Source organism: the organism of the source record quoted next, unplaced genomic scaffold, assembly GCF_019419815.1.
Source record: "Pyrus x bretschneideri cultivar Hongxiangsu unplaced genomic scaffold, Pyrus_bretschneideri_v1 Contig7, whole genome shotgun sequence".
Lineage (NCBI taxonomy): Eukaryota > Viridiplantae > Streptophyta > Magnoliopsida > Rosales > Rosaceae > Pyrus > Pyrus x bretschneideri.
Window position 1 is genome coordinate 7,557,216 of NW_025999809.1, and position 112,105 is coordinate 7,669,320.

Sequence of the window (112,105 nt, forward strand, 5' to 3'; positions counted from 1 at the left end):
GTTAGGAAACTTACCATCATGTATTGGTGATGACTCAAGGGCAGCAACTACTTCAAGAAAATCCTCACTAGGATGCACGGCATAGGATAGTGTATTTGTGCCGTGGGGTTGCATGGATGTTGCTCCCTTGGTTTTGACTTCTACACCACTTGTAATGACTTTTTCAAGCATATCATCATTCAAATCTTCAAGGTATCCCTGCGCCAAAGAGTCAACAATATCAATAGAGAAACATGAATGATCTTCACTAGGATACTTAATAGAATCGGAAAGACTGAAATTAACAACTTCCCCATCAAATTCCATGGACAAAGTTCCATTAAACACGTCAATCTTAGTCCGGGCCGTTTTCATGAATGGCCTTCCAAGTAGAATGGGCAGCGAGGGTGCATGATCCGATTCATCCATCTCAAGGATATAGAAATCCGCCGGAAAGATCAAATGATTAACCTGCACCAAAACATCTTCCAAAACTCCCTTTGGATAGGCATTAGATCTATCGGCTAATTATATGATAACACCATCCTTTTTCAATGCTCCTAGGTTCATAGATGCATATATGGAATATGGCATAACATTTATAGAGGCACCTAAGTCAAGCATGGCAGATTCAAATCTAGTGTTACCTATGACACAAGGAATGGTGAAACTACCCGGATCTTTGCATTTGGGAGGTAGTTTGCGTTGTAAGATGGCGGACACATTCTCACCTACTTTTACCACTTCCTTGGTCGACATCCTCTTCCTAGTGGTGCACAACTCCTTCAAAAACTTGGCGTATCTAGGGACTTGCTTGATTGCATCCAACAAGGGTATGTTCACTTGAACTTTCCTAAATGTCTCAAGGATGTCCTTTTCAGCTTCTTCCTTCCTTGTTTGCATAAACCTACTAGGAAAAGGAGCATTCGAAGGAAAATCATTAGTAGAAACCGAATTTGACACATTCTTACCCTTTTTAGCCGAATTAGACAGTTTTGGGGCACTAGGAACTTGTGGCAAAGACTCTCCCACCTTTGTTGTGGGTTTGCTTGATTCTTCCTCTTCAATTTGCAAGTTTTCATCACCTTTGGGACCTGATTGTGATGGTGTAGGATCTGCCCCAATCTCTTTTCCAATTCTCAAGGTTATGGCCTTTGCACTTTCGAAACCTCCCTTTGGATTTGGAACGGTGGAACTAGGGAGCTTTCCTTGTTCACGAAACTGCCCTATAAACTCGGCAATTTGTCCCATTTGTTTCTCCAATTGATCCACCCTTTTGTCTTGGTTTTGCATAGCCTTAGCTTGATCGTCCTGCCCATTAGACAACTTAGTTAGTATCTTAAGGAGTGCATCATTGTCAAGAGACGTACCTGAGGCACTTGGGCCGGATTGGGCTTGATTTTGGGGTGGGCCGTAGGTTTTGGGAAAGAACCCAGGGGGTTGTTGCCTAAAGCCTCCTTGGTTTTGAGATTGTTGGGGCTCCCTCCATTTGAAATTTGGGTGGTCTCTCCAACCGGGATTATATGTATTGGAATAAGGATCGTTCCTTGGTTGGTTTTGGCCTTGAAACCCAATTGCATTGGCGCTTTCCCATCCACCATTTTCAATCAACTGTGGACATTTTTCAGAGGCATGTCCATGCATAGAACATACGCCACATACAATTGGTCCTTGCATCTTCATGCCCTCGGCCAACTGAGACACAATAGAAGTAAGATTAGCCAATTGTGAATTAATGTCGGAAGTAGAACTTACCTCATGAACATGTTGCCGTGGGGGTCCTCTTTGGCCTACTCCTTCGTATTGTTGAGCGTTCAACGCTCGATTAGAAATCAAGGTCTTGGCAGCCATAGGTGTTTTGTCCACTAATGCTCCACCTGCCGAGGCATCGAGCATTTGACGTTCTAATGGTAGGAGGCCCTCGTAGAAGTATTGCAAAAGTAGTTCCTCCTTCATCTGATGCTGTGGACAAGAAGCAACAAGTGATTTAAAACGTTCATAGTATGCAGGAAAATACTCACCTTCATCTTGTTGAATTCCACTTATTTTTTTACGAAGAAGAATGATGCGAGAAGTTGGGAAAAACTTCTCCAAAAACGCTCTTTTAATACTCTCCCATGAAGTGACAGTGCCAGGAGCCAACTCATATAACCAATCCTTAGCTTTATCCATTAAAGAGAACGGAAAAGCTTTCATCTTCAAAATACTTCCGTCAACATTGACGGGAGTCATGCTTGAACAAACTACTTCAAACTCTTTAAGATGCTTGTTTGATCTTCCATGGAAAGCCCATGGTATTTAGGAATGTGGTGCAACAAGCTTGACTTCAACTCGAATTCATCGGTCTTGCCTTGGGCAGCCGCGGGGTATTGAATGCATAATGGTGCGGCATTGGCCAACCCTGAGGCCGAAAGCTCTTTAATGGTCCGATTGTCCGCTGCCATAACTTCTTCTTCCACTTCTTCAAACTCAGATTCGGCCTCTGAACTTGAACTAGGTTCACTACGTTCGGGATGCCTCCTCTTTCTTCTCAAATCACGTTCAAAATCGTCGTTAAAGTCTAAGATATGTGCATGCACAGTTTGAGAACTCCGCGTCATGCACTAGTACCTAAAAAAAACAAGAAACAAAAATAGGTCAGAAACTAAAACAAAATCAGAAACAAAGTGAAATAAATGAAACAAAAACAATCCAAGGGATTAGCAAAGTTGCTAATCCCCGGCAACGGCGCCAAAAATTTGATGCGAAATATATTAAGCACACAAATTAAACCCTCTTCTGACAATTGTAGCAAAGTATGTAAGTAGGGATCGTTCAAAACCGGGGATTAGGAGGGATTGCTAAACTCTTGAAAACTGACCTAAGAACTCCAAAACAAAGTTAAAAACACTAATTTGGACTCAAAGAATGAAAAACCAAAGTTAAAACACTAAAACAAAACAAAAACTCAAAACAGCAACTAGAAGACTCAAAACTGCCTAAAAACCACTTTCTGGGCAGTTTTGAGCACCTACACTAATTTGGACGAAATTGGTTGAAAACTTGACTCAAAACACTTAAAAACATGAACCAAAACAATTTCTAACTAAATTGAGACTTCAAAGTAAAGGGGGATTTGATTTGGACGAAATTAAAGTTGAGAAAACAGATTGCAAAGTAAAACTGATTTTGAAACGTTTTTGGGGTTTTTAATGGATGATGGACTAGTTAGGGGTTCTTTCTCCACACATGACAAGTATGCAAATGACTCGATTTCCAGTTATTCCTTCATAGAATTATGAATGACAATGCCCCAAATTAACCGTGACATCACTAGTTAATTCTCAAGTTTTCCTTGTGTTATTGAATTGGATGACATCATACGACAACCCAAAGCATTCTTCAAAAGTTCCTTACATGACATCATAATAAAGATACAATCAAAGATCATTACGTTCAATGAAAACTATAAGCATTGACAAAGCACTTGTGACTATGACATCATGACACTTATGCTAGGAATTGAACTTAACGCGATTGTGACTAGCAACCTTCACTACTTGTGAATATAAGTGTGTGACAATTATGTGAAACAAACTTATATTCTAGCATCATATTCATGCAAGCCAATTAAGTGTCGACCCCTAATTAACAAACACAAATACGTTATTACTCGCACAGTTAAGCCAATTGCATTCACAATTCAAGAACTCATAACTGGAATTTATCAAATCAACTTGCACACATAGTTATGGCTTCGAAATCACCCCTAACCAATAGGGGTTTAGCCACTCATGTTCATAGCAAAATGAAAGGAAAATAAATTAAACATTGAAATCATAAAACGAATTACACCTAGAATGCACCAACGACGAAGCTTGAGCATCCAAGAGTCCTTCCTTCTTTCTCCTTGCTACGGCACAAAGGTGGATGGGATGGTTGGGATGTGTTTTAGGATCAGGGATTATGGAATTGGATGGAGGATAGGCACGGCAAGGTGTAGTGTTGGCTAGAATTGTGTTTCTAGGATTTTAGGATGTGTAGAATGGCGTGGCTAGATGAATGGACGAAAATTGGGTGAATGAGTCATCCCCTTTCAGGATTACAAGGATATATATACATGAAACACTTAAGGGATACAAGTGTGTAGCTTGGACAAGGTAGGAGACAAGGTAGGACGGCTAGTGACAAGCTAGGACGGCTAGTGACAAGCTAGGACGGCTAGGAGACAAGGTAGGACGGCTAGTGACAAGCTAGGACGGCTAGGAGACAAGCTAGGATGGCTAGTGACAAGTTAGGACGGCTAGGAGACAAGGTAGGACGGCTAGGAGACAAGCTAGGACGGCTAGTGACAAGCTTATTCCTTCCTCTTCTTATCACATTTCTAGCCTCTTGAAGTCAAAATTCGTCCATCCATGTTAGCCCAAATGTAAGCTATCCACATAGTGTCCAAAATTGCTCCAAAATGCACCAAAATGCCCTTCCTTGATACTTTACCCCATAGGTCCTACAAACACACGAAATTGAGTTGTAATGCGACATTAACTAAGAAATAATAGCATAAATGCACAAGAATAAGCTAGTTAAGTCGCCTAAATATGCTCCTATCAGCGACGGACACATGGGTTCGACCCACAAACTCTTGCACGACAGACATGCAAGTTCGACCCACAAACTCTTGCGCGACAGATATAGAGGCCATGCAGTAAGATTTTAAAATTAGTTTTTGAAATTATTTATTATTTATTTTTAAATTAGTTTTATAAATGATTTATTATTTAATTTTTTTTTCATTTATGTAAAAATGAATTTAATGAAATTAAAAATAGAAAATGTAAAAAAGAATATTGAATGGAAAAATTATTGTCAATGTACATACAATGGAAAAAATTATTTTTAAATTCAAAAACAATTTAAAACAAAACTAAAAAAAAGTAGTTCGCGACGTCACAATTGTCGACTGTGGTGTTGTTGCTGTGTCAAGGGGCTGAGAGGTCGTAACTGCTGCGGAGATCGTTTCTGGAGGTGGTTTAACATCGAGGAATTGAATGCCAGAGATTTGAAGGGTGCGCGACGTATTTGGTTCATCAAATTGTTTTGGGCCGCAATCTGCTCGTTTAAGCTCGTCTCTTCAGATGTCAGCGTTTGGACCTCTTTAGTTCTTTGCCTAGAGGATGAGGCAAACGGGTCTTGAAGATAGGCTTTCCCAAGCCCCTGATGAACATTCCCATGCCAACAACTGAGGGTTTGATCAAGTGTGTCAGTCATGATTTGAAACCCACCATCCTCAGGGGGAAACACCTCCTCAAGAATTAGGGTTAGGCACTAGAACCGAAAACCGAAATCGAAATACTAACCAAATCGAATTGCACTGGACGGTTTGGTGTTGCGGTTTTGAAACCAAATCGCAACATAGAAAACGGTTTGGTTTCGGTTTTGGCTTTTGAAAACCGTACCGAAACCAAACCGCACCCCCAATATTAATAAATATTTAATTAGATGTCCATATTATATTTCATGTTTTAATTAGTTGTTTGTTAGAATCTACACACTTAGTATGAACTCAACCACACTAGAATATAATCATTCATCACTTTCTTTCGTTCATTAACTTGAAGGATCTTTGTTATTTTATACCATCACACACACATATATATATAAGGGTGGACTAATCTTGTTATCAAGAGTCGAGCAATGATCTAATGAAGTCCACTCATTTGAAGCATGATATCACATATTCTAGTATGAAAGTTTCGCTCGCGTTTAATGAATTCAAATTTATTCAATTTGTTTTATGATAAACATTGCAAGGGACACCCTTTTGTTGCACAAACAAGTTTTAACATCACAACTGCATGCAACATGCTAATTGTTTACATAACAAATGTCTTTTTCCTATTGCTATTGGGAAATGTTATTAATATGTTTTACAAATTGTACATTTTTTCTTAAAAACCAAACTGAAACCGTTTGGAACCGCACCGCACCGAACCGAACCAAACCAAACGGTTTGGTTTCATTTCAGTTTTGGCTTCAAAACCGCACCAAACCGAACCTCAAAAAATTTTAGTTGCGGTTTCGGTTTCATTCAAAACTGCGCCAAACCAAACCGTGCCCACCCCTATGCAGAACGGTCTGGCCCTTCCCCACCATGGTGGACTAGAAAAATGAAAAAAAAATTATAAATTTGAAAAAACTTACATGAAGCTGTTCCGTCAGCTCATCCCCGGGCCAAACTTACACCTTCTTGAACATGTCAATTTCAGGAAACTTTGATGCCCTATGAAAAAATTTAAAAAGTGTTAACGTAGATTACCAATTATGTAATAAAGAGTAAAAAGATTGAAAACTTAAAATAAATATACGGTTACCTTACATCGCTCTTCCAACCTATAAGAGAAGCATCGTGACCCGGATCGGTGAAGAAGTTTCTTCTTCGACCGATTGATCAAGTTTGCCTTCACTTTTTTCTGTTGAATTAAAAAAACGTATTAGTTTAGATATTTATAACAAATGAATGAAAAAATGAATTTTTTTTTAAATTGTAAACTTTTTTATTAATATATTATTGAAATATAAATTATACGTACCAGGTATTTCTCGACCGCAGAGCCATTCCCCTTCATCCCGATGGTCCAGCAACTCTATAGGGCACCTAACTTTTAGAGCAACCTCTAGACCGTCATATAGCTCATAATGTTTGTGGAGGTCGCTCTTCCATTGAGTGAACCTTATGGAGCAAAGGCATTGATGTACTCCATTTGGTTGGAATTAAGGTTAAAGAGCTCATAGTGATGTTGCAAAACTCAACAAATAAATAGTAGTTAAACTTTATAATCTTTTTATACTCTAATAAACATTCAGTATTTGAGGTTGAAAATACTTACCGATAATTCATAAAACACAGCGTCCTTGACTTCTTATGGCACAGCTCTCCATGACTCCCACCTAAGGGGGCAATGGTTCTTGATAACGCAGCCAACGTCGGTGGCCAACGCATTGTGCTACTCCTTTGTTGCAGCCGCACGATGTCGAGGATCTCACGTAATGGTGATCGTATGGGTCGTGTTGTGAGTGGCATGTGCAGTCTTTTGTAGTCTGCAAGGGCCGCTGTTTTTTTTTCTTTTTTTTTTTACCTACCAAATAAACAAAGTAAACATTAGACGAATTATATTTTCTACCGAAAATTCGCCAGAACCTCCCCTAAAACTATAACATTTCCTAAAACCTACAGACAATATAACAACAAAAACAACACATCCACCTAACAATTCAAACAATTTATACCAATTGGGAATGTTAAAACAAAATTTACAACTTGTTGATATGACTTCAATTTACTTAGTGCTACTTAACAATAATTAGTGGACAGAGCAAGCTTACCTGTCTAGGACTCCTCACCATGGACAAATGAAGCCTCACCAGACAACTGAGCCTCCTCAAAACTCTGGGCCATCAATGAGTCCGTCAAGCGCTTAAGACAGGATGCGTCACTGAAGAGGTCGATGATGTAAAAGCCGTAGACACTATGGGCCCCAAAGGGACCAAAGGAACACCAATCGTGGCCATATCAAGTGTGGAGGTGATAGCAACATTACCTCTTAGATACTCTATCTGACTGCCCCTATTAGTTGCCCATCGGTTGGATATTAAGTTCGACATCTACAAAAACAATCAAGAATCTGTTTAGATATCATCTTATTATATGCATTTCATTTCACATATATAAGGTGAATGAAAACATGAGATAGGAATAAAATTGAGTATTGCAATGAACAAGTTTTTTATTTTTCATAAAAACAAACAAACAAATCGATCCATTTACAATAATCTTCAAATGCATGTGATTACTAAGTTAAAACCTACAGAGCTATGTAGACTGTGTTCCTTTTGATAGATTGGTAATATGATGGAGCACTAACTAATGAACTCACACCAACAAAAACATGTAGACAGTGTAACATTGGGAGCTAATATTGACTTATGTTGTTTATATGTTATGCTAACAAGAACTAAGACAGGTAAAATATGTATTGGAGCACTAAAAAATCAACTCACACCAACAAAAACATGATCCCAAGTTAGGTAAATATGTATTGGAGCACTAAATAGATTAATGGTTATCTACATGTACAAACTATGGAATTTGAAAGATAACTATGAAAATAAACTAACAAAAGGTCTATCTACATGCTTATATTCGACTACTAATGTTTGGACAGCTCGTTGGTAAATATGATTGGAAAAATGACAAGCAGGCAGTCACATTTTGACAAAGTGAGTGAGAGCTTCGTTCACCAAATCAAACAGGAACAAGGATGAAAACAAATAAGACTAAAATGAGAGATAGACACACTCATTCTCTGTTGAACTCCTGTTTTATTTCCCTCCCTCTCTGTTGTGTCTTACTCCATAACCTACATCCCTACCCGCAACCACCCCCTTATTCTCCTCCTCCTCCTCCTCCTTCTTCTCATCTCTCTCATTCTCCCTTGTCTGCTCTTTGACCACCCCCATGTCAAAGAACACAAAATACACATAAAACCAAACCAACAACTTGAAGAGAAGCTCATAAATTCAAACCCAAATGGCTAAATCATATCATTAATAAATCACCCAAATATGCACATAGAAATCTTGTCTCCCCCACATCACGACACCTACACCTGCAACGAACACGCAGCCATGCAATTTGTTCTTATGACAACAAACACTGAACCACAAACCCGTAACTTCGTTTTGACAGAACCCCACACCATCTGCATTCCCACCACTCAAAAAAATCCCAAACCACAATCAAATGAGCTCTACCAAACCAAAATTCAAAACCCACCTCAAAGATTTTATTGTTGAATGTGAAAATTTGCAACTTCTGGTTACAAACAGTGACATTGACATAAGCCATTGTAAATCGGCTCCCAAAATAAAATCAGATATTCATAAAAATAAAATCAGAAATTCATAACAGTTCAAATGTAAAGTGAGAGAGCGTTGAAATTACCTGAACAGCTAAACTCAAAAGCCCTAAATTGGGCAAGCCGAACTGAATTTGGGAATTGATGGATAGAAGAATCAGCTGAATTAGTGAAACAGAAAAGAAAAAAAAAACGATAATTAAAAGTAAAAATTCCCTAAGTTGTAAATCTGTAATTCAAACCCTAATTCAAAAACCCTACATCGTGAGCAACTACGATTCCCAATTTAAACCCAATTCCACCCCTAAATCCCTAACCCAGGATTCCCAATTCCAACCCTAAATCCCTAACCTAGGTTTCCCAATTCCAACCGTAAATCCCTAAATGTTGTAACTAAAACAATTGAAGATCAAAATTCATAAAATTGCACTTATAAACAATTCAATTAAGGGAGATGAATTAAGGGAGACTGGGTGCTTACCTAGTAAAGTTGCATGCGGTGGCAGGGAGATGATATGGCGTCGGAGTGCAGCGGAAGTAAGATAGAAAGTTGCAGAGAAACAGAGAAACTGAGGGAGTGCGGGAGGAGAGAGGGAGAGATAAAGTGAGGAGGTTGACAGAATCGAGAGAAAGGAGCTTGAGTCTGAGAGGAGTTCGAAATACAATCGATAAAGATCATCACTATCGTCAGATTCAGACTCCCATTCCTCCTCGTCTATATGCACATCAACATCATCATTCGCACCCTCCGGTGCATTGTATCGTTGTAAATCCTCGAGGTTAATCATAATGGAGTCAATCAATATTTCGATTTCAAGACCTCCAGCTACCTGATATAGTTCTTGTACAATAGTCATATCCCGTGATGTATTTGCACCAAGTTTCGTTGAAGTCTCCAATTATTGGTCAGCAATGTCACCATAATCGTCATCGACAACAGGATCTCGCTCCGGAATATCATACACCCCTTTGTGCTCAATCTTCTGAACTACTTTCCATCCTCTTCTACCCTTAGGGTCATCTATATAGAAAATTTGTTTAGCCAGCATTGCCAAAATGTAGGGTTGTCGTTATACCAACATCTGTTAATGTTGATCGATAGTAAAGCATCGTCTCGCTTAACACCGGTCTTTGTAAAGCAATTGCACAACACTTATTAGTTTTCTATAGAAATCAATGCCTGCAGTGTCGCCCACACCTGGGACATGTACCCCACTATTTTTCATACAAAGTTTGTCATCGCGATCAACTACCAAAAACTTGATACCATTTACATGACAACCGGAGTACAATTCTGCGCTTAGGGGCCTAATCACTAAGTTGTACAATTCTGCAATGTAAGTCGGTGAATTAATTTCCTTCAATTTCTTTACCTAAATAAATGAGAAAAAGTTGTCATGTTAGTTTAACATTTACAATTATGCAAAAAACCTAAAACACGAACAACTTACATTTTCACGAAACCATCGAGGAAACAGTTCACGATGCTTTTTGGCATATAAATGTGAAGGATGTTTTCGCTTCATCAGCTCTTCATGCTCATCTAGGTACGTAATTATCTCATCACAATTATTAAGTACAAACTCATGTGCTACCTCCATGTCCATTTTGTCAAATAGCTTATCTCTGATTGGTTTGCCAAATTGGTCGTGCAATTTGGGCAAAAACATAAATTTTTTTCACTTTTCACACCACCGTCATTATTGCGTTGCTATCGGTTGAACGTAATCTCAACATCTAGTAGGTACATTGCACAAAATGTAAGCGAATAAAATCTGATCCATGCCTCCACAATTGATCATTCGGGCTTTGCCCTATTCTGTACACTCTTTTTAATTCACCCAGTAATCTGCATCAATAAACAAATTATCGGATAAAATTAATTAAGTTGTACATACATCACGAACTAAAGTATTTGTGGCGATTATATACTTTTCTATTAGATACATCCATCGATAGTTGATAGGTCCAACTAGAAGTGCCTTATCCGGTAAGTGAATCATCACGTGGATCATGCTTATGAAGAAAGCTGGAGGAAATATTTGTTCAAACTTGCATAGCACTTCAATAATATCATTGCACAACTATTTAACATCAGACTTCCGCAAAGTTTTTGCAGTTAATTGAGAAAAATATCTCGCCAACAACATAATCAGCTTCACCATGTCTTCGCGTAAAAGGTGTCGAATTCCTACTGGGAGAAGGCGTTAAAGTATGACATGACAATCATCATTCTTAAGGCCGAAAAATTTTCCTCCATCCACGTTTGCACAACAGCCGATGTTTGAAGCATACCCATCTGGAAACTTTACAGAAGACAGAAACTGCAAAAACTTTCCTCTTTTTCGGTTTCATTGAAAATGATGCGAGCTTCTTTTTGGTTATATCTTCGTCCCTCGTCATCCATAAACCTGGCATAATGCCCATTTTTTCCGGATCAATACGAGCTTTTATTGTGTCCTTTATTTTTCCCTCAATGTCTAGTATAATTCTGACCAATGTATCAATCGCATTTTCTCAACATGAATTACATTGATGTTTTGTCTCAATTTTAATTTGGACCAATATGGGAGCTTGAACAACCTTATCTTATGTTTCCAGTTTAGATGTGTGTCTGGTCTTGTCCTATTTACGAATTTACCCAATGGAGCAAAAACCAACCGATTCACCTGAGCCAAAATTTCATCGCCAGACCATTCTCTAGGTCTTGGCCGAAGCTCTATGCCTTTGAAGAAAGTTGTCTCGTTTTGACACCACTTGTAGTCCCACGGCAACCACCTATGATGCCCTAGGTAACAAACTTTTCCCACATGCCAACTAGACGTCGTGTTCTCTTTGCAAACTGGGCATGCGTAATAGCCCTTAGTGCTCCATCCATACATCATAGTGTACGCAGGAAAATCTTTTATAGTCCACATCACGACTGCTCTCAAAGTGAACATCTTCCCAGTAGATTTATTGTACGTGGGAACATCGTTTTCCCATAATTATTTTAGTTCATTGACCAACGATTGTAAATACACATCAATACACGTGCCTGAATCTTTTATTATTAACAATGTTATAATCATAAATTCTTTTTTTATGCACTTCTAAGGTGGCAAATTAAACGAAATTGCGAAGATTAGCCAAATGCTGTGGTTTGGTTTAGAACCCCAAATAGATTAAACCTGTCCGTCGCAAGTCCCAATCTAACGTTCCAGGGCTCACGTGCAAATTAGGGGTACAACCGATCAAACTCCTTCCATGCCTCTCCATCTGCAAGATGTCTCATAACATCGTAATCCACTCGTCTGTCCTTATGCCACCTCATGTCGCTTGCAGTGTGCATCAACATATACAATCACTGCAACTTGGGCTTTAATGGGAGATAACGCATAACTTTTTATGGAATCTTCGTTCTTTTATTCTGAGATGTCATTTTAAACCGCGACTCATTACATACAGGGCATTTATCCAACGCTTTATTCTCTTTGTAGAACAAAATGCAATTATTTTGACGTGCGTGAATTTTTTTATATCTCAATCCAAGACCACTTAGCATTTTCTTTGCACTTTTATGATCTTTAGGAAGTCAATTGTTCTTTGGAAGCATCTTCTTGAAAACCCCAAAAAAGTAATCAAAACATTGGTTTGACAAACGAAACTTTGTTTTTCCATGCATCAACTCAACAATGGCAGTGAGCATAAAAAATCCTTCACAACCGGGGTATAATTCTTGCTTGGCACTTCTTAATAGTTTTTTTTTTATTTTTCAAATGTTTCATTGTCCATGGTGGGAGTGATGCCATCTTCTTCTTCCACATTCGTATTCGAACTAGCGATTGGAAAAACATCATTGATAATGTCCATAATTTGATCATTTGGCTCTATAACAGAGTTAACTGTATCCACTGCTCAGGTAATGTGGGAGGATGAAGCATATTGTATTTGTTTTCCATGATGATTCTACGTAGTATAGGTTTCCATCATCCCATTTCTCACTAAATGGTAGTGAACAATTTCAAAATATTCAATCATTAAGTTGTTACACTTTCTACAAGGACATCAAATTTGAGTTGAATCGCGGTTGTTTGCAATTGCAAAATTGATGAACTGATTTATTCCATCCAAATAATCATCAGCACATCTTTTAGGATTATGTATCCACTGTTTGTCTATTTCACCTGCAAACAAAAAAAAAATTACAAGGGTTACAACAACTTCAATTATGACATGCCACCTTATGCCTTTGGTATAGGTCCTATCTCATTCGAGAATGCACAATTACGTGCTGTAATTTACGATTCCAACACATTAGAGTTCGAGTGTGGGAAACATTCGGTAGCATCTACTTGCAGTTCTTCAAGTGCATGACGTAAATAGATGCTACCACATTTCCCACGTTCAAACTCTAATGCGTGAACCGCAAACTACAACATGTAAATATGCAATCTCAAACTGTCCAAAATTTTGGGACAATTCAAGAATTAATTGGTCCGCAATCATACTTTCGCATCCATTTGCGAAATCCAACTAATTCTTAAACGGGAAATTAAGCTCATATGAACATTGCAAACCATTTTTTGTACATCCATACAAAAATGATTGCATACTAATACATAAACTCACAATACCTATAAACTACATACAAACAATTTAAATGAATGGAAATTAAATAAGTTAGTTAAGAAAAATTATACCTCAAACTGTTGGAAATTGCACCAGGGGAAGGCAGCTGCTGCAATTGTTTTGCAGCTTCTGCCTTCCTACAATCTGGTTAAGTTTAGTAAAGTAAAGAACTTTGCACGACGAAGTCATCGTCGCGCAAAACCTTGGGCTTCAACTTTTTGGGCTTCATTCGACAACGCTTTCCCGAGTTTTTTTTTACCCCATTGCGCGACAAACTATAGTTTTTTTGGACATTGACTTGGCCTTCAACTTTTTGAGCGCATGGGTTTTTTAAACCCATTGCTCGACGAACTTTTTTTTTTGACATTGGCTTGGGCTTCAACTTTTTGGGTGCCATTTTAAACCCTAGTTTGTCGCGCATTTATTTATTTTTTTTGGACATTGACGACATTTTTCCATTCACTCTTCAAATTTTTTCAAACCATACATATTTAATAAATAATACCATTTGTGCATATTTAATTAACATACATACTTATTAAAATGCATTAATTTCATTCATAATAAACATTAAGTACATATTTTGTCACATCCCGGCTTGGGCGGGACCACTTCCCGGGCCCGATCCACCACCGTAGCACGATATTGTCCGCTTTAGGCCCTGACCACGCCCTCACAGTTTTGTTTTTTGGGAACTCACGAGCAACATCCTAGTGGGTCACCCATCATGGGATTGCTCTCACGCACTACTCGCTTAACTTCGGAGTTCCCATGGAACCCGAAGCCAGTGAGCTCCCAAAAGGCCTCGTGCTAGGTAGATATGAGAATATACATATAAGGATCACTCCCCTGGGCGATGTGGGATGTCACAATCCACCCCCTTTAGGAGCCCAACGTCCTCGTCGGCACACACGGGACCAGGGTTAGACTCTGATACCAAATGTCACATCCCGGCCCGGGGCAGACCACTTCCCGGGCCCGCTCCATCACCGTAGCACGATATTGTTTGCTTGGGCCCCGACCACACCCTCGCGGTTTTGTTTTTGGGAACTCACACGAGAACTTCCCGATAGGTTACCCATCCTGGGAATGCCCTCGTGCGCTACTCGCTTAACTTCGGAGTTTGCATGGAACCCGAAGCCAGTGAGCTCCCAAAAGGCCTCGTGCTAGGTAGATATGAGAATATACATATAAGGATCATTCCCCTAGGCGATGTGGGATGTCACATATTTAATAAAAAAAATTCATACTAAAAAAAATTAAAATTCATAACTGATTATTAAATAAGCAATAAAATTAAAATAAGAAACCTTATTCTACTCATCCGTCGGTAGTTCTGGTTCTTGCTGTAGTGCTGCAGCGGGTTCATTATCAAACTTTCACTCCTAGAATCTCAACTTGAACACATTGTTGATAGCCTTTGTCATATTTGAGTCACTTTTGTCAATGTCCCAATTGGGCTGTCATGCAAAATTAATAAATTAAAATCTCACTATTATATTATATTTAACAAACATAATTATTATTTAAATATTGAAACTAACACATACAACTAACTCATCAATCATGTGCATCTTCAGCTCCTCGGAGATGGCTCTCCAAGACTCCTAATCCGCAACACATTTGGTATGCACCATTGCTCTTACGTTGGACGAAAAGTTGGCACGCTTATCTGACTTCACAACCTTTATTATTTTGTCAACGGTGATTCGGTAACGGCTCCCATAAGTGTGTCGGACCCGTATCGTAGCTCTTTTCTTCTTGTCTATCAACAAAAAAATATTTTCATAATACTAAAGCTAAATAAAAAATTTATACAAAATGCAAAAATTTCAATGCAAACCTTTTCTAGAACCTTCTCCATCTGTTGTCTTTGATGAACGCGCACCATTGTCGACCATCGTACCAACACTCAAAGAATGAACTGATTATAATCATCAGAATTGCAAAGCATTTTCGAAATGAAGTGTGAAGAATAAGGAGAGCAGAAGCGCATATTTATAGGAAAGTTAGGGACTTTGCGCGACGAAGACTTTGTCGCGCAAACACCTGCAGTAAATACGGTATTTATTTCTCTGATTCAGATGCACCAAATACGTTGCCCTAAAACTGAACGACACTTGCTCAATGAAACCTTTGTCGCGCAAACGTTCTAGCGATAAAGTTTATCGATTGTAATTATGAAGTTTACGTAAACTTCATAATTACAAACAAATTTTCAGTTATAATATGTATTCTAAAAATAATTACTACCTTAAATAAATTCATGTTATATTCCATTCAATTAATACCTTAAATAATTAATACCTTAAATAAATTGATATTATATTCCATAATATAAACAAATTACAAACAGATTTTCAGTTATAATATGTATTCTAAAAATAATTACTACCTTAAATAAATTGATATTATATTCCATTCAATTAATACCTTAAATAAATTGATATTATATTCCATTCAATTATTTAAATAACCAAACATGAATTAAAACATAATTAAGTCCAAATACTATAAAAAAATACCTTAAATTTAAATATTATCATACAAAATATAAATTTAAAACTACTATTTCGATAGTCTTCCATTCCGCTGGACTTCATAACGCCACCTATTGTAACCTCCCTCCAATGTATCCTCCATCAACTTCATCAATTGTTCGTTCGTATCATCAATAAGAGTATACTTACACTATTACGTATATATGAAAATAATTAATTCTAACATATAACAAAAAATTTCACAAAATTAATTATTGATCCATCAACAGTATACTTACTAATAATTCATCCATCACCGCCTTCTTCGCATTCTAGGACACATCTTTCCAAGAAAGCCACTCAGCAGTGGGACAATTGTTCCCCATGGCTACAGCAATCGTATGTGCAAACTAAAAATGCTGCCTCAAATCATTCGGGTTGACGTCGATCACGCTCTGATCCTTGTTTTTATCCTCCATCTCAGCACGAACAGAAATGTGAAGAATAAGGAGAACATAACTGTGAAGAATAAGGAGAGCAGAAGCGCATATTTATAGGAAGGCTAGGGCCTTTGTGCCACAAAGGCTTTGTCGCGTAAATACCCACACTAAATACAGTGCAGATTTTTGTTGATTCACATTCACTGAATGCTCTGACTAAAAACCGATTGTAACTTGCGCGACGAAGTCTTTGTCGCATAAGTGTTCCTCGGTTTCCCGAGCGTTGAATGTTCTGGCTTAGAAACTGAACAAGCTTTGCGCGACGAAGACCATCGTGCAAAGATTCAGCGGGAAAATCTTCGTTGCACGTTAATTTTCCCGCTAAAAAAAACAACCCCACATTTTTCTTATTGGCTTTGCGCGACAGACATGTTTTTTTTGTCGTGCAAAAGTTTTTGAGCAACAAAGTTCTCCGTCGCACAATCTTCACCACCCTTGCATGACGAAGGTATGTTCATTGTTGCGCAAGGAGTCATTTTGCAACGGAATTTGCTTTGTCATGCAAAATTCTGTCGCGCAAGTAGTTTTTCCTACTAGTGATTTAAAAAAAAAATTAAAATGTTCATGTTCACTTTGTGTGTTGGCATATACTAGTTTTAATTATTTGTTTTTGTTTAATATTGGACACAAACCGAAGTTAGCACCAGCCCTTATAGTGTGCTGACTGTTCCTTGTATTAGTGAAGATATTGGATTTTATTTTTTAGAGGACCCCGATTTAAAGGTACATACGTGTGGTAATTATTAAATCTTTGCAAACTTTTTTATTATATAAAAATAAATGGCTCTGGTCATAAGTGTAGGGTTGACAAGGATCGAGCTTCAAGCAAGGATCAAGATGTTGCCATGCGTCAGTAGATTAGGTAATGTAGCAGTTAAGTTAGTTGTGCTTGTTGTGAAATGGATTGCTTAGGGAGTTAGCAATGTAACTAGTATAAAAGGAAAGGTTACTCTTGTATTCTTAATAGTGAAGAAATATATCAAAGAATTATTTCATTTCTTTCTCTCTTTAAACTTCTCTCTCTACTTCTTCGATCACATTGTCACCATTGATGACCTTGGAGCTGAGTTCACTGCATTTCTACAATAAGAATCTAGTCGCTTAATGTAGAAATGTACATGCATGCATGAGATGGTAGTTTTCAAATATTAATTTTCATTTTAGTATTAAAATTATTTTTACAAAGGTATTTTTAAATAATTAAGCAAATGCTTTATGCATCTGTCTACAATATATTGGAATTTAGTTGATGCTAACCTTCTGCTTTCAAGGATGCCAAACGCTTTATTCATAAAAGCACTACAAAATACAAACCGGAGAACTAATATTATAATTAGTTTTATGCCCTGCATACCAAACCCAACGTTGTTATAATAATTAGATTTGCAAATCTGTGTTAGCTTTTTTGTTCTTCTTTGGTTTACTATGCAAATTTGTGTAAGTTGTTTTACTCTTGATATATAGTACTTCGATCTTTTAAACAAAAACAAATAGATAGTACTCCAAATCTAATTAGAAGCGCTGATTAATTTTCAAAGTTGAACAATTAGAGAGTGTGTGTGTGTGTGTGTGTGTTTTTTTTTTTTTTTGTTAAAATAAGGAGGAAAGTCCCCTGACAACGTCCTAACTTAAACCATCAAAACAAATTTGTGTTAAATTGTTTAGCTTTTAGTTTATCATGCATATTTCTGCTATGAACTTTATACTTATGAAAATTACAGCGTAACTAGCTACCTAAAATTTAGTCATGTTGTAAATCAACTTGCGGCCATTAGTTTATCATTGTGAGCCAAGAGTCCATCTTATTGGTCATATTTTGACGAGTAGAGAGTTATGATCACCCATAATTTGATTTGATATCAAGAGTTGAGATTGAAAATATTCAAGGCACATCTATTTATATTCCACTCTTAATAACAAACCCAAAAATAAATAATTGTGCATTTTTTTAACAATAGCAACCAAGACAAACTTTATATGTGAGCCAAATACTCAGCTCAGCTTACAAGCATCTGTTTAAGGATAAAATTGGTCTTGGACAATAACAACAAACATGCATGCATAATATATATATATATATATATAAACAAATCAGTAATAGTCTTCCTCGCTAGGGTTTCTATATGTATCATTAACTGAGATCTAACCTTCCTTGCGAGCTGCCTTAAAGAATTTTTGTCAGCGAATCCTTGTGCTGAGCTCACAAGGATTTAGTTTGCTTCTCTCTCTCTTTCTCTCATTGTTTTTAATCCTCATTAGTTTTATAGAGGAAAGAGACAGTAATAAAATCTATAAATAAGACCGAATCCCTTGGTTGTTTTTTTTAAAGGGACTAGCTGGTGGGGAAGTGGCCAATTCATGGGAGTTTATTCTTTTGGGAGTCAGAAAGACTTATAAAGGCATTTCAAGCACCTTTTGACTACCAACGTGTGATTCATTAGCGTTATGAATTGAACACAGAACAAGCTATGTGGAATACATGTCTGAAATTCACCTCAACCACTGGACCACTCCATGGTTGTTCAAATCCTTTGGCTGTTAATTGTTATGTTTTGTTTGTCAACACACTTAGCTAAGCCAAACAGGCATTTCTTTCTTTAAAAAGATAACATAAATTCAAGAAGAAAAAACATTCAAAGGAAGATGAAAAATATTCCAAGTGTCACTTCATCGTATTAAAAGAAAAATTAGTTTAGGGAAATATATAAATATCTTAAGATATTGATGACTACTTTGTCGTAGAGTAGATGGAACCGGCAATTTACAATGACTAGGTACCATCACCACCAACTAATTAAGACAACCATGTCGATTAGAAAGCTTTAATATAAACATTGTGAATTTAATATGAACCACTCGAAAAAAAAAACATTGAACAAATGATGACCAACCAATTTCATATTAAAATCTAACCCTTTAAAAAAAAAGACAAATTCAAATTCCTAACTAGCTTCGAAAGCAAAGATGCATCTTTCGTCCCTGGTTTTCACACTTGAATTTGGATGGACAGTTACCAAATGTCATTGGTATGATCTCATGATGTTAGAATATATCATCTTATCTAACAAAAAAAAAAAAATATAGCCTCCAAGCAGCCTATGCATGGTTTTATGATCTAATTAACCTTTAAAAATTCCACAATGGAGGAAAGATTACTCGTGCAATGAAAATAATAAACTACAATTGGAACTCAAACAAGCAATATACTTTTTTTATAGCATAAACAAGCAATATACTTAACATGAAGGAAAATACAAGCATACATATATATCTACATAATTTTTAATTTTTTACAACAATCGCATATCGTTTTTTTATTTCTTTTCTTTCCGTTTGAATTCTAAATGAAATGATGACATCAGTAGTGGCTCCAAATATTGTTGGGCATGCCGACATCAGATAGGTAGTTTTCTGTACTTCCTTCCCCAAAGCTTGGTGATGAGCCATCCAAAGTAGGATAAGTGGTACTTTCCATCTTGGTAAGGTGACTCAAAACAGCTTTTAGCACCTTTTTGTCACATGAAAAAGGGTCAAGAAAATTGGTCACATTTGGCAACCCTCCAAATGTGGTTGTGTTGGTATTATTATTGTGCTTGGTGGGTATGTTTGGTTGAGAACTGGTGATGTCAGTGTGTGTGAAAATTGGGTTGGTTTGGTTCTGGGAGAACATGGAGAAGCAGGGCACTTGCTCATACTCTTGGGGTTGAGTCTCTGTGTGTGTCTGAGACTGAGTTTGGCCATCGAAACTGATGTAGGAGTCCATCAAGGCAGGCAGAGTTAAAGGGCTCGTGTCATCGTAACAGCTAATTCCCATGCTGGGCTTGGCAGCTATCTCTCGGTTTTTATAAAGCACTCTGCACAAAACCCAATCTTCCTGCATCGGAAACTATTTTTGTTAATATGTGAAGCATAAAAAATAAAAATAAACAAAAAGTTAAAAACCGAAGTAGATAAATTTTCGGTGTATCTCGAATATCTACTATACGACTTTTATTATTATTTCCAAGAATAAACCTGTGAATTGCGTTTTGATACATGTCAATTAACAATCAGCTCTAGCAGCCACTAGTTACAATACTTTAGGTGAAGGGACAAATTATTCCTTGAATTTAAATGGTAGGAAAGTTGAACATAGAAGAAATTAGAATGCATTACAGCCTAAGTGAATTAACAATATTAATACACTTTCCTAAGATGTTACAAACCTACATATAATAGATGAAGAAGGATCTGCTTGGGTCAGCTACCATCAAGATTAAATTTTGCATATAATTTACGGAGTGTTGACAAGTGGACAAAAATATAGGTTTTGGCTATGGAGAAATACAAATCTTTTAAAAAAGTCAAAGATCTTATTACAAATAATGAAAATTCTTTTGTAAGATCCCACTTGCTAATTGCCACACAATTACCCATTTAAAATTCTCAGCAGATTACTAGTTGGAAATATATATGTATATGTATACATAAGGTAATGTTAGGTAGACTAAATTTGTAAACTAAATAATGTGTCACCAATAAGAAGTAATCACGTTAATTAACACTTAAATAATAATTCAATCATCGACTTCCATGTAATTTAATTAAAAAATTAGTATTACCCATATATATATATATATATCCCGTATATAAGACTACATTTTCTGATTATACCGGCTGACCTACTTACTATCAGAGTTTATTTGCATTTAATTCTTGTAATAGGGCGTTTGTAATATGATCGAAAACAAAGCATGATGTATTACGAAAGTTGTTATTGGCACTAATTCCTTATAAAAAAAATACAAGGTAGAAATTCAAGAAGTGTAAGATAACTTCTGAAGTGACAATAAGATTTCCGAGTATTTTGATTATAATTGTTAAAATCTGACGAGGAAAAAGAACGGATCGATGTAGCATACCTTGAGAGGAGAGATTTTAGGAGGACTAAGAGGACCTTCAAGCCGAAACTCATGCATGACCCAATCGGATTTTCTGCCTTTGGGAGCTCGGCCCTGGTAGAAGACCAAGGTTTTTCTCATCCCAACAAGGCTTCCTTTGCGACGGATTGACCTATCTTTTCCTGTGGCCTTCCAATACCCTGTTGCAGTTGCACGGTTTGTTCGAAGCCCTGTTGCATATTTACGATCACGCTGACTGTAGAAGTACCATTCTTTCCTTCCCACACATGCACTTTCTGCAAAACATCATCGCTTAATGAGTCACCAATACTGTTATTTGGACCATATTAATTACCAATCACTTTACTAACCACCTTTCTAATAGGGACGTAAATTACATGGGTGAGTGAGAACTCTCTCTATTAAATAATTTATGACAGTAAATCTGATAGAATGCGTACAAGCGATAAAACTAACCCTAAATTCTAAACTCTGAGATAAACGACATCATGCAACAAAAAGACCGTAACCCTAAAACCTAAACGTTGAACTCTGAAACAAACAACAACATGCCACATATATTCTTTTCTTAATATGGGTTAAAACTTAATGATTATGAATAATAGTTTGTGGGAACAATTATAAAACATAGCTGGAGGGTTTTCAGAATATGGATATTTAGGACATGGAGGATGAGTTTGCTGAAGGCCTACCCCAGCTGGAGCCGAAGGGACGACCCCAATTCAAACAAGCACTAATTTTTTCCTTGCCATGCATCAATTAATTTTTAAATGATATATATGTCTGTATTTTTTTATGTATACATTCATACCATTGGTATATTTTTCAGATCGAATCTGGTTTGTTCCAGTTTCAATTAAATTAATATGTAGTGACGTCAACCGAAGACTTCTTGATAACCAGAACAGGGCGACAAAATAGAAAATGGTGGTGACTCATCATCATCCATGGCCAAAATAGCTGAACGATATCCAGCTATTATGCAGTTGATGAGGGGTCAGTATCCAAGTCTCAAAAGAAAATTATTGAACATAAAATGCCAATTGCATGCCCAAGTCACCTAAAGGTTTCTTCTTTTTTTCTTTTTTCTTTTGTGTAATTCACAAAAGGTTTCTTTGCTTTAAAGTGTGAGTTGATTATGAATCATGCATGGGAAAGAATTGTACCTTTTCACTTATAAAAAACCACTTTTACATATATGAGCGATTATCAATTATTTATGCATGTAAAGACATTTTTACATATATAAAAGTCAAATGTCGATGTATGTATAAAGTGGAACGACGACCAATAGTTATGCGTTGAAAACTGTTAGCAAGAGAACTTCTATCAGATAACTGTTTTGTTATAATTAAACCCAGAAGTTTAAAGAAGAATATGTTTGAAAAATCAAAGGAGATATGATTAGAGGATGATGGTGACAAGCCCTAAGCCTTCTAGTGGTTGGGGTGAGGATGAGAATACGAAAGTTTAATTCCTTCCAACCTGGTTGGATACACGCGTGTGGATGCAATGGGATGGAAACTAGACTTTGGGGTATATCACAAATTTTGGTTGGGAAAAATACCAAGAACTTCCATTTCTTCAAAAAGAAATGATTAAGAAATTTTTGTATTATATAATACAAGCTAAGTAAAGATAGGACCATGGGAAATGAATTTGGCAATAGATATTTGGGAGCTTCCGGACGATTCAAAGCAGCTTTATTCTGTAGCTTGCGTTTCCACTGTCTTCCTCAAAGATGGTGGTAGGGACCATGAGTTACAGAATACATAATCGCATATATTCTAGTTATATTATTAGTGAAAATTAATGTTGCACTTGTGAACGAAAGGGAAATGTACTATAGAAGATATATATATATATATATGCATATTTACCTATTTATTATATTTACAGATGGTTGCAAAATACTAAAAATGTTTATTGTATACATGCGCAGACGGTTAACAGGTATAAATAAGTATGGACTCTAAAAATGGAACATACATCCATCAAGCATGGTTCAAATTAAGTTGTTTACCTCCATTTATGAAATGACTAATATATTGGACCACATGAAATAATAATCTTTTTCTACAAGTGTAGAATTTTTTTGTGTAGTGGTACCAAAGAAGATCAAAATATTGTTAAACATGCTGCTGTTAACTCCCACAATGAGGATGGATATGGAAATGAGTTAGTTTTAGGCCATACCAAAATTTGATTCCCTCCCATGTAACAAAGCAGAAGAAAGTCAAATTGTTACCATAACTAAAGTATATAGTTTATAATTATTTACTAACATGTGATTCGCAACCTAACAAGAGGATCTTACAAAAAAAGGAGTGATACTTTATCACACATAAGGTTTATTATTATCATCTAAAATCCATTGTTCTATCAAGGATTAAAAGCAGCTTACAAAGCATGAACGAGGACTTAATTAGCTCTTTAATTATACCCAATCTAAAATGTTTGCTTAATCCAGCAAACCCTAAAAGAAAATGGAAAGCTAAAAGTCAATTTATAGAGGATTAAAAAAAGAAAGAATAAAATAACTGCCTAGAATTCGTTAAGCAACTTGGATATTATTTTACAATTATTATTAAAAGTTTATTCCACGTACTTTTGAATTTTGAACATTTATCGAAGTACTGCATCAACAAATTGTCTGTTGTAATTTCTGATGAAAATTTGAGCAACTCTAATCACAATAATTGCGAGAACATGCTAATATATCAGCATCACTTTTCAATCTGTCACATGATAATTGGTCCACTCGAGGCCATTTGATTTTATCAATTACACAATTGTGGCAGAGCAGCTGCAGGAACACACCACTTTGAAGGCCCTAATTGTATGAATTTCTAACCTGTCCAGTTGCTATCACTACCTCACCCCCACAAACTTGGGCACAAACACAGCCAAAGGAAAATAGTATTTATAGAGTTGCCAATAGCTATATGTATACATATTTTCAAGAAAAAACATTTTCAACAAAAAAAAGAGCTGAAAACAGCAATACATGTAATCCTTTTTCACCCTCTTATTCCTGGTTAATATTTATAAAATATGGGAGTTTATAATGAGGTTATTAATATATATATATATGCATATAAAGATTACTGACTTTTTGCATGATCGCCATACACACACACATATATGTGTTTGTGCGCGTGCGCGTGTGTGTATGTATGTATAACTTCCTGCAGAAGAAAGGAACATAATATGTGCGTGTGTGTGCGTGCTTGTATATATGTATATGTATGCATGCATGTATGTATATTTGTATATGTGAAACTCAAACTTACCAGGGATATCCCATGGCTCAGACTTGTTGAGGTCAACTTCAATCATAAGGGTTGAGTCAGATTGAGTCACCTTCTTCATCAAATAGTCACACACAAGCTCTTCGTCTCTTGGATGGAACCTGAACCCTGGTGGCAACTTTGCCTCCACCATGCTTATGTTGCTCATTTTCTTCAGAGAGAGAGAGAGAGAGAGAGAGAGAGAGAGAGCAGAGGAAATGTTTTGTCGCGAGAGATCTCAATTCTCAGAGAAAGAAAGGCAAGTGGGAGGTGTATAAATATGAAAAATAATGAGGGGAAAACAAAGAGGGGGTTAAGTCAACTAGTAATTCCGTGTAAAAGCTGTTAAAGTTTTGCAGGATTTGATTAGCACAATCCATCTTTTAATTTGCCTACGTGTCATGATGATGTGGACAAACCAAAATCAGTGCCAACCTGCAGACGTGTACATTAATAATTGGGGTGGGGTTGGGGGAAATTTAGTTGAGTTGTTTTTGTTCCCCTGCCCTTTCAATCTTCTTGGAATTACTTTATATTGTTATTAAGGTAAAGTACAAAAAACTATCTCAATTACTGGAGTCACGATAGTTTCATACCTTATTTTTTAAAATTGACAATGTCATACCGCATCTTACGAATTTGTGACAATGTCATACCTCCGTCAATTTTTCTGTTAGTTTTTCTGTTAAGTGCTGACGTGACAAGAGACGAGGACCACTCACTAATCCAGCTGGATTAAAAAAGAAATAAATATTTAAAAATTAAGAATAAAAAAACAAAAAAAAATTTCCTAGGGGCGCGGCATCCCCTTTCCTTCACCCGCACCAATTTCAATTTTTTTTGTTCTTCTCTCTCCTCCTTCTTTTTCTCCTGGGCTGAAATTGGATTTGTCACTTTTTTTTTTTCCTTCTTCTTCTTCTTGGCCGAAATTGGGTATGAATTTTTTTTCTTTTTGTTTTTTGTTTTTTTTGTTTTTTTTTTGTTTCTGGGTTGCAGGTAGAGGGAAAAGGGGACGAAGATGAAGATGGGGAGGAGACAGAGAGGGTTCTTCTTCTTCTTGGGCCGAAATTGGGTTCGAAATATTTTTTTTTTCTTTTTTGTTTCTGAGTTGCAGGTAGAGGGAAAAGGGGAAGAAGATGAAAATGGGGGAGGAGAGATGAGTGCGCGTTGGGTTGGGGTTTTTTTCTTTTCTTTTCTTTTCTCCTTCTTCTTCTTCTTCCGCAGGAGGGGGTGTTTTAATTTTTTTCTTCTTCTTCTTTCTTCTTCCTTCTTCTGGATTGCAGTTTGGGTTTTTTTTTTTTCTTTTTTCTCCTCCTCCTCTTCTTCCTCTTCGCCTCCTTCTTCTTCTTCTTTCGTGGGTGGGCCGGGAGGGGGGTTGAGTTGATGGGTTTTCTTCTTCCTCTTCCTCCTTCTCCTTCTTCTTTTCCTTCTTCTTCTTCTCCTTCTTCCTCCTTCTCCTTCTTGTTCTTCTTCTTCCTTCTTTTGGTTTTTTTTTTGTTTTTTTTTTTTTCTGGGTTGCAGTTTCCATTTTTTTTTTCCTCCTCTTCTTCTTCCTCCTCCTTCTTCTTCTTCGGTTCTTCCTCCTTCTCCTGTGTTGGGGGGGGGGGGGGTAGGGTTTTCAAATTTTTTTTCTTTTTTTCTTTTACTTTTATTTATTATTTTAATATTTAAAAAATATTAAATATTTTTTTAGTTTTTAATAATTTTTTAATAGAAAGTGGGCTCCGAATCAAGTCACGTCAGCACTTAACAGAAAAATTAACAGAAAAACTGATGGAGATCTGACATTGTCACAAATTTGTAAAATGAGGTATGATATTGTCAATTTTAAAAGATGAGGTATGAAAGTATCGTAACACTAATAGTTGAGGTAATTTTTTGTACTTTACCCTTGTTATTATTATTTTACCTTATTCTCTTTTTGTTGTAAAATCTACAGTATGTGTGTAGTGGAACATAAAATAAATAAGATACAATATTTACGAGGTTCAGCAAGTGCGCTTTCGTTCTTGGGGCGGCAATAGTACTTTATTTCATTATGTGAAATAATAAGTGTACAAAAATAACTCTCATTATTTTCTTTCTTCTCTCTAGCCCAACTCACTGGTATTTTATTCTGTATCTCTCTTCTTATTCTCCTCTCTCTTCTTTTCTTTCTCCTTTTCTTTCTTCCTCTGTATGTTCTCATTTTATAGGCAAAATATTACTATAGCAACACTATTTGTTTTACAAAGTTTCTTCATATGAATGATAACCCATCTGATTTTTCTTTGGATGAATAGTAACAAACTATTCATGTGGGCCATCCACATATTACATTACAACACTCCCCCTTGGATGGCCATATGTCAATTTCGGTTGCCTCGTTAAAACCTTGATATGTTTTAGATGCTTCTCCTGATGAGTATCTTCCCCTAATTTCAAATTCTTTAATCGGACTGACTACTATGTTGATGTAATCTAATATCATTCATGATAGTTGGAGTGTTTGCTTCTAAAAGTGGTTTACATGCGCTCCAAATTTTAATGACCATAGGTTTTAACCAAACTCATGTATTTCTGAGAGATATAAAGATGTGGCAATGAATCTTGCTTCCTTGATCGTTGTAGGATCAATTTATTTCCATATGTAAATATAAGTCCTTTCTGAGAGCAATTTTTATGCACGGTAAAGATATTCAGATTTTTGCTTACCCAATAAGACCATGGCTATTAGTGAGTTCTTTGGAATAGAATAAGCACATGTCTATGATTTCATGGAGTTATCAAAAGATAAACTTTACGTCATTCTAATACCATATGTTGGTATTATGTTTCACAAGAAATGTAACATATGACTCAATGTATTGTACTAAATATAGTAAGGCACATACCTCACTAAGATATGGTACTCCTAGACCAAATATCAATTCATCATTTCCCTCATGAGAATGAATGATCTTTCTTAGTGTCTAAATATTGGTTAATCATTTGAGTATTCAACTCATAATCTTCAATCCATATGGTTTTTTAATACCATAAACATTTTGGATAAGATTTGTGTTGGCATATTGTTTGATCTGCAACTCAAGACAATATTCCTTTCAACACTTTATAATCTTTCTAGACTCTTCAAGAGTCCAAATTTAATATCAACTCTTGCAAGATATTTAGTATGTTGTAACAATATCATAATGATAGTATTCGCTAAGGCAATTTATACCATCTATTGTTATTGAGTACCTAATTTATGTTTAACCCTTCGAGGGCTTTCTTCAAGCAATTTGAATCCTTCAGGGATTTTCTACGCTTCATGACACATTCTCCTTTGGAATTTATACAGAGCAACTTGCTTCCATGTATACTTGAGGGATTTACTTGTGGAGATATGCTTCGGGCATGTATAATTCTCTACTGAAATGAACAAGCTTCACAATGAGAAATCATGTTTCGAGGAGTGTACTACAATTTCAGGTTTCAATTGGAAACCTTGTGTCATATCATGTGAATGTATTTCACTGTATTACAAATGCCTATATGTAACCTTATGAGTTCAACATCATTTGGCGATTTGTACTATAGGTCCATTTTTCAACGTTGTTAATAAATTGTAATGGAATTGCCTTTCTCCATTGTTGGCCAATAATTTTTCTTTTTGTCGATGAACAAAAGAACGTGGCTCAATATCAGCACAGCTCATTGATGAATTTAGTAGCTATTGAAAACCAAAATTAACATTGGTAATTGTCAATTCGTGATCCCATAATTCTCATGTGCATGCACACGCATATTTATAAGTATTTTATTACTTTGGATATCCTTGCCTCTTTAAGGGCTTTACATTGTCTCTTATAGGACAATCATCTTTTATTAGATGAATTGTTTGAGAATTTGGATCATAACCTCCTCTAGAGCGTTATATAGCTTGGATTTTTAATCTCCACTTCTGGGAAGTTGAATCATTGGAACCTACACATCAATCATGCTTCAGGCATAAAATATATTAAAATTACCGTGTCCATGGATTATCATTTTTGGAACTTGAATCCATACGGCGACTGTCATGCCTCGAGCATGCAACAGTTCAGTAGTGCCAAGTATGTGGATAGTCTGACTGAGACTTTAATTCGTGCGGTATCTCTGTAACTGTCATGCTTTGAGAGGTTTGGTTGCATATGCATTCTTGGCAAGGAAGATAAGCTAGGCGTTTTGGAGGTGTGCCTTGCCACAAAGGTCAACATATATAAGGATTTCCTAATAGTAGGTAGTGGTGCGGATATGGCCTTGTCACCCACGTTTGTTGGCAACAGTGGTGTAGTTGGAGTAGTGAACTTTACGCATTTTAACTTTGGTAGAGATATTTTGACAAAGTTGTCCTTGATATCCAGAAAACTGAGATTACATTTGAGAAATGTTGACGAACTTTATTCAAAAATATCCGGCTTTAGAAATTGGAAGAGCAGTGTCTTGCTTTTTGAACAAATGGTTGTGTTGCCTCTCCTTTTATATAGGTATCAATTATATCCAAAATGCATGCTTTGAAGATTGCCCGCCCGTGAAAACTGTCTCTGTTGTATTTATGAGATTTCACTTTATCCAACCTTTTTCTTGCCCATTTAACATTTGTTTAGATTTAAGTCTCGAGGGAGATACACACGAGCTGCGTCAAGATAATATATGGTGCCCATCATTTTTATCTTAACGGCTACAATAGTAGTTAGGAACCTTCTCTCTCCCAAAGATAATAGAATACTTTCAAAGAGGTCTGATGAATTGGCTATTTAAGACTCTTTGGCTTTCAGTGTTCAATGTGTGGGTTATGTATCCAACATGGGCCAGTGTCTACTTGCTCGAACTCACCAAGTCGAAACATTAATGGCTGAGGTTGCAAGTCTTAGACAATAAATTAGAGGGCTCAAGCACGAGAATAAAAAGTTGCATAAACTTGCAAATATTTACTCGATGAGCATGAAAAGAAAGCTCGACCAGCTACTGGAATCTGAAAGTCGGATTCAAAGTAATCACCAGAGATTCGTGGCTAGATTCCGAAGGCAACTGGCGCCTTCCCCTTCTGGTGTTTTGCCAAGTGTTAGGGAGTCACATAATCAATCTTCAGTGCCTCCTCCTTTTGGGGTACTGCCAAGTACTGAGGCTTCACATGAGCAACCCTTATGAAGGCCCTCCCAATTTGTTTGTTTTTGTCGTAGTAACTTAAGTATATGTATAAAAAGAATTTCTCCCATTTGATTTTATACATGTCAGAATAGGTGACCAGTACTTCTACACACTTGCAGAGTCATGGAAATTTTGATCACAGTGTGATGCTAAGCCTCTCGAACAGCTTGAAATCGCTGTTTAAAATATGATTCTCCTTCCCACAACTACAACTTATCCTAAAGCCAATAGGTCATTCCTATTGCTACACAACGTAAAAGCCGAAAGCCCTTCCGACCCTACTACTTCAATATTAACAGCCTCTCTTGGAGCCTAGCCCTCCCTGTTTAATCAGAGGCCCCAGCAATATCTGCATCAGAGCTATCCTAATTTTACATCATCAGAAAAAATAAAGCTACATTAATCTTGCATCATCCATGTCAAATACAAAATAATTGCATCAGCATCTGTGTACCTTTGTCAATAGAAGTGATGTCAAATTGGTTCGGAAACGAAAATTCAAAAGCAAGTTGGAGTAAGCGGTATAGCCATATAGGTTATGTGTCATTTGGATGTGAATAAGCAAACAAAGTCTTAGTACGGCGTATTTCTTTTGATGTGAAATGGAAGTATCATAAAGTATCAGTGCATTTGTATTTTGTAGTAATATGGCATGAAAGCAACGTACAGCAAATGATTCAACTTCCTTCCATATTCCATGGACATCCATATCCTTCTGAGGCTCAAGACCTTTCCAACATAACCCCGATAAGCAGTATTTCTGAAAAAGTAAAAATTTGCTGATGAATTTGTTCCTCTCACGTTTGTTACCGCTTTCGTCAACTTCGGTTAGGAATCTCATCAAAACACGTTACGTGTTGAGCACATGACCCTTATCAAAGGCACTGTCATCATTTGTCCCTAAACGACTTGGGGATAAGAATTTTTATTATATTTTGAATAAACGATATTATCTACACTAAAGGGAAGGGGTGGGCGTGGGCTTAGCCTCACAATGGGCTAACAATAATGTGGTTCAAATTTGTCTTTGACAAGAATCGAACCTAAGACCTCTCACTTATAAAAGGAATACCACTAAACCATAATACTAAGTGGCTTGGGGATAAGAATTACGTTTACTAAAACTTGAGAGCATAATGAAATGCTAAACAATAAACAAATTAAACTAAATTTAATTGTGCCATCGAGCATTAGTTATAAAGTAGCAAAAACATTATCAGAAAGGCCTCACACGGAAAGCAATCAACTTCAAAGAGACGATAATATTGCCATGTCGCATTGATGAGCAAATTTAAAAATGGGCTTAAGTTCTTCCAAGCCCAAAAAGAGGTGCACTTAGTGGGCTTCAAGGTTTAAGTGTGTCAAGCCCAAAAACACCTATATTTTTCTCTTGTTGTGAGCTCTGCAATAGCGAATTAAAAGGTTACTTGAAAGTGGACGGGGCAATTACTACATGATGCGTAAGTTATATACATTCAATTGGTATAAGATACAAATACTCATGACGTTGCCCTCAAGCCAGACCCAGTTAGTGTTCTTTGTATGATTGTGTGTTGAACAATTTTATTATTGTTTGTCGGGTGCGTGATAGCAAATATCTCTAAATTTTACCCTCATATTTAGTTTTATCTCTAAATTTTTGTATTAGTTTCTCTCACCTTTCAACTTAATTTTGAGTTGCATGAGTGGTCATTTCATCAAATTTGTCTTCTTTTTCATCCAATTTAAGCATACAATGGTATTTTCATACCAAAAAAAATCTAATTTATTTTAAAATGAGAAGAACTTGGCTCTTTAAGCTAAGATTGTTTAGTTGATTTTAAGGAGTTCCGATTGTAATTGAAATTCTGTGAATAGATCATGAGATATTTTAAGAAGGAGTTCCTCTTCAATCTTATAGGAGCCAAATCTTTCTTTTTAAAAATTCAATTTTTTATTTTTTCGATGAAGCTCCTATTTTATCACTCAACTTAACGGAAAAGTTGACAGGGTTAACGAAAAAGACTACTAGTGCAACAAATGACACAATTCGAGGACAGGATAAACTATTAGAAGAGTTCAGAGACGAAAACTAAACTTGTGGTATAGATCAGGAACATTTGCTATAATTTAGCCTTGTTTATCCAATTTCAACTATAATACGTAAGATGTTAATATATTCCGACTATTTTCTTAGTTTTGATCAAATAGAGTAACCCAAATTAAATTCAAGCAGACTAAGTCACGATTATTTTGAACATCTATATAAATATCTTTTGAATATGAAATTTTAAAATCTTTAGAAAAAAACATGTTTTATGATATACACCAACTATTACATGACCTTTGTATCTTCAGTAACATGATCAATGAAGGGCAATTTGATTCAAAAAATGAGATTGCAAGATCAACACAATCAACCTAGCATTTATTTGGTAACTAACTGCAGGATGACTTAGTAGCTGGATACGAATTCTAAACCTATCTTTCATATGTCACATCCTAAATTCAAATTCTATTATTTATGACCGCACGAAAAACAAACTTATGACCAAATCTAACTTTTTAACTTCAATAATTAAGAACCGCAAAAAACGGAAGAAAGTAATTAACAAGATTTGACCAATTAATTAGATGAACGAAAAAAAAACCCAAAATACAAGACACGGAAAGCAGCAGCAGCACTAAAAACATGAAATGATAGGAGGCCGACGTGGCCACAAATAAAATGGAGCGTTTCCACTTGTGCTATATATATGCCCACATCTTTTTCATGTTCCGTATTCAAGTACAACAAGCAACTCACCCTTTCTCCCCGACTTATAACTCCCCAAAACCCTAAACCGCCAGCTCACGCCTCCCTAGATCTCTCCCTCCCACCATCGCTTTTCCGGCAATGTGATTCCGACCCCAAACGGACTACCACATTGTCGTTTAACAGATGGCCTCCGCTTGCGTCAACAACATCGGGATGTCGCCGGAGAAGTTCCCTCCGGGGCCGTTCCGGTCATACGGATGGCTGAGTCCTAGAATCTCCTTCAGCCGCGAGTCCCCCAGCGACGACAGCGCTTCGAAGCTAGGCGACGGGGCCAAAGCCTCGGCTCCGGTAAAGAATCCGCCGGAAGGTCCAGATCCGGAGATCTACTGCGGCGAGTTCGAGTTCCGGTTGGAAGATCCGGTGGCTATGCTTCCCGCCGACGAGCTCTTTTCAGGCGGGAAGCTCATGCCGCTTCAGTTCTCCTCAGTCAAAGCTGCGGTCAACGATCCGACTTCGACGGAGGATATCAGATCGCCAGACACGGCCAAGTACCTCCGGGGACCCGAATTAATCGGTGCGGACCCTTACCTATTTTCTCCCAAGGCCCCGAGGTGTTCGAGTCGGTGGAGGGAGCTCTTAGGCCTAAAGAAGCACCAGAACAGCACCGCCACCACCAACGGTAACGCGAAGAGCGAGAGCCACAAAACGCCGGCGTTTGTGAGCTCAAACGCGCCTAAATCTCTAAAGCATTTCCTTCACAGGAGCTCGAAGTCTCTGTCCTCCTCCCCCTCTGCCTCAGACGCCACCCTGAGCTTGCCGTTGCTTAGAGACTTGGACTGCGAATCGGTCTCGATTTCGTCGCGCCTCTCGCTCTCCTCCTCGTCTTCTGGCCACGAGCACGAGGACCTGCCACGGCTCTCGCTCGATTCGGACAAACCGAACCCAATCATTTCTATCCACCGGACTAACCCGGGGCAGGCGCGGGTGCGGACGGTCAAGACTCGGGAGGCGACGAAGCAGAGATCGGCGGCTGATCAGTCGAGGGTGGGACGGAGTCCGATGAGGAGGGCGGCGGGGGAATCGGGTACGGTGACGAGCAGGGGAGTATCGGTGGACTCGCCGAGAATGAACTCGTCGGGGAAAGTAGTCTTCCAGAGCTTGGAGCGTAGCTCGAGTAGTCCAAGTAGCTTCAACGGTGGGCCCAGGTTGAAGCACAGAGGAATGGAGCGGTCCTACTCGGCCAACGTCAGAGTGACTCCGGTTCTCAACGTTCCGGTTTGCTCCCTCCGCGGTTCGTCCAAGTCGGGGTCGGTTTTCGGGTTCGGACAGCTATTTTCGGGTCCGGCCCTGCAGAAGAAAGAAGGAAACGGCAGCGTTTCCGGCCACAACCGCGGCCAGCACATCCATTATAGTCATCATCATAGTCAAAGTAAGAACCGGACAGACCGAACCGCCTGAATCCAGAATTCGGGGAACTCCGATTTGACGGCGTCGTTTCGTTCATATTTTCCGCCGTGTTTTGTATGTAAATATGAGGCAGATTCTGACGGTCTGATCTGATCCTGATGTAGCTATGTCGTTGTTGTGTTCATTATGTTTAGACTTTAACGGTGTCGTTTAACCAGTCCAACCATCCACCTTCTTCCATTATCATTAGTGTAAGACTATTCTCTGACCTTGGCGGGTGGTTGCACGCGCGATGGATGCTCGTAGGACTTGCAAACTAGGCTGTGCGACTGCTACAATCAACATGTTGAACTTATCCATGTACTGTTTTTCTTTTTCTTTTTGGAATTTTTATTGGAGGCACTTTGATTTAAGTGCTTTGTTGAACTGTTTCTTTGATTAAACATCTATTACTTTTTAAATTTTGTTTAATCTTTTTCTTACTATTTAGGGGCCAAGCATATTATAATTAGTCAATTTTAATGCAAAATTACATAATTATCTATCATATTTAATGGACCAATTAATTCTTAAATTATTATCCAAAGTTTCTATAATTTAGTAGATATATATTCCATACTCAATTTCAGCAAAAAATCTTTAATTGGTATGTTATATAACTTAGGTGTGCTATAGAATGCTAATTTTGGTACGTAACAAATTATTATGACAAACCACTGGTATATTATATAATTCAAGGTACGCTATAGAACGCTAATTTGGTACGTTATATAATTCCAGAGTTACGTTATAGAATGCTAATTTTGGTGTGTAATAAACTATTGGTATATTATATACTTTCAATTTGGATACGCTATAGAACATTAATTTTGATGCATTACAAACTACTCATATGTTATACATTTCCAACTTGAGTACAATATAAACTGCTTATTTTGGGACTTGCTAGTATGTTAGTAAGCTATAATATATGTTGGTATGTTATGAAATGTTTATTTTGATACGTACCAATATGATGGTACGTTATGAATTCCCCAAAGTGATTGTTACCAACTTGACAAACTTGTACACGCCTTTGTGTGTAAAATAAATAAAATAAAAAATAAAAAAAATCGGCAAAAGCAAATGTTTCTCTCCAATGGTATGTACCAATAGTTTGTATATAAGGTATCATACATCATTGGAATCAAATTCAGTTTGGGACTGTTTACATTCATTTTAAACATAGCAATTATGTACGAACAAACGTACCAGCTATATACAGATAAACTTATCCATGCAATGTTTACGTACCAATAATTTGTAATACCACAATTTTAAGTTTGTGTAGTTTCATATTAAGCGTACCAACTATATACCAACAAACATACCTAAATAGCAAAAAGAAAACTGAACAAATCAACTATAATATCTACATAATTAATTGTACCAATTAATACTGTGTTCACTAGTCAAATGTACCGAACATTAGTAAACTTTCAGCAGTTCCCCAAACAAATATAGCCATGAACGTACCCACACTACACAATAGAAAAACTAGGAAGTGTAAACATAAATAAAAAATTGAAAAAAAAAACATATTTTGAAATCCAGAACCACATCAAAAGTTAAACATATTAGTAAAGATATAAAAAAGTGTAAAGGCTGTTTTGATAGTTCCTAAAATAAAGGCAACTGGGTTTTGATAATAAGCTAATCTCGATAATGCCTAAATAAATGCTCCATGAGAGCAAATTGAGAAACCAATATATAGGCATCATGAGTTTAAATATATAAAAATGACATGTAAATAGCTTAAATTCAATTATACTGAATTAAAGCACCTTAATCAAAAGTTCAAAAACTTTAATAAAAATTAAAATACCCTAGATGTTTAGTCAAAACATTGTAAAAATAAAGTATTGGATTCTAATTTTTCCTTTTTATTACAGTGGTGCTGTCCTTTTTCATTTGAGCCATTAGATTAATTTAAGGGTAAATTAACTTATAAGCTTAATTATCTTTGTTATATCATAATAATATATCAAACAGATCAAATAAAGAACAAAAAAAAAAAAAAAAAAAAAGAGGTTCACAGGTGAAAATTCCTTCCAATTGGCAGAGAGGTCTTTCCTCAGATTTCGAACCACCATTGCCAACGGGTCCAAACGAGCAGCCTTGCAGACATTATCAAAAGCCCTAAGTTCATTGGAGACAATCCCGTATTTTGGCATCCATTTTGCGGTGAATTCACATCAAACAGTGGCCACCACCACGCTTGTTGTGTGCCTCTTTGATCTAATTCAAATAGCCAAAAGGATGATTGTGTGGAGTTGATGTGCAGCGCCCTCTCCTTCTTATGATTACAAAGCCATTAGGGCACAATTTGATTACAAATCTTGAACGAGAATTCAAATTTTAGGAGGATTGCAAAGGGGAGAGAGGGCATGGGAAGACGACGAGACAAATTGCAATCCTGGTGGAAGAGATTATTTTTTTAAGTTTTTGTTAATTTAATTCATTTGCTGTATATATTTTGTTAAGATAAAACAAGGATAGGATAAATTAAGCTTATAGGTTTATCTACTCTTACTCTTAGATCAATCTAACAGCTCAGAAGACAAGTTTTCAAAATAAGAGCCTTAGGAGAGCACTCTTATTTTTGTTAATATCTAGTTGTTACTAAAAATGCTACGAAAAATACTAGGAAGACTTTTTTAAAAATAAAACTCGAACTGTCACCTTATAAACTAGAACTGTCACAGTATATTTTGTTCTAATCTCTACTAATTAATAAAACACTTATTGTTAGTCAAAACCCTATGAAATTACCAGTTTAACCCTCTAATTAAAACAAAACATGAATAAGAAATATGAGGCAGAAATGTAATTTCTCACAACCAAATTATATTTTTTTTTAAAGCCTCACTTATATGTAATCATAACATATCTTCAATTTAAAAAAAAAGAAAAAAAAAACTTCCCATTCCCACCCACATTCTTTATTGGTCTCTTTCTCTCTCCTTCTATTTAAAAAACAAAAATAAAATTTTCTCATACACTTTTTTTGTGTTTATATGTTAGTATTAATATAAAAATGAACGTCAAATTACGAAGATTTTCTGGAGAGCGTGTTTGGGGACTTTCCAAAAGGAGTGTCCATTTCTCAAAGTGTTATTATTTGCCGAATTTGGGAAATGATGCCAAGATTCAGAACAGGCCCCAGCTCTAAATCTGAATTGACGAATCAAAATTTTATTTATTTTTTGCTTGTCAGAGTCTCATTTTTGTGTGTGTTGTTTTAGGCGTTATAATCTGAATACATTAGTATTGGAATTAATTAGTTTTATGGTTCACATGATATCTAAAGATTTTCCTATAATTATTTATTATAGGGTTAAACAATTGAAGATTAGGGTAGAGGAGGTTAGGCAAGTTTCAAATGGGCAGCTTATGCTTTATTAGAAACTAAACTGAAATGTAAAATCATATTATTTATTTGGGAGTTTTAAAGAAACAGTCTCTGTATTATTCATTTTTAACGAATATGACATTTTTACTCTAAAAAATCACTTCTGATACTATTCCTTTACAACATCTTTCTACACTTTTGATTAAAATTCAAAATTTCAAATCATTTTAATTAGTTTCCTTTATTTATTTAGACTCGTTTACATGGACCCCAATGGACCTATGAATTACCTGGACAAATTGTCTTTTAATTTTGTGGGAGGCTTCCTACGTTAAGTCATGGACTTATGGGATATGCATTTGCTTAATTTACCTGGGAAAATTAACCTATTAAGTAATTGTTTCTAATTATTTTCAGCTTCGTGAAGGGTTTTTCTTTTAAATGTGAGGCAATCAAAGGTTTACATATGAAGAGCCTGAACACCAGTTTTGTTGAACAAGTTGTGACACTTAAGGAGACTGTTAACTTGGGTAATCCGATTAAAGTTTAGTCAAAGTTGTTACTCAAGGATAATGGTAGGTCGACACGGGTTGACTCAAAGATTACAGTCCTCATCCCAGTAAATATCCTTCAAGCTAGGGGGTTTTTGGCCCACGAATAGAATCAGACTGACCGAGTTCTCGTGGAAGTAAGACTGTCAAAAGATTTAAGTATAAGGGTGACCCGGTCAAGTCCCACACAAATTCAAATTTCTAGGATTAGGATAAGCCCGAGATAAACATGGATTATCCAAAGAATCAGAATGCCTACGTGATCAGATAAAGAGGGATGAATCTCATAATGCGACTAGGTTCAAAGTCCTTGGTGAGAACCAAAGAGGCCGATACTAGATGGAGATGAAGTTTCGGCTGAGAGGGGATAAAAGATATCAAAGCAGATGTCAAGCAAATATAGTCCCGTTAGGACTCTACTCTACCTCGGCAAACTTGTTTATCGTGGAAGCATTGCCTATAAATAGCAACATTGAAGGCCATTTCAACTCAACAAATAACTCAAATCGCTCTATGTAAAAACCCTCGTTCTGCAAGAAACCCTTCTCCCTTTTTTGAAAGAACACTAATTATCATAAGCCTCCTGTAACACATCTTCAACTTGGGCTAACAGCACTGGAGCCGTAAAATCAAACGATCAAGGAGCATATTTAGTTTGGACTAACATCACTGTTTTTAATTGGATGATTATCTATCCAATGGAGCATATTCAGTTTGGACTACTATCATTATTTTTAGTTGGATGATTATCTATCCAAGTCTTGGCTAGTAAAGAGTTTTTAACTTATTCACCAAAAGAGGTCACTTCATTAACTTTGCAGGTGCATAAAAGACGGTGAAATTTTGCGTCGACAATAATGATACCATATAATATGTTCCAACAATAACCAATCACAGTAAATTTTCCGCGACACTAGTTATGTGAAGGTTTGTAAATGTCGTTTTGTTGTAAATAAAAGTTTTAAGGACTAGGGTTGGTCACACTTTGGTACAAGAACAAAAGCCTAAGAAATTAGGTGGTTTAAGAGCAGTTCCACCGTGGGAAAGCTCCCCCCAGGCAATACACTATGCTATCCACCCAGTGAACAGTAACTGCCCTTAATGAACAGTAACCGCCTTTTACATCTCCACCATTGCACTTCAATAGCCCTGACAATAGGCAATAAAATAATACAAAATATTTTACTTTCTTCATTTTCCCGGAAAATATTTTACTTTCTTTCAATCCTTCCATCCCCACAAAAATCCCACTTCTGGGTTTTCTTTCCCATTCACTTAATTCCCCCACCGAGCTCTCAGAACTTTCAGTCATCTGTTTCCTGTAAAAAAAAACCCATATCTTTTAACCCGAGCTTCATCTCCAGTCAAACCCTCTCATTCTCGCTGTCAAGATCCCTCTCCAAGCTCTATTCCCCCACCTCCTCACCCTCTCAGCCCCTCTCCTCCCCTCCTTATCCCCAACTACCGCTGCCGTAACTTGACGAGAGCTTCAAGATCAGTCTCTAACTTGACTGACCCAGTCTCAAACCCTCTATGAGATGATGTCCGACAACCAGAACCGAGACTCCAGGCTCACTCCCTCTCTTTCCACTCATCTTTCTCACTTCTCTCATTTTTCTAAAGTTCCTCTCTCTCTCTACACTCTCACTCTCTCTAGAGCTCCGAGAGCTCTCACCCACTTTCCTCTTCGAAAATTAAACAAATCAAACTCCAAAACCATGAAACCTTAATCTCTAGGACTAAAGGATCCTAGCTACACCGTTGCATGCGTCATCGGGCCATCACGGTGTAAACCACAATTGAAGTTGAGAGCTTCAAGATTTGAAACTCGAACCTAGGTGAGGTTCTCTATGCAAATCTTGGTTCATTATGTCTTAATGTTGCTTGGGACAAGATTTGTGGTGTTTTTTCAGTTCGAAACCAGAGGTTTAACCCCCTGCAATTTCTCTGAAACCTTGCCCAGTTTTTGGTCACCTCCTCAGAGCAAACTCTGGCAAGTTTGTGGGTTGAGATCCAACGAACGCCAAGGAAAAACAAAAGAAAAAATGTGGTTGACATCAGCCTTGCATCAAACCCACTCCGGGCTCTCGGGTTGGCAACTCTCCACGGGCCTCTCGCTCGGGCCTGCTCGGGCTCGCTTGCCAGCACACGCTAGGCTTGATTGCTCGGGCTCTCTGGCCCTGTTCACTCGCCTGTGCCTCGGGCTCCAGCACACGCTGGATTTGCTCTAAAGTGTAATTCTAGTCCAGAGATAGTGGTAGAGGGTGGAAGAAACAAAAGGAGAGGAATGACGATCCTCTTATTTTTTAATTGTGTTCGTTCATTGTATATTGTGCAGTTAGAAATCATTTTAAATATTTTTATTTAAAATTTAATACAAATAGTAGCTGACAAAAATTGATAACATGATATACGATAAACGAACATGATAAAAAAAATTTTAAAAATCTTACGAAGAGTATCCGAGAGTATTCTCGTCCAAAGGGGCGGGGTAGAGTGGAGGAGGGGAGAGGTTTTATGTGGTTTTGGTTTTCACATCTCTTTTCGGCTAGGCAGTCACATCTCATAAAAACTCATCAATCATCATAGCTTGCTTCCCACAGCAGGCCGGCACGTTGAGGGTGGAGCCGCCTCGGAATCTTTTTCGACTTCACATCAGAGGGTGGTTCTTGTCTCGGCACTTTGGATCTCCACCCACCGACCCATCCACCCACCAAACGCCAACACCCCTACGGCCTAAACCCTAATAAATAAAAAAACCTAGCTAGCACTAATAGTCCAGCTTTTATTTTGTTTTATATTATTTCTTATTATATTTTATTAGGTGTTGTTTCTCGGAATTTAAGATTTCGAATGATGTGGGTATTTGACGAAGATTAGCCGGCCCATCTTTTCTGTCCCGTCGGGATCGGACTCTTCCTTCATACTACCGTCCTTTGCTCTTCCTCCTGTGAAACAACCGTCTTGCATTTTATTATTCAACATCTCCCTCGGAATTCAAATTGTCAATTTTATGCATGACTCGTTAATTTACTTAAAAGTTTAAAACATCATAAAAATAACAAATTTTAAATAAAGAATCACATATTAGGTGAGTCATCAGGGTCAACCTGTTAAACACTCGTTATTAAAGAGTTGGTTCAAGTTTACCGAGTAACTCATTTTAACGTGTTAAACTTAAAGCCACTAAATCTAAAAATCTCTTAGAATCTTCGTTTTAATTTCAAACGCTATTCTTCTTATGCTCATATGTATGTATCGACCGTCAATAAAAGATGAGAAATTATATTTATACACTTCAAATTACTTCTTTCACATCCTTTTAATTTTTTAATATTTTTCTTTCAAGTGTTAGTAGTGTGTAAAAAATATTAAAAAAGTAAAAAGGTGTGGGAGAAGTAATTTGGAATGTGTGAATATAACCTCTCTAAAAGATATGTTAAAAAGTAATTAATATGTGTCACAAATATGATGGTCAACAAAAAAAATTAACATTTACCCTTTTAATGATATTTTGTTCATTTCACCTTTATAAGGACAAAATTACAGGAAAAATTATGAACAAGTTGTATCATTAAACATTTGATATTTGTAGGAATATGACATGTTTTGAAAATAATGTTTATGTGGCATGCAAATGTAAACTTGTAGTGCTTAATGAAATTGTTGTAAACCTATTGTTGAATCAAAACGAACTTACGAATTTTAATGTTAATATTTGGTAATTTCGCATGAAATGTTTTTATTTAATTATTTGTTAAAGTATGTATTGTTCATTAATATTTAGTAATTTCGTATGAAATATTTTATTTGATTATTTGTTAAAGTATATATTGTTCATAATGGGTGTAACCCGTTAATTTTAACGGGTTGGGTTGGGGTTTGAATTCTTAAATCCATTAAGATAATTTAGGTGTCACGACATGACCTATTAAAATAATGAATTTGACACGAAAACTACATAAACACGACCCTTTGCCAAGTAAAGTCGAGAAATGGTATCAACTTTGTATTGGACCTTTTAATTCAATTTTTTTTCTTAAATTTCTCTTCTCATTTTGTAACGTTGCAAAACAATTTGAATCGTTTATTGTTTAGGTTAGGTCAAGTTTAAGAGATCCTCAGTACCAACAATTAATTAAATCTAAAATTGTTTGGTCACCTAATAGTCACCTGATAAATAGACGAATCATATATTTCTAGTTAAACGCTAAAATGATGACAATGCTAATCGAACAAGTCAAGCAAAGTCTCATTTGGTTGATTTTTTAATTTTTAATTTTTAAAGTTTGTTTTTAAAGGATGACTTAGAAAACAAAGGTTCCGTTTATTAAGCAATATTGCAAGGCAGTAAAAGGAAATGAGATAGTAGAAGAAAAAGGTTCAAAAGAGAAGATTTTTAGCATTTTTTTTTACTTGTAAGTAGAAAATTTTAGATTTAACTATTATTGATGCTGTGTTCGATGCTTAATTATTATGGTTTGTTGGTTAGCTGGTTGACGAACCCACCTTAGAGCAAAATATCATTATATATAGAGAAAATAAGGTTACGAAATTTAAGTTTGTAGTTAACTTATATTCAATAAATAATTAGAAAGATGTTAAGAATGCACATTTTAAGCATATACAAGATTAACATAGAAAGCGATGATTTTTTGCATCCTCAAATCTTAACTAACCAAATAAGATCGTAGCAGTAACTTTTTCAAAGTACTTAAAGCGTTTTTTTTTTTTTTTTTTTTTTTTTTGTTTTGTTTTTGGCAAGAAATACTTTTTAAAGCACTTGAAGTGTTTTTTGCAAGAAGTACATAATTGATGTTTCTTCCAAAATGCACTTCAATTGCTTTTGAAACTCAAAAGCACATTCATTAAAAGCGTTTTTAATTATTTTACAAGAACTTCCAAACACACTCATATTTTTTTCTCAATGCTGAGAAAATGTACTTTCAAATCTTTCATTTCCATTGATAAAAAGACAAGAGAATGGGAGATTGTGTTTCATTTTAATGATTTAATAACCAGGTGCCACTTAGTACTACAGTTTGATGATATTCCTCTTCACTTTAAAGTGAGAGGTTTTAAGTTCGAAACTCATGAATGGCGAATTCGATACCAAATTAGATTTCCCATCGTGTGGTTTAGCCAAACTCTCTCTCATCTTAATGTAAAAATATCGATGTATTAAAAAAAAAAAACCAAGTTAACGATATATATCCATAACTTTCTAGGGTTTGAACCGATGGCCCATCCATATGTAGGAAAATTTGAATTGAGCAACAAGTCTTTCACTCATGCCCATTTAATTCGGACAGGATAGAATAGGTTAACGTTTTGGTGATTTAATTTTATGAACAACTTGAAAGTGCATGTTTACCAAATAAATTAACTTTCTGGCTACAACCCGACAGACTAATCATTCACCCTTTCAGTGAAATATTAAAATATATCCAAAATTTTATTTAAATTCTTAAAATTGACAAATACCCGAAAGTTAAAAGTTGGGTGGGATAAGAAAATGAATAATAAGGCTGCAGTGGCAGATGAAGGAAAAAAGGCTGGAACTGGAGAATCAAGGAAAGAACGTGCTAATGGATAGTCATACCTCTGAATAGATTCCCCATCTCCCAATCCAATACATCCTCTTCTGTTTCATATGCAGCTGAGCTGAATACTGATACTCTTTTAGAATTGACAGCAATTTATATGCAACGGCTTTATTGTTACTATAATGTTTTCATCGACTAATGTATTGTCATGTATAGAAAAATTTACACAAAGTATACAATATTGTACAAATAACACTAAACTTGTTTCATACAAGTTATGTTGATTAGAAAGAGAGGACGAGAGAAGGGAAGTTTGTGTACAAATGTGTAGGGTAAGGTGGGGAAAGTGTAGGGTAGGGTTTGGGGATGATGTGACCCAGACGGGAGGGAGGGCCAAAATTTGGTGGTGGCTGACTTGGAAATATTCCTGTCCTTAGCGTTGGTCTTAACACGACATTAAGATTGACAACCATATATTTTCTGTTCATCACTCAGTTTGGTTTGGTACACTGTGGGGGCATGTGAACTACTTGAGGTCACATCATCGTATCTAGTTATCTCCTCCACTGCACACTTGAAATGGATGGATGGTTGGTTTGTTATCATATGATTAGTTGCGTCTATTGTATGATTTGTTTTCATATGATTAGTTGCGTCCATTGTATGATTTCTTGAGTTTTTCTACTATGACATACACCAAAGTATAAATAGAAAAACTCTGAGATGTATATTATTGTCATTTCACATGTAGGTCATTTCTTTTTCAACGACGATATCACTTTCTCACTAGTAATTAAACCGTAAAAATGCGTAACAAAAAATGGTTCAACTTTTTATCTAAGAAACCGCTTAACAATTGTTATATCATGTAACATAGTCCTAATAAAAAGCCAATTTGTTTGATTCAAAGTTGTTATCTTGTTCCATAGCTACCAACCAGTTTGCTTCACGAGGTTTTGACTTCTTGAAACTCTCGATTGAAATAGGTCGGCTATTGGCTAATTGGTTTGAGAGACAAACCAAAGAAGAAAAAAGAAAGAAAGAATCTATTCCAACTGCCATTCATATATTTTATTTACAAACAAGTCCTTTGGTTTATGATCTTTGTTTTTTATGCTCGATATCCAGCCAACTTATCAATATTATCATTCTAGTTATGTAATTTGTTAACGAAAGTAAACATTATCATTCTGTCATGCTTGTCTGATAGAAAAAAATGTCACATGCACTCTAACTACATAAAGATGGCGGCATTCAAAAGAACAAAAGAAATATATAAAAATATTGTTTGTATTATAATTATGCATTAAACTTTTTTTGTGTTCTAATTCTTGAAACAGGATTTGTAGTAATGATTTGTAATTGTGAGTCTGATCACACTCCGAAGGGGGCAGGAACCTTACACATGTCCAACAAAAGGTGTGCCTCAAAGAGTTAGTTTATATTTTATTTTCTCCAAAACAAAAAGCACCCCTACTAACTTTTATTGTTGCTTTTTTTTTTCTTTCTCTAGTATAAAAAATAAAAAATTGGGTTCAATAAGGAGCCTTTGATGAAGTCAGAGAGTTGTACTAATAAAGTGAATAGGGGAGAGAGGGGAGGAGGGTGGAACTCCGGGGAGATTTTTTGTTATGCTTAAAATATAGGGTGGTGTACTATGTTTTACTATATAAATAGGGAGATATTTATGTTAAAATATAAAACTTTCTATTATTTATATAAAAATACATGATGTATCACCAAGCACAATAAAAAATTTCTAGAAACTCAGAGATCACCCTTGTTGTCAAGTAAGTTGGGTCATTGCAACTTTGAGATGGTGAGTGCAGATGTTGCCCTAAAAGGAACAAAAGGGAAGAGAAGCTTACATGTATTTGTAAAGTTCAAAACTGCGATATATCAAACCATCTGTTGAATCTAGAGTGGAAATTTTCTTCCATCTCATTTGTCACACGTTTGTCAAGTTGGAAAGTTTCACATACCTTATAACATCACATCCACCTTAAAAGTGATTGAAAGATGGACCATGGAAAGCAAAATTGGGCTGAACCTTGGGTTTAGGCTTTGGAGTCTAAGTAAATGATGAAGCCACACACCCTTTACATTGAACAGTTGCCTTCCAAAATCATATTTGTTGCGAGTATGTATATGATTACTATATATACATGCATCTGCATATCAATTAAACACATAGAAATCATTCTTCCTACAAATTTTACCAAATCCTTTTATTTGAGAGAACCACAAAGACATTTAACAAAACTCAAGTTTTCCGGTGTTGGGATCCTTGTCTTTAGATCAGTTGAATCGTAGTGAAGTAGAAGTCCACCAAACTGCAAGCATAGACTAGGAAAGAAAATTTGATTCAAGAATATTACGCTAAGCAAGCATCGATCATTATTTAATTAATGATCCGTTTGATATTTGTTTTGTTTTTTCATACTCTGTCAATATACTTATTTGCAATTTATGTTTATTAATTAGCTTATTTGAATTTACTTATATGTATATATTTGTTATTGATTGTTGATAATAAATATCCAATACTATCATTAAAGATCAAGTATTTTAACTTGTTCAGGTGTCATGATGTGAATCGTTGAAGATAACGGATATCTTGACGGCATAAGTTTTCTTCAAAACTAAGAGCTATCAGCTATGTGTTCCTTTCCTGGCACGATGCCTGAAGGCAGTAGTTTCAGCGTTTCCAGATTTCCTGATCAAAGTTAATCATTGATTACCGCAAACTTTTTAATATCTTATATATCATATCTTGGAAGAAGCCCTGAATTGCAGAAGTCCCATTAATTTTTCAGAAAGAAAGAAAATAATAATGAGCTCCATTTTTGATCATGATGCCCTCCACCCCTATGAATGTGCTACACTGCAATATTTTGGGGGAAGAGGGATCAAAACTTTAGGGTTTTAGGCACAGTCCTCAATTATTTTCAGACCAAAAAAAGGTCCCCATTATATTATATGTAGGGAAAATTCATTTACTCATGCCCTAAATGTTTTTTTAGCAACTCCAAAGCCTAAAAGGCTAAACTCCATTAAAATATGTTTGACCAAAGTCTTCAGGGACTACATCCAAGGCTAGGGTACCCACAAATCAGGGGGTGCACTGTTTAGTACTTGAAGCTCACCTCACTGACCTCTCTACCCAATTAGAAATTAGGTTTAAATTGTGGAGAACGTAAACACCCTAAGGTACCCACAAATCAGAGGTGCACTGTTTTGTACTTGAAGCTCGCCTCATTGACCTCACTACCCAGCTAGAAATTAGGTTTAAATTGGGGAGAACGAGAGCATAGATAGATATCGCTTTGTATCTACATGTCTTGTACGTGTTGCATCTACCTTTCGGCGCTCTCATCATGCAATGAATGCACGTGATGATGACGATAACTGTAGAGGGTTACATCAATAGCAACTCTCCAAATTGTGAAGAAATACTAGCTATTTTTCTCTTTGTACGTTTCGTTTTCATCATGCAATGCGATTTAATTATTGAAACTGTCTATATTTTCTGTTACTCATCCGTCTTTGTAAACAACCAAATCAGGAATCATTTAACCATTGAATTGATACGAAATAATATAAATGAAGAAATTAATATTTTAATACAAGCGACATTGAAAAAGCATGAATCAAATGTAGTCATCCATTGATTGAACCCTAATATCCCAGTGGGCATTCCCCCGAACTGTGTATTGTGTATAATTGGTTGCATGATGGGGGAGACTGGAGAGTGATCGGTGATGAGTTGATGCCTTGATGGTGTTGATGCATTGCATTTAGTTATCTGTGTTGGATTTTTCTGTTTCTGTAATCTGGACAACAGAGTAAGGAAAGCTGCAGTAGCTGCTTTGACTGTATTGGGGGGAAGAGTAAGAGCAGTAACTCAGAGAGAGAGAGAGAGAGAGAGTGGGCGGGGCTTAAAGCTCAGGTGTCTCAGGCCTCACAGATGCCTCCAGATAAAGGTAGGTCCCCCTTGTGGCTTGAGAGAAGATTGATTTGAAACCCTTTTGTTTTCCAGTCTGGTTGTGGTGAGACTGTACCTGTTGAGAGAGAGAGAGAGAGAGAGAGAGAGAGAGAGAGAGAGCGCACTGTAAATCATCAGCTGCTCAGCCCACTGTAATTTCACTGTTTGTTGTCATTTTCCTCTGATTTATCACGTGAGTTTTTTTACCACTGCATGATTGTGTGTATATCTCTCTCTCTCTCTCTCTCTCTAAACAGTTACAGTATTACAAGAACCAGACTGGAAAAGAATGAGGGCCTACCGTCTTTGCCATATAAGGCAAGCTCCTGTCCTCTTCTCCCCCTTCCGTATTCTGCTTTTACTTTTTTCACCCAGTTATTATTCTTCTTTGCAAAAATAATCTGGAAAGAGTTGGAACTTTGAAGGGTAAAAGAGATTTTGAATGGTGAAAAAAATACGACGTTTGTTTTTACTACTATATAATGTCAGACAGACGCGTATGAAGGCCTGCTGTCTTTGGAATATATGGTAAGACATGCAAATGCAATGGTATTTGAACATATGTTTTTGGCCCCTTCTTGTTCCTATAAAGACAAATTTGTGTCTGATATTTCTGTTTAGAATTTACATTACATTTTTTTCCTTCTTGTTCCCATAAGGCCAGGTTACGGTGCTCAATTGCGCGTTAACTTAGAACCACAAAGGGTGTTGATCGATTAAAACAGCAGGACGGTGGTTATGGAAGTCAAAATCCACATGTTTTTGGTCTGATATGTTATTAAAATCTGGACTTGATGACATACTATTCTCTTTATCCATGTAGTCTTGGAACTACATGAAGCAGTATCGGAATTTTAGTCCTTGAATCAAATTGTATACTAAAATAGAGTCGTTGGCCTTCAAAAATGCATATGTAGGAGTTGAAACTCGAATTGGAAGTTCCAAACTTTTGCTCGCTTTTCACTAGACCAAAATGAAGATTACAGAATTTTAATTAGATAGGCTTGGGCCTACCAATTTTGGGCTCCTGCTATCGTTTTTGGCCCAATAGAATTTTAACTCGAGTTTAGCATGTGTAGGGCTGACCCTTAATTGGCACACGACTAGAATTATTTTTCTATGTCATGTACTAGTTCCATTATCCCGAGTTAATAGGAAACACAAGGATGCTTGCGCTTTCTGAACGGTAAATTACAGGAAATGGAGGAGACCTGAGATTGGAAATTAGATGTGAAGTCCATAGCAATGGCAGGTGCGACTATAGCTTTGGAGAAATTTTTAAATACGATCGTCATAGCAACACATACGTCGAAATATTACATTACAAAAAAGATTATCACAAAACTTGCAAGTACAATGCTGATCTGATACTGGCTCACTTTGGCATGCTCTTTTCTTGCAGAAACGGTTGTACTTGTTTCCAGCATCTTTGGTTGTCTAACAATAGTTGTTAATTACCCTGGTATCACCTTGTATACTTGAACCCTTTTTGGAGGATTATAATTGTTCTGAAAGCGCAACCAAATCTTGAGACGTTTAGAAGGACCGTGAATAGTTTGAAACAGCTGGTGAGTGCAGGTAGAAGGGGACTGCAAGGTGGTCAAAATTCCGGGTTGGTTGCAAAGGGCGACCCAAGTTATAGAGGATGATACTGGTCACAGTATAAAACTTTGAGAGAAATCGAAGAGAGAATCGCAAAGTTGAACGGACTGCATGCGGAGCGGAGGGTAGAGTGTTCACTAGCGCAGTGGGGAATCCGATGTGGTGGTATACGTCAAAGACACCACAAGACTGCACGGCAGGACAGCGAGTATCGTTGAAGAGGTTAACAAGCATGTGATGGCAAAGGAGGTAGGGACGACACATGTTTATGGAATGGCTGGTTCCGGCAAGACAGCGGTTGTGTCGAGACTCGAAAGCCAATAACTTTACAGTGAGTGAGTACTGCAAAGTATTACTGCGTCCTGAGATGGCAGTACTAATAACAACGACGGAAATGGCGAAGAACGTATTGCGTTAACCCGAGATTGTGTCATACATTCTGCTAGGTGATACATTTACAGAAGAACATTAACTTCTGAATAAAAATATTTGAGGCTTTTCATTCACGCACATATTTTTTAAACCACATGATGTGATATGACGTGACATGCTATTTATTTTGATTCTAGACCTCCGAACTAATAATCACCAAATAATCACCTTCATACCGCGATACCGAATTCAATTTTTTCTCTCAGGTATGAGTATGTTCGGAAGGATAGAGCATCCATGTGGCTTGGCTACTAAAACACCTCATCCAGTTTCTGCCCAAGATGGCCAAATTCTTAGTCAAGTATTCGACGCAGGCAAAACGCGAAGGTTGTCCCGTGCAGTACCATTACTATGCTTTATATTTCTGCAGATAACTATGAAATCCATAAAACACTTCATATACCAAGATACAGGTTAACATGTGTGTACAAAACAACAGCAAACTAATCTTTGACTAAAATTACAAAAACGCTTTGTTCCTTTTCCATCTTGCAACTGCCTTGTGTGTTCTCGTTTTCAAGCCAGTAAACGATTAAGATTTACTGTTGCTGAATTATCATCTATTACTTTGAAGTTCAAGTATGAGAACTACATCAAGGCATCTAAGATGTTTTACGAAAACAGCAATACAATCAGAATAACTAAAAAGGTTAACTGTATGTGCTTGCATCCATGTATAACTAAAATATTGAGGATTCTTGGTATGTTCTACAAATTTATGTGCAAGATTCGAAGTTATATTTCTGTTTTCTTTCCATAAAAAGTAAAGAAACGTGTAGTACCTTTCGAGAAACAACTATACTACTGCAGGTCCTGAATGTTCTGCGGCCGTTTTATCTGCACATTAAATTCAAAAACAAACTAATATTTTGTAATCCGAAGGTATTTCTTCACTCATGTTTCAAAAGTTATGCAAATGCTCGTCCAAACGCGTAAGACTTCAAAGTGAGAAAACGAGAAATCAACTTTTTTCTTCTAACATGACATGCTCCCATGTCTTGTAAATAGCTAACGGAAAATAGCACATTAATCTAATCACCATTAGTCGACGAACAATAAATTGAAAGAAGCACAGATCGGACAACCTATGACTCATTTCTTCTTCTTGACAAGCACCTTCCATGACATATGTCAACATTAATTTGCTTCGAAATGTTTCGAAATTGGAGGTCTGCATGAAATCCTCATACTTTCGAAGGTGTACTAATCATAATGTGAACGCAAAACCAATGAATCAGCATCTCTAATCCATTGATTTATACTTAGGAATTACGATTACCTCGATCACACAAGTAACTCCTCCTACTCCCATTACCACTCAATCGTCTCAGCATGCTCATTTCAGAGAAACCAAAATGTCTCGGAAGGGCGTAAAATTTTGGTACCACAGATAACAACATTAACCAAAACGTTACTTTTTTGTAAATACCATGTTGCTGTTGCTGCTGATGCTGATTTGGAACACCGACAAACAGCATTCTGTCGATGTTATCAAGCCGGCGCTGTACGGACTTGAGAACCGAATTCAACGACGAAACTCTCTTCCTAACGGCGGAAATCTTGGCGGCCTGTTGCATGATGAACGAAACAGCGCAGCGTCCAACAACTTATCCAGCTCTGCCCACAAGACCAAAACAAAGAGTAAATATCAAAATTACCAACAAAATTCAATATTTCAGAAGAAAAAGGAGGGATTTTTTCAACTTTTTTTTTATTTTTATTTTTTATTTACCGCGGGTGAGGCGATGGAGCGACTGAGAGTGGTGATCCTGGCTGGCGAAGGTCTGCTGAGCTTTGTAATCGAAGTCTTTGATGACGGTGGTGAGCATCGACGAAAGCGCCTTTGCCTCCGTCGACTGTAATCTGTTCTTCGCGTTCTCGTTCTGGTTCACAGTCACACTCGTCTCCTCTGATGACTCCAGCTCGGTTTTCTGGCTTTCCATTTTCTCAGCTTCACCAATGAGTTGATTGATAGATTTTCTCACTTATTTTCCTATTAGTTTTCTCAGCAGCCAAACAGAAAATTAAATTTAAAAGTTGGGTTATTGGTTACCCGGCTTTTTCCATTTTGGGCCTAAGTTAAACAGTATTTCCCCATTCTGGGCTTCCTGGCCCATGACCACATCTACAAGAAGCAGCACAGAGATTAGGGTTCATAGAGTCTTCAGACTCATCAGAAACCCTGTAGTTTTCATCTGCAGACGTCGCGGCCATCGTTCTGGTATCACAGTAGCAGCATTTCCCATCGATCATGAGGGCCAAGGTAAATCATCAACACCCTCTTCTTAAATCTTTCTATTTTCAACCTTGAATTCTATGGGTTCTCTTTGTTTCCGTGTTCGAATCGAAAAATCTATCAAATCTGCCGGTGATGGTTGAATGAATTGCGTGCGGTGGTTGTGATTAAACTGTATTGTTTTATTGCCATCAGTTGTTTCAGTGGAAGAAGAAGCGCATGAGGAGACTGAAGAGGAAGCGCCGAAAGATGAGGCAGAGATCCAAGTAGCCGCCTTTTGCTCCGTCGTCCGCATCGCCGCCTTCTCATGCGGTGAGCTAACCCGTGTGAGGTTGTTTTGTAGACTGGAGGTTGCTCGTGAGGGTTTATTACTCTGAATTTCGGTTTTAGTAGTTTCGGGATTATAACTATGTGGATGTTAATGTTCTTATGACTGGTTGAACTCTGCTTCTAATTACATAATTAAGTATCGATTTCGTTAAATTGCAATGGCTTCTACTTGCTTTGATGTTTTTCGACCTTGATTTCCTCTGTTATTTTTTGTTCTAAGTTGAATGATTGTGTTGTTATGATGCAATGTGGATCCTGGGTCGTATTAGTTGTCAAAGTTTAGAGCTTTTGTATCCTCTGCTCGACCTGGGATCGTATATGATGCATTGTTTTGTGCCCATTAGATTTAGTTATTTAGATTTTAGAACACATAAACAAGGTCTCTATGATTCATTGGCCACCCTGCAAAACCAGGACTTGTCCCCGGACACCATCAGCAGGTTCCTTGGTCCTGGTTTCTTCTCTCTATCAGTTGTTTATGTTTTCCGGTGTCAAGCTGAAAAAAAAAAAAATCCTAGGCGTTTAGTATTTTAGTCTCGCAACTGCTTTCCTCTGTCACCATTCCCGGCCATCACCATTTGGCTATCTGCTCGGTAACTTATCCAATCATACCTTCACAGCAGCAAATGGATTTTTTCTTTCACCATTCATGCATAATCGTCTCAAGCCTCCGAGAGTTTTTCAAAATTTTAGATTTGCAAAAACCCAGTTTGGTTGCTAACAAGTCGTAGGTATCAGGTAAGTGGGGATGTTTGGGTTATGTCATGTATCTGATTTATCCGAGTTGATCTTGAACTATGGTCCAACTTATATTGGTTCCGTTGTGCATGGATTCGCATTTCTTCACCCCGGTGAAAGAGGTCCTCAGTTTGAATGCCAGTCTCTCGTACTAGGCCTTTGAAGTTCACAACTGCGTAAACATTCATGATATCAGAGTTTCTGCCAAACAATTACTTCTTTGCATGAAATAACTATATGCATTACAGCTCTTTGACGATAAATATATTTGCCTCTGCGCTGAGTTTCAACACGAGAAAACCCGATACACAATCTTCAGAGCAATGCTCTTTCAGAAAAAAAAACAGAATCATGCATGTGGTTTGAAACAGATCTCAGAGGAACAGTTAGACTCAATTTACAAAAGGAAACCGGAGTTACAGCCCTTCATAAAATAATTAGCTTCTAGCAAATGAGGATACAGAGTGTAGGGCGTAGGGCAAAAACTTCTTGTCTGAACTCGTTCTACGCCCATTTCCAAATCCTGTATCGATGGATATTCACAACAAAAGATTCAAACCGCCCTCTGAGTTTCCCAAACTTCTTGCTCCTCTCCTTTAACAGTGTTTCCTTTTCGTTTTCCTTCGAGTTTCTAACTCGGTAAATCCTCAAAATCATACTGCATGATCAATCTTTCCACTGTATTCGAACTCATAACATGTCGCAGGTGCAACTCTTTTAAGACTCTGGCTGCCAGTTCTAGTTCTCCTTCGTGCGCAATTCCTTCCACCAGAATAGTGTAGGTCATCTCATTAGGCATACGCCCCTTCTCGATCATCATCTCAAAAACCTGGAAGGACAAGTCTGTTCTTCGCGATTTGCAAAAACCGAGTATAAGAGCATTGAAATTGTCAGTATCAGGCCTAACGTTGTTTTCTTCCATTACCTTGAAAATCTCCATCGCCTCATCAAGCATACCCTCCAAACACAACCCTCTGATCAGAGATGAATACGTATAAGAATCCGGCAGTGAAACCATGCTTGGTCATTTCGTACAATATCTGAAACGCTGGAAACGTGTTTCCTTTGCGACACAAACTGGAGATTACGTTGTTGTAGAACTCGAAACTGGAGAACTTTTGTTTATTACAGAGGCTTTGAATGATAGAGAATGCCTCTGGCACCAAACCTCTCTCACAGAGCACAGCAATGGCATTGAATGTTCCCTCATTAGGATTGCACCGCCGATGAATCATTTGGTCTAGACACTTCACCGCACCATCTACATTCCCCTCTTTGCAGAGACGAGCAATGATCGGATTGTAGCTGGCAGCGGTAGGTTTGAAACGACCTCTCAGCATTTCGTCCAAAACTCCAACAGCATGCTCAGTTCTACCATGAAGTGCAAGTGAACCGATTAAGATGTTATACGTAACTATGGAAGGAGCCCGGTCCTCGCCTTCCATCTCAGACAGAAGCACATTCGCCTCTTCCCACCTTCCCTCGTAACACAAGCTCCTCAACACGATGTTATAGCTCACAACATTTGGATCGAACCCCATTGAAGGCAAACTCCTAAAGAACCGCAACGCCTCATCAGTCCTACCTTCCTTACACAAGCCAGTTAACAAGACATTGTAACTTACCAAATTAGGCTTTCCACCTTTAGCAATTATCTCCTGCAGGAGCTTCATGGCTTCATTGACACCTCTTTCCTTATAAGCAGCTTCCAGCAAGAAAGAGTACGTATAAACATTCGGAACCAACCCCTTCTGTATCAGTCTATCCAAAAGCTGCAAGCTCTGATTCAAGTTTCCGCGCACGCAAAGCCCTCTAACGAGCGAATTGTAGGTCACAGTATTCGTCGGATATCCATACTCCTCCATCTTCTCTACCAGCTGCATTGCATACCCAATGTTCCCTCTTTTACACAAGTAATTCACCAAGAAAGTATAAGAAGCTGCATCAGGTATAATGCCGGAAACAACCATCATTTCGATGACTCTGACCGCCTTTCGCATCTTATTCGCCTTGCAGAGGTCATACAAGAGCTGAGTTGCCTGAGCCACATCAGGCTTCTGGCCCTTCCCCACCATAGACTCCAAGTGCAGAAAGGCATCAATGAGTCTGAGCTCCCTACTTCTTCTGTCATTCTTGGCATGCCTCCAGTTGGGCAAGGTGAAAACCGTCTCTTTCGGAGAAATCGTGATCTGGGTAGTCGCCTAAAACTCTGGAAAAGCCCTTGCTAAGTGAAAGGGGTTGGAGATTCCTGATGTGGGAGAAGAATCCACAAGTCTTTCTGGTGGCTTCTGGCGATGGGTGTCCAATTGGAGACACTGAATTTACAAGAACCGCCATTGACAGAGCTAAATATGCTACAAAGATTGAAACTTTTGCAACAGATAACAAAAATTAAAATTCTGGGTTGGTTAAATTCTCATCAGATGAACATAAACAAATGGATTACCGAATGTTTTTTCAGGATGAGCACGGATAGCTTTAACACGAATTAATCAAAAAACCGAGAGATGAATAAGAAATGGAGAAAGGGGAAGAATCAACCAGCTGCTGGCTTTTTTCAGGAGTGATTGGTTGGTCCATTTACTATCTCACTGCTAAAAGTTTGAGCCTTTTCCATTTGTAATCTGGTAACTGGTAATATATGTAGAGTTAGAACTTACAATTGCTTATGTTTCACATTGCTCCGTTTCTTCCGCTGTCCATTCCCGTCCCGTCACTTTGTTATCCAAATAAGTTAAGGGGGTGACTTCACATCCACACGCTTTTTGACCAGCTTGTCAGGCACGCTCTCTCTTGTTCGTTATCAGTGATTCAGGATTTTAAAATTAAGTAGATCTAATTAAGGTTTGCTAGGTGTTAGTCGAGTGGCGGATTAGGACCTAGCGTCTACTGCTTCTCGACGGAGCTTAGACAGAGGTCTAAACAAACTAAACGAATTTAAGTAAATTTATTGTATATCAAATATATACGTACCTAATTGGACAACAATTAAAGAACAAAAAAAGAAAATGAAAAATGGGGAGTACTTTCTTCTTCATTGGAACCAAGCTCCAAGATCAGCAGAGCTTTGGTGGTCTGCTCTGTGTTTCTCTTCGTCTGAAATTAGATATTTCTTCTTGGTTCAAAACTTCTGTTGCACATCATCTGCACAACCATAGTGGTTTTCTCTTTCCCACCACCTGCCCAAACCATTGGGTGGTCCTCGCAGGTCCTCACAGGTGCTTCTTCGGACTTCTGGGTGGTCTCGTGATCACTCGGATTCATGAATGGATCCGTCCCTGTTCTTGACTCCCAAGTTTGTTGATTTTTATTAAAAAATTGAGTGCCTTTATTTGATACCAATTTCCTTGCATGAGTAGGAACTCAAGAATCAAAACGATTTTAATTTTTATTCCTTGTAAGTAAGCATATCCTTAGTGGAAGTGATGAAGGTAAATTTATCTCCTATTTTCTAAGTAAAGGTGATACGGTGAAAAGACCGATTAATGCGACCTTATTAAAGGGAATATTTAGGACATAAAAGCCTACGATAACTCGTCCTTGGTTGCCAGATCTACGAGGATTTCAATTTGACGAATCAACCTGTAATTTGAAGATAAAATGAGGAAGAAGATTGATGGGAACTCCTACTCTTGACTATTTTTGTGATCCCTAAGTGGGATTTCCAATCATCCATCCCTTTTGTTTTCTAAAGGAGTGGATGTTTTGTACGAGTGTTTAACAAGTGAACTGTAAAAGAGTGAACTAATTATCAGATCGACAAAATTGTACAAATGATATGTCAAGACCATATTGTTCATTGGTAATGAATTTATGCTTCCAGTTTATCTTTGAATAAATTGATCATAAACGACATTACCGAGCTTGTTCGGTCGCTACCCACCGAAAATCTTATTCACCGAAAATATCGACAAATTTCATCTACGAATTTGCTACAAGATCTTGTTAGAACCGAGCTATTTGTGTTCGACACCAATCCAGCTCGTTTATTTTTCATTCGTCCTATCAACATATTCTCAGAGCATCCGTATGCACCCTTAGGATGACATTGCCCATAGATTTACGACATTTAATATTCCAATATTTGTCTTTGGGGAAACAAAGTGATATTGGTTGGATAGAATCAAACACATAACCTCGAGGGTATGAGTAAATACTCTTAACAGCATCAGTTACAAGCTCGACATTCAATAACCTGGATACTGAAAATCACCAGAAATCTCTACAAGAACAATCTCCATTTTTGAAATGGTGAAACCTCAAGGAATCTCTAACAATAATCTGCACACCAACAATCTTGGCCATGAACTTGATGGCATTATGGCAGTCCCCACATATCCTCAAATTCTTAAATACCCGAATCGTCGATTCGCCGTTCATATTGAGTATCCCAAAAGCTACAGCAAGTTTCTCACTGTGGTTGCAAAGGATCCCCACTTTCTCCTCTTGATCCACATCTTGCAGAACAAAATCAGTGTTGGGGACATACCCTGCCAATCTCATCTTCTCACCCATGTCAACCATAAACTTGTATATCTCCTCACTACGCTCGTTACTCCTATCACCGGAAACAAAAGAGTAGACTCTATTTCTAACCTGAACCCAAGAACAACCCGGTGTTTTTGTGATTCCTCTGTCTCTCATCAACTTCCTGGTTTCCGAAGCTTCTTCCCATCGATTGGCAGTGACTAAAATGTTGGACAACAGTACATAGTTGCCGGGGTTATCTGGTTCAATTTCGAACAGCTTGTTTGCTGCAATTTTTGCTAAGTCCACATTTTTGTGCACTCTACATGCACCAAGCAATGCTCCCCAAGCACCGGGAGTAGGTTCCATTGGCATTCTTTGTATGAACTGATATGCCTCAACTAGACGGCCAGCACGGCTAAGCACATCAACCATGCATGAGTAATGATCTGCATCAGGTTCTATTGAGTGATCCGTCCTCATTGAATCAAAAACCACGATACCTTCATCAACCAGCCGAGAATGGCTACAACCGCACAAAACACCAGTGAAAGTAACAGAATTGGGCTTCACCTTGGAGTCCTAACATTTTTCTGAACAGCAACAAGGCTTCTTCTCCATCTCCATGCATTGAGTTTGCAATGATCATTGTATTCCAAGCAACTGTATCCCTTCTTGGCATCATATCAAAGACCCTCCGAGAAAGTTCCAACTCACCACATTTTGCATACATGAAAACCAAAGCTGTTGTGGTAGCCAAGTCCTCCATTAAAGAAGTCCTAAAGATGTAACTATGTACCTCTTTGCCTGCCCTTAAGCTTTCCAAATCTTTGCAAGCTGGTAACAAACTAGTAATTGTTATCTGATTGGGCTTAATTCCTGATTCTTGCATCTGTCCGAGCATTTTCAGAGCCTGTATTGTCTGCCCATTATTCAAGCACCCACCAATAACAGCATTCCATGAAGCACCATCCAATTTAACACCTTCCCTTCTCATTCTACAAAATAAAGCTACGCCCTTTTCGCAATCTCTGTTTGAGAAATATGCAGTTAGAAGTACATTCCAGGATACGACATCTCGTTTAGACATCATATCAAATACCAACTGAGCTTGTTTAATGCTCAGACAACTAGCATAGATATTTACAAGGGCGCTGCTAACGAAAACATTCTCTTCCATTCCATGTTTGAGAACAAACCCATGAATCTCTCTTCCCAATTTCAAATCTTTCAGTTCTGAGCAAGCAGGTAGGATTGAAGACACTGTCACAGCATTGGGTCTCACTCCATTCAACCCCATCTCTCGAAATGCCGCCAAACCTTGTCCAGGCAGCCCGCAGTTAACATAACAAGAACACAAAGAGGTCCAAGACACCACATCTTTCACCGCCATGCCGTTGAAAACCCGTCTCGCCCCATCAACATATCTACATTTTCCAAACATATCGACCATTGCATTACCCAAAGCGACATCCGAATGAAACCCAAATCGAATTGTTTCATCGTGAAGCTCTTTCGCATTTCTAACATCACCAAGAGCAGCACATGCCTTAGCAACTGATAAAAGCAGAAGGCTATCGGGTGCTATTCGCCGAGCTCTGAGTGAAGCGTAAAGACTTACAGATTCCTTGAGGAGCCCATGTCTCGTGTAACCTGATATGAGCACGGTCCACGCCCGCAGGTCTGGTTCGGGAATTTGGTCGAACAGGTGGCGTGCACGTTGTAGATCGCCGGAATTACAATAGATTTTCAAGAACCTAAGGCTCAGGTGAGGCGGGACGTTGGTGGGTAGTTTTGAAAGCATGTGATATTATTGTTTTAATGAATTTTGCATCTTGTAATCTCTACGGAGAATCTTCAAGTTTGCAAGTGCTTTTGAAAAGCAGTTGAGAAGTTCAGTTTCTTCGCGCCAGGACAGGTAATAAGCGGACGATGACCGTGTCTAGGCATGAAACGACATCCCCCTTGTGCTTATTACCTTTATTTTAGGCATGCAACGACATTCCGTCCGATTGCATTATATTTCTGTTTTTTTATTTTTTTTATTTTTTTTGATCAACTTTGTAAATTAATCCAATAGAAAAATAGTTTAACTGTTTAATTAATGTTGATAAAATTTCAGTGTTTATTTAAATAAGACGATTCGTCTATTTATTAGGTAACTATTAAATGATTAAACGATTTCACATTTTGTTGATGTCTAGCTGAATTGATTTTTAAATAGTGCTCTACAATTCGATGAACTAACATTTTCTTCCTAGCTTATGCACAGGAAGGTGCGTAGGACCTCGGTTCAGATTTTTATAAATAGGACCTTTTAGGTCATTTGCTAAAGGTCCTGCACCAACCACACCTTTGCATTCTATTGCCCGAGCTTTCCATTCTACGCAAGGCAGGATTTATCTTTCTAAAACAAGGGGAGGGCACTTCGTAAATCACCGGAATGAACATGTCTCCAGCATGATACCTTTTTCTACTACCCTGATATAAAACCTAGAGATTTGAGGTGTATGTGCAAGTGTAAATTAATCAAGCCCAATTCGATGTTCATTTGATTTCTTGTTCTTTGAGACAAAGAATGGAAGGAGGAGAGGGGTAGAGAGAGAGGAGTGAGAAGTTCTGCCGGCGACTCAACAACGCTTAGAAAGAAGGGGATTAAGCTACTGTCGAATAATGTGATAGAATTTTTATTTTTTGATCTTGGTAACGGCGCTAAAATTTTGTTGTGTTCTTTCTAAGAGCGAATATATTCTTAGTATAATATCACAAGTAAGGATGTCGAACCATATAGACTTATTAGACCTCTTCAAATTAATAACTCTATATAAACTAGGGTTTACATAGAGTTAGTACAAATTAAATTTGGTTTTTGAGATGAAAACTAAAGTTACTTAAAAATGTAGGAAAATGTAAAGATGAATTATAGCGAGATTCAGAGATGATGTGAATAGGACTAGGGATTTCTACTTCACCATTACAAGTTAATTAAAATGATACAACGAATACAAACAGAGCACAAACATAACAAAAAGGAGATGATCCCACACCACCAGGATCATGAAGAGGATGGGAGCTGCAGCAGATCGTTGTTGTCAAACACGATACGGCTGGTGCATGTGTAAATGTTATATTGAATACTTGAGCTACAAGCCTCTATAACTTATGATTGCAAAGCCTTTTATTTTTTCATAAGGTTTCGAAGTAAACCGAATACAACCGAACCTGACCTGAATTTCATTGGTTTAGTTGGGAATGGTTTCTCAATAACACTTGGAAGGTTCGGGTTTTAAAGTTTTCAGCTTGATAAGAGTGTGGCCGGCAGGACGGGCGGCCTGTTTCGTTTGATCCTGCAGAACCAACCCGATTCATGCCCATCGATCTTTGGATGAAGGCATCACTTTCGAATTTAGTCATGGCATCATCATATGCCTCTATTCCGCCAGCCTCTTTGGTGTCAGCTAAAACTGTTAGGTTCTTCAATCTTCATGGGCGGAGGCGGTACGACAACCCATGTAGGTCTCCCCCAACCGAAATCAATATCATAGAGAGGAAATCTGCAGCATGCTACTGTAGGTAGACATAACCATCCTTCCTGGTCTGGCAAGCCTTTGAACAAATCGGTTGAGGTAACTCCTGTGCTCCCCTGTTGTAGCCTTTTCACACTGGTCCTTCTCAATCTTTCTTAGTTCTTCTCGTACCTGCTTTACAATGTCATGACAAGATTCTTGATCATAGACTCCACTGCTGCTGCTGCTGCTGCTACTACTGATCAAGGGAGTTGTAAGGAAAATTTGATAAATATTTCTAAATGAACAGCGTGGCAATGGTGGATCAGTCCTGGGACGTAGGTTCACAGTATAGAATGCCCCATGAAACATATTCTCATCAATAGGATGATCATCCTTGGTAGCTTCTGTGAATCGCCTCCATATGTAAGCGGAAAAAGTTTCAACACGCGATGGACGTTTTTCACGATCATCTTCCGCTAAACCGGTATATTTTTCTCTGAGATCCTCTATAGTAGGGGTATTGAACACAAAGCTCTTTTTTACTGTATTTGTTGTGATACTGCCGAGCGTATCATAGCCAGTAACATCATTGGCAGGTGGGAAGACTGCGGCGGAAACAAACTCTGGACGCTCGATTTTTGCTTCATCTTTTTCTCCCCGGCCAATGGCAGCCCAGGTTTTTGTGAACATGAGCATGGATAACCCACCTTCCAACTTGCCGGAAGTGCATAGACCAATGGCAAAGCCGCCTCCACATTCAAAGATATTGAGCTGGACGCCTAGGGCAAATTCACTATTGTTATGATCATGTAGCTTAAATGGGACGAGTTTATAGAGTTCACCGGGCATTGGATTTTTGACAAAATCACAAAGTCGGCAGTTGGTTACTTGAGCTTCAAGGTAGGGTATACCACTATACCGTCGTCGTTGCATTCTACAGATGGTTGTCGATTTTGACTCGCCCGACTAGTGGGTAGAAAAGGGCCAACACCTCAGATAAGGATTTTTGACACGTCCCGATCCGATATTCCCTGAATACCAGGATAGTCACGTTCTGGCTGACACCCGAGGGTGACGAAAGCCATTTACTGCATGCAAATGCTGAAAACAAGGGGTAGATAAGGCTTATAAATATAAAAGAATAATGAATATGCATTTAAGGAACGTGTTTAGAGCATACAACTAACTTAGAACCCAGTGTTTGCCAACACATAACCCATTTGAAAACTGTACCTTGGGATTTAAGAGAAGTGGCTACCATGTTAATAGCGAACTTAAGTAAAAGAACTGAGAAGTCATCTTCCTTAAGAAACAGTATCTCTTGGGAGCTGTTGTAGTGCTCAATTCACCTCTCCACTTTTGTTTAGTAACAGATTTCTAGTCAAACAAGGTCAAAGTTGATGGAAAGAATGACTTTCAAGTGATCAACCTAAAAACAAAAGAGAGTACACACCTTTCGAGAGAAGTGTAAACGTTATCCAATTCTCGCCTTAACCGCGTTGTGGTGCCATCCCAGAGTGCACCAAACAGATCTGCTGGAAGTGTTTCGACAACCACGTACTCACAAACAAAAGAGTTCTCGAGTGAAGCAGTGAAAAGATGCATTGAGATGGCACATAACGTTGGAAAAGGATCGATATGATGCTTATGAATTATAGTAAGATAGTGATACAATCCGCTGACCTTATGTACTAAAACCTTCAACCAACTCTTACTAAAAGACCACACAAACCTCACACCCACGTGCTCGCGAATCGAAGGATCCTGGTATGAGGTAGTGGAAAGCTGCGTTGAGGCGAACACATCACATCGTCGAAAAGGTCTACCAGAGTACTATATGATGGTTATGAATTGTAGCAAGATAATGAGTGGTGACCATTCAATTCAGTGATGCAATATACTGCTCAACTGCACCACAATCTTCACTAGTCTCTTACCAAAATACAGCTTAAACCTTACACCCATGTGGAACTCTTTCTGGTAAGTCTAGGTAAGCTTGTGAAAAGATTATACTCCCAACATTTCTGTCTAAAATGATAAGAATTAGGCGCATACTTCCGCCGAATTGATTGATCGTGAATTCTTCACCGATTGAGTGAGAAACCATGTCGAGAAGGCTAAAATAACACTTAAGAATTTGAGGATCAAAACATTCCATTAAATCTAAAGTACAAGACATCTGAATGAGTGAGAAATCATGCCGAGAACAAATGTTTTTTTTTCTTTTTATTTTTATTTTTTTTTATTTTTTATTTTTTTTTACCCTTAGTAAAATGTTCTGGCATGATCCAGTTCATATTAAGAAACAAACCAGCGAAGGAAGGTGAAGATGCAGAAATAGTAGTCACTGTTTATGATTATTTGGTCAATCATCACAGTAAGATTGACTGGCTTCTTAGCCAAAAAAGAAATAGATCTAAGCTCAAGAGTAGTTAAGAACTGCATAAGATTGACGAGGCCAAAGGCATTTCGAAATTCACAATACTTTGTGAGAGTTAAATCAAAGTTCAAAAATTAAACATAGAACCTCTGAATCAACATAATGACAAGGAAGAAAGATACGAAGCAGTCTACATATGCATGCAGTGACACGATTGGCTACCTTAAAGTGATGCCTTGAGCAAACCAAAGCTTAATGAGTCCAGAAAAGTTCAGAGTAAAGCTCAATCTTCGTACAATGATGAATATGGTGGAATCTCAAGTCATTACACTGAAAATTACAAGGCTGAACAGTTAATGGACAAGAGCATTGGTCAGTTGGGCTACATGCAAGAGGCTAAGTTCACCTCCACCGAAAAGTACGTGGACAAGGTGCTAGGGTTTATCGCCGAGTACCAGACCCAAGTGAAGTTCAAGGAGTCTAGTTTATCTAAACAAGATTGGATCTTCATCATCCAAATCCAACTATAACAACAACAAGAATCGCAACTCATTTTGGAAATTAGTGAGAATAGCGTCTGCTACTAAGGAGTTTCCCAAGAAAAGCAATTAATGTAAATGAAGTCAACACTCGAAGAATTTCGTGTGAAGCTTACGATCAAAGGTTAGGGGGACTTGACTTCACCTGTTGAGGTAAGCAAGGAGGTAATCAATAGAACAATCGCTGAGAACTTATTCTAAATATCCACACAAATTTCCTTAGCGGGAACAAGTCTAAGAACATTGATTCGATCCCACCAAATCACCACTCACTAAGCTTTGTAACAACTATCGCTTACTAGCTTTCTCCAACACACACTTTGAATGTTTCGAGCAATTTCCAAATAGATATAACTCTGCTCACCATTCCTAGGAAACTGCATGCTACAGAGTGATATCACCGTTTCAGAACTCCAGTTGGTCTTAGCCAATTCATATAGTCAAGATTTTTCCGTTTCCCAAGATTTCGATGTAGAGCTGACTCCGCCCACAATTCCCAGGGAACGCATATTGCAGAGTGGCATTGCCATTTTGGATCTACAGCTGGTCTTGACCAGACTTCCTCAAACTGAGATTTCTAACACACGTCGCTTCCAAGTAACACCGACTCTGCTCGCCATTCCTAGGGAATGCATGTTGCAAAGTATCGATCCGATGTTGAAAGTCATCCAACAATCCACTTCATCACTACTAAGGCACAATCCAAACATGAATTCTTGTATTTCAACCAGAAGGTGACAATTCAAACAGAGAAAGGTTTGCACAACTGCGCCGAATGACACCAAATTCAGAAGTTGTGACATCCAAATGACGTTATGACAGACACACTACTACAGTAACAGAAGGTCCTAAGTATGCTCTGAACAAAACCACGCTGTGATACCAATCTGACATGCCTCGATCCCAATATTCCTCGAATACCAGGATAGACACTTCTTGGTCGACACCCGAAGGTGACGAAAGCTATTTATTAAGTGCAAATGCTAAAAACAAGGGGTAGATAAGACTTATAAATATAAAAGAATAATGAATATGCATTTAAGGAATGTGTTCAAAGCATACAACTAACTAGAACACTAAAAGAAATAATATAAAATTGACTGAAACAAAGGATGAATCCTACACCAAGAGGACTCGAAGATACCAATGCGGAAGTGCCTTGACGCTAGGATTGTATACCTCGATTCTAAGTCCTGAAGGGGGCGCAAAACAAACATGAGTGGACCAAGTTGATACATACATATATATATATATATATATATATATTAAAACAGTTATCAACGTACTAAAACCCAGATTTTATGAAAACACGTATATATCATGATAAACATAGGTTTTCCGAAACCTAGCATGCCATGCAATGTCTCAAATCATAACTTGTATATATAATAATCATTAGTGAATATTCGATAACCCCTAGGCCCCATGCCGGCTCCTCGTCCCTATGCTAATAGCCAGAGGAAACATACTCCAGGCCCTATGCTAACACCAAATCGTCGCCCAGGATGGAACGAAATCTATCCCTACGTCCCATAGCGGAATAAAGACCACTAGGTAAGTACAAAACCATTGAACTTACATATATTGAAAAACAACTTCATAGTATAAAGTCATCCATCATCTATACTATAAAGAGGTGTTCTAAACATGTTCTAAATATATATCATCATCCATCATATATTCTATAAGAACACGAGTTGTAGAAAAAATAATAATAATTCAATCTAGCCTCAGTAAGCATGTTATCTCATAAAACTTAGTCATCAAATCATGCTTTTCATGTACGTATTTCTATTATCAAAACATGCATTTTTAGAAGGGGGTCCACTCACAGTACTTAGTTACCAAAGAGCTACGCAACTAGCGAAGACGGAAACGCCACAATTAATTGCCCCTAAGCGCATAAAGGGTACATTTAGTCAAACTCTACTCAAATGATTGAATTTGAGAAAACGGACTTCAAAAATAGGTTCAGGACGTCGAAATTAGCGTAGGAGGGGTCCCGGACGAAAACCCGAAAAGTCAACAATCAAAGTCAACGTTGATCGGTCAAAGTCAAAGTTAACGCTGACCGTTGAACGAGTCAACAGTCAGACCGGTCAAAGTCAACGGATCCAGGTCAAGGGTTTTGGGTTGGACCGGGTTGGGCCAAAAGGGTTAGGACTTAGGTTAGGTTTAGGTTTATGTAGGTTGGGCTTAGGATAATGGGTTAATGGGTTAAGGGTTTAGCTATTTTGGTGGGTTGGGATTTAATGGGTTTAGGATTAGGTTTTGGGTTACTCGGGCCTAGGTGGGAGGCCCAAAGGCTGAGGCTTAGGTTTTAAAAGAAAAGGGCTGAGGGAAAATTGGGTTTAGGGCTTGGGCTCAGGGCCCCTAATAGCTCACGGCCCAAAGGCCTTTAACAAATAATTTAAAATAAAACAAAATAATAAAAAGGGGTTTGGGCTTGGGTCTGAAATAGGCCTAAGGCCCGATGGTCCTTTGAGATGGCCTGAAGGCCTAAGTTCCTTGGGTTTCTGGGCTTGGTAGGAACGGCCCGAAGGGCTTGGGTTTGGTGGGTCTCCAGACCTTAAGAAAAAGAAGGCCGGATTTCGGCTGGAAAATTGAACAAACTTTAAACGTTAATAATTTTGTCAATACTCAACCAAATCGAGTGATTCAAAAAACGAGAATCATAGCTCTCGATGAGACGAAGAGAATGGTACCTCACATGACGTCTAACTCGCTGTGGTTTGGCCGAAAACTGGGTAAGATTCAAATGGATATAACTTCTTCAATACTTAATGAAATTGGGTGATTCAAAAAGGAAAGTTGTAGTACTTAGCGAGATGAAGAGATTGATACCTCGTGCGCTGGCCAACTAGTCATGATTTGGCCAAAAATTTCCTCGAAAGGGGCGGTGCTCATTGGAAAACTGGGGAAGTTTTCCCCTGTGAGGTTCCTACGTCGAAACATCGATAACACTTCTTAAAACCACTTCCCAACATACATTAAGACATGATATACAACTTTTGGATGAGGTTCAAGGCTTACCTTCGCTGGAAGAGAAGGAAACTCGCGGGAGAACTTTTGTGAATAGTGTAGGCCGAGAGAAAGGGAGGGGTTCCGGGTGTTCTCTTTCGATTCTAAGTTGACTAGGGTGTTAATGAAGATATTGATGTTGTTGTGGTATTGTTTGTTGGTGAGAAAAACCCTCGGAGGGGGCTAAGATAGAGAGAGCCGAGAGGGAGTGATAAGGGAAAGTGAGGGAGAAGAGAGAACTGAGAGAAAAGGGAGAGAGAGATCGGGGACACAAATCAGGGGTGGGCCCTCTTGGGCACACCATTTAAGACCCAAAAACCATTTTTAAAAGGAAAATATTGCCAAACTTAGTGAAAATACAAAAATACCCTTTTTGTTCCATAAATCCTGGGACGGGTTGTTATAATTTCTTTAGGTGTTTGGATATTTTAGCCATTGCGTGGGGTCTGGTCTCACCATTGAATTCATAGATAAAATAAGCAAAATAAGGTATATAGATAGAAGTTCTGTTTATATACCTTATTTTGCTTATTCAGATGGACTAACTAAACTAGTTACGGCATCGCATTGATAGCCTCTACTCGTGTCCTAGCTCGTTTGAGAGCTAAATTTGCCTCAATTGTTTGTCTCTTGCCTTCATCTTTCCTCAAATTAGCTTATGCTATTTCAAGAGTTTGTTGAGCTTCTTGATCATGATATTACTAAGGAATGTCTTTATCAAAATATTTTTGCTTCTCATTTCGGGCAATTGGCAATAATTTTTCTGTGGACTTCTGAAAATCTATTTCATGTAGCTTGGCAAGGAAATTTTGAGGCATAGGTACATGATCCTTTACATGTAAGAGCTATGCTCATGCAATTTGGGATTCTCATTTTGGTCAACCGGTTGTAGAAGCCTTTACTCATTGAGGTGCTCATAGCCCAGTGAATATCGCTTATTCTGGTGTTTATCAGTGGTGTTATACAATCGATTTACGTACAAATGAGGATCTAAGAGGATCAAAGAGGTATAAATTGGGGGACTTATTTGATCAAAAAGGAAAACTGGTAATGGCGAAGATGGTTTGGGTTGGAGAAGATGGTTTGATAATCTCCTTGGAGGAGATTACTTCAATGTTCATTATCTTTAGCTAATTGGTCGTTTGCTTCTCACTTCGCTGTGTCATCGAATATGTACACACAACACAATACACTCAAAGATAATATATACACATTTTCTTCCTGATTTCTGAATCAATTGAATTGGTAAATTATAACAGCTGAACAAAGTACCTACTCAGTTGACCAATATTGCTAACCATTAAAATATTGGGTAATGATTTCTATAATACGGGCAAAATGATAAAAGTATGGAGATTTATAATATTTGTTTGCTCTTCTTCAAGGCTCATGTCTAATATGTGACGTTAACCAAACCGATTCCACTCCTATCATTTTTCATATTACTTAAATAAATCATAAATCAACTTAAATGTTAAAATGGTCACTGGTATTTTAGTTATTGGGTTAATTTAGTCCCTATATTTTCAATTTAGCCAATTTAATCATTGTGTTTATCTTCGTTAGCTAATTAAGGAATTTCCATCTAATTTTTGTAAAAAAACTTATAAATTATTATAAACTTATTTATTTGATTTAAAATATTTAAATATATGAAATAAAATTAAAAATTAAAGAAAATTATTCTCCTCCCAACTCTCCTACCTCCTCCTTAACATTACCCTCTCTTTTCTATGTCACAACCCTAATCATTTTTCAGATTGGAAGCTTTATCTCTTATATGTGTTATTTCTCATTGATTTGCATTTTTCTTTAAAGAGAAAGGGTAATTATATCTCATATAATTTTTCTTATGAACTTTTAAAAGAGAATGAATGAAATGTCCTTAATTGGCTAACAGAGACAAACACGAAGACTAAATTAGCCAAATCGAAAACATGAAGACTAAATTGGTCATATGGCTATAACACATGGACCATTTTGACATTTAAGCCTTAAAAATAATAAAGTTATGAAAAGCATAAACATACAATCATAATAGGTTTTGGGTTTGTCTCGAATAATAGGTTCATCACATTGGGTAAATTGCGGTTTGATCTCCTAAACTATTACCCCGTTGAAATTGACCCCACGAACTATTTTTTTGGTAAATTAACCCAATGAACTATTTAAAATCAACCAATTAACCCATTGTTGTTAGATTTCGTTCACTATTCCGTCAAATTCGAGGGCAAATTAGTCTTTTCATAATCAAATCTTACTTGTCTGTTATAACCACCAATAAAATATTGACACATGGACATGAAATAATTCAAAAACTTATAGCATACTAAGAAACATAAAGAAACCACACGTTTACATAACTGACCATTTCACATTGTCATACGCATTATTATGTGTCCACATGTCATAATTTTATTGGTGGTTATAATTGACATGTAAGAAGTGATAATAAAAAGACTAATTTGCCCTTGAATTTGACAGAATAGTGGACAAAACTTATTGACAAAAGGTTAATTGGCTTATTTCAAATAGTTCAGGGGATCAAATGGCAATATACCCAATCACATATGGGAAAGTCAAACCAACAATAGTTTAATACGAAAAACTTGCGATTCATGGGATACCACTAGATCATACATAATGCTAATGGTAATTTATTTATTTATTTTAAGATGAAGTGCCGATTCAGTCCGCGAACTATCACCTCAGTGAAATTAGGTCCCTAAATTCATTAAAATTTGCTAATTTCATTCCTACTATTACATTCAAAGTTATTTTATCCAATTTTTCGTCAACTTAAGTCACTTGACACACTTTAGAGTGTAATACCGTTCTTTTCTTGCCTATAAGCCCTTAACATTTTATATAGGTTGCGAATCTAACGTCTAATTTATCCTCAAAAGTTAACTTCGTACAATATTTCTTTATGAAAAATTTTCAATCTACCCTCCAATGTGTATCACATGCAAGTAACGTGACTTAAATTGACGGAAAATTGAATATAATAGCTTCGAATATAATATTAGGGATGTAATTGGAAATTTTTTATAATTCAGGTCCGTAAATTCATTAAAATTTGCTAATTTCATCCCTACTATTACATTCAAAGTTATTTTATCCAATTTTTCGTCAACTTAAGTCACTTGACACACTTTAGAGTGTAATACCGTTTTTTTCTTGCCTATAAGCCCTTAACATTTTATATAGGTTGCGAATCTAACGTCTAATTTACCCTCAAAAGTTAACTTCATACAATATTTCTTTATGAAAAATTTTCAATCTATCCTCCAATGTGTATCACATGCAAGTAACGTGACTTAAATTGACGGAAAATTGAATATAGTAGCTTCGAATATAATATTAGGGATGTAATTGGCAAATTTTTATAATTCACGTCCGTAAATTCATTAAAATTTGCTAATTTCATCCCTACTATTACATTCAAAGTTATTTTATCCAATTTTTCGTCAACTTAAATCACTTGACACACTTTAGAGTGTAATACCGTTCTTTTATTGCCTATAAGCCCTTAACATTTTATATAGGTTGTGAATCTAACATCTAATTTACCCTCAAAAGTTAACTTCATACAATATTTCTTTATGAAAAATTTTCAATCTATCCTCCAATGTGTATCACATGCAAGTAATGTGACTTGAATTGACGGAAAATTGAATATAGTAGCTTAGAATATAATATTAGGGATGTAATTGGCAAATTTTTATAATGATTTTTCTGAAAAAAAATAGTTTAGAGACCTAATTCTCACTCAGGTAACAATTCAAGAACTAAATTCACTGTTCATCCTTTATTTTAATAAAAGGGATATCACGAGGGGGAGGAGATTCGAATTTCAGACCTCAGTAGAATGATCTTAATCAGTTGAGTTACAAACCGTTGCAACAGTTTGTGGTTTAGCACAAACCTTGTAACACAATATCCCTCTACTCCTTTTGAATCACAACGTGCTGCGCATGACTTACACATTTTAAATGTATTTATGTACGTAAATTGACAAAAGGAAAGTCAAATATTTGAAGTAAATGAATAATCTTAGATCATGCTAGAAGAAACCTCTTATAAACCAATTAAAGTAGCTGAATCCACATAATAAAATCGGTCTTTGTTGAATATATATTAAGAATAAAGAAGATAATATTTAATAAATAACTTATTGAATCACATTATTGCTATGCTAGCCCATTGTGAGGCTAAACCCACCCCCCTCCCCCTTAGGGTAGGTAATATTGTTTGTTAAAAAAAAAAAAAAACAATCATTTGACAATTAATTTAATCACATTATTACCTGAGTGCGAAATACCATTTTTTATAACAGGCATTACACGCATCTTAAGATGTTTTGAATGTGTTTAAAAATAGAGAAACTAATATTCAATCAACAACTGATTGAATCATATTATTGCTTGCCTATTGTGAGGTACTAATTATTAAAAAAAAAAAATTAATTATTAAAAAACACTATTAAAATGACGAAAATACCTTTGCTACATTTGATGTATTATTTTAAGTTGCTTTTAAAGTTTTTTGTTTGAGGGGGTATTTTTGTTCAATTATTTTTGGTGCAGCTTATGACACTAAAAAAAACACTGTTCATTGAGCCCTTGGTTTTATATATAAAGATGTTGTAATGCAATTTCACCCATCTTAACTGTTTCTATAAGTTTTAATCTAATGGATGGGCCATAATTGATGGAGAATATATATGACTTTATGAAATTGTCATTACAATTATATTAGTAAATTAAAGAATAATTTCATAGAGTAACATATTGATTTTACATGACAGAGTCATGTTAACTGTCCAGTTGACTTGTATGATTCCAAGATAGGGGTCCTGGCTGTTAAACTAATAAAATGAGGTTTATAGGAGTAGCATTCTCTTTTTTTTTTTTTTTTTTTTTTTATTCCCTTCATTTCTCTCTCCTCATATTTGAACTTTTACGATTAAATCATGTTAACATCTTATATTATAAAGAAAGAAAGACAAACTAGAAAGTGTGAGGATAAGGAAAGGAAGAGCAGGGGAATATGACGGGAGAGAATTTTACTCCATTACGTAGTGTGTTGCTATGGCTGGCAGCTTGGAGCCCTGACGTAGGTTTCTAACAATTGTTAGAGCATCTTCAACAACCTAGCCAAATGAAACCTTTTATATTAGTTTTAAAAAAATATAGAAAAATCAAACTTCAAAGTGCTAGCTAAATGGCTAACTATATAAGGTAATACTAGGGAGATCAAATTTTTAAACCAAATTGGTAAACCAAATGACGTGGCGATTGATAATTGGATTATTACTTAAATATTGATTAACGTGCTTATTTCATATTGGTGACACATTGTTTGGTTTGCAAATTTGATTAAAAAATTTGGTTTCCAACAATTCCTTTATTATAAGGCTGGTTTGGAATTATGGGGCTTTTAAAAAAAGCAACTTATTAAAAAATCTAAAACATCAAGTATGTTTGGCAAAACAAAAAATAGTTCTTTTTTTTTTTAAAAGATGTTGTCAATGATAGTAAAAAAATGTATAAAAAAGCAAAAACAAGATCTACCGTACTTCTAAAAAAAATGTCTTTTGTTTCAAAGCATAGTAATCAGCGCTAGTTAATGAAATTTTCAATGACAAGTATACCCTTACATATTTTACAAAATTACAATTATTGTCCCTACATAACTTTTACCATTTTCTTTCCAGTTGCGTGTAATTCCATTTCATTCAAATGTTTGATAAATGTTTGCTACAATGCAATCAAAGAAAAAAATTCAGGGTAATTGTCTAATAAGAACCAATGTCCGAAGAACTAATGTGACTTTATTTATTTATTTTGTTTGTCAAAGGTAAAATTTATTACAAACGCAACAAATTTATACAAAAAGAAGTCCAAATACAAGTAAAGCACGGAAATAGGTGGTTGCAAATTGGGACAGTTGTGGAATGGAGGGATAAGAAATGGGGCTTTCCGATCTGGGGCTAGGGGCGGTTAAATCAAAGGCAAGGAGGTTTGGGGAACAATGAAAATTGGGTTGAAAAATATGGGGAAGAGCAGGCGGTCAAAAGACAGAAGGAAAGGAAAATGAGAAAGAAAAGGGACTGTCATCTACCCTTGTCAAAGTGAGGGTCGACGGCTAAACTACTTGACGGAATTTGAAAGTTCACACAAGTAGTGAGAAAGATTCTCACGAAACGAAGAGAAAGACTCTCACGAGGAGAGAAAAGTTTACTAAGGTTTTTTATGCGACTTTTTAATGCAACCAAATATGTCATTCTCTCAAATGCAAAACTCAATTTGAGTCTTACTTAACTCTTTGGAACTTAAATTTTATCACTTAGCATTGGGAATCTCTAACTTATGTCTCATTTTAAAGTTCTTTAACAGTGATTACGTCTCCCAAATAGGATTATTGTTGATAAAAGCATCTCTCATGAGGAGATGCAATTTGAAATGCAAAAATCATAAATTTAAATTATTCCGTATCTCTAACTTCTCTCTTTCATATTTTTCAACGCATCCTATTCCTATGCGTGTACATTTTGAATTGCAATTTTCAATAAAATTATGAGAAAAAAATTATTTGAATTCATTATCACCTTTCTACACCAAATACCAATTTTGTATCACACAAGCTTCCTGCTTTGCCCCCTCAAATATATAGAATTACAGTTTTGTATATGTAACCTAAAATAAAGGCTAAATCGGATTAATGATCTTCGTAATGATAGGGTATTCGAAAGATTGTTCATGTGTTAAAAAATTAAAAGTTAAACCCTCGTGGTAAAAATTGTTAGCAAATTTAATCCAAAATAAAACTTCCGTCAAACCATTGTTTGATGCAAGGATAAAAATGTCCAGTCATACTTTTTATCTGTTTACCTTCTTCTACTGCTTCTCGTCTCTCTCATAAATTGAACGACTTTGTCTTCGTCTTTCTGTCTTCGTGTTCGTGATCCGATTTCCTGAGATTGAATCCTTCTCTTCTTTTTTTCTCCATCCTTCATCTTCATCGTCCCCCAGTTTCACAACGACACAAACCATTCATCTTTTTCCAGAAGTTCAAATTCACTATTCAAATTTATCACGGATTGACAATTCAAAATCCAAAAATTTCAAATTCCATTCTTTCAAATGTGCTCGCACCTTCTCCTGCTCCATCTGATTGATTTCAGTACCCAAGTCAATCCAATTTATTAAATTCAATCTGCATTCGTAAAATTAATCACACTTGCGAGTATGAGATCTGCACATAGGTACTGGGTGACGTTTGACTAGAAATGGATAGTATATGGGCGGCGTCTGGTGGTATGGAGGCTTAGGGGTTGTTCATGGAACTGGTGGTGGAGGGTACAAGGGTTTGTGGTTTTACGGAGAGAAACCATGGCTAAAGAGCTTGACAAGTATAGTTCAAATTATCAGAATCAGATGGATGTTTGTGTTTCTAGATTTCACCATCGGTCGATGGATGGGGTGTGGAGTGTGTGCTGTATAGCGCGCACAAATATTTACATGGCCCTCGAGAGAGAGATCGATGAAAAGGGAGTGTGAAGTGAACAGCAGAAAGTTTGGGTTGGACAAAAATCCATATTTATCCTTGTAGTTAACGGTGATTAAACGGAAATACCATTTTAGGGTTAAATTCGTTAGCGGTTTTCACCATAAGGGTTTAAATTCTAATTTTTTTATCACAATAAAAATTATCTTTCGAACATCTTATCACCACAAGAACTATTAATCCGGTTTAGCCTAAAATAAAATTACAGATAAACCCGTCTGTCTAACAAAACTCACCAGATCAACGACCACCCACCATGGCCAGCTAATGGCAAGGACGAAACATAGAAGAGGGCTACATGGTCTGTAAAATTCACTCGTACTGTTAAAAATATTTCGTAAGGTTAATTTAGCCCATCTAACAATGAATTCTTGAATTTGTTCCTGACTAATGGTGCTGATTAAACCTCTACAAATTACTAACCTTATGTAAACCCTACCTAAACAATAAAAATAACAAATTAAATTTGGTTTTTGAGATGAAAACTAAAGTTACTTAAAAATGCAAGAGAACGTAAAGACGAATTATAGCTAGATTCAACTGCTAATTTGTTTCCAAAGTTGGTTTTGCATTTATATGATCAGTCATGTGATGTGTGGTTTTGATCAAGTACCCAATTTTCAACCCAGTTGATATGATGTTCAGCTTAATTAGATTACCGATGAAGAATCCAAGACACGCAAGAAAACTTCAATAACTAAAGAGAATAAATGGCAGGATGTATAATCGGTTAGCAATCCTAATGGTGATCACACATTAATTAAGATAAAAAAAAAAAAAAAAAAAGAACTAATGAATGAAACAAGAAACATACAGTTCATATAAACCTTTCCTAAAGCTGAAGGCAAGCGGTACAGAAACAAATACAAAATTAATTAAACTTAACTTTCCTGCACAAGAAGTGTCAATATACACGAGAAAACAAATATAACCGGAAAACTAATTAATTAAAGGAAATTGTAAATTTGTAATACAACAAATACAAACTGAACGTACATAACAAAAAGGAGAATTGGACCCAAAAAAAACAAACAAAAAACAAACAAAAAAGGAAAAGAATCCCACAACCACGAGGATCATGAAGCAGAAGGGAGCTGCGACAGATTATTGTTGTCGAACACGACACGCTGATGCATGTGTAAGTGTTCCATTGACGACTTGAGCTACAATCCTCTACAACTTATGATTACAAAGGCTTTTATTTTTTCAAAAGCTTTCGGTGTATACCGAATAAAACCGAACCTGACCTGAGTTTCATGTTTAGCTGCAACAGATCGTAGTAGTTGTACTAGTGATAACGAGCCCCTGAAATCAAACACCTTCCAATTCCGGTGTTAAAATCTTCAGCTTCATTAGAGTTTGGATCGGAGGCCTGTTACGTTTGATCCTACAGAACCATCCTGATTCATGCCCACCCGTCTTTGGATGAAGGCATGACTTTCGAATTTAGTCATGGCATCATCATCTGCCAGGCTAACGTATGCCTCTATTCCGCCAGCCTCTTCGGTGTCAACTAAAACTATTAGGTTCTTAAAGGGAAGCGGCGGTACTGCCACCCATGTAGGTCTCCCCCAACCGAAATCAATATCATAGAGAGGAAAACTGCACAGACTACTGAATGACAATGTAACCAGCTTTCCTGGTTTGGCAAGCCTTTGAACAAATCGGTTGATGTAACTCCCGTGGCCACCCTTTTGTAGCCTTTTCACATGGTCCTTGTCAATCTTGCTTAGTTCTTCTCGTACCTGCTTTACCATGTCATGACAAGATTCTTGATCATCGATTCCGCTGCTGCTGCTGCTACTACTGACGAAGGGAGTTGTAAGGAAAATTTGATAAAAATTTCCAAATGAACAGCGTGGAATTGGTGGATCAGTTCTGGGACGCAGGTTCACAGTATGGACTGCCGCATGAAATATATTCTCATCAATAGAATGATCATCCTTGCTAGCTTCCACGAATCGCCTCCATAGGAAAGCTGATAAGCTTCAACACGCGATGGACGTTTTTCACGATCATCTTCAGCTAAGCCTGTATATTTTTCTCTGAGATGCTCTATAGTAGGGGCATTGAATACAAACCTCTTTGTTACTTTATTCTTTGGGATAACACCGAACATACGATAGCCACTGACATCATCGGCAGGTGGGAAGACTGCGGCGGAAACAAACTCTGGACGCTCTATTTTGGTTTCATTTTCTCCACGGTTTATTGCAGCCCAAGTTTTGGCGAACATGATCATAGATAACCCATCTGCCAACTTGTGGGAAATGCATAGGCCAATGGCATATCCTCCACATTCAAAGATATTGAGCTGGACGCCTAGGGCAAATTCACTATTGTCATGGTCGCGTAGTTCAAACGGGATGAGTTTACAGAGTTCACCATGCATTGAATTTTGTTGAAAATCACGAAGTCGGCAGTTGGTTACTTGAGCTTCAATGTAGGGTATACCCTCGTCGTTGCACTGTACTAAATGGTTGTCGATTTTTACTCGCCCGGCTAGTGGGTAGAAAAGTGTTAACACCTCAGATAAGGACTTCTTTAGGTGTTTGGATATTATGGATATTACAGCGGCCGCAGGTTCGGGTTGGATGTTGTCATTGACTTCATAGAAAAGGACCAAAGAGGTATAAATCGGAGGAGTTATTTGATCGAGAAAGGAGAACTGGTAATGGTAAAGATGGTTTGGGGTTGGAGAAGATGGTTTGACAATCTCCTTGGAGATTACTTCGACGCTCACCATCTTTAGCTAATTGCTTGTGTGATTCTCAATTCGCTTTGGCATCGAATATATATAACCCACAACACAACAGATCTAGAGAGAATGCTATTGAGACTAAATTTGCAAACAAAATTTTGTAAATTAAATATGAAAGTTGATTGAATTATTATTTAAGCATTGATAATGTGAAAATGTGAAGGTAAAAGAGTTTCACATTGGTGAAAAGAGAAACCTAAAGGGCTTATAAGAGGTCGGGCTGCTTCTTATATTGCCAATTGATTTTACTGGTGGAAACTCAAAATTTTCATGATATCAAAGCAAGTTGGCCTATATGTGAAGCCCAACGACGTACTACACGTGTTCCACGTCATCCAATTCTTATCTTCCTGATTTCGGAATCAATTGAATTGGTTTATTATAACAGCTGGACAAAGCGCATAATACTAGTAATGATTAGTAATACTATCAAAAGGGAAGAGATTCCCTATGGATCTCTCCCACCAAAGCCCACCAATCAATTAATCTAGACTATTGAAATTTGATCAAACAGTTAAAATTATTATAACTTTAAAGAAGCCCTCTATTTGTAGCCGTTGGATTAAATTTCAAGGACCCGGATTAATTTATTGGTGGGCTTTGGTGGGAGAGATGATCTCTTCCCCTATCAAAATGCTAAAAAGTACGGAAATTTATAAACAACCTGAAATAAATAAGGTAGTAATACTATAAAAATGCTAAAAAGTATGGAAATTTATAAACCACCTGAAAGAAATAAGATAAATGTTAGGGGTGGTAATCTGTCAGAGCATATTTTGTAAATTATGTGATCTGATGGTTAATGATTAAATTTTATTTTTAATAATTTAAATAAGGAATTTAATCATCAACCACCAGATCACGTGGTCTACAAATTATAGTCTAAAAAGATGGTCATCTCATTTTACCTCCGAGTAATGCTACGTAGATCAATTTTTTAGACTATATTTGCAAACTATGTGATGTATCACCAATATGAAATACACACGTTAATCAATACTAATACTACTAATCAGATCGTCAACAACAATGTCATATAACTACAAAAAATAATTTAAATTGATGATTTTCGTAACATTACCCTTCTACCTCCCACTCTTTTTAATTTGTTAAATAGTTGTTTGCTCTTAGGGATGGCAACGGATCAGTTTGGGGACGGAAATGCTATATCCATCTCCATAACCACGAAAATTAACGATATCCATAGTCGCAAATTAACCATCGGGTATTATCCATAACTATACCCACTGGATAACGGATTCCTCATTGGTTAACGGTTATATCCATCTTCAGTTAGTACAAAAAATATATTCGCCCAATTGACGCATGATAATTTAGTAAATATTAATTTCGTTATTAAATATTTAATGTATAAAATGATTTAATTAATGGATCTTGTGGACCATGAAAATTAAAGCTAAACATTAATAATATTGGTTGATCTTTGATATCGCTCATATATACCATTAAATTCTCATAGATTTTGATTCATATCAAAACTATTGAACTTGGCCATAAAATGCAACTCACACAATGCAATTTTTGTATTCTCAAGGTAATAGATTCGGTGAATAATGAATATATATACACACACACATACATATATTATATAATACTTTAATATTATATATAATTATATTATATATTATTTGGTTCGGATTCGAGTACGGATATGGATTGGAGACCCCTTATAACCATATCCAAAATCATAAACGAATAATATTCATAGTTTTTTTCCATACCCAAAATATACCTGAATTTTCATACCCAAATCCAATCCATTCGGATGGTTATCTACAGTTATCGAGTTTAACGGTTATAATTGTCATCCCTATTTGCTCTTAGTCAAGACGTATTTTATATTTGTCGTTGACCGAACCTATTTCACCCCTATTATATATCATTTATCACATTACTTATGAATAATAATAATTCAGAAGTTCAAAAGAATCACAAGCATATATAATCATAATAGGCTTTGGGGATGTCTCGACTAAGAGCTGATCAAACATGAGAGAGTTGAAACAACAATATTTGATATTAAATTTCTATTCATAGGTGCATTTGATGTTAAACTTGCTATAAATTCAATGTATTCATAGGAGTAGTTGAACCTCCGACAAGAGACCACTAGATTGTACGGAGTTTTTTTGTTGTTGTTTATTTTAAGAAAAGGGATATTAAGGGAGATATAATTCAATTTCAAACCTCAGTATAGTAAATGAAATTTTTTAACCAATTGATCTACAAACCTTTACATTCGTTTATGCTTTTTATTTTTTATTTTTGTACAGCAACGTCATCGATTCTTATAGTAGAAAAGTAACACAATACAAAGAACGAGCTGGGGATGGCACCAGCGTTTCTAATGAGTTTTAATATAATGGATGGGCGATGGAGAATATATATCATTTTATAGAGAAAAACTTGTGTGTGGCTCAACGTGCCACTAGACAATGCCTAGTGACACTACGATTCAATCAAAATTTAACATATGGTTAAATTTAACTACAATTTCCTATTTACATAAAAACTAAAAAATATTATTTCCAACATTAAAACAAATAAAACAAAAACACCCACCCAGACTTCATCCACCGGAAAAGCATGGGAGATAAACTTTAATATGGTTGATGTTGATCAGTTTCCTAAGTAAGGGATGCTTGTTGCATTCACCATGTTGGCTAGTTTATGTGTTAAATCTCCCTTGTCTTTAAAGAATTGAAATCCACCTCCTCATATTTTCTCTCCAATGGATTAATTGGAATATATTGTATAGACTTTGGTCATGAAAAGCGATTACGTATAATTGAATCCAGATTCGTTTTATTTTGTTTTTGTTTTGTTTTATTTTTTTTTTTTCTCAATGATGAACCATTTTCTGCAAACACAAAATATTTATCCTTTATTGTTCAAAGAATTAGGCTAACCATGACAGGAAAATCTATGAGAATGGAAAATATAAAGCTTATTCCCTCGAAGTTTAGTCAAACGATACCGACATCCGCGCTGGAGGCGTGAATTCTCAGATGATGGAGGAGAACTCCGGTTGGGTGATTGGAGTTTACTTTTAATTTTACTAATCTTTATAATATATTTTCAATTTTCATGTAATTATGAAATCTTTAAAAGGTAACATAACTTTGAAATCACAATTAAAAATCTTACCACTTGTTAAATGTTGATTGAATTGTAGTGCCATTAAACATTGTCTAGTGGCACGTTGAACCCCGCATAATTTTTTCTTCATTTAATGAAATCGTCATTACAATTATAAATTAAAGAATACTTTCCTACAGTAACATACTAACGGACATTCATTTAGATGATAGAGTCATGATGTTAACGGACCAGCTGACTTAAGATTCTAACTTCCAAGAAATTCGTTTTGTTATAAAATGAGGTCCATTAGGTATATTGTTGCATGCTTATCGTATTATTTTCTTCATGCTAATTGTCTGAATCTTATAAGCTACGTCATTCTCTTTGGTTTAATTGGAGGACAAGTTAACCCTCATTTCTATAGGATAATGTTAGGGAGATAAAAAAAAATTTAACCAAATTTGCAAACCAAATGACATGTCACTAATAAAAAATAATCATGTTAATTAATGTTTAACTAATAATCCATTTATCAACAAACACATCATTAGATTTGCAAATTTGGTTTAAAAAATTTGGTCTCCCTAACTTTCTCCCTCATATAAAATAGACCGCAACACATTATTAGCCCTCTCCATAGTTCGGAACACAAATTATCTTGGGATTCAATCTTGTTATTATTACATCATATCAGAGCAACTAGAAGTGTCACATATTTGTTTTATTTGTTTTATTAGAAGGAATATTGAGGAAGAGAAAAATTGAATTTCAAACCTCTGTATAGAACACTCTTAGGCCTAGTTTGGTATTGAGGTGATTCTGAAAAAAGTTGGTATCAAAAAAAGCTGGGAGCTGTTTTTGTGTTTGGTAAACATTCAGCTTCAGCTTTTTTTCACAGTTTTGGGTGAAAAAAACCAAAAATAAGAAGCTGCAAAACCTAGCTTTGAAAAACTGGCTTTTTTTCACGTCTGTTTTACATAAAAGTTTACCAAATACTATAATACTGTTTTTTTTTTTAAAGGTACTTTATTTCACAGTTGCAACCATTTACGGCTTTCTACCCCCGATATCACCTTTTTCCCGTATTATAACATGTTGTGATGCATTTTCAGCCATCTTAACCGTAGCTATAAGTTTTAATCTAATGGACGGGCCATATTTGATGGAGAACATGATTTTATGAAGTCGTCATTACAATTATAAGTTACTAAACTAAATAATAATTTCATAGAGTAACATATTATTTTGGGATGACAGAGTCATCTTAACAGTCCAGTTGACTCGTATGATCCTGGCTGTTAAAGGAAACAAAAACCCACGATCTGTTTGTCAGCAATTCCAATATTTGGGGATTCCTCAACTCTTGGGCTAGAGTAAATTAGCTTGATTATAGCTTCTGTTTACTTGAAATAGCTTATAACTTTGTGTACAAATCAATCCCTTCTACATCGATATTTAAATTAATAAAACACATAATTCTACAAATTTTGATAAAACGAGGTCCATTCTGTAGTTTGTTAACATGGTAGCAGCTCGGAGCCATGACGTTTCCAACAAAAGTTAAAAAGCATATCCAATAGCCTAGCTAAATAAGACTTTTTTTACTACTTTCACATAAAATATAGAAAAATTAAAATTCAACATGCTACCTAACGGACTATCTATATAAACTTTGTACGAACAATAGCTATCTAACTTTAGCTAGAAGGAGAGAAAAATTCAATTTTTGTTGAACGTTGAAAACTATAAAATTATATTGTTTATGGGCTTCAAGAGACGAGAAAGGGTTTGGGTTTTAAATTCAGAAAAAAAAAATTAAAATATTTTAACTTAAGCTAAAATAACTAATATTTCTCGGTGACTAATCAAATTGAGTCATTTGATTAGCTACAATAATAAAAATTTAGCTAGTATTATTAGAGATGCTCTTATATATTTATTGTATAATTTTCTCTACTAATTGTCTAACGTATCTTTCTTTTTCTTTTTTTTTTTTTTTTGTTTGTCAAAGTCTAACGAATCTTTTAAGGTCCACCATTCTCTTTAGTTTCTAATTATTCGTGGTAATAGTATAATTGCTATTTTTCTCTATTTTTAATTAGCATATTGTAATTCAATTAATCTTATGAATAACAACTTCAATATAAATTTATAATGACTAACTAATTTCTGAAGTCAAGCACCCGTGTTGCGAATTCTAGACAAAGAAAGAAAAAAAAAAAAAATCCCAACCTACCTGATGTAGACCATCTCCAAAGGTGATAATGAATAATTTGAATTATGTATTTGTTAATTCTTGTAACGTATCACTAATATTTTTTTGGACTGTGCTTATCGTTTTAGAAAGTCAAATAATAATCAATGCCAAAAAATATGAAGCAAATTAAAATCAAATATTTAATAAGGGCATTATAGGAACAAAAAAACGCATTAAATATTTAAAAACAAGAAAATATGAATCTTAATATTTTCAATCATTATCAAGGATTAAAATAGAGAAACCCCACTACATATTAATCCTTGAAAAAGATTTAGTTTAGACAAATACCGTATGCTAGATTAACAATTGAATTAAGTCCCTGGCCGACGTCATTCAACATTAGTTGTCATTTATTTCTTTGTTATTGTTTCAATTATACCTTTTCGTCAATGTTTGTAATGAAGACCTTTTTTTTATTTTTTTATTTTTTTGATTAACAATCATATAGGACGTCATTTATTATATCTTATTTTTAGGATGAATATGATATTTTGTAGTAATTTTTTTTATTCTTATTCAAATTTCAAACTGATTTTAGTTCATATTCGAGAAATTAGTAATTCATTTTCTAAAATTAAGAGGGCTATGTACGTAGTATCTTGTAATAGCATCAACTTTTTTTTTTTTTTTAATCATGGGACCTAAGGTACCAATATTTAGGCGCATTTGACTAGATACTATAACTTAGGTGCATTTGTATAGGTACTATGATTTAGATGCATTTAGGTACTATGATTTAGGTGCATGCAAATAGATACTATGATTACATACTTAGGTGCATTTGACTAGATATTGTGATTTAGGTGCATTGTGGTAGGTACCATGGTTTCGGTGCATTTGACTTGGTACTATGATTTATGTGCATTTGACTAGGTACTATGATTTAAGCACATTAGGACATGTTTAAGTGCATTCGATTATGTATAATATATGATTTGGCTATTTTCATTTCCTCTATGCTTTGGATGGTGATAATGAATAATTTGAATTAGGTATTTTTTAATTCTTGTAACGTATCACTAATATTTTTTTGGACTGTGCTTATCGTTTTAGAAAGTCAAACAATAATCAATGCCAAAAAATATGGAGCAAATTAAAATCATATATTTAATAGGGGCATTATAGGAACCAAAAAACGCATTAAATATTTAAAAACAAAAAAAATATGAGTTTTAATATTTATGATGACGTGGAAATTTAGTCAAAGGACTATAATGAATATATAATCTAACATAAGGTTTTAATTGAATTTCAATCTTTATCAAGAATTAAAATGAAGAAAGCCTAACTTGCCAGAACACATGTGATGCACACTATGGATCCCACCAAATTGGCATACATAGTATGTGATTCGTCGAAACTGGATGAATTATCAAGAGAGGCACATCAACATATGAAACTAGGTTTGGGTAGTTTAGTGGGTCTACCGACCAACCCACCCGATAAAGTTGGGTTGGGTTGGGTTCTAAATATTAACAATCTATCAATGGATAAAACCCTACCACTTGTTCAATAAGTAGGTTAGGTTGGGTTGAATTATTATTAACCCGATTGAAACCGACCCACCCGAAAACATTAATTCTTAAGCATACATATATATTAGATAAATATACACAAAGGATTTAGTAACTTTTAAACGTGCTTGTTTATTAATTATTTCTTGATTTGAATAGTCAAATTTATGTGTTAGTAATATGTAGTGATCACTTGTAAGTGAGAGTTGGACTTTAATCCATTGAGAATCCAACACTGCTCGGGTTGAAGTCCAACTCAACCAACCCGATGCCTACTCCTATATGAAACCTCTGTCAAACAAAACAAATCAAATATAAAATGGGACAAATTAACTCAAATTTGATCAAATTATACCAATTGGGGTTTAATTTCCTAGCTTAAAGATTCTAATTTAACTAATAGCTAAATTAAATCAAATCAGAAAATCAATCCCGCAATTATGAGATTCAGATTGGAAATTCAAAACTAAGACTCAATCCCTTGCCTAGAAATACTAGTCTCATTTTTAAGAGAAATACTTCAAGAAAGAAAATGAAGCAAGCTCAAGCCTCAGAGAAATTCAAAAGTTCTCTGACCAAGGCTAACACCAAAATACTCAAACACTTGTGTTCTTCCCGAAGCTCGTGGTGAATCAATAAGCACAACAAACACACATGCCGACACGTGCCGATTCATCCACCACCACATAACACTACCCGTTGTCCCAATTTGTTCAAGATCAAGCCTCGACAACCCTTGACCAAAGCATATCTTGGTTCAAGATCAAGTGATTGTTACCCTTGGATCAAACTCATCAAACTCAAGATTGGAGATCAAATCAAAGGAAGATTCTTGTAAAAGAATTGCTACACATATATTAACCCTAAACATTCATCAATACAAATTTATTTTGTACACGTGTTTTTTGTTTCATTCGTTGCAGGAAAATTCATGTTTACAGTAACACCAGTTAGAGAAGAATCCAAAACCACCAGGATCACGAAGAAGGGAGTTGCGATAGAGTTTATATGTGTATGTACACATAGGAGAATATAGATCACACAACTTAGTCAAGTTAACTTATTATAGAACTTTAGGCGATTATCAAGCCATCTTTTCCAACCCCAACTCTTTGCCATTACCAGTTCTCATTTCTTGATCCATATGGAGGACATCAAGGTGGAAGTAATCTCCAAGGAGATTATCAAGCCATCTTCTCCAACCCCAAACCACATTTCCCATTACCAGTTCTCCTTTCTTGATCAAATAAATCCCCTAGTGTATACTTCTTTGGTCCTCTTCTTTGAATTCAATGGCGAGAGACAACCCATAATTAATGAAATATCCAAACACCTTAAGAAGTCCTTAGCATATGTCTTAACCCTTTATTATCCAGTTGGACTAGCCAGACTCAAAAACCATTTTGTAGACTACAATGACGAAGGTGTTCCCTACCTTGAAGCCCAAGTCAATAACTGTCAACTTTCTGAGGTTCACAACATTCCAATCCCTAATGAACTCAACAAACTTGCCCGTTTGAACTGGATGATGTCGCTGGTGAATTTCTACTGGGTGTCTAGCTCAATATGTTTGAATGTGGAGGCTTCGCCATTGGTCTATGCATTTCTCATAAGATTGTAGATGGACTATCCATGCTTATGTTTGTAAAGATAGCAGAACCGAAGAACTAAAAGAAAGAAGAATAATGCGAAATATTGAGAGAGATTTTCAGATGTAAATGTTTTCCTTCACTGTTCATATTGATTTACAATCCTTACTTATATAGGTGTTTTCAATCCCAATCTTACAGAGTAAGTAATCCTCCTTTTAACTAACTCCTTATGTCAACCAACTATCTCCTTATCCCAACTAACTATATCTCTAGCAACTAAGATTCCAACTAATATACCAGCCTTTGTAATCTCTTGACAAGTGGCATTGTTTTAACCATTGATATCTTTCTCACTTAGACCACTATTTTCAACTTCATTCTTCTTACATCCCTCCTCAATCTGATGTTTGAAGGAACTGAGCATTAGATTGGCACAATGCTATTGAAACAAAGGTGCAGATAAGCCCTTGGTAAGTATGTTTGCGGACTGATCTGCTAGGGACACATGTTGAACTTGAAGATATCCGCGAGTGACTTTCTCCTGTACAAAATGATAGTCTATTTCAATACGTTTGGACTTAGCATGGAACACATGATTTGTAGATAGTGCAATAGCTGATATATTATCACAATGTATCATGGGAGATGAATGTAAAGGTATGTGCATATCACAGAATAATTGTTGAATCCAGGCAAGTTCAGCAACAGTAATTGCTAGTGCGCGATACTCAGCTTTTGTGGAAGATCGAGACATAATGTGTTGTTTCTTAGATGCCCACGAAATAGGGTTTGAACCAAGAAACACAACAAAACCTGAAGTTGATCTTCTATCATTTAGATCACCTGCCCAATCTGCATTACTATAAGAGTGCAGATGTAGTGGTCCTAGTTTGAAATGAATACCATAGGTAGATGTTCCTTTGAGATATCGAATGATTTTCTTGACAGCAATGACATGAGAGAACATAGGATTATGCATAAACTAGCAAGCTTGATTAATTGCAAAAGCTATGTCAGGTCTCGTAAAAGTGAGATATTGAAGTGCACCAACAACATTCCTATATTGTGCAGGACTGTGATAAGGTTGTCCATCATCCTTGAGTACCTTGTGATAGGGTAGACATGGTATGTTACATGGTTTAGAGTCTTGTAAATCCACCTTATCAACCAACTCAGTGATATACTTTATCTGTGATACAAACAAGCCTTATGATGTATAATTAATCTGCAATCCCAGAAAGAATTCAACTGTCCCAAGTCTTTTATTTCAAATTCTTAAGTAAGAACTTGTATAACTTGACAGATTAATTGTGAACTACTTCCGATGAGAATAACATCATAAACATACAAGAGCAATAACACAGTCCTTTTTGAAGACTGTTGCACAAACAAGGAAGGATCTGTTGGAGAAACTTGAAAACCGAGACTTGGTAAAAAACTGGTAAATCTCTCGTTCCAAGCTCTGGGAGCCTGTTGTAACCTATATAATGACTTTTGAAGCTTGCACACATGGTTTGAAGGATGTGTTGCACTCTCAAATCCTGGAGGTTGTACCATATAGACTTCTTCTTGAAGTGCCATGTAAAAAGGCATTTTTTACATCTAGCTGCCTAAGAGACCACTGGAATTGAGCAGCCAAGGCAAAAATAAGTGTTATAGTTGTAGGTTTGACAACAGGACTGAATGTCTCTAGATAATTAACACCCTCATCTTGGCTATACCCTTGTGCCACAAGTTTTGCCTTATACCTTGCCATATACCCATCTGCATTTTTCTTTATTTTGTAAATCCATTTGCATCCAACTAAGTTCTTATCAGGTGGTAAGGGAACTAAAGACCAAGTCTTTTGAGAGTGAAGAACAACTATTTCCTCTTGCATTGCAACCTGCCATTCTGAAACTTGAGATGCAGCTTTGAATGGTTTGGGTTCTGAAACAACAGTAGCAATAAAAGCTCTATTTTTGAACACCCCATTCTTAGATCGGGTTTGCAAAGGATGTATATTCATTGGTATTGGTAGAACAACAATTAGCTGCTCCTGTTGAAAATCATGATCCATAGGGATAGGGTGTTCTGTTGTGAAGCTGGTTGGAGGTAACTGATGTATTGCAGGATCACAAGATATATGTGATGTATTGATATTATTAGTGGGGAAAGAAACAAGCTCTGGAGCACTAGATGCAGCTGTTTCCAAAGAATTTGAGGCTCTGGATGCAGACAATGAATCTGAGGCACTAGACGAATGCATAGTCAATGAGTCTGTAGTTCGAGATGACAATGAATGAGATGAAGGTATAGATGCTTGATTGGTTAATGTAATGACTGGAGTGAAAGATGAGGAATGGATTGGAGTATGTGATACATTCAATGGAGATGATGCAGAAACCAATTTTGACTGTTGAAACATACTTGAAGTGGAATATGGAAAGCTAGTTTCATCAAATAATACATGCCTAGACACATGAATTTTACCAGTTGCAATGTTGAGACAGATAAACCCCTTATATTTACCTGCATACCCCAGAAACACACAAGTTGCAATTTTAAGCTGAAGTTTAGAAGTGTTATAAGGTTTTAAAAGTGGAAAACATGCACATCCAAGGACTCTGAGATGTATAATTTCAGGAACTGTGTTGTATAGTATTTAAAAGGGTGACTGCATATATAAAGAAGCATAGGGCATCCTATTAATCAAATAAGAAGCAGTAGCACATGCATGAAACCATAATTGATTTGACAATTTTGCAGTTTGAAGAAGTGTAATTGCTGTTTCTACAAGATGTCTATGTTTTCTTTCTGCGAAGCCATTCTGTTCAGGTGTGTAGGGGCATGATTTTTGATGTAAAATACCATGATGTGATAGAAATTGTTGAAACTTAGTGCTCGTAAATTCACCACCCCCATCAGATTTGAAGACTTTAACTATAGCAGAAAACTGTGTACACAAATAGGCATGAAAATGAACAAAAGTTGCCAACACTTCTGATTTATTTCTTAATGGAAAAATCCATGTGTATTGAGTACAATCATCTATGAAGGTTACATAATACCTAAATCCTTCATATGAAAGTAAGGGGGCAGGTCCCCTCTAATGGTATTACAGATTTGTTTACAGGAAAAACAAATGGTAACTTGGTAAATTTTCCCTCTAAACATGGTGTACAGATTGATGAACATGGATCTATTGATGCAGAAACTTGGGCTACAATTGCCGTGGTCGTCATGACCATGATGATAATCAAGCGAAAATAGAGCGACGGAAATTGTTTCAGCCTCACTCTTCCCACGTATGGAGATCACTGGGTATGACGCACACGTTGGTATCACAAGAAATAAGGTAACAAAAAGGTTTGTGTTCGATGCCTCAACGATAGAGGAGCTCAGGAAAAAATATGCAGGCTTAGAAAGCAACAAAATACTGCCATCACGTATTGAGACCTTATCGGCCTTCATATGGAGGCGAATTGTGGAAGCTGCCAACGATGGTGATCATATTGATGTTGAGAATAAGTTGCATGCTGATCTGCTGTGAACTTGAGCCCGGGAATGGATCCCCCTTGCCGCGGTCTTCTTTGGAAATATTTATCGTATTTCCATGACTGGTCCCTTAACAATTAGTAATACTAGTTTGGATAATGATCCTTGTTATGGCATGGTTAGGCATATACGAGAAGCAATGAGCAAGATTGACAATGAGTACGTGAAGCGACTGCAAGAGGGAGATGAGCACTTGAGTTCCATTAAGAAAAATGCTGACAGTTTTACCAGAGAACACTTGGTTACATATAACTTCACTAGTTTGTGCAGATATCCTCTCTATGACAATGATTTTGGTTGGGGGAGACCTACATGGGTGGGCTTACCGGCACTCACCTTCAAGAACCTAATAGTTTTCCTCGACACCAAAGAGGCTGGTGGTGGTGGTGGTAGTGGAATAGAGGCATACGTTAGCCTGGAAAAGCAAGTTATGGCTAAATTTGAAACTGACGTCTTCCTCCGACCAAGGCTGGGCACGAGTCGAGTTAGTTCGCCAACTTCAACCTTAACCCGCCAACAAGCCCGATTTAGTCAGGTCACAAAGTAGTCACACCCAAAGCCGACCAAGTTTAGGCTGCGAGAGACCAATCCAAACCAAACCGATGAAAATCCTCTGGTCGGGTTCGGTTTCATTACGATTGCTTCTCAAGGTTTTGAAAAAGTAAATGGCCATACACTTAGGGTTCACATCAAAGTTATTTCCTTTTTATTATTCTCATTCTATTAACTCCGCTATATGTTGTTGTTAGTCCAGGTGTATAATAAGGGCGGACGACTGTATACTAAATTTATGTACTACTTACTGTGTTTTACTGTTTTACTTTGAATAAACAAGTTTTATTTTATTTTATTTTATTTTTATACAAATGATAACATTAATAGGTTAAATTGTTAATTATTAGAAGGAGGGGATCAGTGAAGATCAAACTCACACCTGAGTGCATACACATAATTACTTTTCCACCACTACTGCAAAACGTCATCTGCATAGAAAACTAATTAATTAGGTTAATATTTTTTTTTCCTTTCAAACTTAAAGCGCCATTTAGCTCAGATTTTACAAGGATGTGTAATAAACCTGATATGGTAAATGCAGCCTGATCACATTTCACTTAAACAATTTAATGACTTAGCCGAGAAGAGAATGCTCGATTAGAATGGTATTGTGCTAATTCTATTCACCTCTCAAGAATGAATTTATAAGATGTTACAATCATATTGATAAGGAAAGAACTAATTTACATAAAATCATACTATGGTAAGAATCTCGAGATTACAGGAATGTACACAAAAGTCAACAATCTCTCTCATGAAATTCAACATTCATAGTGACAAACTACTTTTTCGTTAGAGGATGATAACATCAATATCCTTTGCAGCTTATGAAGATGAACGAATGCCACATAGCCAAACACTTGAGGTAGAATATGGGGATTACAAGAGCATCAACATGTCCAAGAGAGAACTTGAAGTGGTGACTGAAAATCAACTGATCAAGATAGAAGACGATTAATATATAAGATAGCTGAGGTGAGAGCTCTCTCCAATAGGATAACGGAAGACGCCGCTCAAGCAAGGAAGCACAAATAACTTGTAGAAGCTGACAATTCTTGTGCTCCGCACCCCATTTTGTTGTCGAAAATATGGACATGTAGTTTGAAGATGAACACAAGTTATATATTATTCGGGATCCCACTTCCAAAATTAACTACAACACAAGATATAAATTAAAATATGAAACCATAAAGCATAGTGTTTATTTGTTGAATCTTAACCTAGGCATAACATGGAGTCTAGTTGCATTGCTCGAACAAAATTTTGATATGTTTCTGTTTGCAGCCCTTTTCTTTAAGTGGCCACGCCCCTTTTCCTTCTAATCTGGAATTTGCACTTTAATACAATCTGCAACCATAAAGAAGCTAAGCTTTTGCTATTTTATTTATGTTGCAGGCTGCTTATATATATATATATAATATTTGTTTTTGGTTCAGTATGGGATTACCAAAAAATTGAGTAGACAATACCAAATCTCATACCAAAATTTTGGGATCGGTTCGGTATTTCATCCCGAAAATTTCGAGAATTTTAGTTTGGGACTTTTTTGATTTGGGATCGAAATTTTTTTGGTTTGGTTCGGGATTTTTGGAAATTTTTTCCAACCCTACCTGTAGGGCAAACACTACTTGATGATATGTTTAAAATCTACCTTAACTTCGAACCGATGCCTGCGACTGCGACTTGCTAGAGCAGGGATCAAGTGGGTCGGATTGGTGCGGTTCGTTGACTGAGGTGATTATAAGACTCGAATGCATTTAGAATTTTCGTTCTAAAAAATGCATTTAAACTTTTTGTTTCAGAAAAATGCATATAAAGTTTTTGAACATGTATATACAACACACATACATAAGGTTCAGAAACAAAGTTCATTTCTTTAAAACTTCTATATAAAAGGGAGGCCTTTAAAAGAAGAGATTAGTTGAGGAAGAGACGCATCTTAGTTGAGGATCCTTGTCTCCTTCCTAGTTTTACTTGCATAACTATGGATATGGATGAAAACATGCGCCAATTTATAAAAGAAAATTGATAATAAGAGGAATGCTAGGTAAACTAGATTTTTAGATTAAATTTATAAATTATGGATGTGTTACTAATTAAAAATATAAGTACATTAATCAATATTTAAATAATAATCCAATCGTCTACCACCATGTTAGATAATTTATTGACTACAAACAGTTAATAACTCGGCGGCATATAACACATTGGGTTTGAAGCATTGTATGAATCTTTCCTCATACAACTGACTATGTCAAGTTCAGACGACGTCGTGCTTCTAGATAATGATAAATCAAACCAAAATTCTATAATTGTCATTGGCTTTCTGAATAGATAAGATTATCGTTTAAGCATTGTATCCGCCAGCTACGTACCTAGCTAGCTTGACTTTTTATATGTATTACATTATTACTTTTTTGTAATAAGAAATATGTAGAAATTAGAAACATTAGTTTACATATAAGAGTTGCAATGAGCTTGTAATTGTGACAGCCCGTCCCAGAAATATCAAAAACGTACGCGTAAAAAGACTATTTTGCCCCTAGTTCGATTTCGTTACGTTTATTGGTTGTTTTTGTGTTGTGTTGGCATGTTTTGGGCCACACACTCGCACTCCCACACTGAGCACCCTTCTGTCCCTTTCCCTGTGATTGTCCCGAGCCCCATTTCCCTTCCCATTCACCATATACGTACGGACACACCCACAAACCTATCAAACATCCACAGATCGAGGAAACCAAGCACGTATTCGAGCTCGTGAGGCTTGTAGGAGTCCAACTATACCATTTTCAGGTGAGAACTCCATCGTTTTCACATCAATTCAACGATGTCCGATTTGGGTACTATTCATGCACACGTGATTTCTCACGTTTTAGGAAATTTCAAGCTTGTAGAAAGCTTGGTGAGGTCCCAAGGAGGCTCGGAGTAGTTCGTTTGAAGGAATTGGACGTCGGGATCACTAGTTTCGAAGTTGGCCGGAGTTAGGTTGAATTTTCAGGTGAGATTTCGTGGTTTTTAACCCTTGAAAGTGGTATGATTGTGTTCCTCTAGTTCTAAGCTTCATTTTGGTACCAAAATCATGGAATTTGGTTGAAAAACGAAGAAGATATCGAAGTTTGAAAATTTTCCAATTTTCCGGCGCCGGCGACAGCGCCGGAGGCTCGCCGGGGAAGAAGACGGAATATTCCGTCAAATCTGACGGAATATTCCCTACGGCGTCAGTTGACGCCGTCAGCGTGCCAGGCACGTGCCTGCGCGTGGCCGTGCCTTGGCCGGCATGTGGGGGCGCGTGCGGCGGTGAAAAATTATTTTAAAAATTTGGGGATGTTCGTGAAGTTGAGTAGATCACGTTGGTGTATTCATACACCCCATTTGAGCATTGTATGAGAAGTTATTTCTAAAGTTTGGTTATGTGCTTTAAAATTAACGTTTTTATAGTTATTTTGCTTATAGGTGAGACGTATCCCGAGGACGAGCGTGGTCACTCGAGGCAGGGGGGTTACGACCCTTCCACTTACAAGTGAGTGGGCTTTTGATTTTCCGTATATACCTATATACTTACATTTTCCCAGAAATTGATTTGAATTGTCATTTGCCTCATGCCATGCATTATATTATCGTTGTTTGTGCATCATTAGTCGCATTATTAGTTGCATATTTGTATACCTATACATATTGGGTGCTGCGGACGCACAGGTAAGTGCCAGGTAAGTGTTATTTATGTTTACATTTAGTAGTGATTCGAGATGCTTAGAGAGCTCATAACTTGCACCCCTGGTGTTAGTGCTCCCGCCCAGAGTAGGGCACAGTCCTTCACGTGTTGTTCACCTCCCGCACCACACGCTCAGCTTGGATCCAAGTTAGGTGCACAGTCCTGTCGTACAAACCACTTTAGGTGGTTCCGACTCGTAGGTGACCCGCGATTATTCGCACAGCCTTCACGTGATCGTAGCACTAGAGCGTTTATATGTATTACACCCAGGCCTGTTGTACAGACCACTTTAGGTGGTTCCGACTCGTGGGCAGGTTTAGTTATTGAGATTGAGATTTGAGCTCTAGATGCAGCCGTACAAGTCACGTTAGGTGACTCCGGCTGCTAGATTATATGTTATTGATGTGATTTATACCTGAGCACTTGCATTTCATTGTGAGATTTGGCTTTCTGCTCTGAACTTGTGTCTCACTTACGCTAGCACTTATTACTATTACCTTGTATGCTAGTTTTTATTTATTCGTACTTTTACGTTACTATTTTATTAGCTTCCGCACTGTACACATGGTTACGTCACTTCCACGTGACGGCCAGCATGCCCTGATCTCGATCGGAGTGTGTCAGTAATACAGTTGGTTTATATTCCCCTCTTTTATTATATTCTATTTTTCTTGCTTTATGAGAAATAAGGTTTACATCCCATCGGACTAATGACTCGTTTACTGATTCGTAATCTGATTGAGGGAAATTGAATTGAGGAGGAATTGGATTAAAGAGGAATTAGATTGAGGATGAAAGAGAATTAGATTCCTATTAAAGTTGTTTATTATACTGGCTGGAATCGGAGTAAAAATAATATTAATTTCATATAACTTGTTTACTAGTTCACCTGAATTGGAATTAAAACTAGCTTGATTACTAAACAACCCTTGTATAACATAATTTTTTTTTCATGCTAGTTAATGAAATTTAATTTTAGGGAAGCGTTATTGACATTCCAAAAATTTCATTCTACACTCTTCATAAGTGTATTTTTCTTTCCTAATATAAAAAGTTTTGGAGTGTAGAATGAGATTTTTGGAGTGCTAATAACCATTCCCTAATTTTATATCATATTAATAAGGCTTAATTGTTAAAATGGTCCATGTGTTTTAGTCATTGGGTCAATTTAGTCCCTACGTTTTCAATTTGGCCAATTTGGTCCTTGTGTTTAATTATCTTCGTTTGCCAATTAAGGACATTTTCATCTAATTTCTGTAGAAGCATTTATAAATTATTATAAAATTATTTATTTGATTTAAAATATTTAAATATGAAATAAAATTAAAAATTAAAGGAAAATTGTGCTTCTCCCAATTGATCCCCGACCTCCTCCCTAACATTACCCCCTCTCTTTTCTATGTCACAACTTCAATCATTTTTCAGATTGGAAGTTTTATCTCTTATATGTATTATTTCTTATCGATTTTCATTTTTATGTAAAGAGAAAGGGTAATTATATCTCATGTAATTTTTCTTATGAATTATTTTTAAAAGAGATTGAATGAAATATCCTTAATTGGCTAAAAGAGACAAACACGAGGACTAAATTAGCCAAATCGAAAACACGAGGGCTAAATTGGCCATATGACTATAACATAGGGATCATTTTGACATTTAAGCCAAATGAAAATCAATGAAAAATAACACATATAAGAGATAAAACTTCCAATCTGAAAAATGATTAAGGTTGCGACATAGAAAAGAGAGGGGGTAATGTTAGGGAGGAGGTTGGGCAATTAATGTTTCAAGCATTAAATGATGATGTAGACAAATACTAAAGTGGGTTATGGAGCTCTAATTCTCCAAGTTGACTTCCTTTAGCCAAACAGTAAATTTGCTTAGTGAAACTATGTCGATTGAAAATTTAAAGCTTTGTAGATGATATGAGAGCAAAAACTTGCTGTAATAAATGTCCATCATCACTTAAGACTAGTGAACCTACCAAATGTCCACTTTTCAAAATATTAGGTAGTTATTTGGAAAGTTTGAAATGTTGTGATCAATTTAGAATCACCCTTAAAAGTTAGATAGTTATCATGCCTTAAATTTTTTTTCCCTCTATTTCTATATGAAAGAGATGAGATTCGAAATAGATATCTGTTTCAAAATTGAGAAGAAAGTTCTAGTGTTAATCTAAGTATAGTGTGTTTTGAACTAATTAAATACAATCATACAATGTCATATATTCTTCAAAGGCCTACATACAATTAATCATTTGCAATAAAAGTATTTCTTATATTTATTCCAACAGTTTCCTCGTATGGTTTTTGGACTAAAATCTTTTCAATGGATTCAAGTTTATTCATTTAAGCAAAATAAGAGCCCCTTTTTTTACTATCCCGATAAGTGCATATGTGAGCTATGCCAGTTTATATTGGTTTAAGGCATTGCACTCTTTCTTGCACTCTTTTGCATTTTGTTTCTTACATAACATTATATGAGTAGAGGAAATAAATTGGTATTGAACTCGACATTTAAGAGATTCGAACGTAACACTTCTCACTTACAATTAAAAAGGAATATTATTAAACCGTAATACTGAGTGACCTCTCTCGTCATACATTAGCATACTGTAAAAATATATGAGTTTTTCTCTGTTATGACAAAAAACAGGGTTGTGGATTAAAATTTCCATGCCAAGACAAAAATAAAAAACTTTAATATTCTCTCATTAGTTACATTGTAATTAATTTGTCTAATTTTTTGTATGGCTTAAAGGCCCTTCTAGTCTGATTTTCTGCTACTGATTATATCCGATTTGAACAAAAAAAAAAAAAAAAAGGTTATATGTGGGGCTTTGGACTTCATTAGCCAGACATCATAGGAATGGTAGGTATCACCAATCCAAGGCCCAATTTCTTGGAGCCCAACCTCGGTTAAAGGGGGTAGACAAGAAAAAAAAAAAAAAATTAACATGTAGCTGGCCTTGTCTTTTTGTTCGTAATCTACAGCCTGTTGGATCTTGAAGATAGACAATACGGGGAATTGGGAAATCTTTGAAATGACTTTATTTCGTAAAATAGTTTGCTTTTATATATTTTTTCACCCACCTTATGTTATCTTTTATTTATATATTAGTTATAAAGCGATGAAAAATATGATAAGGATAAGCATGACAACACTCATAAAAAATGGTTGCGTTCTTAAATAAGTAATAAAAAATTAATAAAAATAAATAAAAAAAAAAAAAGGAGGAAAGAAAAATGGTCGAATAAAGAATCAAACTTATTTATTTATAGGGTTGAAAAAATGGTCGAATAAAGAATCGAACTTATTTATTTATAGGGTTGAATAGATTGTGGAAAATAGGGATATTTTAGTCCAACCAAACCGGCCAATTTGAATTTTAATTGTTGGTTTAGTTTGGTTTCGAGCAAAGAGAATGTTAAATGATTTAAGCACCAAACTGAACTATAATAAATTTTTTATTTTTTTGTCAAAGAATGATAATGAATTTGTCTGGTTAAGATTTTGAGCCTCTGTGAACTGACTGATATTGAATCTGATTGGCCATTACATATTGATAAGGCTTAAATGTTAAAATGGTCCATGTGTTTTATTCATTGGGTCAATTTAGTTCATGTGTTTTAAATTTGGCCAATTTGGTCTTTGTGTTTATCTTCGTTTGCCAGTTAATGACATTTTCATCTAATTTCTGTAGAAAAATTTATAAATTATTTATTTGATTTAAAATATTTAAAAATTAAAAGAAAAATTGTTCTCCTCCAAACTCCCGACCTCCTCCCAAACATTATCCCCTCTCTTTTCTATGTCGCAACCTCAATCATTTTTCAGATTGGAAGTTTTATCTTTTATATGTGTTATTTCTCATTGATTTTCATTTTTATGTAAAGAGAAAGGGTAATTATATCTCATGTAATTTTTCTTATAATTTTTTTTTTAAAAGAGATTGAATGAAATATCCTTAGTTGGCTAAAAGAGACAAACACAAGGACTAAATTAGCCACATCAAGAACACGAGGGCTAAATTGGTAATAAGACTATAACATAGGGACCATTTTGACATTTAAGCTTATTAATAAATTTTATCACATAAGGTTTTGTGTTAATGAAAAGTATAGTTATTTAATAAAAAATAAAAATATTATACCATCCTTATCCCACCCTTTTGCCCAGATGCAATCCTCAGCCATTCCCACCCATTTGTTATTTGATAAAAACTCTTTCTTCTTCCTGATCTTCATCAGCCTCATTCCACCCTTTTGTCCAGATGCATCCTTAACCTTTTCTTTTCCAACTACCCTCTCACTTGTTCAGATGCATAGACCCCATGCCTTCCTTTTTCACTCTGATCACTTCTCTTTCTCGTCTTTTCTTTTCCAACAACCCTTCCATTTGCCCAAATGCATAAACCTTCACAACGCCTCCTATCATCCTCAATCAATTATCGTTTTCATCAATAGCTTCTGCAAGCAATCAGGGAGAACAAGGTCTAGTGGCTTGAGCCCTGAGCCTGAATCCTTCAATGGAAATTGGTGGGATTAGAGAAGACAGATATAGGGCATGCCTGCTGGTGGTTAAGCTGTAGATTATTTTGTAATAAGCAAAATTATAGGGGGCAATCTCAGAAAAAAAGTTGTATTCCGGATGGCCTCCAGTATGTGGAACTCAAATACTATCTTAATCTAGCGAATCTCACTCCGTCAATTTCAGGAGTTCAATTCCAGAATTGGGTACGGGACCCACACGTAGGCTGATTCCTAGACAACTAGTAAACACATGAATCCATCGAAGAGCGTGCAATTCCATTAGGTCCCCTCCATTCCTCTTTAGTAAACAATTTACGCCATAAGTGTAAGTTCTTATTTTCTTATTAATAAAATTCCGTCATACCACGAGGTTCTTCCAAAATTAAAATAAAATAGAAATATCAGTTTACATATAAGAGTTGCAACAAGCTTGGGGGTGTTTGTTTCCCCTCACTAAAGTTCACTGGACTGGACTAGACTAAAGATTAGTTCAGTCCTATGTTTGTTTCCTAGCTGGACTAGCTTTAATGGGATTAGCCAGGACTCGCTTTCACTAACAACCTCACTAGACGTTCTTAGCGTGTCCCCTCGAAAACCATTGGACTAGCTAAGAACTTCTTCGTCCTGCTCGAATCACCTCCCGGACGTCGATTTCGACGGCACAAGCTTCGGGCATGGCTTCATCTCTGATGCCGAACTCGTCAACTTCTTCATCTCCGACGATGACCTCGTCGACTGGGTCATCTCCACCATCTTCTCCTTTGCTGCTTCGTTATTGCCATGGTTGTGGCTTTGAAGTTACTGATTTTGGCTTTGCCTTCGGCTTGCCTCCTCTTCGACTGGGTCATCTCTACCATGACTGCTTCGCCCATGACTGCTTAGCAATCTCAGTAAATTAATTTTTGTTTTGGTTTTTTTTTCTTCTGGTTTCTAGGTTTTTTTTTTTTAGGGATTTGCAGGTTTAATTGGTTACTAGAAGGCTTGGCGAATGGTTAAACAACAAATTGTCTTAATTAAACAAGAAAATTAAGAGATTGATGCATAATTTGATAGAGAGAAAATGATGGAGTAGAGAAACGAGGAAGGGTAAAGGAAGGAAGGGGAAAGAAAATTTGCTTGGGTCCATTCATTTCCCAACTTCACTGCCCTTTAATTATTAATTATTGTTTAATTTTTAAGCCAAAAGTGAATTAAAAATGGCAAAAAAAATATAGTCTGTGACTTAGTCCAACACTGCACCAAACACTTCACAAAGCTAGTCCAGCTTAGTCTAGTCTAAGCCAGTCCAGCTTAGTCCCTGAAGCTAGTCCAGTTCGAGACAGTCTGATGTAACAAACGCACCCTTGTAGTTCAGTTGGTGTTCCATTTAAAGTGATTATGACAGGTGATTTCTTCAAGAATTGATTCTGAATCTTAGAATTGTTTTCTAATCAGGTCTTAATGTTTCATTCACCTTTGCACCTGAAATTAAGAGTTGACGGCTACAAGCATGTGTAGTGACCAATAGAATCTGGCAAAGGATACACTTCCAAACAGTGGACATTCAATTAGTATTCGGTCCCTAGTTTCTAATGTTCATTGATTAAGACCTTATTAGTTTTAAATTTTTTATCACAGTCCCTAGCATTATAATATTAATGAATTACATGTAAGTTACATAATTTTTATATAAAAAAAAATTAGTAATTGATTTAGAGTTTTAATACTCACACCCTTATTAAACTCCTAATTAATTTTCAATTCAAACATTTTCCAAATATAAAAAATAAAATTAGAATAAGTTTGTACCCATAAAATTTTTATAAAATGTTTTCAAGTTTTTAATCTTATATATATCCATTCTTAAACATACCAATTGTTAAAATGTACCCCTTTTTAATATAAAATGTATCCATTTTTTTATATAAAATTTCATTCAATCTTTTCACTAATCCATTTTTTAAACTTATACGGTTACATTCTATTTCGTTGATTCGAGAATGTATCTATGTCAAGTTTATTAGAAGAAACTTAATAATGTTATCAAGCCTAATATCTACTTTTTTGCTTTTGAAAAATGTACCCATGTTTTGGTACAATAATTTTTGGTTAGTTTTGATGAACGTACCCATGTGTGTGTGTGTGTGTATTGTGACAACCTGCCCCTACTTTTACAATTTTATTAATTTTAAAAGAGTGAATTGACAAAAATGCCCTAGAGACAAGATTGTTGACTTTCGTTGACCGTCATTTTGTGACATGTACGAGCTATTATTTTACCGTAGTCTCGAAGTACTTGACATTATGAATGCGTAGTTGCAAGCGAAATCGAAATCAAAGTTACGATGAAGATTTTACAGAACTACGAATTTGAAAATACTTTTGTAAAAATTACTATTTTATATTTTATATATTTATTTCAAATTTTTATATTTTATCTCTTTATTTTAATATTTTTAAAAGGATATTTTAATATTTAATAATTTATTTTGTGGCCCGTTGGGCCCACACTCACCTCTCAATCTTTCCTGCATGTCCCTTCCCTCAATCTCGGGCACTCTCTTTCTTTCCCTCTTTTCTCTCTCCCTTCTCCCTCACTCTTCTCTCACCTCTCCCGAGCAGTGGACAGATCCAGGATTTTAAATTTGGGAGGTCCCATTAATAAAGGTAAAAAAATTTATAGACAAAACTAACATTGAAAAGTTAAATATAATACATTTCATTAAAAAATCATACGCAAAACAACATTACAAGCTATAAAATCCTAACTTGAGCGTCCACTACAGGGTTTCATAGTCTGAAAATGTTCTATGATAGCTTCATTACCAATACATAAAAAAACATATTTCTCAATATAAATAACTACACATTTAACAAAAAAAACACAAAACATATACCAATTGTTAAAAGGGTCCTATTTTCTTTCTTCTCCATGTGCGATCTAGGCGGATTAGGTGGATTTAAGTAAATTTATTATATACCTTTAGTATTTTGGTGCATTTAAGGTATACGATAAAAGTTCAAATAATTACAAGTTCATAGTAATTTACATAATATTTTTAGAGATCATATTGATTTATATTGAATTTTAAGACAAATAAGTGTGTTAAATATGTGGGTGTAGAAAGTAAAATGAGGCACTGAACGCATAAAGAGGCAGCCACACGAATTAGTAAAAATACACATAGGGACTGACAAGTGACAACCCATTTTCTTTTTTGGAAAGATCAACTTGATGTTAGCTGTCCAAACGTGATTGGACCAATTAAAAAATACATTAAATGGGAAACTTTGAGGGTGGTCACGTGGGGAATGAAAGGATGAGAAAGACTCATTTAATCATCTTCTTCCTCTTTACGTCTTCGCAAGAACAAGACCACCAAACCCAGAAATTACATAACACACTGAATAGACCTCGTGTTCGAATAAAAGAGGTCCCTAAAAAATTTCTAGCAATGATTTAAGGTTGTTGAGGGGTCCTGGGACCTCCAAGTCCCTCTGTAGATTTGCCACTACTCTCGAGTCTCTCATCTACCATAACATTGACGGCAACACGGCCACCGCACACCATCTTTGCTGGTGTACACATCCTTCACGAACTCTCCACTGATGAACGATGACGGAGTCACGCATTTGGCCACTCTCTCCCCATTTTTCCTCTCTGCACAGTGGCACCGCCACTATTTAAGAATCTCTCTGGTGATTTCTCGCCATTTTCAGCGAGGGTAAGTTTCGAAAACTCTTTGGATCACGTTTTAGAATACGATTAAGGTAACTTTGAGATGTTTTGGTGACGTTTTGCTACAAAAATGGTGTGGGGGGAAATTTCCCAGTTTTTGGGCGAATATTTGGCCATTTTAAGCCATTTTCTGGCCACAGTCGAGGAAACCAAACATATATTTCGATTCCTTATTATCTGAGCTTCAATTTGATATAGTGGAAGACTATGCTTAGTTAAGTTTTTGATGTGGTCGAAACTGGGTGGAATCCGACGATTGTAGTGGCAACCGGCTGGAGAAGAAGAAAAGGAAAAAAAAAAAAAAAAAGGGCCGATGTCCAAACTTGGCCCAAACCTTTGGGCCACTGCTCTAGCCCAGCCTAATTTCCAAAATGGGTTAAGAATATTCTAGGAATATTCCTTATGTTGATTTTTTGAAATTTTCTCGGGAACCTTCTTAGGCTAATTTCGATGCCCTGAGTTCGTTTTTGACATCCATTTAGTGAAATTCTAAAGTTTTAACATAGTTGATATCTGGGGCACCTTGGTTGACTTTTTAAGGTTGACCGTTGACCTTTCCGTTGACTTTTTACAAAATTGGCCGAGGTCCCTCCTTAGGTTTGACATGCCCTAATCCTAATGTCTGGGGAACATCGGGATGGCCACGTGTTGGCCGACACCCGAAGGTGACGTAAGCCATTGAAGAATGCAAATGCTGATAACATACATCTAAATTGTAGCAAGGTAAGATAATGTGACTATTCATGCAGTAGTACAGTATTATCACAATACTAATATACCAACAATGAATTGTTTTGATAATGTATGACATGTTCAGAGCATATTATAAAACAGATTACAATGGAAGGTGTTATTACAAGAGTGGTCAAAGCAGAGGAGATAACACGATGTCATCGGTATGGGAATGCCTCGTAGCTCAGGTTGTATTCCTCGTACCTAGGTCTTGAGGGGACGCAAAATAAACATGAGTAGACCAATTGATATATATATATATATATATGTATGTACGTATAATATTAAAACAATTATCAACATACTAACCCCCAAAGTTTTCCGAAAATATCAATGGCATAATATGTAATTGGTTTCCGAAACCCTAGCATGCCATAAAATCTTTCATAAAGCATAGGTCGTATATAGTGCTAAATAGTGGTATCAAATAATAATATCTCTTGGCCCATTACCAACTCCATGCCTCTCGACCCGAAGCCAGAGATTATTTCTCCAGGCCCCTTGCCAACTTCATGTCCCTTGACCCAAAGCTAGGGATTATTTCTCCCGGCCTACATGCCAGCACCATCCTCGCCCCTAGCGGAATAGTGACCACTATATACGCACAAAAACATTGAACATAATCTTTCCAAACATAGGTACATATATCTGAAAAGCATCTTCATAGTATAAAGTCATCCATCATCTATACTATAAAAAAGTGTGGAAAACATGTTCTAAATAGTATATCGTCATCCATCAGATACCCTACAAGAACATGAGTTCAATAGAAAATATGGTATTCCAAAATATTCTAAGTAAGCGTAATATCTCATAAAACATTTCATAAAATGTAATCATTATATCATGCTTTTCATGTATGCATTTCTAATATTAAACCATCATTTTAGAAGGGGTCCACTCACATATACTTTGTCGTCGTAGAGCCGTACGAAATAAGAATGAAGGAATTACCGATATTAATTTCACCTAGACACATAAAGAGTACAATTAGCAAAACTATACTTAAATGATTGAATTTGGGAAAATAGAAGTCATAAACGGGTCTAGGACATTGAAATTAGCCTAGGAGGGGTCCCAGATGAAAACCCAAAAAACGGTTAGAAAGTCAATAGTCAACGTTGATCGGGTCAAAGTCAATCGGATCAGCGAGTCGAGTCGGTTAAAGTCAACCGGGTTAGACCTGGTTTAAGGTTAAACCAGGTCAAAGGTTTGGGCTTGGGTCTAGAACCGGGTTGGGCCTTTACGCTTTTGGGCTTTGAGGCTTAACGGGTTGGGCTTAAGGGTTACTGGGTTTAGGGTTTAGGGTTAACACACCTAAGGTTTGGGATTAAGGGTATTTCCTGAGGGCCTTAGTTAAGTGGGTTTTAGGTTTTAAAAGATTGGGTTGGGTTCTAAGGTTTAGGGCTTGAGGCTTGACCTAAGAATTGGGCCAATAGCCTATGCTACACATTCGGCCTGAAGGCTTATGATGTGTTGGGCTTGGGTTTCTCGCCGAGGAAGAAGGCCTAAGCTTTCTAGCTTTGGTCGTCATTAAGCTAGCAACCTAGGGTATAAATTAGGTACCAAATTGAAGCTGAAGTCGAGAGGGGGAGGTTTGTTACTTTGTTTCACTGAGAAGTGATCGAATGTGGCCGAATCTTGCTCGAAACCCACATGGGTTCACTGAACCTAGTTTTGGGTGCCTTCTGGGTGTCTTGAAGCTCCACGAAAGCAGTGGAGAGAGTGAGAAGGTTCCCATGAGGTTGATGGTCGTGGTGGTGAGGTCATTGGGGTGGTGTTGTCTCGACATGTGTGTGTGGTTAGCTCGGGGTGGGTGAGAGCGAGAGAGATGAGTGAGATCTGAGAGAGGGAAGAGAGTAAGGGCTGAGAGAGAGAGAACGAGGAAAGAGAGAGAGCAAGTGGACTAGTGGCGTGCCACTGTCGCAGCATGGAGGAGAAAGACAATCTAGATGGAGGGTCCAGATTAGATTAGGATAAGGACCTAATTACACATTTTTATAAAGTTTCAGGGACAAAATGAAAATACAATTTAATTTGGGGGTGGGGTTTCACAAGGTTTCTCGACATGCTGGACCCGAATCCACCCTCCGTTTTTTTCGAAATTCAACCGTTTTAAAATAGTTTCCTTATTAGCCATACTTTGTACAAAAACACGTTTATACGTTAGTACGTTACGTATTTATATTAATGGTTTTGTTTCTAGGTGAAATGCATCGCAAAGACTCTCAATGCTATGAGGCGGGTCAACTCGACAACATGAAATGTGAGTGGGTTTTTCTTTGTATATATATATATATGGGTTAGTTTCCATATATACATTTCTTAATGAATTTCCTACATGATTGCCATAGTTAAATTAAGGTTTGTAAGAAATGCCTTATTGTTGGGAAATGATGAAATAATCCTACGGGATGCATAGGTAAGCTTACTATAAAGGGGATGCCTTAATTATATCTTTGGTCATGAATAGAATTATATTGACTAGAATTGTTGAATTATTGTGGCATGATTATATTTAAGTTATTTGCTCATCATTGCTGCACCTGTGTTAGTACTAGCCCGGGCCAGGGCCAGGCTTTCACGTGTATGTGCACATCGCACCGTGCACTCACTTTGGATCCATTGTAGGTACCAGTCCTGTTGTACAGGTTGCAATAGGCAACTCTGACTCGTATGTGCTGCGCATAGCGCCAATCTTCACGTGATTGTAGTACTAGAGTGTATATCATTATTACACCCAGCCTTATTCATGTTAGAATACCTCTGCATGAACTCGTGTGTCAGCATTTGTCGATGAGCATTCAATGTGATATGTTTGTTTAGGCGAAAATATGTGATTACGAACGTCATGTACTTATTTACGAAAGTTGTAACGTATGGCATCCTTGAAATATTGCTAGGTTATGGTAAGCATTTTTATACTATATGTAGTATGTATATTTTTGAAACTATACTTGTTTTACGGTGAGGGGTTATAACGTTTTCAAAAGGTTTTTATTAAAACTTTATTTTCAGGCCCACTTACTCTTGTTTTGCGTTCGTCCAGATTTTAGTAGCTCAACTTTCGTATCGACGAGGATTTTTGGCAAACCTTGGTGTAGATGATTACCCCCGATGGTATAATTCTCACCTTATCTTGCTGTACTGTACTTATGCTCTGACATCACGTGTGAAATGGGTTCATTCCTGCTCACAAGCGCACTCTTATACTTAGGCACTTTTAGGTTTAAATTTACTCACAATTTCCACATCACTACACTTCATGGCTTCGTCACCTCCCGGTGTCTACCAGTACAGCTCGATTCGAAGTCCAGGTGGACATTCCGGGTTGGGGTGTGTCATATACACACAATATATTGGAGAGTATAATTCATCTTTAATATTTTTAATCCCATAATTATGGGTTTTATTTAAAATCTCATTAATATAAATAACTACAAATTTCATTTTTAATTTAAAAATATAATAACCTACATAGAAATACATTATTACATTAATGTCAGAGACTTCAATAAAAAACTAAAAATCACAAAGATTTCAGTCAAAGAACATTGGTAGTTAGGGAGCATCCAAAATGTCCCATATTAACTACAATATAAGCTGAATCACATTTATTACCCTTTAAAAAAACTTATTTGAGGTCGAGCGAAGAAATAGAGTTTAATTGAGGTATACCTCAAGGAAAGCCACCATGCACAAAGGTATCCTTTATCCAATGTAACATTTTCATATATATAAGCTAGCGCCCAACTTTTCAACATCGTGGGGTGGAAAGACTTGGCTCACTGATGTGTTCATATTTTCTATATTTTTATCATATATTTCTTTTAAATTATATATATTCGAATGAGTTAAACAATAAAATTATATTTTTTTTAGTAAATCGATATTTTTACATTAAAGTATATGAATATATTGTATATTAAATATGTATAATTGTACTATTATTACATATAAATTAAAAATATAAGTTTTATTTATTTATTTATTTTTATAGTATACTATTGGAAAAGAATGAGATTAAAAAAATTATAAAACACGTTAAAATAAAAGTATCAAGTAATTTAAAAATATGAAACACATTAAAAAAATTATAATAATTAATTTACAAGTGTGAAAAAAGTAAAAAAAAAATGCAAAGGCTCATGATCACATCCTCTACGCTATGAGTATGGGTACATTGTCATTTGAATTTTAAAATCATACAAACCCTCATGAATAGTATTTTTAAGAGAGTTCAAAATAAATAAAATTCATAATCATTAATGTACAAGTCTAAAAAATGTGAAAGCATATATAAATGTGCAAGGTTCCTCAACCTTGAAAGGCAACTCTTTCATTTAGGCATATCCTTGAACATTTGGTATTTTATAGTAATGTACTGATGCGAGTTTTATACGCACACAAATTAAACCCTCTTTTTGTCAATTGTAGTGAAGTGTATAAGTAGGGATCGTTCTGGACCGGGGATTAGGAGGGATTGTTAATCACTTGGATTTGACTTAAAAACGTAAAAACACAATATAAAACAATATTTAATGCTCAAAGAATGCAAAACTAAAAATAAGAAAGATTAAGACTAAAACTTAAACAAAATAAGGGGGGATTGGATTTGGACGAATTTACTAAAATAAATACTTGGAAACAAAACAGATTGTGAATATGGATTTGACGGAAATGAATGGATGGGAAGCTAGCTAAGGGGTTCATCTCCACACATGTTATACTTGCATACAAAACGATTTCTAATTACTTTTCAATAAACCATGAATTCTCAACGCCCCGGGTTAATTAGGTCCGCTTAAATTAACCGTCAAGTTTTCCTTAAGTTAATGAATTGGATGATTGCATACGACAATCCAAAGCATTCCTCACAAGTTCCCTACATGAATTGCATAATAGAGATACAAGCAAGAATCATTAAGCATCATGAAAACTATAAGTGTTGACGAGGCATTCGTTACTATGATTGCATGAAACTTATGCCAAGAATATGTTTAACGCGATTGTTTATAAGCAACCTCCACTACTTGTGAATATAAGTTCGTAACTATTAGGTGAAACTCACTTATATTCTAGCGTCATATTCATGCATGAAAATTAAGTGTGCACTCTCAATAAACATACATAAATAAGTTATCAATCAAACAGTTAAACAAATTGAATCCACAACTTATGAAACGTAATTAAAAGTAATCAAATCATATTACAAACATAAACATAGTTTCGAATCACCCCCTAGCTAAAGGGGGTTTATTTCCTCATAACTTTGAAATCAAAGAAACACCTAAACATTCCAACAACTCAAAACTTTGAATTGTATGAACGTTTAAGCACTCTTTTCTTCCATTTCTCATACGTACAAAACAAAGAGAATTAAAATGAAACTTTGAAATCAAAGAAACACCTAAACATTCCAACAACTCAAAACTTGAATTGTATGAACGTTTAGGCACTCTTCTCTTCCTCGTTGTTGTAGCACAAGGTTTAAGGATAGGTTGGTTGGGGGGATGGAAGTGTTGGGGAATTATGGAAATGGATGAGGATTGGTGGAAATGGAAGATGGTTTTTGGATTCTAAGGGAGAAAGGAATGTGTTTGTGGTGTGTTGTGTTGTGAATGAGATGATATGATTTTTGAATGAATGAATGCAAGGGTATTTATAGGAGGAGTGGAGATGTATATGGCTATTTGTTTAAGGTGTTTGTGGCTACAATGATGAAGAATTGCATGTGGAAATAAAAGGGAAAATGTGGTGAAATGATGAAGTAGGAAGGTGGAAATGCATGTGAGATGTTGGAAAGGAAATGGGAATATGAGTAGGCCATGGCATGGGAGTTGTTTTGTTGGTGTAAATGTGCCATGGTTGCAATGATGAAGAATAAAGGGTGCATGTGGGGTGGAATTGAATGAATGCAAAGTGAATGAATAATGAAATGAGTTAAAGAGGGAGAATGTGGTGAAATGATGAAGTAGGAAGGTGGAAATGCATGTGACTTGTTTGTGGAATAAAGAATGAATGGTGGAATGATGAAGTGAATGCATGTGGAATTAAAGAGGGAGAATGTGATGAAATGATGAAGTAGGAAGGTGGAAATGCATGTGAGATGTTGGAAAGGAATTGGGTTAAAGAATGGGAGTGCATGTGCAAGGTTGTTGTTGTGATAAGTGATAAGTGATAGGTGTATGGTTATGATAAGGAGATGAATGAATGATATGTTAAGTGATAAATGAATGATATGTGGTGATGATAAGTGATGATAGGTGGTTTTGATAAGTGATAAGTGAATGGAAGTGAATGACATGATAAGTGAATGATATGTTAAGTGATAAATGAATGATATGTGGTGAGTGATAAGTGAATGGAAGTGATAATAAGGCTAGTTTAAAAGACTAGGGTTTAAGTACATAGAATGGGTCTAAAATAGGTTGGTTTGCATGGCATAATATGTTTGATTGGGCTAGAGGTTTTCCATGGCTCAAAGGATTTGTTTGATTGGGCTAGGCCCTTTGTTTGATGTCCCCAAAGAGCATACAAGGCTTCAATTTCGTCCATCCTCTTTGCTCCATGATTAAGCTATCCAATCCATGCCCAAAAGTGCCCCAAATAGCCTCAAAATGCACTTTCTTGCTCCCTAAGCCCTTAGAACCTGAAAACACACAAAAGAAGCATAAAGAACTAAAATAACTATGAATTACCAACATAGATGCACGAAAACAAGCTAAGTAAGTCGCCTAAATATGCTCCTATCATGTACTAATATTTTTTCATTAGGCTTTTATTTTGGAGTATATAATATTTGAAAGACAAGTATTTGTCTTTTTTTTTGTTTTTGTTTTTTTACACGTTTTGAAGTAATATTTATGTGACAATATGGTGTATATATACACTAATTTAGTATTATGTTTTCTATTTTTTGGGGTCAAATTATGTTTTTTATTTTCATTATTTATTGGTTTAAAACATATTTCTTTGACGAGCAACAGGTCGGGTCATATTACCTGATAATATTAATGGGTCAATTTCGGGTAGGGTCATATTACCCGTTTATTTTAACGGATGTTAAAAGACACGACCCATTAAGATATCAAGTATGACACGAAAACGAAAAACATGACACGAATATCAGGTCTACGATATATCCTGAATATGAATATTTAATTCTCTTGTTATTATCAAGTTTTTCTTTTTTATTGAGTATCTTTTGTTATTCGTAATGCGCTTGATTTTTATTTAGATGCTTGATTAAGTTGATTTGATGCAAGTAAGAGTAGATGTCATATGTATTGTTTAACTTGAGTTTTAGCTTCTTACAGTGATACCATGAATTTCTATTTGTAGATGTCATGCAATTAGGGTTTATGTGATTTTTCAATGTTTCAATAGATTCTTAATGGATTCTTACTTGTTTAAATTCGTCTAGATGCCACTAAGAGGATGCTTTTGATCAACCAGATGTCGTGGCTATTAAATAATTTAGAGAAAATAGGCCATTGATATCGGGGAATTACTTGTTCATAACATATTAAGGAGATTAAGTAAAATTGGTTGTGGTGAATTCAGATGCCCTAGGTCTTGTTTGTTTATGTTTTTAATCTATGTTTACATGCATTTAATTTTCAAGCTTTATCTAATTTTTAGTTTATTCAAAATCTTATATATTTTTCCGTTAAAAGTTCTCATAGTATGTTTCAATTTAGTTAGTAAAGCTCTTCGATCTTTGTGGGACGATGATTGTGCTTATTTACTACACTTGCGAGCACTAAAACTTGAGACAAAAAATGAGGTTAATTATAATTATCTAATTTTCGTGACAAGTTTTTGATGCTGTTGTCGGAGAACAATGCCAAAAAAAAAAAAAAAAAATTATGATCAGACTACATCATAGCCTTAGAAAAGAAAAACTCTAAAATCACTCTCCCTCCTATCCTTCATTGCCTCAACTTTTTGTCTAATAGCAATGGACCTTAATTAGGGATGACAATTCAATCCATTAAACTCAATAGTTGTGGATAACCGTCCGAATGGAGCGGATTTGGGTATGAAAATTTGGTTATTTTTTGGTTATAACTAGGAACATGATTCGGTTACGATTTCAGATAGTTATAAGGGTCTCTGATCCATATCCATCCCCAAAACCCCCCCACCAAAATAATATATATAATATACTGTGTATATATATTTTCAAGTATTGAAGTTATTTGATAAGTTGTTTAGTCTTTCTCTTGATTGCTTTATATGCTTTTGTCATCCGTTTCCTTTTTCCTTTTTTTTTCATGGGACTAATTTGCTATCATATTTGGCTTATCATGAACACTTACATAATTTATTGTTATTTTTATGATTTGGATGTGGATATTTGATGACGAGATTAGTATCTATTAAATTATAATACATAAACAAATAATATTTTTTCATTGACGAAGATTGATATAACCGTTAACGGATGAGAAATCCGTTACCCGGTAGGTATAGTTATGAATAATACTCGATGGTTAATTTGCAGTTATGAATATGGTTAATTTTCATGGTTATGGAGATGGATATGTCATTTTCTTCCCAAACCGAACTGTTATCATCCCTAACCTTAATAAGGAGAAGATATCTCCTTATAAAACCCCACGGCACTAAAGGGTATTAAAGGCCAACTAGAAGTCCACTAATATCCTAACGTTAATAGACTCAGGTTCTCTTCACTTGTAAATAAGAGGTCTTAGGTTTGATTTTCGTTAAATGCTAATTTGAACCAAATTATTATTAGCCCATTCTGAGGCTTGGCACACCTCCTCTCACTTACAAGTTTCTCCAATAATTGAATAGTATTTTCATGTCAATTTGATCTCCAAGAATTAAACTTGTAATTAAGTTTCTCCAAGAATTGAATAGCATTTTCATGTCAATTTGATCTCTAAAATCGATATAGTCTCTTCTTATTGTAATGCAAGTATATTGATGCAATTAATTAGACTCTTACTCCATTGGAATTACTCTAGACACTTGAAATCGTCTTTTTGTTCTCCTTTTTCCTATAGTTCCATTATCGAATGCCTAAAAATCAAAACAATATAATTAGTGCATTTAAACTATTCAAATATACAAGCGGAATTGGATAAATGGTTCTCGTGGTCATGGGCATTTGAAAGATAGCCTAAGTAGTAAAAACATTTGGATATAAACCTCATGATAAAGTCTGTTAGAATTTATGACCAAAATTAATTTGATGTGCCTCCGTTAGTAGCTTGCAAGTGAGCCTCACACTTGAGGATAAAATGATCATTTCATCCATTCCATAGTCGCTCTCATTCTTCGATTGAACTGCTCCTTTGAAAGAGCACGGTTATTTCTCATGACTGTAATGGAAGTCTTGAATCGCATCAGTTGTCATATTCCCATAGGAGGACTTCACCCAACCATTCGATGGCGCAGACTTGCTGAACCTGGTCAATAATGTCCCATTTAAACCCTTGAAATCGGAAACCAATGAGTAAGGGGCAGGCTACTATTTTAGCCTCACACGTGAGGCTTAATAATGGAGGAAAGATGGAAGTTTTAATTCTTGACATAAATTCTTACTAACTTCATCACAAATTGGTTTAAATCCGAATTTTTTTATCTTTTAAATACCTTATGACAACAGAGACCATGTATCCGATTTAGCCAGGTATACAAAATCGAAAAAAAATATATATGATAAAAATATATAAAATATGACCACATACTCACACGCAAAACTTAATAAAGTTTATGTCAATAATTTTCACACTTCTCTTTTCGTGATCATCTTTTATGAATGTAGAAAAAAACAGTAGAGTATTCAATTAATTAAAAGAGAATA

The 112,105-nt window shown here is 36.3% G+C and overlaps 6 protein-coding genes and 3 pseudogenes across 6 annotated transcripts; 3 read left to right on the plus strand and 6 right to left on the minus strand.

The window, feature by feature from the left end:
- Positions 1 to 19,680: 19,680 nt before the first annotated feature.
- On the minus strand, positions 19,681 to 24,888 carry LOC103951973 (NAC domain-containing protein 21/22-like). The gene is made up of 3 exons (XM_048574137.1): positions 24,659 to 24,888; positions 21,366 to 21,640; positions 19,681 to 20,338 (listed from the first exon to the last, which is right to left on the minus strand). The coding sequence occupies exons 1-3, from the start codon at positions 24,822 to 24,824 to the stop codon at positions 19,823 to 19,825; spliced, it is 957 nt and encodes a 318-aa protein (XP_048430094.1). The 5' UTR covers positions 24,825 to 24,888; the 3' UTR covers positions 19,681 to 19,822.
- Positions 24,889 to 32,480: 7,592 nt separating this feature from the next.
- LOC103952042 lies at positions 32,481 to 34,414 on the plus strand. The gene has a single exon (XM_009363574.3). It carries the CDS (start codon positions 32,730 to 32,732, stop codon positions 34,002 to 34,004), a length of 1,275 nt encoding a protein of 424 aa, XP_009361849.2. The 5' UTR covers positions 32,481 to 32,729; the 3' UTR covers positions 34,005 to 34,414.
- Positions 34,415 to 49,504: 15,090 nt separating this feature from the next.
- LOC103960631 lies at positions 49,505 to 51,425 on the minus strand (annotated as a pseudogene).
- A 150-nt stretch (positions 51,426 to 51,575) lies between these two features.
- Positions 51,576 to 52,179, plus strand: LOC103960620. The gene is made up of 2 exons (XM_048573941.1): positions 51,576 to 51,723; positions 51,901 to 52,179. The coding sequence occupies exons 1-2, from the start codon at positions 51,576 to 51,578 to the stop codon at positions 52,071 to 52,073; spliced, it is 321 nt and encodes a 106-aa protein (XP_048429898.1). The 3' UTR covers positions 52,074 to 52,179.
- An 836-nt stretch (positions 52,180 to 53,015) lies between these two features.
- LOC103960621 (pentatricopeptide repeat-containing protein At1g79080, chloroplastic-like) lies at positions 53,016 to 55,573 on the minus strand. Its single transcript, XM_048573940.1, is given in 4 exon segments — positions 53,016 to 53,770; positions 53,772 to 54,965; positions 54,967 to 55,133; positions 55,425 to 55,573. Coding segments are annotated over 3 exon segments (1,704 nt in total). The 5' UTR covers positions 55,102 to 55,133; positions 55,425 to 55,573; the 3' UTR covers positions 53,016 to 53,395.
- A 1,156-nt stretch (positions 55,574 to 56,729) lies between these two features.
- LOC103960632 (pentatricopeptide repeat-containing protein At1g20230) lies at positions 56,730 to 59,531 on the minus strand. Its single transcript, XM_018650738.2, is given in 2 exon segments — positions 56,730 to 57,813; positions 57,815 to 59,531. Coding segments are annotated over 2 exon segments (2,061 nt in total). The 5' UTR covers positions 59,036 to 59,531; the 3' UTR covers positions 56,730 to 56,973.
- A 1,239-nt stretch (positions 59,532 to 60,770) lies between these two features.
- Positions 60,771 to 61,673, minus strand: LOC103960633 (stemmadenine O-acetyltransferase-like). Its single transcript, XM_018650734.2, has one exon. The coding sequence runs from the start codon at positions 61,671 to 61,673 to the stop codon at positions 60,771 to 60,773; it is 903 nt and encodes a 300-aa protein (XP_018506250.2).
- A 12,890-nt stretch (positions 61,674 to 74,563) lies between these two features.
- LOC103960622 lies at positions 74,564 to 80,017 on the minus strand (annotated as a pseudogene).
- A 5,016-nt stretch (positions 80,018 to 85,033) lies between these two features.
- LOC103960634 lies at positions 85,034 to 89,683 on the plus strand (annotated as a pseudogene).
- Positions 89,684 to 112,105: the final 22,422 nt, after the last annotated feature.

What these genes read in the sequence shown, in the direction of transcription:
- LOC103960633 (XM_018650734.2), bottom strand. Translation starts at nt 61,673, where the DNA reads ATGCAACGACGACGGTATAGTGGTATACCCTACCTTGAAGCTCAAGTA.
- LOC103960620 (XM_048573941.1), top strand. Translation starts at nt 51,576, where the DNA reads ATGACCACATCTACAAGAAGCAGCACAGAGATTAGGGTTCATAGAGTC. An exon ending in CATCGATCATGAGGGCCAAG is followed by an intron (nt 51,724 to 51,900) that starts GTAAATCATCAA and finishes CAGTTGTTTCAG; the next exon opens with TGGAAGAAGAAGCGCATGAG.
- LOC103951973 (XM_048574137.1), bottom strand. Translation starts at nt 24,824, where the DNA reads ATGAGCAACATAAGCATGGTGGAGGCAAAGTTGCCACCAGGGTTCAGG. An exon ending in TGAGCCATGGGATATCCCTG is followed by an intron (nt 21,641 to 24,658) that starts GTAAGTTTGAGT and finishes GATGTTTTGCAG; the next exon opens with AAAGTGCATGTGTGGGAAGG. An exon ending in CTAAAATCTCTCCTCTCAAG is followed by an intron (nt 20,339 to 21,365) that starts GTATGCTACATC and finishes TTTCCGATGCAG; the next exon opens with GAAGATTGGGTTTTGTGCAG.
- LOC103952042 (XM_009363574.3), top strand. Translation starts at nt 32,730, where the DNA reads ATGGCCTCCGCTTGCGTCAACAACATCGGGATGTCGCCGGAGAAGTTC.